At 41.6% G+C, this 144,179-nt stretch overlaps 1 protein-coding gene and 1 long non-coding RNA gene across 2 annotated transcripts; both read left to right on the top strand.

The window, feature by feature from the left end:
• The first annotated feature begins 71,016 nt into the window (after positions 1 to 71,016).
• LOC116958873 lies at positions 71,017 to 122,931 on the top strand. Its single transcript, XR_004405513.2, has 3 exons — positions 71,017 to 71,062; positions 80,653 to 80,738; positions 122,413 to 122,931. It is a non-coding gene; the product is annotated as an uncharacterized LOC116958873 (long non-coding RNA).
• An 18,861-nt stretch (positions 122,932 to 141,792) lies between these two features.
• On the top strand, positions 141,793 to 143,753 carry DIO3 (iodothyronine deiodinase 3). The gene has a single exon (XM_032981690.2). The coding sequence runs from the start codon at positions 142,302 to 142,304 to the stop codon at positions 143,124 to 143,126; it is 825 nt and encodes a 274-aa protein (XP_032837581.1). The 5' UTR covers positions 141,793 to 142,301; the 3' UTR covers positions 143,127 to 143,753.
• The last annotated feature ends 426 nt before the right edge of the window (positions 143,754 to 144,179 follow it).

The raw sequence follows: 144,179 nt of genomic DNA, 5'->3' as shown, positions 1-144,179 counted from the left end.
TTGTGCTGCCTTTGAAGCGACCTCAAACGAGAAAATGACAGCAACCACATGAAGTTTGACTGAAGGGAATGCAAAGTCCTGCACCTGGGGAGGCATAAGCACATGCATCAGTACAGATTGGGGGCTAACTGGCTGGAAGGCAACTTTGCAGAGAAGGGTCTGAGAGTCTTGGGAAAAAAAGGAGTGATGAGCCAGCAATGGGCCCTTGTGGCAAAAGCCAACAACCTACTGGGCTACATTAGGAAGAGTGTTACCAGCAGGTCAAGGTAGGTGATATTTCCCCTCTACTCAGCACTGGTGAGACACATCTGGAGTTCTGGGGTCCCCAGAACAAGGATACAGACACACTGGAGCAAGTCCAGTGCCAAGAAAAGTGCCACAAATATGATTAAGGGATGAGCTGGGACTGTTTAGTCCACATAGCAGAAGGCCTGAGGAATCTTACACATGTGAATAAATACCTGCTGGGAGGTTGTAAAGAAGAGACAGTCTCTTCTTGCTGTTCATTGTAAGTGCAAGCAGCAACAGGCATAAACTGAAATACATGACAATCCATTTAAATATAAGAAAAAAGCTTCTTACTGTGATAGGGGTAGACCACTGGAACAGGTTGTCTAGAGAGGACTAGGAGTATCCACCTTTGCAGACATTCAAAACGCAACTGGACACTGCTCCAAACAACCTGCTATAATTTACCCTGCTTTGAGCAAGGAATTCAGGCTACATGATGTCCAGAGGTCCCTTTTAACCTCAACCATTCTGTGATTCTGTGCTCCAGGTAAAGCTCTCATTAAATTTAAAATATTTTACATCTTTCAAAAATATTTTGCTTTCCTCAAAGTCCAGTTAAAAGGAAGATGAAGATAAAGGAAGCCAAACTCTTGTTACTAAATCCACCACAATTAGTAAATAACCCAGCATCAGAACAGGACAAAGTTTGTCATGTAGTTGTAGTGCCATATCACCAGATGATGTTCCACATGTTGGAGGTAAAATCTATGAAGTTTAAATTAAGACACAGAGTAGATTTACTAGAAAGCTTTTGTTTTCTTGATCCAAGCATTTATCATCATTTTAGACTAACAGCTGAAGTTCATCTTTTGTAATGATAAATTATGGCTGGATGAAACTTGTCTGGGCCTGCCCTTTATTTCATTCTTAGTTGTATTCCCTTGGTCTTTGAGGAACAAGTAGTCAAATTAGGAAGTCCTCTTACAAAATGGTTTGCAAGAAAACAGGGCTATTTCTGTAAACAATGGGAAAGTCCAGTTGCTGAATACCTATTCATACAAGAGGAAAAGAAAATGGGGCTATTTGACCAAAACATACCCAAAATCATACCAAAGACTCTTCACAGTGATGAAGATGCCACAAATGACAGTTGTGATCTACCCTGGCATGAAATAAAAAATTGAAGTCCCAGGGAGCAAAAGATTCACAGTTACTCACTTGGGATGCTACTAGAAACAAAGTCTTGGAAGAAAGTAAAGATCAAGTACTAAACTGCAGACAAAGGTCATGGAGAGAGACAGTGTTTCTAATAGAGAAAGTCTGAGATAATATCTGTAAGCAGTGCTAGTGACAAGTAAGAAAGGGAGGAGACTTGTGCCTGTACATGTTTATTATTGCCAAATAGGCTGAAAAAAACCCCAACATCACTGGTATGGTATTTTATTCACTAGATCTAAAGGACAGCAACAGTGGAATCTGCTGTTTGTGTTAAAGTGTCAGGAGGGGAAAGAACAAAGACATGGAAACATCTGTTTTTAGAAGCCACTTGAAAAATAATTATGCAATAGCCTGTGAAAAACATCTGTTAAAAATGCTGCTGTCCACCCATCACATAGAAATAAGACACTTAAGGAAAATATAAGTAAGACCCAGAGAAGATCGTGGCTCAGTTTTCTCTTGGAATACCCATTACCCCAAATCTAAACTGAAACTCAAGGGCAAGCTTAGCAAGAGAAATACATGACAGAAGCAAGCAGGATGATATATCACTGACAAACAGATGGTACAACCTGCTGTTACATAATCAATACAAATTGAACCAGAAACCATGCTTAGCAATTGTACTCTTTCTGAATACAAACAAAGTGCTTCCTGTGAATTTTCAGTCCTCCCATTCACAGAATCTAAGGCCTTGCAATTAGTCATGGAGATCTCTGTTCTACACCAGTGAGGTTATTCCAGCACAGAGCCTACCTGCCCATCCACAGAGGCACTCAAGTTTTCTGTAAATCTTGTCACAACACATTTCATCTCATTATACATGATTGGTTTAAAATCCAAACCTTTCAGGTGGACTAGTGATTCCAATGCAGTGTTATGTCAAGGTAATGCTCCCTGAATCCTAAAGAATGCTTTCTCCTTATCACTTTGATGTGTTATACACACTTAAGAGCTCATTCAGTACTGGTTTACATTTCCTGATGTAGGTGATCTAATCTAAAACATTTTAACCAGCAATTGAGATAGACAATGTGTATGTGCTGTTCCCATGGTTCTGCTGAGGAGCAGAAACTGGCTGAACAACAATGTTTAACCCTGTTCTACCCTGTGCCTACACCTTTAGCTAAAGTAAAGGAAGAGCTCATGTTTTAGTTCTTAAGAAGGCTTACATGAGGAAAAACACAACACCTGACACTTTCCAATTTCTTCATCGAATACTCAGCATAGCTAACTTCATCTGCAGATCAAATGGCATATTATTGATGAGACTCTACATTGCATGTGACAGAAAGAGGCTGGATATGAGACCCCTTCCTCTCCTGTATCCTCAAGTTCATGATCAAATTCAGTTGCATAAGAAATTCTGCACTTCCTACCAAAAGAAATTCCCCTTGGGACTCAGAGCAGACCCCTAAAATTCATCGCCAGGTGTTGCTACATTTTCCCCAGAAGTGGATATTTCTCCAAAGGAAGCAAAGAATTTGCTATATCTACAATATGGTTTGTAAAATGCTTTGAGATCCTCAGTGGTAAGGGACAAGGTAATGTAAGAGGATATTATTTTTATATCAATAAAATAATGACTCCAAAATATAGTCACCTTGCTGCTTAAGCTGTCAGAAGAAAGTAGAATTAAGGGGGACACACACACATGCACTTAAACATGACCATAATAACTGTAAACCATATTTTAAATTCATTTTAATTCCCAGGAATTGTATTCTCAAAGCAATGGCTTGTAAGAAGCATCATCGCAGTGATTCCATTGCTTATTTCTGTAAATAAAAAAAAAATTATGAAACATTTTACCCTCTAATAGTCTCAGTTCTTTCCTGAGATATCAACAGTAATTAATGCAGATGGTTTAATTAATATTTTCTTTTCTCTGTGTATTTTTTTAAAGGAACTCAAAAACTCGACCCCAATGTTCAGGGTTTGGTAAAAGCCATCCATGTTTTGCTGCCTAAAAGCATTTACAGATGAGGTGTAAAACTTACTGAGTATGACAGATTTAGGTATTTGTCAAGGAGTGGGAGGACAGGTGGGAGAAATCTATGAGTATGTGCTGCTGTCCTCAAGTGTTTCCTTGAAATCCACAGACTCCCAGTAGTGTTCCAGAACAAGACCTGTAAGCCAGATTTTAAGCATTCTCTTTCATATAGAGGATCTATCATCTAATTCCCACGGAAGAATACATGTCTTGGAGATCTGGGAAGAGAATTTATGACAGTACAGCTACACAGCAAGAGCTTGGTTATGTTCCTCGCATTAAAGTGACATAGAGGAAAAGTTCTGCCTATCACTACACTTTGAATTCACTGGCAAGGAAAGAAGATATTGAACTATATTGTACTCTGAATATTTTGTTCAATTAAAGACTGCAAAATTTGGCTCAAGTAAATCATCTTCAAATTCCTGTCTCCTGCAGCTGGAATGCAGTGAAGCCACCAGAATGAAGACCAAGCTAAATATTTTAACTGAGCAAGATACATTCTGGTTTTGTGCTCCAAACTACATGCAAATCTGTATTATGAAATGGGATCACAGGATTAGAGCAGGTTTGCCTTTGGCATCTGGAAAGTGTGGCAATTGGCTTCAGTATAGAACTTCCCCTGCTAACATAGGTCACGTGGGCCAGACCAATTTCCATGTCAGGGCAGGTCCAGCATACGCATGTAAATGCCACATGCTTGCTGCCTGACTGTAAATGATCTAGTAATAGTTCATTACAATGCTGCCACTAACTTCTAGTGCCAGTTAATTTAACATTCAGTGTAATTTAATCAAAACCTTGGGTACCATGTAATCTGTATTAAAAACAGAAATTGCCCCTCTAGGCAAGGGGGCAAGGGAATAACTATACTTATTAATGCCTTTTTTTTTTTTAAAAAAAAAAAAAAAAAGACAAACTAGAAAAGGAAATTCAAGGGTCTTGAAAGATATGAAGGCTCACCTATACAGATAAGCTAATTTGGATTAAGGTAAGGTATGAATTTAAATGTAAATCTTCCTGATTAACCCCTGATGAGATAGCAGCTTCTGGTATCATTTGTCTTGTACATTCTTACCTAAAAATCTGTGCAGTAAATTAATCTGGGACAATCTATCAGGAGAAGCCACTCTGAAATAATTGTCTATGAGAAAATCCCTCAGACTGATTGTTCAAATGCTACTAGACTGGAGACACAAGTCCTCTTTTATACTTGACTGGGCTGTCACCTACATCAGTTGCTCAGTTCTACTGGACTCTGCTCCCCAAGATCTACTAGTGAAGGAGCAAAAGGGTGATGGAGGTTACCCTGAGCAGCAGTTCACACTAACATTTTCATCCAGCAGTGCTGTCTTTACAGTTCATAGCTGAACTTCATGCACATGGGTTAACACGATCCCTAGAAGATACTCAAGTAAAAGAATTAACCATTTTTTCACATGTCAACAAGATGCAACCAACACATCAGTGAGAGAAATTGTGTAATACATAACATACTGAGCCAGGATTGCTCCTGTCCAGCAAATGGACTTTGGCTCATGCTATACATCAGTGCAAGTAGTGAAAACCCTGGAAAATCCTGGTGTCTCTGGAAGAAAGAGAAGATTTAATCTGGTTTTAAGTCATTTGAGTGAGGAAAAGACGATCCCTTGCTCTTTTGAAATGTATAAATCTGTTCCGAAAGGCAATAAATCACTTGCATTATGTCACATACTGAAAGCGATACCTGACAGTCGGTTAAATGTACACAGAAAAGATTAAATCAGACAGGTCTGATTTCTGTCACCTTCCTTATAAATCCTGTAACTCTGCCACTTGCACATCTTATGGGTCTCAAAAAATTATTTTAAGTTAATGAGCCTTCAATTAGTATTATGCCCATTTTCAAACCTTGTAGGATTTTCCAGCTTCTTCAGGTATGCTCCAAACCATCCACTTTACAGCAGAAGAAAGAAATAGCTTGTCAGCTAAAGAACAGTGACTGTCACCAAATTTTCTCAATACATTTTTTCTACTAGTTACCATATAGATTAATTTAGATTTTTTTAAGTACAAATCCAGCTATATTAAACAAAAATATATAATTCATTGTCTGTGGCACTAAATATGTGAACATAAATGTTTCATAACAGTTAGAATTTTGTGGAATCAATTACAGGGTAGAGTAAATTTGTATGTATATGGAGCCTTGCCAAGGCACTTTTGTTCCCCAAGTGGACAGGTAAAATTTAAAATAACAGCATTCAGAATTCAAAGACAAAACCTAAATCTCAGCACTGTTTTTGAAACACTTTTGCTACTGTTTCTTAGTTTTCCTAGTATCTCTTTTAAGCATCATTCCACTGGTAGTACATAAGAGCAGCGCTTCTCTGGGTATTGCAAGCAACATGATTAGTGAATTTAGTTTATTTGTACATTGTGAACTGAGACTTGCCAATGGGAAGGTAAAAACATTAAGAATTCACTGGTTTCTTCCCTCAGAATTCTCCCTCTATCTTATTTTTTTTGTTTTTCATTAAGGCTGAAATAGAGCTTGCAACAACAAAAGCACCAACCTCCCCAATTTGAAATAAAGCAGTAACTTTATTCAGTTGTACCAGTACCAAATTCTTGTCCTTTGTGGACTATACGTGTTATCTAGCAACACAGGTCTGTAAGAGCAAAATTATGATGAGCTAGTTCTATCAGATCTTTTACAATTCATTAGCTATAGCAGTTCATAAGACCTGTGTTATTGCCACAGCTGGACACTACTATCATCTGTGCTATATATCTCTTTTAGAAAGCAACCAACCCCTGATTTAAAGGTGGAATATGCACCACAAATCTAGGTAAATTGCTCCTTCACTATTATGATTGACATTAGCTCTCTAAGCTGTTTGTCTAGTGAACAGAGGAAATAACACCTTTCATAAACACAGATAAATTCACAAAGCTCATTTGTCAGAGGCCTGTTTTAGATACCAAGATCGCTTTCTGTATGTTAGTTCAACACCTTCCAAATTCACTGTGAAAATAATGATTATAGGGTTGGACACAGTGTTTCATTAGTGATCTCCCTGATGCCACATCCAAAGGTAATGTAATCTTCTTATTCTTTTTATTTTTACATTTATCCAAGCATCATTTTTAGCCCTATCAGTAACACCACTACAGGGGATGCTGATGTTCAATTAGTTATATACTTTTTATTCTGAATACTATTCAAGAAGGTTTAATACAGAGTTCTCCCTTCTAAGCATACAACATTTGTTATATTTAGATATATGACCCTTAGTTTACCTATATTGATCTATATTGTTCAGAGCTGTGAACTTATGAAGCCTTAGGGTTGTGCATATAGGTAAACTATCTCCAATATCACCACAGTTCCTTATACTAATGGCAGCGCAGTGTGACCAGATCCACACTCCACAGACCTGCACAATGGTCCGGCCAGCATTTTAAAGACAGAATCTGGAGGAAAATCGAAGACAACTGAAACTGTAAAACATATTTCTTTCTCTGCCATTTTTTACTCTATCTGCAAATTCTACCAACTGTAACATTATATTTTATTCCCAAGCTTTGATAAAGAAATTGAAAGCCAGGCTGCACTACAAAAGCTCTCATCCTTTTTATGACCTATCAGCTAAACAGTTTTTCATTCATACAATATGGACTACACTGATTTTGCACAGTGAATGATCAGAAATCAGAATGCCATGTGGAACTCAGTCAAGTGCCTCACAGAGGCCTGAGTACATCATGGCAACCGTCAGTTAAATCCACTATGTTATTCATTCACCCCATCAATGGAAATCCATTCTGTGCGGCTGAATACGACAGAAGTTCAAACCGTATTCAACTTTCTGTTTCCAGCAAGCAGCAGCATACAGTGTGAAGAAGAGAGGAGCTCTAGACATTCAATTCCACACCCTGCCCTCCAAGCCGAGGGACCACAGTACATTTCTTTGACATATAGCAGCTTTTCTCACTTCTTCATGGCTACAGACAGTTGTCATAACCAATCTGATTGTCAAATATGCGGCTGGGCTGCAGTGGACTCTGTCAGGGGTTGCAGTGGATTAGGTTCATGCTGCTTGCTGTCACAGCCATTTTTAGATCTCTGTGTCTGATGGACACTGTATACTAGGAACAGCAGCAGCCTGCCTGATGATACTATATTCTCAGAATATGTTGAAGAAAGGTTCCATTATTTTACTACATACAAGAACTGTTGTTACCTTCCTAGTACTATTCATTAAATCTTAGCACTATCAGCACCATCTCAGTGTTATCCTGCCTCCTTCTTGACTGCATTTTTTTAGTTTTGTACTAACTAAAACCTCAGTAAACTCATGGATTGCATAAATAATACTTGCAAAAAAATATTTCCAATGCATATAAAAAATACATATAGGCTTGAAACTCCAGGGTGTTACCTTTTAACCTTTGTGGCATCTGTCCACTTTCCTGTCGACTGTCTGTGAGAGAGTCAGGCATCAGAGTAGATATTTTTATGAAGGATTTATTTCCCAGACTTGTGCCAGCTTCTCTCCTAAACAACTGAAAATAGACTCAGTTTTTGTAAAATACCAGCATTCACAACAGTGGAAATGCAGTAAGATGAAGCTGTCCATAATACTGCAGAGCAGACTCAGTAGGCACTTTGTTACACAAGACTCATTAGTTAAGTTCTAGTTCTAAAAATTAGTTAAAGTCTGATGGCAATCTGTATCTCCCAATTTATTCTAGCAAGATGCGTTATACTACAGAGCTATTTGACCCATCTCTGCAAAACTATGCATGCTGAACACTACAGATTGCATTTAATCCCTCTTCTTTGAAGATCAGGAGATGGGAACACTACATATTCAATGATGTGGACATAGCAATTGTTTCATATCACCACACCTCCAATAATGGATTTTAAAAGACCAGAAGATGTCGTCAAAGGAAAGGGAGTCACTGCCTTTTCTTTTTTTTTTTTTTTTTTTTGAAAACCAGTTGAATACTGAAAGGTAACTATAATCCTTAATGTAAGTGTATTGATAGGAGATCACCAGCCCTTGATCAGGGAAATAATTTGGTCCTTCATCTGGCTGGTGGAGTAAAATATTTCATCAAAACTATATTTCTCTTCAATGATCTCATGTCTACAGCAGAAAGAAGCCATAAAAAGAAGAGGCCTCTTTGCAGAGACTTCAGAGTTAAACCAGAATAACAGAAGATGGAAAGGGAAGTAAGAGGTAATGGTTTTGTAAGGTTTTTGACAAGGTCAAAATCTGCAAACCTGATGGGATCCTCCACTGACATAGACCAGTTCCTGTCTGATATTATTTAAGTTAGCATGAGTAAAGAGAAATTCAACCACTTACAATAAAAACACCTGAATATAATCAACAGGACCAAGAAAAATTCAGGGACAGGCAGCATGCTAAAAAGTCTCTTATAACTGATTTTAATTGGTTAAATTACTCAAATCTGGTATGGACGGACAATGTGGTGGCTAAATTTTGTTACAAAGATACAGTACATATCTCTAATCAATAATAAATGAAGTTGGAAATCCTATTATATTACAGCAACAAACGAGAGGCCTCCATTTTGAATCAAAATTAAGATTGTGTTTTGTATATTCCATACTACCAGTACATAGGTGACAAGTTGATGTGTAACAACTAGATTTAAATTCCAAAAAGGGGTGTAGGCACATTATCTTAGAAAGGGAAAAGATATCTCAGTGTTCAGCTCCACAAAGACAGCAGCACTGCAGAGCATGTGTGTCAGCAGAACAGTGAGTTCTCAGCAACCAAAGCAGCTTCAGCAGTGCAGTCTTTGTGTCTCCGCCCAGGGCATTTGGACCACTCCCCTGGATTTAGGTACCTAGATTCTGCCTAAATTTCTCTTCAGGCATCTAAGTGCTTTTTTGGATCTCACTCTAAATTCTTACTTACTATAGAACCTCTTCCAAAAACTCCATTAATTTCTGCAGCTATTACCAGAAGACCATGAGATTATTTCACTAATCAACAAAATAAAGTAAGTATTAAATTTATTTTCTGGTTTTAAATAAATTACAAAAGAAAACACATCTGAACCTAAAATATTAGGTTGTGTGATTAAACCACTTTATAATAAAATATATATGTAGTGACTTCTGAGACCCTACTGCTGCAGAACATCAAATCTATTGCTGAATTGTTATCAACAGATGTATAACTACACCTCATTAGTCAGTTATGCACATACCCCACTTATCCACACCAGGAAACAGAAACACTACACAAAACTCCAAATCTTTGCAATGTCTTTCACCCTACTGGGAGATTACTCAGCATCTGCTAAAAAACACACTCCCCCTGCAAGAGAACACAGGATTAAATAAATATTGTATGATCTAGAAATGGCACACATCTAATCCAGGCAAGTATACTGACTTTGTTGTGTTTTCTTGGGAAAGACTAATACTCTCTTTCCTCCTTTCAGAACTCCAGGATGGAGATAACCAGTATCATTTCACAGGGCTGGTGTAATGGATATAAAATGAACTAAAAATAGTGAGAACTGCATGCTAATTTTAAATAAACCTGTATGTTGGAATGGGAAGGAATCCATACCCATATGATTTAATCAAGCCATTCTCCCCTTTTCTTTACTATGTAAAATAAGAGAACTCAAAGGAAATTGCAACTCATCACCCTTACAGGAAGTATCTTTTATTCCTCCTGGCAGACTTTTAGTATTCAAGCTGAAAGATGTGGGTTCTACTTTCATCTTCTTTTGATTTATATAATGATCCTGTTTGTTTGTGTTGAGCCCAGATTCTTTATGAGCTCAGTATACTGTCAACAACAACGGGACTCTCAGCTGGGCTTTGTGGATGCCAATGCTGAGTTGCAATTGAATTTATACAGCTCTGAAGTTTGTCTGAACCACAACCTTCGTATTCATGACCAAACTTAGGCTGCAATTAGACCCATGTTCTGTCCCAGAGCCATTCTTCTTCTGCATGATTGTTTAATTCACTTGAAGCTCCAAGGAAAATGTCCCACAGGAGGGATGGAGATTTCATTTCTCTCAACAGCAAAAAAAATGTACTACTGGTAGAGACATGACCCTTGGATTTGAAAAAGGAAAGCTATATAAGCAATATCAGCCCATGTTTCTGAACTTTTCAAGAAAGCAACAGAGGTATCTGAGCGTGTCAAATCTCTAACCACAAAATTAAATTTCAATGTTAGTATTTTGCATCAGCATTCTAACTGAAAGGATGCATAAAAGGTAAACTTGGAACAGAAAATGTTAGTGTCACATACAAGATCTGTAAAAAGTGTCCTCTTAGAGGAAAATATCCATTAACCCTATCTGTCATGGCTCAGACTCACTTTTCAAGATGAAGTCCTGAAAATGTAGAAAATACCTGAAGAAATACCACAAACCAGGGAAGTGTATGAAGCTGCTCTTGAAAACATACAATATTCAGGTACAGATGTCAGGAACTATGGCTATGACTAACTGCTAATGTACCTAAACTATTGTTTGTACTAACTATAACAGATGACTTTCAAATACCCCTTTACTCTCAGAAAACCTATAGTCCCACCAGGAGATTCTACCAGCTTTCTAAATAAAATTACCATTGTAATTTAACCTAGTGATAAATCCAGGGCAAAATTCACTGTGATGATATTAATGGCTGTGGCTACGTTTGTTAAAGGAGGAACCCAAAATACCTTTCAAGAGCAGGTGCAATATCAGCAAATGGAGTTCTATGCTCTTCCACATTGTGGCACTTAAATACAAAAAAGCTTTTGTTTTGTTCTTTTGCTAAAGAACGTTTCAAGTACAGGTTCAACCTATATATATCTTTTTCTAAGTTGGGGGCCACAGAATTCAGTATCACCAAGAGCTGGACCTTCAAAATTAAAAGGAAGGTTTATTTCTTCCATTACAAAATCGTTTAATTATCATAGAATGTTCATGTCCATGTGAAACCAAACGTTTTATCTCCATTCCACATCCAGCTCTGGCATATCTCTAACATGCTGTGTTTACTCTCAGCTTCTAAAATGCATTACTTTTTGAGATGAGGGGTGTGGGGGAAGCAGATAAACAGGGCAGGCCAGGCTACATTAAGACCACATAACCACACCACATTTTCAGCAACTAGCTGATCTCCTATGAAACAGGATTTCAAAGGTTTTTTTTGATTCCTTAATAAACAAATTCCCAGAAGCTTTCTGTGTATGATGATAGCCAACTTTCCTTTTTTTTTGAATGATTCTTCAGAAAGGGCACAAACTGATTCCTTGGAGAGATAGTGCTTTTTATCTACAGGGACTTTGTAAACAAATTGATCCAGATGTTTTGCTTTAGAACTCTCCAGACGTAGTAAATTATTCCTTACTACATCAACACTTCATTTCCTCTATTTGCAACTAACATCTCAAAACAGACCACTTTTCAAAAAACAAATAATTGAAATGTTCTATTAGCATTAACAAGATCACTTGGACATTTTCTTAAATAAAATCTGTCTTCTATATATATGGATGCATTTGATGCCATGTAACAGTTTCCAGAATGGATCAAAATCAAATATATTATGAATGTATTTGGATCCTTTTCCTAAGCCACTGAAAACTTATCAAAGAAATCTTAAGAATTTAATTTTTTCTTTCCTCTGTTACATGATTTGCCACATTTATCTGTAAAACAAAAACCAACCCTAGACATGTGGGATGTTAATGGATTCCAAAGTCTGAGTTCAAAACTCAGACTACAACTAGTCTATTCAATTAGGATGAAACTAAAGTGAGAGAAAGTAAGAAAGAGAGGGAATAGGTCTATGGACTAGGTAAAATGATATTAAACAATATTTGTCAATATAGGCACATATACATTCAAGAATTAACAAAGAAGAAAGAAACTTGCTCCCTGTCTTTCTAGGTGGCATGCCCAATAGGCTATTCTTCACAAATGCATATATAAATGTTTTTAATTTTTTTTTTAAACCAGTAGTAAAATGTGTTAATTTACTTAAAGATATAAGGGACCTTCAGAAATAACAAGACAAATATATTACCTGCAAAAAAGAGCAGTATCAATTATATCCTAACTGAATATATGGTATCAAAAAAAATATATTTTAGCTGATTTCCCTAACTTACTTTAGGTTTTTCTTCAGTTTTACAATTATGTGACCAGTTTCTCCATAGTGTTGAAATAATCTTTCCTAATTACAGGATTTCTGAAGGCCACATGCTGACAAATATAGCAAGCAGTTTTCCATTCTGTGCTTCCTGAATTAGAATATTTGCTTTAAAATGAAATCATTGGTAGCTTTCCAGTTACTATAAGGACAGTGGGATCAACTGAGTGCAGAGCAACAGATTACGAAGAAGGTGGCTTAAATCTAAACAGTTTGTTCACATAGCTTTGTAAAGTGGGGTGCAGATAACTCCTAATGAGTGTTAAGGGCTGTCTGGTCACTTAGTTGTATACAAGGTCCAGGCAGATCAAGGTTTAAGGATCAGAGCTTCTAATTACATTCTCTTAAATACTCATGAGTTGTAAAAGATGTCACCACAAGACCTATCAGAGCTATAGTGTCTAATTATTAAACAGTAGTGCCCTTGTAAGACCCCCAGGACTTGAAAAATTCTGATAAGTTACTGAAAGAGAAAAAGAGACAGCCTAAAAAGAGGTGAATCTGAGGACACAGCTGAAAATTGAGGTCATTGTTCTATATCACATTCCCCATGTAAAAGAGGAATTTGAAACTCATCGTCTATTGAATCAGTTGGTATTTGGCAGCATCAATTCTAATGTTGAGTTAAACCATTTAGGAGGCAGATTTGGAGAGCCTTTCATTGCAAAATGAGCAAATAATGAAATACACTTATTTCATAACCTGTATTTGTTACAAACACAACTCACTGAGCTGTTGCTCATTCCCTAAAAGCTAATAAAAAGGATAAATTAATATGAATAAAGCCAGCATTTTTTTACTTCCTTTAAATAAAACCCTTATATAAAAGCTCTTGTGGTTTGGTGATACTGTGCTGTTGCTGACTGGCAGGGCAGGATATGGAGATGCAACACCCTGAAAACTGTTGTTATGATGTTTTTCTCCCAGTACTCATACTGGGAGAACACACCAAGTCAGACAGCTAAAAGGGGAAAGCACTTTGTAGGCATGAATTCTGCAATGACATGATTTAAACCAGCAACAACCTAAGTGGGTAGTAAAGAGATAACAAGCTCAAGCTTTGGCTAATGAAGAGGGCCACCCACATGCATGCAGCCAAGAATACTGGCACTCAACTGGGTCGTAAGAAAAGGTAATGCTTATGTCTCAGGACAAAGAACGCTCGTATGCAGTGCTAAGGACTGATCTTGCCCAGCTGGGAGTATGATCTCAGAAGCCAGAAATATGGTCCCCAGGGTCAAGAGACAAATTCCTGAGGTTCCCTTTAAAGGCAGCACAGCAGTGCTGGAATAACTCCAAAGTACTCTGACATTTTCCTTCTTTCTCTTTCAGCACCCCAAAACATGGCACTGTTCAGACCTCCTGACCTATGAAACATTCTGGAAAATTAAAGACTCCAGGTTTTATCATGAACTCTCTGATGCTTCTCAGCCTCCTGACAGACCTCGAATTACCTGGACTGCAGCCTCCCTTGCAATATCTTGGCTCCGTTGTTCCCAGTCTGCCTGGAACCAATTAATGCTTTAGCACAAAAAATGAAAAAGGAATTAATCATCCTTTTCTGAACCTCAAAAGATTCAAGTTTTGGACAGGCCTTTATGGGGATGGGGTAAGATCTGAACTGAGTTACCCCCTCCTAGCTGACAGAAAGTCTCGTTATTTATTTCCCTTATTAGCTGGCATCCACAGTAAGTTGTGGGGCTGCATGTATCAGGCTTGCTTCCTTTACCTCTGTCCTCTGTAGCACTCTGGTAGAAATTGAAAAAAGGCACTGCCTTCTACCCACACTCTCCCATTTTCCCTCCCAAAATAAAAACCGTCCAGTACAAGGTTGCAAGAACCCCCACTTTGTCATCCCTCGATGGCCCCAAACCTCAGCATACCAATGCCAACAGGAACCCACAACCTTTTTTACCTCACCCATAAATTGATTACCTTCTTTCTGCCACCCAGGTGAATCTCAGAACCTCATCAACCTCTTCAGTTCCCTATAATCCTGGCTATCTAGAAAAACACCTTTCTGTCCAAATCTCTTCCAGTTCACAGTTAACCCACTCACTCTCTCACCTCTCAGGCATGACGTAGTGCTTCATCCTCCCCAGGACACACAACCACTCCTCCTTCCCAGCCAACCCTCCACCAACCCCTCCCACATGCTCAGGGCATCCCTAAGCACATACTAAGGCTGAAAGAGTCCTTAAATGCAAAATCTGAGGATACCCTCACTCCTAACAAGCCTCTGCCTCCTCCTCCTCCTCCTGTTTCTGGCCTTTGATAAGCAGAAACTGAGGCTGCAGGGAAAGCCTGTAAGAGCAACTCACATCATATGTGCACCAAACATGGTCTTTGCTCTGCAGAATCAATCTGTAGATGCTCCTCAGGGACAGCATCATTTAATACACTTACTCTGTGACCATGGTAAGCAAACGGCAACAGAGGCATGGCAGGATGGGGTTCATTCATACCTGATGACAGGAAGAGGTAGTTGAGTCTCAAGCAGCTCAGACACTCTGCAGACCTCCATGCCCTGCAATTCCAGAACTACCAGATGGCCCTGATTCCAACTACACCTTCTTCCCATTTTTCATCCCTTTCCCAGATTTCTATTTCTGTCCCAAAACACTTCTGTATGTCTTTTTTTACCCTTAAAAACTCAAAGTATGTCTTTTCAAAATGCCAGTTAAGCTAGAACAGAGGGGAAATGACACATCAGGAATAAAATGGAGCACTCCATCATCTGGCTCACTAATTAGGATTTATGTACTGGAAAAAATCCAATTCCTGGCACCGGTGAGTTAATAAAGAAATTTACAAATGTCTGGAAAATTAGAAAAACTGGTATAATTGTCTAAGAAAATGAGCACATCTGGTCATTTCCCCACACATTGTTATTAGCACCACAATTATTTCAGCAGGAGGCAAGCTGGGAAGAAGTAATACAGGACCAATGAAGAAAAGCAGTAGCAGGATAACCTACCATTCAGACACTGACTTCTGAGAGAAAGCAGACCTGTCCCTAAACAGACAAGTCTACTTTAACATGCACTTCTTTAAACTGTGATTTATCGTGTTTAAACTGGAGATAATTATTTCCACTAGGGGTATCACAACTGCAAAATTACCCAGTTCCCTCTGTGCAGTCATTTACATTGGTATATAAACTGCTAATATTCTGATATTTATGTGTTTTTTCTAGTGGTAGAAAGGGAAATATGAGGTGCAAGGCAAGAGAAAACAGATCTCCAGACAGCAATTCATACAACATGCATGTGTATATGAAGAGGATTCACTTGCACGCTCTTGAGACTCAAATGTTTACCATAAAGATTTCCCAGAGCATACCAGTGAATCCGGTAAGCTACTTGTCCTTCTTTCATAATTGTTTTTATGAGGAAGGCAAGAAAAGAAATATCCTGGGAAGAATTCCAGTAACAGTTGCGTTTTGTTGATTCTCCTTGAGTTTTTTGCCTTTTTTTTGCGTGGTGATATTTCATGATATGAACATTTTGACAGCTTAATGGGGTTCTCTTGCTTCTTCTGCAGCATAAGCCTTCAGGAATTTTACACAGAATGAGCCTCTTGCTAATATATCAATTACTAAAGGCTTTTTCTTTTTTAAAATGTGCATAAAAATTATCAGCCATGCTTCACAAATGAATTATGTTAATTTGCATTGTAGCTAAATTGGACAAGGTCCAGTAAGAGATTTAGATACTCCAGTGCTAGGCAGTATAACACCTATCTTTCAGTACCTCAGATCCCACAGCAAAATTCAAAAAGGGAATGGAGTACCAGGCTCTCTATTCAATTCATAGGATAAATCAGTTCCTCAGAATTTAATGCAAGGCAGCCAACACACCATGCAAGCACCTGATTGCAACATATTCAGGAGACAATCACCTAAAACTGGCCATGGGCAAATGTTAAGAAGAGTATGCCTTAAATCCTGCTCATTCAGGGAAGCAGTTTGATTTACATGGTATAAGGAACCCAGAAGCCTTATATTACATATCTCTCTCTACAAAAAAAAAAAAAAATAGCATGGTTCACACTTTTCTATTAAAAATAGGTTGAGAAAGTAGATGGATTCCTGTCTTCTTATAATCACCCAGTGGCTGCCCAAGCAGTAAAGGATCACATTTATTCCCTTAGCTCAAGGGAGCTCAAAGTCATATCTCTAAAGAAAGTTTCCTAATTACAAGTATGCTCAGTGTCTCAAACACAGTCAAGAAGCTCTGGGCAAAAACAAAGATCAAAAACTGAAGCACAGCAAGATCAGTAGGTGCTTACTTGGAAGTAAGGGGGTATCCCTTTCTATTAATATTTCTGTCATCCTCATTCCCTCTCTATCATGACTTTTTTTGTATTGTGTCAAGCATCAACTTCATGCAGAATGCACAATACATCCTGGGAGCAGAGAGAAGAAACACAAGTCTCTGTGTGATCTGAGTGCCCAAGGAGTATTTTTTCCTAATTTGCATGCTCTTCCTCTGACAAAGTGAAGAGTGAACTACTGCCTACACAGTGGCAAAGCTTCAGAGAGTAAGACGAAGAATGCTCTGCCACACAAACCAAGACTAGTTTACAGCCTAGAGGTTAGGTATAACTCGGTCAGTGGAGGATATCTTCCCTACCTCACAGACATATATCCCTATCCCAAAGACGTGTCCAACAAAGCCCAACCATATTCAATCAACCATGCCAAAATTTCAAAGTTAAGCATATCAAAGAGACACAGTAAGAGATGGGAAAGGCAGGAATTTGGACTAATGGACTTGCTGTGCTTGGAATGGACTTGGAATGCAAAAGAGCATCTCAGCAAGTCCACCCAAACATATTTATTTGCTGTTTACAGTTATAAGATATTGTGTTCTCATGCGCATACAGAACTGATCTACTTTTTTTCTTTTCTACACTGGTATGTGAAGACATAAACATAGGAATGCTCTATTCCTAGATCCCTTTCATGTCAGTATGTGATTTAGATATTGAGCTGCTTTGCCTTGTCCTTATTAAGGTGCATGTACAAAAGACAACACTCAGGCTCTTGGGGAATGTGTAAACAAAATAGTGAGTGACTGTTGATGCCTGGATGGTGGTGAGTCAAAGTTGGGTGGCAGAATCCCCCTGTTATTACTGCTCCTTTCTACTTGTCTTAAAATCAATGACTGCCTGCAGTGGCAGAGATGATCAAATTGTCCATGAAGCAGCAGCTCAATTGTAATTATCTACAGTCTAGCATGTTCAGGTACCTGGAAATTTCTGACCACTTGCTTTGCCAGTGACCTCTGGTTCCTCAGCAGAAGCTACCAATACACTTTAGCCATTCCTGCCAGATGGACAGCAACTTCCATGAGAAAAGTAGAGCACAGGGGTCAGCTGGAGGTGTCTCTCATGTCAACATCTCAGTTTAATCCATCTGTGTTCATAAACCAATGCCCATGAAATGTAGGAACCTCCAGTTTCACCTGGGGGCAGAGGGGAAGAAAGAGTTCAAGATCTCTTTTGACTTGGGTAATTCTTACCTAAATTCTACTATAGGAACCTCGGCCCTTTCCTTATAGTATATAGCTCATCTTAACTACAAGGGTATTGATATTTTTAATCTTAATAAAGATCATGAAACCATATAGCAGCATTTACATTAATGTCTCTAGTGCTTATAATTAACTTTTGTTCTCAAACATACTACAGTGAGTTTTGGAATCCTGAGGCATTAATGACATGGTAGTTACACTGCAATCAATTTGAAATTAGTCTCTTTGAGACACATGTACTAAAGACCCATGCTATTAGAGAGTATCCATACAGTTGAATCACCACATTTTATGAGGGATCATTTTGTTATTTGGCTTCCAGTGGTGACTGCTGCCCCATTCGGCATTCACAGATTCTCATCAGCTCATACTGAAAAAACAGCCTTGTCAATAGTCAAAAATGTACTTATCCCTTCATTAGCCCTCCTACCATGCCCACTCTCATCCACAACTGATTATCAGCCAGGATTTCCAAAACTGATTATGGAGATGCGGACAGGCTGGAGAGGGTTCAGAGGAGGGCCACAAAGGTGATCAAAAAACTTGGAAGCCTGCCATATGACGAAAGTCTGAGAGAATTAGGTTTGTTCAGCCTTGAGAAGAGAAGCCTTAGTAGAGACCTTATCACCCTGTTCCAGTGTGTAAAGGGTGGCTACAATGAAGACAGAGACTCCCTTTTTACAAGGAGTCACATGGGAAAGAGAAGGGTAATGGGTACAAGTTATTCCTGGGGACATTCTGATTGGACCCAAGAGGAAATTTTTTCACAATGAGAACAAACAGTCACTGGAATAATCTCCCCAGGGAAGTGGTAGATTCCCCAACACTGGACACTTCTAAGATTCAGCTGGACAGGGTGCTGGGCCATGTTGTCTAGACCACTCTTTTGCCACAATGGTTGGACCAGATGATCCTTGAGGTCCCTTCTCACTTGATATTCTATGATTCTATGATATCCTCTTCCAGAGAGGTGCAACTGAAAATACCTTTTTTTATTTCCCACCTCTTTGGTAGCCTGTAAAAAGAAGATGTTTTACGGGGACAAGATACTTGTATCTAGATTTTTTAATTTTGTATTACTAAATTCAAACCAGATTACCTAATGGACACTATTTTAAATTATCCGATTTGCCTTTTCCCTGATAATATCATTTGTTTACTCTGTGTACTTCATGTGCCAATAAAGGCTAATAGGGCTGTGTCACCCTCACACACAAACAGAATCAAATACCACTTCTCCGACACACGGGAAGAATAATATGTGAAGAATTTTACATCCCTGTATCTCAGTACACTTTGAAAAAAAATAGTGTAAATGTTCTCATCCATACTTTACCTAACGAGGAACTGAAGTGCAAAAGGGTCACAGGGCACGTTACATGCAGAGCTGGAAGCACAAAGAACAGCTCCTCTCTAAATATTAGCCCTCCTCATATGTTTTTCTTTCCCCTTACCATTCTCCCTTTGTACTAGAAAGTCTGTTGTCAATGACTCTCATGATTTACCACATTATATTACAAAAAAGAGAGTGAAAACTAAATAACTGGGGGAAAGAAACTGCAAAGTGAGACTATTCTAAAGTCTTTGTTTCTTTTTTGTTTTAAATTACTCTGTATTTTCAGCAACTAACACAGGCTTTGATTAAGATTTTTCTTTGTTAAAGAATCAGCATTTTCACTCTTGCTGTTCTATAGAGAAAGAAATCAATACCTATCCTCTGAGATATCCAGGAAATCACTGGGAAAGCCATAACAGAGCAGACTTGGCTTTTCTTAAGTTTCTAAGGAAAAATTAAACATTAAAAAAATCATTCGACATTCTTTATAGAACATAAAGCAGCAAAAAATACTCATGCCAAAAGATAAAAAAAAAAATTTCAAATCTTCCTAAAAAAAAAAAAACTGAGGGGGGAGCATCATTAATCTGGAATCCATGGAAAGAGAGTTGTTGTGCTTTGGGGTTTTCTGGTTTGGACTATTTTTTTTAAGAGCTAAAAGAAATTTCAAGGCTTACACTTGCCTTGGAGTCTCATTGCCAATTTTTGTGGTTTTACAGCCACAGACTCTTGCTGAATTTTTTTTTATTATTTTTTTCAGAGGGACGAGTTGTTTGTTTGTTTTTCTAAAGTATTTCTCTCTTTCCCATTATCATGTATGATACCCACACACTAAACAAGGGAAACTAACACAAAAGGGCATGCAGAGGAACTGCCTGTTCAAACCAAATGACATTTTCCCTCCTTCATCAACAAAGTCTATAGGCTCTACCCAGCTGGACTGCTAAAGTGAGAGAGAGATTCCACCTCTCTTCCCAACCTGATACTCAAGTCTTGCAGCTCCTTAACTCCTCCACCAGTTTCTTTTCTAGCCCATAGGCTAAGACAGTGGCTGTGCCCAGTATGAAGGATTTAAAGCTCAGTAGCAAAGGATTGAGCGTTCATATGTTTCCAGTGCAGTTATGCCTGGGACAAGCAGGCCTCAAGAGTTTAGCCCTGCCTTTCTCATGGACCCCACAAATTGCAGACAAGACAAACACAAGGGCCTTCCTAGGAGAACCCCAACACCTTGTGGTGATACGGAGTGTGAAGTAAGGGAGACATCTATGACCCTGAGGATATTTGGTGGGCTGCCACATTGAAGCCAGAGGCACTGTAAGGCTGGCTTCTTGGACATGCCAAGTGATAGACTCTTCTTGGGCGTCCATGCCAACACTCAATCCAAACTTAAGTATTGGCTGTGGTCTTGCCTGCAGAGGTTCTTCTATAATATGTAGATGGAGTGACCACACACCTGTCCAGCCATGTTTTCTGATATATCCAGTCTTGTTTTCCAAGTATTACTGCTGCTGCATCATCACCAAGAAGGAATTCTACCCAAAATGCATATAAATGCATAAGACAAACAGACTGAGTGCAAAAATCAGAGTATTGGTTCCTTCCTCCTTTCACTTCACTTGCAGTCAGGCTAGTACTACAGGTACATGATGTCTATTATGAAAGAGAATGTGTAAACTATCATTGTCATATTAGAAGCATTTTGTCTAATATTGGCTGATACTGAGTGAAACCAGACATTTCTTCATACACAAGTTTCTTCTGGATCCAACTAGAAAAGCTTTACTATGAGGGCAGTCAAAGAAACGCCAGGTTCTGACAGTGACAATGTGAGTGCCTTCATCTACTGTCCTGGGTGGCTTCAATATTTATGTTTTATTCTTAAAAACCTCTGTGAAGAAAGAGCAAAGGTTTGGATTTTTCTGCTTGCTGCAGGCCCCTGCTAATTTGTCATATGGTGGTTTATGTTATGGGGGGAGGGAAAGAGCACATCATTTGCTGATTTTTATGCTTATGATTCTGTAACCTTACTTGAAATTTTAAATAAATAACAGCTTCTTAACAGTAGCTTGAAATAAACAATGAGTTTCTCCCTGGCCTGTGTACAGTATTTCTTGGGTTTGGTGGTGGGTTTTGGCAAGGAGAGGGAGTTGAGAGCAGGATGTTTCCCTCTGACATTTTTCTTCTTGCACACTGCTCGAAAATCCAGTCTTACAAGTCCAACATCCCCAAGGTTTCAAGGACTACTCCCTTCTATTTCCTGATCGTCTGAGTGGACCCAAAGCAGGTAAGAGGGGAGACATACCTGGAAAATAAAGCTTTAGTGACATGACTACTTCCATCATGAGACCTACCTGGACTCATTGCCTGCAATCTCTTTGGACTAAGTACCTCCAAGAATTCCATCCTTCCCAAAGGCCAGCACAGGGACAGTGTGATTCCACACCACATTGTGTGGATTGCCTGTGATTCAAACTTACGTGACACAGTCTGCACTGTTCTTGCAAGCAACATACCACAAGGGAAAATCTGAGTTGTTGCTGGTTTCTAGTGACTAATTTTTTACAACACTAATAAAGCATTTTACAGTTTTTTGGGGGTTTCTTTCCTAAGTATTTGACTCTTTACAGTTTAAAGTAAATTCTAACACTTTCCACCACAGAAGGCATTGAGGCTAGTTCAACTGATGTTCACTACATCACAAGCTGATTAGTTTCTCTCTGTGTTGTAAGGACTGCTCATGACTTTCATAGCTAACTCAAGGTGGGAATATCAGAAGAACATTTTACAAAGAATCAGTTGTTTTAAGGCTTATTATTTACTTCTTAAACCCATGAAAAAATCTATTGCTCTAATAGAAATTAAATGAAAATAAATAAAAGGAGGTTTAAATTAAAGGAGCTTAAGTTTTACACGCCTGTTTTAAACCAGAAAAGATTCAAAGGCTTTGCAAGTTATAGAATCACCAAATCATAAAATCATGGAAACATAGAATGGTTTGGGCTGGAAGGAACCTTAAAGAACATCTAGATTCAACCCCTGTGCCACGGGCAGGGACACCTTCCACTAGATCACATTGCTCAAAGCCCCGTCCAACATGGTCTTGAACCCTTTCAGGGAGGGGGCAACCACAGCTTCTCACAGTACAGAATTTCTTCCTTACATCTGATATAAATCTTTCCTCTTTCAGTTAAAAACTATTACTCCTCATCCTATCCCTACACTCCCTGATAAAGAGTCCCTCTCCATTTTTCCTGTAGCCCCCTTTAATTACTGAAGGCCGCTATAAGGTCTCCCCAGAGCCTTCTCTTCTCCGGGATGAACAACCCCAACTCTCTTAGCCTGTCTTCACAGGAGAGGTGCTCCAGTCCTAAGAAAAGGGTGGTTTTCTTTTGTATTTCACAGTATTTTAAAAGTTTCTTGAATACAAGCAATCTGTTTACTCTCCAATATTATACTCTTTATTCCACAATTTGGAAAAACAAATTCCCCTTTTAGCCATTGCTTTTCCTGACCACAGGAAAACACAGACAGTGAATTTAAGATTCATGTTCCTGAAGAGCTATACATGTTGTTATGATCTCAAGTATGCTACCGCTTGAAAACTTGATTATGCATTTTATGACTCTGTGTGGAAACAGTGACATTCTGATGAATTTTCCCCTAAGTATGATGATTTACTAAAACTGAAAGGGGTTGACTTGCAGCATTTTACCCAAAACTTCATTATCACAGCATTGAAAGGCTATAAATAGACATTTCAGAAGAGAAAACTAAGAACCATACTCTCCCCATTTCTCTCTCTCCTTGTCACCCATTCTGTAACATCTAGCCATCTGTATTCAAGTTCCTGGTTTGCTCCCTCTCTTCAGAAATCCAACCTCTCAATTTATCAGCCTTTCTAGCTTATGACTTCTGTCTTTTGTTTCTTCATCTCACCATTCTTTGACCATCCCTTCTGTCCTCAGTATCTCACCTCCACATTTCTTGTGAAACTGCCTTTCCATTTCAGGCTCCTGTGTCAGTTTTATTTTAACACCAGAGAGGTTTTATGGCTAGGTGAGCACTTGTCTGGATGCTGCAAAACCACTAAACCTGGGCATGGAAGCATCCATTATTTGTAAAAAAAGAAAGTTCACCTGCAGGTAACATTCCTATTATAAAGTCCTAGAGTTTTGTTCTGCGGCAAGGAATGAGAAAACATGAAGTGAAATTGTAATCTCATATCTTTAAGACTGGGACATTCTTCTAGGTTCACTGAAGTGCAGCTTGATCTTGCATCTTACCTTTTTTCTCTTTATGGCATATATTGTTCATCAGCTGAATACTAGTGCTACCCGATCATGCAAAGGATTATCTAATCCTAACTGTAATCTCGTTTTCTTATATTTTGAATATTTAGCTACAGTTTTTGCAAGACTTCTCCAGCAGCTCCTGCTGCAGCTGTGACTAGTCCCACTACATCTCCCTCCTAGGCATTCTATAATTTCAGGTAGATGTGTCTCACAGAACCCACAACTCAATTGTCAGAGATTTTGTCAATGTGCTTTCACAGTCCTTTTATATTTTTTTAATGTATGACCTAAAACCTTAGTGATGAAGATAGCCCACATAATGCAAGTGTTCAGTGACATACTTAACTATCATCCCTCCAACTGAAGCTGAGGCAGCAGATTACCGGAGTTTCCTCTATACTGATGGCTCCAGGATAGATGCTCAGAATGAGTGAGGATTGGCACTCTGACACTTCCTAACACGCTGTGGCATATCTAACCTTGCGTCATGCTTAGGAACACTATTTAGGGATGAAGATACCTTTGTGCTGGACACTATGGCAACATAAGAAAAACATATCACTCTGCCCCAAAGAAATTACATTGTGGGCATAGAAAGGGTGAGAAACAAATACCAAAGGCAACAACACAACACCAGGCAGTCCCACCTGTAGTGATATACCACTAGTGATCTAGTTTTTGCCAAGGTTTCTTTTAGCTATCACAAAGAAAAAAGAGAATTTTTAGGGTCTAGAGTAAGACTACAGATTTGTTTAGTGGCTGGTTACAGGAAATTCTTTTCAAGCATTAGGAGCACCTTGAAATCAAAACCAAGAAATTAAGGTTGGCATTAGTAGCCAACTGAAAGGCCAGGTCAGAGAAAGCATTTGAACAGTGAGACAGAGGCTGAAGATATGAAGAGTCATAAAACTAAAGAAAAGTAGTTCACATTTGATAGGATAGATTTAGACAAATGTAGATAAATAAGAATGGCTTATCTTAGAGAAATTCTATTTAAAAAGGCATTAAGATCTGAAAGTAACTACTTAGAAGAAAGTTTCTGTTGAATATGACTTTCCAGGTCAAAGGCCTGAACAGTAGGCAAGGTGGTGATCAAGCAAGGAAGATACTGGGAAAGATTTGGGTGAGAAGTTAAAAAGCTCAAGTTTGGCCATAGTGGACTTGTACTGGTTTCTAAAACCACTCCAGAATTGTCAGATGCAGACTAACATGTTTGTTATCAGCTCTGGTAGTGGAAAATAGATACGTTAATCATTGGGAAAAAAATCAAAAGTTAAATTCAACAGTGCATAAGGAATAGGCCCTTCTAATTTCAGTCTGTTAGTTGTAAGACTCTTGCCTTCCTTATAAAGTATATAACTTCTATTATTCTCACCACTGCTACTTTCATTTCATGGCAATATCAAGAGGAAATCAAAAAGATGAAGTCTGCCAAAAAGAATAGTCAGTGGACTCAGTAAGGGGGATTTTGCAAATGAGAAGTGTGGCATAAATTGGCAGAACTCCACTAATTCTGAGGGAAACCTGCCAAACTGTGTCCGAGCATCAACTTCTCTCTATGTTTCCAAATAAATGAAGTGTTTCTGACCCATAGGTTAACTCTGATCTTTGCAGTATTCATAAAAATGATTGATACCCTGGCTTTCTCTATGTCTAGATATGTATGATGGGTCACAGAAATGTATTACAGATGATAAGCAGACAGCCCAATAGTATCTGGAGAAACCTGACAGTTCCAGGAGCGTTCAATGGCTTCTGTTCTTTTTCTCTCTTCAAAATACCTGCCAGGATGTATGGTAGAGAACAGAAGTTACTTACATTAATGGGCAAAGATGGTGAATCATCTGGGAAAAATCTGGACTTTTTTCCTTCTTTAAAATGCATAGTTTCAGAGATCAAAAAGTGCTACATATAAACAGAAGATAATCAATTACAGTGTACTTGGTTCTGGTGTTGGTATCTCTCCAAAAAGCTGTAAAGCTAGGTTTTTTTGCAGTGTTGGCATTTTGAAGCTATTACCTTGTGAATGATCAATACAACAATGGGGAACAAAATATGAGAGATTCTTCTTTACTAGTTGTATATTGAACAGAGAATATGTTTCCATTCAATTTGCTTAAATAATAGGGTTCTCCTACTCGGATAATCCAGACGAACAATGAGTTAACTGAAGAGTAAATTTCATCCACCGCTCAGAATTAATGGCCTAGTCCAGAGCATATCATGCAGTGGTTTGAGAGATTTACAAGAGACACAACTGAACTATACATTACTAGCCAAACACAGAAAGTTATCAAAAGCATCTACCAACAATCAGTATTATGACAAGGTGCTTTGCAAAAATTTATGAACGATATTAACCTGATACTCCACAGTCCTGCATGTTCTACAGTTGTCTACATCTGTGCAAAGAGACTGCAAAATTTACAGATAACATCACTTTGCACTGTTGCCAATTACTATACAGAATATAAAGCAGCAAAAAATCAAGCCTTCTGTCCCCCACTCACCCAGTGTGGATGACCAGTGGTGTTTACTCATAGACTGCTCTCCCTAAAACTTTAATATATTTGTAAGAGAACTATATGAAAAACACATTCCCTGATGGCATTATACTTTAAAAGGCTCAAAACCAAATAAATTAATTTAGTATGTTATGAAAGAATTAAACAATACCAACACATTTTTACTGTTCCCATGAGAACTACTTTTTTCTTATGGGTCTGTTCTTTGCCTCTTGCCAAAATTCAAGACAGCCCCAGAGACTGGCATGATAAACCTGCTAGTCATTTACGTGAATGACAATTGCCATTTCTGAGCTTACATCTGGTCAAGGACACCTTCCTAAAAAGGAGAATAGAGAATGACATTTCTTCTGACACCAAGTCCTCTGGGAATTAACTACAAACACATTTCCACCTTGTTTTAATACAGTTTTAACAATCAGAAACAAAGCTTTAATCTTTTTAAAAATATATTTCCTTAATAAAATTCAAATTCTTTTGTGATTGTTCTGGCATTTAAAATAATACCAGCAACTAAAAACCAAGTATTTAGATCATCCTACAAGATTTTAAAGGGTTTTGTTCCACAGAATCATGCAAGATAATAAAATGTGACTGTATTGCTTCTAAACCAATGTGGTGACATGACACTTAGTCAAAAGAATTGGCATATTTAGGGATAAACTCTTAAATTCTTAATCAGAAATTATAAGATACACCAGATAACATGATGCATCTTCTTATTTCTATTCTCAGAAATGCCTGTCCATTTCTATGATCCAGAAAGGGCATTTTCAATGACCTGCTCGTGGCCCCTGTGTGAACCCCCTCATCCCAAAGTCCAGAGAGGAACAGTACTACTGAAGAAGAGACCTGTTGGCACATAATGCTCTGGGAAAGCAGATCTTAGGGCATAATGAAACAATTCTTACAAATTCTGAAGCCATTGGAGTCACCAGCAAAATCATCATTGACTTTAACATGGCCAGGTTTTGTCTCTTTAAAGTCTCTTCACTGCATAACAACTTCACTAGCTCACCAGAGGCAACTTCTATGAGATGCCCAACTTGACTACCATGATCATAATGGCCAACACACTAGGCAGTTCACTCACAGATAAGTGTTGTTCTAATATTTTTAATTGTATGCACTATCTGAAACAGGGGTAATTAGACTTAAAACCAGCAGAAATTAGTTGGGTTTGGACAGAACACTCAGTAACATGCTGAAGGGCCCATGAGTCAGCAAGGGAAGTATGTTACAACATGATTCCCCCTTCCTTATCTGCTCAGCATGTATATATCAACCAAGTGTCACAGTGGTATTCCATAAGTACATAGTGAAATGTGAATTATCTTATGGAAATGCTGGTTGAAAACACATTTGTACTTTGTTCTCTAATTCACTTAAGTTTGCCTGTTGTGTTGTTGAGAAGATAGCCTTGACATGATAGTTAAACTTTTACTCATTGTGATTCGGGTAAATAGAGGGACTGATACAATTTTTTTTTTTTTTTTTTGAACACCTGGAGGCAACACCAGAGCTACATTTGTAATATACTTTGTTACAAACTAATCACAGAACCATAGGAAAAATACTGTTCATTTTACATGGCATACTGAAACTATGAATACTACATTTTCTTACTTTGATTAGAGACAACAGTTGCCTTTGTAGCCAAACACAAATCACAATGGTACGATGGAGGTAGGAAAGGGAAGCGTACTGAAAAGTATATTAGTATGATTTGATACATATGTCCTGTAGCTGTTATGAACAGCACTGGTAACAAGTTTTAATGTGATTAATGTGTTTTGAAAGGGCTTTTGGCCTTGAATTACACTGAATATACAACGATCAGAACTAGGGGCATGAATAGGAAGAATATTATCACACACAGACTTGGATTTCTACAATTTAAATTTGAAACATCACTACAAGATAATGTCAGTAAGAGCAGTAAGATGTATATGATGCAGTTAGAAGCAAATATTTGTATTTGTGATTATATAAAAGACCTAAACAAGAATATTCACATTTAGAACAAAAATTAGATACTTTGACCTACACAGTCACTGAAGGACTTCTCTTTGCAAAAGTAACTCCTACCATCTTAAAAATCATGTTAAAACCAACTTATTTCTGTACATTAGCAGCTGATCTCACCTGAGCTTATAGGTTTTACTTTTTTGATTCTATGTTTTGACACTGCATAGATGTAAAGCCTCAGGTATTATTTACAACACTGAAGAACTCATGAAAAAATCAGTAATCCATGTATATATATTTCCAAATATGAAAGAACATAGAAATGCAGAATATTTACACCAGATAGACACAGGGGAAGAAACTGAATGTATTAAGTACATCAGAGTGCCAACCTCTCTCCCAAACATTCATCCACTACAGCAACAGCAACAGAAGAATACAGAAAGTGCTCTGCAGCTGGAAAAAAGACAGAAAATTGGTTATGTTTCAAAAATATGAACATTTTTTCAGTGGACACAAGTTCTTGAGCACATCCTCTCAGGCACTGCAGATTATTTCCTGCCCAAAGAAAAGAGGAATCTTAATCAATGCAACAGTATGGTAACCCACAAATTAGTAAGATCTGAGCACAAACACCTCAATAAACACAGAACCAAGGTGTGTTACAGATCTAGAAGAACCTCTGCATTTGAAAAAGAAACATGCAAGACATGGACACTGTCCTTTAAAAAAAATGTGGAAAATTTTTTTACACTGTGTAATATACCAAAGCTCCAACAATTTCTTAGAAACGGATCTTCTGAGTGTTTTGTACCCAGAAATGCTAGCAGCTATAAATCTGGCTAGATACATATATGCCTACCTTATGGCTAGGTTCTGTACTGTTCCAAAAGATGGTATAAAGCATAGCACAAATGTCTGTGAAGTAAATTTTAATGAATTTTAATAATAAAAGTAAGGGTTTATATCTGAAAGTTTTGGAAATCAGGATAGGTTTGGCATTTCTGAACCAGGAAATAAGCTACCATCAGAACAGCTAATGCAGTTCTACTGATTCATATCTTACTAGTTTTTACAGGTTTTTAAATACTTTAGTTGTTAAAAAAAATGCTCACTACATTAAACAGAAACACTATTAACTCAATAAATGAATGCTAGCTGACACCAGCATTTATGTAACTTCCCAAAGAGCTTTGCACCAGTCTAATCAGTCAGCCTTTAAGTAGTCAAAATCTAGATGATAAAATCATAAATGAAAAAAAATAGGGAATAAGGTGTTGAATCTAGTCACCTGAGCAGGTGAATCCCCAATAAGAAAAAGTTTGTCACTAGGTTTGACAAGATGGTAGTTACTAAGCACAGAATTAAATATTCAGGACTTCACTGAAAGACTGTCCTTTTCAACAGTGGCTACATTTTTGTTATTAATTCAACAATTCAACCACAGAAAAAGTAAACAATTTAAAGTATTCTTTTGGAAAAAAAAAAAAAAAAAAGACATCAGAGAAAAGAGATGTACTAATTATTTCAGATTTCTGCCTCATCCATAGATGTGGCTGCATGATTGAATCCAGCCCAGCATAAGAAAAAATAGAGCACAAACAAAAGACATGCAGGAGAGCTGGGCTTGGCATCATGCCCACCATCATCACAGTCAAACTCCCTTTCCAAGATCCACCACAACACTTTCCTCTTAAGCTTCCTCTGGGTCACTATGACCTTTGCTAAATGCTACAACAAGTGATAAAAATGAAGACTGGAAGTACATTTGTTGCACAGTTTAAATTGAAAGGAACCAGGGGATCTGAACCAGATTGCAGTTAAATGTAATATATTGCTCAGCTACATTCCTCTTTGTTCCAGATGCATGATTTGTTACTAATTATAACAGAATGCAAGCTGTATTTTGTAGAGACTAAAACCAACACATTACAGAATGCAGAAGCACCATCTATCAGTTTTCTAAAAGGAAATTGCACCTGCCTGCAAACGTGTCCTTATTTGACCGAGCCCTCTGTGTAGCATAATGGTTTACTGCAATAGCCCTTCACATTTGAAGGGTGTGGTTCAGCTCTGGCTTCACAGAAATTAATTTAACAGTCTAAATTTAGCAGGTAGTGAAAGTTTATCTATAGAAAGACAGACTGAAAGACAGACAGACACTCTTCTCATATCTGTGTACATCAGTGTAATTCACAGATTATGCTCTGCCACTTCTTTTTCAGTCAAAGTGGGCAGCACACCCACTGTTTTGCACCAATGCCACCCTTCCCACACTTCCAGAATCACTGACCCCTAAGTTGTTAAAAAGGAGCATGGGAGTTTAGCCATGGAGCTATAGCCCTGAGTACTGGCCTTGACCACCGCAAAAGTAAACAGTCATTTAAAGTTGGTCTGTTAAAATGTGCTAGTTTATCTTCAAGCAAAATTGTAAAGCAAAGCTTTGTTTTTATTTGCTCTTTCCAAAAGGCAAAGATAAAGGATGCAGTAAAAATAATGGGACTGCAAAAGGAAACAAGGTCTGCCATTCATAACATCATATCAGGAAGAGGAACATAGGCAACAGTGCAAAAACTGATTTCAGTTGTGATTACTGTGGACACTGTTACAATTTTCATTCTTATATAGTCTCAGATCCTGACATTTTTTTGATGATTTAATACAGTCCTCACCCAAGCAAAATTTCTGTGGGGTTCAGTGACATTTTTGTGATAACAAAAATAAGTAAAACAAGGAAGAGCTGCATAGGTAGATGACTATACTCTGGCAACCGGGTTACACTCCGAGCCATCTGCTGAAATGAATGGGGCTATTTATACAGCAAGGAACTGTTCAGAAACCTGTGTTGGCATATTACTCTGCATTCCCAAGTAAACTTCAAACATACACATTCTGTCTCCAAAACACAGCAGGAACTACCCGCAACACCATCACAGCTCAGTTCCTATCCGTCCAAATTGCCCTCCCATTCTGTGCAGTGCTCACACCAGGACAGGACCTTCTATTTTGTGTCCCAGCATGTTGCCACTTTGCAGGGAGAAGTGTCGCACGCAAAAGACTTGCAGGAACTCGGCAGGAGTCACTGCCTCATGCAGAGTCAAGAGACAGGCTAACAGTGGGGCTCACTAAGCAGGGGCTTCCGGAGTGCTCTTGCAGCAGCCTACCTGTCCCTTTCTACAGATGCTGAGGAGCAGACTGGTTCATAAGGAAATTTGGAGCCAGATTTTGAATTCCCGTTTTTCTTCAGGCTGTGTCATTTTCCAGATGCTTTGCTGTGGAAAGAAACACACAGCTGATCACATATTAGGTCAAGCAGTGTGCAGGAAGACTATTGTAGAGCTACTTACTGGGGAGCCCTGCTGACAGTCCCCAAAGAGGGCTGTCAGAATAAATGACATGGGATTGCTTACACCCTACATGGGGCAGATGCTTGAACAGGAACTAGGGAAAGAGGCAGTAACTCTGAGAGAATATGGAAGTCTGTCTTAATCACCAGAGATCAGCTGACTGGTGGCAATCTCTATTGGTATGAGGCAACATCACCCAACTCTCACCAAACAAAAATCTCAGCGGGAACACACAGGCAGAAATCCCTACACTGAAAAACAAGACACCATGTTCCATTAAGATCTCACAGGGGCAGAAGTTGCTGCATTATATAATGGTGAGTTTGGCTTCTACCTCTCTGCATGGTAGGGATTCTCAGCTCCCAAGGAGTTCACAACTTGGAGGAGCTGTGAGATGTTGCCTCTGGCCATGGGTGTGGCTTTAGTACTGCCATAATTTCCTGGCTCTTCTGTTTCTGTTGTCCTTGTCAAGTGTTTTGAAGTGGCACTGTTACTTATTTCTAAGTGCAGTTGCCACTGATGCTGAACAGTGATCCATTGTTCCTATTGTTGCTTCTGCACTCAGTGGTTCATAAAAACAATGCTTAAAATGCAACTTCAGCACAGGGAGTCCCAAAACTGCTGACTGTCAGAAGCTGGGAAAGTATACAAGCAGGAAGAATCATTCTGAACTTGCCCTGCTTCTTACACTTCTCCATAAGCTGCTTCTGCTGGCTGCTATCAGCAACAAGGTGCTGGGACCTTCGGTAGAAGCAAGTATTGCTCCCCTTATGTTCTTCATTTGACATTTCCCTGATCAACACTAATAGTTAAGGTTCAGTTATTTTGACTGACAATGCCAGTGTCTTTTCTATTGTTGTTTAAAAACTGCTCTCAAAGTGTAACACTGTGATTGTCCATGTCAATGTACTTTCCAGATTTCACTGCATTGACTGAAGTAACCATGCCACGGGAATGAAGCAATCTTTGCTTAACAACAAAGAAAAGCCTGAAATAAATATTGGAACATATTGATATACTCTGGGCTTTGGATATAAGTACCAAAAAAAAAAAAAAAATGTCAGAAAAAGAAAATCTGCATTATGTCACTTGGTCCTCCTGAGGATTTACAATTTCAACAATAACAAAGGGAATGTTTGAAGAAGGGGAGAATTAGGGAAGATGAGGAGATTTAAATTTCATCAGTATTTTCCAGCTTGTGATAAAATGTTAAATGGATGTTTATTTAAGCAAATTTTTTTTCCATTTTGAAATCCTAATTTCACCAGCTGTTTTATTTTTTCCCACAGGAAAATTAGATAAATGTTCCAAAAACCATAAGTGGCACTATTTTCAACCAACAGAATTCCCTGCTTCATTAAGAAATTTTGAATCAAATAAGTTTTTTAAAAAAAAAAAAAATCAGAAATTGTAGATTTAAAAAACAAGTAAAGAAGCATTTTTTCAACAGCCTTTACTCATAAAAATTGAGAGTATGATGTATTGTATGTGGAATAGAATAATGATCAGAACTGCACAGCAACTCCAAATTTTAAACATAAGGCAGAAGGTTAAGTAGATTCCAAAGTACAATAAAGCTTAATAAAATGGCCTGTTAATTTTGAAGGGACAGACTTAAGATGAGAGAAATCAATACCCACAGGACACAAACGTGCACACCAGACAACGGGAAGACTATGGCAAAAAGCCTGCCTGGCTTCCAAAGGGAACTGATCTTGAAGCTATTTAATAAAACAATTGTTCAACAGATGCTTACGTTTCTCTTGAGTAAAGTTACTCTCAAAGGAAACCTAGTTCAATAGGATTCAAAATATTCATGTATTTGTATGTTTTGGACATACAGAGGTATGAGTTTCCCAAAGAATGGGTAACTTATCTACAAGGAACAACTCGTGGAATCTGCTATATCATTTGTTATCATAATAAATGACAATATTTGAATATATAGTATATTCAAATGCTTTATCATGATAATTTCAATAATGTAACTGCAAACTGCAAATGCCACATCCAATTGACTGAAAAAGAAAGCTGCCTATATTATTCATAACCTAGAAAATGATGTTCATTAAAAATATGTGAAATTAATTACAAACTAAACCCTAAAATTTTCATTAAAAAGGTATTCATAAATATCCCACATCCATTTTTTTAAAAAGAATAAACTTTGTAAAGAAGATACTTGCACACAGATATTACATTCAAGATTATATTACTGAAGTTGTCTCTACATCTTTAAACACTTGGAGAAGTTCATTTCTAGCCAACTATTCAAATCATACGTCATAGCACAGTTTGGGATAAACAATGATCAAAACAGACTAGAACAGCAATCATGAAAGGGCTAAACAACAGAGAGAAATGATAATTATGAAATGTTGATTTACCCCTGTGTGGAAGATTAAGGAACCTGTACAGAACGGATGTCACATTTTTTTAGCAATGCATGTACCCAAATTTGCTTTTGGCAAACATTGCTTAACTGCTGCTGTTTTTCATGAAGTCAATGAAGACTGAGTTAGATAATGAGCTGGCATGCACTTTTGAAATGTTTACTGTGTTCCTTAAAGTAAGGGGAACATGCTGGTTCTTGAACTAATTTGGGTTTTGTTGTTGGCTTCCCCCATCTCTCCACTACTACTCTGTTCTCCGTGTCTTTGGAATAAACAGAAAATGACTAAATTTTTTGATACCTCTTCTTTTTTTTTTTTAATTATACAACTGAAGAATAAGTAGTTTCCAAATGGCAAACAACTGAGCCATGTCAAGAGCCACGTTAACCTCATGTGTTCACTCTGTTGTTAACAATGAAGGAAGGGGGTTGGGGAGCACAAAATAAAATCTGTCTATTCTGGCCTAAATGCAGGACATGAACAAGAAGATATTCCACAAACAATGTAGTCATTTTCTTCTGGTGGGGGGAGGTGAAGGGGAAGATGATGGTAGCAGCATTTTTGTGGAAGGAGAAGCTGCACACATCTTGACAGTCAATACAGCATTCAGAAAGCTTACATGGTGGGAAGAATTTCCCACCCATTGTTAACTAGGAACTTGATTTGAAAATGCAGTTTTTAATTAAAATTGGCACTTCCAAGCTTCATGCTGGCATCCACCATTTTGCTAAACACTGAGCTCATTTGTGGTTCCAGCAGTTTGCAAACACACTCTCAGAGGTGACAAACCATTTCCCATCCTGCCACCCTTACTCAGTCCTTAGTCCCCATCCTAATATGAGTAAATGGGAAATTTACTCCAGTAATACAAAGCAAGGACTGTAGGATGTGGCCTCATTTGGCTACAATCCACAGTTCCCAGTCTTTATTACTTTTAAGTCATTATTAACGGACCAGAATTCTTCAAAAATGTTCAGAGGAAAACAGGGTCAGTTATTTCAGAGCCTTCTACATGCTTCACTTCACTCAGATATCCACAACCATCATTATGGCTAGAGATCCCACTGCTTAGCTTAAATTTCATTCTCTTCCAATCTATGCTCCCAGGAAATAGTATTCAAAAATAAAAATTCTAAAATATTACCAACAACAACAACAATTTCTGGATAGATAAGATACAGAATCTGTCTGTTTCACGTGAAAGGACAAAATGTCTTGTTTGTTTTGTTGATTTAATTAATATATTAGCATTTGCAACACATTCTGACTTAAGGGATCTCAAATGAAAAGCCTAGTTATGGCTCTGCTGAAGAAACCAGAAAAATATCTTAATTGAATAAGAGATCATATCTAATTATTTAGGACTTTTTCTGAATACTTCTTTGGAAAAAAAAAAATCTATTTTTTCTAGCTTTGCATATTCTGAGATCTTGAAGGACAAGCTGGGAGGGTGATTTTTTTTTCTAGTTTTCTTTTTAATTTTATTTGGATTGATGTCTTTACAATGCCTAACATTGTTAGATTCATTACAAAGGATTTCACTTCATCTTACAGCAGAAGCAAAATATTATGCAAATTGAATAAGGGACTTCATAAGACTATCCAGTTCATGTGAATACTAGCTAGCAAAGCAAGCTGTTGTCGGCTTTTGAAAAATCTGTCAACAATTAAGCTCATCAAAAGGAAATTCATAAGCCGATTTAGGAGAAATGTCTCACAGAGCCTGAACACTTTAAGGTACATTCACATATCCAGCTCAAAGTTCTCTTCATGAATTAAAGTAATTACCAAATATTCGTATATTTGTACTAAAAGCTTGCTGAATGTACAAATCTAAATATAGAAAGAACCTCAAGATTTCTAAATTACTGCAATTTGGCGTCATTTGCAGAATGATCATCCAACGGGAATAAATCAGTTTTCCAAGCCTTCTCACATTATTCTGAGAAATACCATCTTTCAAAAACTAATACGAAAAAATCAAAGATATCTAACACCTACACTCAGTGTCCATTTACCAACTTACATCTTATGTATTTCTGAAAAAAAAAAAAAAAAAATCTTTGTTACTGCATTTAGAACATTCTATAGTCTTTATTTAAGCCAGAGGACAAGGTTTTAAGAGGGTTCTACAGAGCATGAGTTCCTCAATCTTGACACCAAAGCAGGTAAGTAATAGCAACAAAAGAAGATGTCTGCACTACAGACTGTCTGTCCATCTCCCAAAATACTGTTACAGACTAACAGTGACACACAGAGCCCTGCAAAAAAAAGTGATTCTTTTGTGTTGTGATTTTTCCAAACCATGCTTAGCAATCTAGAGAAGTGTCTCCAGAACATTACAGGCTTCATTATGGAAAATCCCCCTTATTAATTTGATTTGTTAATTTGATTAGCAGACTCTAGTTTATTCAGAATTTTGCACGTATACATCACTTGACCAGATTTGACTCATCACACATGCCCTGTGTTGAAGATTTTATTCTGGCTTCTTCCAGTAATGAATTTGTGTTGATTTTGTAAGATCTTGTTCATGACCTTAAAGCTAGTTCATAGGGTCAGACCCTTCATTTTTCTTTGTTCAGCTGTTACTTTCTGTCACTGCTCTTTCATTATTCAACCTCCAGTCTTACAGGAATAGGACTTGGCTGATACTTATTTGCGAAATTCTTTGCCTTCTGATCTCAGGAATTTTGAAACTCTGTGCTTCAGAGTGTCTGATTAAATCTGGATTAGGATTCTGTCCTTAATCTAGCATTCATCAAATGTTTCAGTTTTGGTCTGAGACACCTTATAAGAACAGCACCAAAGAAATTTACATTGTATTGGAAGAAATCTATTGGGGAACAACTGCTACACACTCTTTTCATGTTTCTAGATGACACTCAGTGGCTACTGTTTGTTTCCTTTTACCTATGATCCCAATACAGATATTGACATAAAAATTCAATGTTGAAATAAATTTAAGGTTGCGAGACTATACTAGAAGTTTTAAAACACAGTAGTGATCATACCGTTACTCCCCAGATAAACAGTCCTATTCTTAACTCTAGAGTATTTTGGGCTGAGTTCAAAAAGAAATCCAAATATTAAGGTAGAAGTTGTGTAGGTGTGAAACAAGCAATTTCCACCCAATCCTGTAGAAATACTACACAGTAGCTGTACAGCTATGATTAATCATAATACTGTTCATCATTCCAAATCAGACTCAGTGATTTTTATAGACATCTGTTTTCTTTCACATTTACCACATACATAGATGTAGTGTCACTATTACAGAGATTTGACTCATCCAAAAACATCACAAGTCAACCACTAAATCAGTAAGGAATATGCAGCCCATTAGAAGCCATGGATAATGTAAGATCCATAAGGCCTTGGGGAAAATTACTGAATTTGCCAGGCCATCAAGTTCCTTGCATACTGCCTTGGTGGAGATGAGGTGGTTTGCTTGGCAAGCAAGTCTTCTGATCAGCAGGCAGCCACAAAGCGCATGGAAGCTAGTGGACATAACTATCTTCTACTCAGCCTAAGTGATGGATCCAGAAAATACTCCTTTTGTTTAGCAATAAATATAACAATAGAAGCTACAGGCTAAATTACAAATCAGCATGAGAAGGTTGGAGGAGGATCTGGGCCTGAGGGATCTTCCCCAGAGCCAAATGCATAAGTGGGAGCTGGACTTTGCTTGTTATATCTACTTGTCAGAAGCAAAAAACATGCAGGAGCACAAGAAGACAGTCCAGAGATGGGTTCACAGAGGCTAGTGAAGACAGAAATATGGCCCTCAAAGAAAAGCAGACAGCTTTTTGGGCAAAGTGCTGGCTGCTGGAGGACTTGGAACTGAATGAAGAAACACTTCAGGGTGTCCAGAGAAATTAAGACTAATGGAATATTATTTTAAGTAAATAGGACTGTATCGAGGACTTATCTGATGGTTATCACTATCTCCTCCCTGCAACCTGTGAGGCCTCTGTGCTGGTTAGCTACTAGGGCTAAGGGGGAATAATCATAAGTGTAAGACCCCAGAGGTCTTTCCTGAAAAGTTGTCACTGTCAGCAGGGCAGAGATGCATCCCTGACACAGTTTCCACTAAATGATCTCTTAGCGTGTTAAATAAGTTGCTCTCCAAGGAGTAGAGTTACGTGAGTATGTGCTGCGGCTGAAAACACAGAATAGAGAGGATATTTCAAACCCATGCAGGATAGGGGAGAGCACACTCACCGCCAGCCAGGCACGGAAGAAAACCTCAGCCATTTTAATGGTGGGTAGACGACAGAGATGTACAAGCATCCAGAAACGTGAGATTTAGACACCAACCTGCACTCAGGATTTGCGTGCAAGAGAACAAACCCACGCTGAGGCTGAGTGAGCAGGGGCTACTCCGATCTCCTCTGGCAATCAGACTACCGCTGATCCCTGCCACCAACAGGGACACTATGGCTACCTTGCCAGCCACGACAGGGCCATACTGTACTATGTCAGAGCCAGCAGTATAGACAGTGGAGCCGCTGCGTCCACACTGCCAGCAGTTGTCTCCTGCCATGAGGGAGGGCCTGGGCTGTAAGAACAGGCCACCAAAGACGTAGGAAATTCATACCTGACTGCTCCTGCCACCCTTCTCCTCCCATGATACCATACCAAACTGCTTGATCCAAAACGTTCTCACAACCAGGAGGAGGACTTGGCACCAAGCGTATGCTCTGATTGGGACTGCTCACCTAAGGCTCAAACCTGAATTTGACGAAGTGGGAACTCCACCCTTGAAGTAGAGTGTTCTCTCTCCTCTCCAGAGAGAGAACATGGCTATTACTGGCTCTGAGGCAATCTGCTGGCACATGGCAGCATGGGGTACCTGTGAACAGCCCACTTTGGGGCATCATATACCCCATGTCTCTTCATGAGTCTAGCTGTTATTTTGCAGTTTGTGCTTAAAGCAATTGAAAGACTCACTGACATCACTAGGTGTAGATCAGATATCTAATGGAAATTCATGATGGAGAATGTTTGACTAAAGGCTGCAGGATTTATCAAGTAATTTTATGAGGGAATGCACAACTGCTGCCTGCTGCCTACTAAAATGCACACCTGAGATGCTTAAAAGTAACAAACCAGCTTCTAGCTCCAAACTGATATTTTATCTCTGAATTTAGGTATCTTAACCCAAGTGACAGAAAGCAAGCTTAAATTTATTTTCTTTAGGTTTTCCTATTGACTCTTCTCTGAATTTCTCTACTATGCATCACATGGTATTTCTCTCTGCCCACAGTCAGAGTGGAGAGCTGGATACCTAATTTTAAGTTGTTATCTTCGTGACACTTTGGTGCTGTAAGTTTCTTTCCAAATGAGTTAGGTTAATGTATTTATATTAGTACAACAGTATTCAATTTTTAAAAAACACCTATTTCATGTTTAAGCTGTGTGCAATTGTTGGCAGCCTACTGACATAGCAGAGAGACCAGACTTGCAGAAAATGTCTCCTGCAAATTTTATAAGAAATATCTCATATTGAGCATATTAAATAAAGGTCTGAACATCTTCTAAAAGCTTAGCGCTTATGAACGAAAGGCAAAACAGATTGGAGTAACTAAAGAACACAGAGAAGTCAAGTAATTTGTGCTAAGGCAGTCAGGAAATCACAAGCCTAGAAAGAGCATGCAGAAAACCGGCTGTGCTCTGCCAGTGCTACTGAACAATACTCCACTGCACAGCTTTTTAAATAGTTTTTTAACATTTAGCCCTTTTTAAACATGTAATTGTGCTGTGGATACTAATTTCCTCAGATCCAAGTATAATTATTCTTCTAAATATTTGGTCCATCTCTATTGTAAGCTCTACTTAAGACAGCTACAAAATATTGCTAATATTTTTGAGTTAATAGTGTGTTTAGAAGGTCATGTCAGGTTATTGCTGGGAGGATTAAAAGATTTTCTTTCCTCCAGAGCCCTTTGTTATAAGAAACCAAGGAAATTTAAAACAGGATTTATTCCTTCGAACCGGGACAAACCAACAGAGTACCGTGGCAAGAGCGTGAAGCAAGAGCACTCTGGGCCAGGAAATTTACAAAAGCTTTCCTCAAACTCAAAAGTTAAGCTGAAATTTTAAAACTCTTAATGATTCTATATTAAGGGCAGCAAAAGACAGCCGGTTTTGCAGTCATTCACTTATAAGTCCTCTTTCAAAAGATCATGGTACAATATCTGGTAAGATACTGGCTGTCACTAACACAGGTAGACATTTCTGGCACATATAAGCTTCATTTGGTACTTGTCAAGCCAAAGGCTGCTGCCTGCTCCCGTTGTCACTGGCAGGAAGGAAGGATGGTGATGAGCATCAGCAATGACTGCAAGGTAGCTCAGTGGAGAAACAGGAAAGATAGGCAGGAAGGAAAAAGAGAAAAAGGAAAACCCGGGAAAGTTTGGTCTCAGATGTCAAAACAAATCTACTGCCAGATATAATGAATTTTCCCAACAGATGTTACTTAGAAACAAGCGAGACTCTCAAGCCTTCGGATCATGCCTGTAGGAGGTTTAAAATCAGGTCTGTATTTTATATAAGTGCTGTCATTATATTAGTCAACTGTTAATGTAGAGTAACGATGAGCTCCGGGTGAATGGTAGGTCAACTGAAGTGAACTTAGTCTAAAATTGGAATGCATCAGCCTTATGAAGTGATTGTGAATGTCCCAAAATTCATTGCTCAGAATGTAATTTATTTGGAATACATCAAAACCCAGTAAATCCTACCCCTACCAAGGCATTAGGTATCGTGGTGTTTTCTGTTCTTAATCTTTCAGACTGATCTCTCAAATACACACAGCTTAGACCTTGCTTTCTACATGCACCTTATCCTGAAAAAAATTCTACTTAGATTTTTTTTTTTATCTCTGTCATTAAAGTGACCTTAGCATGGCATTCACTTGCGACCAAACACATCAGAGTGGATTTTTGAGCAACTGAAAGCAAGAGCACTGATCACATGCTCACACTCTGCTGGAACTGGGCCTATAAATATTCTGACCATTTCCAAATGAATGTGTCATGCCATAATGGATATCCTGAAAAAGAACTGATGCAACAGCACCAACAGAAATATTTATATATATTTTTAAAAGACTTCATCAACAGGTGGCTTTCATCTGCTACACAATATTGCTAGCTTAGCTACTGCAACATTGTGAACAGATGTTTTTAAGCATCATCAATAGGATTATTCTAGAATTTACTCATCATAAATCAGCATACTGCAATGTCCTTTCTAGTGGGCAGTTAATATATCCTGCTTCCACCACTTCATATATATAATAGTTCACGTGAGGATGAATGAGCTCGCTTCTATTTGAGATGACAGCTTGATGCAGCATTTCAAGGCTTAGCCTAACTTGCCCTTACTTGAGGTCAGGCAGTAAGCAGTCCCAGAAAACATGTTTGTTAGATGTGACTGAAAACAGTTTAGCACTTGCAATAAAGTAATAATTAAACATGAACAGTATGCCTTGATGTTGTTTAAATGAATGACAGATTCCATGCCCAGAGGAGTTTTCAGCCCAGTTCTGTGACAGACAAAACATAATAATTGATCCAAGAAGAAATTAATGAAAAGAGTGCCAAGAGGTTAAGTAGGCTATCATTCTGACTGAACCATATTTTATGGTGTTACGCATATAATATACCTCGACAAAGAAGGTGGAGCTCAGTCCAATCCAGCACGCCTCCACTAAAACAGCTGGCACAAAATATCAGATGGGCGTGTTAGCAGCTTCCTCTTGAGAGCTGTTATATAAGCATGGGGACTGTAAACAAGAAAAAGAGAAAGAAATGGAAAATAACTAGATAAAAATTTCAAGGAAAAATATTATTTATATGCATCTACCTTTCTAATTCTAACCTGGACAGAAAAAGGAAACTTGAGTTTCTCCTCAGCTATGTAAACTCACTAATTTAAAATAGCTTTTCACATCAGATTTTTTTTCACAGTTTATATCAGCTAGACATTTCCCAGAAACATAGAGCAATTGATATCGCTGACATCTCTACCTAGAAGTTTCTCTTCTCTCTCTAAATCACAATGCTGAGCTGAGAACCCTAAGCCAAGTGACTCTAGACACACACCACAAAAAAAACCACTGGGGAGTAGACGAGCACTTAGAGAAATCTAACTTGTATTTGGGTGCATAAGAGAAACTGTCTCCTCTTCTACATGAGCTGGAGGCAGCTGCAAAGATGGGGCAGGAAAAGACACACTGGGATGCCCAACTAGGAGACCGAAGTGCACCTCACATTGTACGGTACTTAAAATGTGGAGGGTAAGTGAGGATCTGGAGGGGCAGAGCCCACATCCTTGTTCAGTGGCCATGTCCTAATGCCTCATTGTATGGGTCCAAGCAAAGCAAGGTGGCAGAGGCTCAGCAGATGCAAACAAACACTTGGGACAGATCCTACAACCCTCTCCTGCTGCAGAGCAGGGAGCCTGCCCTCCTCCACCTCCACTGAGACACACCAGAAAGACAAACCCATGTTGCTGCAAGTAATCCCAGCACTCAGAAGCATTATGCCTTTCTCAGAGGTGCAAGCTGTGAAGGCCTGAATACACAAAGGAACTGTGCCTGGATAGAAGGGCCTAAACCCAGATTTTGACCTATTGAATCTCCAGGTAAGGGTCTGCCCAGCTCAATTCCAGTTCCTACAGGAGAAGAAATTCATCTCATCTCACTTGGGGGGGGGTGGGGCTGGTATTTAATGTCTGTAGCTAAGGTAGCCCCCTTCACTTTTGTCAGGCAATGGAGACAAATGGACCATTTCAGGGCACACCTCACATGGCCTATTTGAGACATCTGTTTCCAGAAATGCTCTATACCATTGAAGAGTGTCCTTTTCTCCAGTTAAACAAAGTCTAAAAAACTGGTTCAGAAGCACAGCCGTATTTAACTAACTGAACCCCAGCCTCTGATGGCTTCATTTCCAAGTGACATTCCTGAGGTGCCCACCTCCAGGTATACTCAGAATGGGCTTCCCCACTCTGAACAGTGCTTCCCAATTTAGCATCTGACAAATGAGGCTCCTCATTATGTGCAGAGATTATGCATTTAACTCAGAAGACTGTGCTAGAAGGGCTACATTCAGCACTACAAAATATAATTCTTGTGCATCTGAGCTAGATTCAAAAGGGCACCTGGCCACAGAAGCTCTGCCTCATACCTGGCCTGTGCCATGTAAGGGGAGACTAGTTCAAATGGACAAGGAGAGATGGCTCAGTCTCAGACAGCTGATGAGGTTCCTGTACTCCAGTGTCCCCCTCACCCTCCCTGCACTGATATTTGAGCTGTTCATAAACCAGCTGCTGAACCACTGGAGTTATTTAGCACTTTAAGGGTGGGGTAAACAGCTAGAGGTGATAACCACATTGGCTGTCTCAAGCTGGCAGCAACACATAAATCAATCAGAGGCCTCAGGCACGCTGAAATGGGATATGCACACAGCAGCAAACTAAGCAGGAAGCTGCTTAAGCTAGCCAGTAGGAAACACAAAGACAAGTGCAGTATAAGATCACACACACGCATGCACACACGAACACACACACACTTACAAACTGCCTTGGAGACCGTACTGTGTAACTCAAGTGTCAGGACATTCATTAGTCTCAGCCTCGATTTCCTGTTCTTCCTCTGCTGAGATTTTAACCTACATCTTCCAGCAGAATGTCAGTCACCAAGCTCCCACAGCCAGTTCCCACTGTCCTTCACGCCCCCATACACACACCTTTATATTTTCCTCCTTTTTTAAAAAAATATTTAATTTTCTAGATGCCTATTGGTCTCAACAGAAGAGACCTACCTCTCCTTCCTCTGTAGTATGTGTCTTAAAATAGATTTTCTAGAAATCACTTTTTTTCTTACCCTCTGTGAATACTGCATAGGGAAAATACAGCAGGAACATCAGTAGGAGGGTGCCAAGTACAAAAACCTCAACCCTGGTTAGTGTTACAGCAGATTCCTGGGTAAAAGATTTTTTCATCCACCAAAACAGGCAAAAGATCTGAATCAAAATCTCTTGTCTGAAAGGTAAGGACATTAATGAATGGTTGATTCAACATCACAAAACAGGCCTTTTTCTCATTAAATTGTACATATTCTCTACACATACTTTCTGCTGCAACCACAAGTGAGACAGAAAAGAAAGGGGATGAGAACACCTTTCAGTTCTAAACTGTGGGCTACAGACCCAATGGTTGATGTGGTCAGGACTCAGGCAGGTGACACAAACTCAGAAACAGACTGATGGGTCCTGTGGAAATTTCACTAACAGAAATTAGCACAGAAAGAATTGGCATGGGGGAGAGAAGGTAGGTAAGAAGGCAAAGGAATGCCAGTGACACCTAGAGACATCCTTAAGTGCTAAAGAGGCATTTCAACATAATTCCTCACATTAATCTAGTCCACTAGCTCTGGTAGTTCAACTGCTTGAACAAAGAATTCATAGAATCAGGTTGGAAGGGACCTTGATGATCACCTAGTTCCAACCCCTCTACCGTGGGCAGGGACACCTTCCACTAGACCAGGTTGCTCAGTTGAGCTATGCTGCCAGAAAGCTGCATGTCTATGGGAACAGGTAGAGAATTTCAGCCATCACCTTCTCTGCACTGCGCACTTATTTTCTTGGGATGAAATCATCAGCTGCAATGGGCAGGAAAATAAAAATATCATGCCTGTTCGTACATTCTTTTCGTACAGCTTGGAGAGCACTTCCCGTCTTCATTATGCTCAGCGCTGGCAGATAATGCGACTTCCCTCTAGAACCACATGCACTGTGTATACGGGTTGAGTCCAACATTAACCTACAGAGCTATTCTAAGTAAAAACATATTAAAGAGAAGTGTACTTAAAAATAGAGTTGTAATCATGTACTGTACTCAGTGTGCTTAAATAGCGCACGTAATATAGTTCAGTGTAATAACCACTCGCTACTCAGGTTTCTAACACGAAGGAAGATATAGAATGGAATTACATTTCGGCCTGGAACTAATTCTGGAGTACAGCCAGTCCCATACAATCCATAAAAATTCCTGTGTCAAAATGATGTGTCCCGTTGTCTTGATGCCTTGATCAAGGTTTCTCAGTTTCTCATTTCTCTGACATCCTCCACATTAACAAACTTACACTGAACATATGTTAATCAAACTGCACTGCCACTGGAGTTCTGCTCAGGAACCTACTTCTTTGCAGTTTTTTCATTACCATATTCAGTAGCGAATGCTGTCCCTGTATGAAGAGTCACTTGAAAAGGTAGTGAAAATGCAAACACTATTGCAATTATTTCCCTTTCACCTGCAACCACCTTACCAAATTACATTTTTTATTTATAAGCCACTGATGAACTGAATACAATAAAGTAACAGTAATACTTAACCCTCTTGTAAATAATGCTAAATTACAGAATTATCAATAATCATATAGGTCTTCAGAATTAAATTAGCATCCCCTTGTTACACACTTAAGCTTCTGGGTTTCCCAGCTGAACTGAAATGAGATAATCAATTTCTGCTGTTATTCAAAGATTTTTTTTTTTTTCTATTTCCTTCGGTTATTTGCATGGGATAATCAGAATGACAGTATGCCAGAGCATACAGAATAAAGGTAGAATGTGCAAGTGTCCTGCACTTTCGTAAATTCTCTCCTAATCTTCTGAAAAGCCACTGAAAGAATGAGAAAAACTAATCCACATTATAACATAATAAACCTCCTTAAGATTATTAAGTAACCTCTGTACTCCTGGTGGGATAGGAGTTCCTCCATCCTTCAGCTGTAAGCTCCAGCCAGCAGATGGTAGCTGCTCTCAATCAGAAAAGCAGCGAAGTGCACCTGACAAGGGAGGAGTCTTACCAGAGGATGTGCACAACAACATCCCTGCTTCCCCTGGCGGGTGCACCAGCCAATGGAGGATTTGATCCAGCAAGATAGGAATGCATGGTTTGAGACCTCCGGTTGTTAGAGACTGAATACATAAGAGGGCTAAGATTTTTGAAGCCAAATTCCTATTAAAAACAATAGAAATTTGGGTGTACAAATCCCTTAGTCTCTGTCCAGCCAAAGCAATTCCTCTCCCCCCGGCCTCTAGCTGCTGCCCATTGGTTAGCACTGCTGGTACAATTTTTTAGAAGGATTTGTTGCACAAAGAGAGAGACTTATTAAAAACAGAAAAGAATGTGTTGTGCCTCTGTAGCCAGAATCATAGTTTAAAAATCTGTGGGCCGGATTTTCCTGAATGCTCAAAAGATACAAAACAGTTATGAACCCATATGAACCACCTAAGCTCAAGTATACGGCTGTTTTTTATCTCCAGAGATTCAAAGGAGGTATGTTTACTACTGCAGTTGGCACATCACACTTCCAGAAGACACCAAAAAAATCACGCTTTCATTACTGTTTTTTCCTTTTTAAACACTTTTCTCCATTATTTATTGGTTCAGAGACTATGATTCACTTTAGGATAACTTAATATTAAAGCAAAGTATTTTCATCTTATTTTACGATTATTCTCTTTTGCTATAAATAGCCACCAAGCTATCAGGCCAACAATCTTGAAATTCCTTTTCTGCCTTCCCATTTCACTCTATAGCTGGATTGACTAAAATACAAGGAGTATAGTTACCTTTTTTTAAGCTAACAAGGTGCAATTCTTGTCTCTGTCCAAGGTGAATTTCACTCCAAAAGGACCAGCAGCTCAGGGCATATTTGTGACCAGATCTTGGACTACTTGTACAACCAGCTCTTCTATTAGTTTCTACTTAAGTAATGTGACTTCAGTTAGATGTTTGTGCATTTGCCAGGAATGAAGGGGGGAGGGGGGGGAGGAAAGGGGGGGGGGGGGGGCAGGCGGAAATAAAGCAGCCCTTTAAAAACTTTCTCAAAGTCATTGGAGAAGTCAGCTGATGAGTATGTTTATTGCTCTTAAATAATTTGGGAAGCAAAGAGGGACTATTTCAGTGTGGGGAAAACTGTTACTAAGTGGACCAGACTCTAGGTAAGTTGTCGTGTTTTGTTTTGGGTTTTTTTTTGTCTGCTTCATTTATGACTATCACAGCAAGATTATTTTGTTTCTGTTACAATTCTTTCTGAAATGAACAGAGACATCCATTGTCAACCCAGCATCCCAGGGTGTAAGCTGCCCGCCTGCCAGAAGCCCAAATCCATGATATTACAGACATACTGCCAAGCTTTAGTTAGTGATCCAGCCATTGCCCAATGCTGTTCATAAGCACTAAATAAAACTGTCAGGTGTGACTCAGACCAGACAGACCAGAAGTGACTACTGGCTCTAGGGAAGGGCTGGGGGAACCAGGGACACAGGTAGTATTCTGGCCAACCTTCCTAATGGAGGTGAAAAACAAATCATATCAGACCATTTGATTTTGTTCCATGCTTACGGCCCACAGGTTAAGGGAGAAACAGAAGATAGGATCTCCAGTTTAGTAAGATTGTGACAGATGCTGCACAACATGCCCCCAGCACTTTCATGAGTAAACCAGTAGAAGAAAGTTCTGCAAAACATATTACTATATGATTCTTCAATGAAAACCGTACTGTTATTGTTTTGTTTTGAAAAGATTGACTGAAGCCCAGTTAGAAGTAGAATGATGGAATGTTAAGGTACACTTCATATTTGCAGGGCATCCAGTTGTGATGAGTAGGAAAACCTTCACAGGACAGGTTTAGAGTTGTCAATTAATCATTGACTGTCAAATTAGTGGGATAAAATGAAAGGACAAGTTCTTCACCTCAGCAGGAAAATCAAATGCACATCTACAAAGTAGAGAAAAGCAACCTGGCTACAGAACTGCAGAAAAATCTAAGATACAACCACGTACAAACTGAGTTAGTCGTATGATTCTCTCACAAATATGTCATTATATGTGAGGTAATTAGTCCATACCTCTTGGCACTAGTGATGCCTCTAATCAAAAATACAGTCTAGTTTTGAATTACATGTTTCAAGATATATGCAGGCAATCTGAAGAGTCCAGAGAAGAGCAATAAAAAAAAAAAAAAAAAAAAAAAAAAGCACACCAGGTTGGAATATACAATCTAGGAGGAAAAGCTGAAAGATTTGGGTTTGTTTAGTCTAGAAAACAGACTGAGGGAAGACATAAGTCTTCAAATATGCAAGATGCTGTTATAAATATGACAGTGATCAACTGTTCTTCATGTCCAGCAAGGTTAGAAGAATAGTTCCACTTACCATGTGGCAAAAGAAGATTTGTTGGCTACTAGGACAAACTAACAAAAACAGCCATACACTGGAACAGCTCACCGAGGCTGGTCATGGAATCCTCATCTCTGGACTCCATTATGGAAAGGTTAGACAAATCACTGTCAAAAATAGTCCTTGGCTCATCTGCAAAACAGGGAGATGGACGGGTTGCCTAAGCTCCCTCCCAATCCTACACGTCTATGATTTACTGGGGAATAGGCAGTTTCTTGCACAAGCCACTCTTTTTAGGGGTTTGACAAGTCACACTGACTAATATTGCATGCAAAAACCTCTAGCCTGATGCCAAGTATTTCAAACTCTATTTAAAACTTTACCACTGTAAGAACTCTTATGTTCTAGCAGGAAAATCCAGGAAATAGTACTCTGCAATATTATCGTACCAAGGGAGAAGCAAACTCCTTTTAAAAGACCTCTCAAAATCTCATCTGTGACCACAGGACAAGGTCAGAAGAGGCCAATGACATTTCTCTATCAGAATGGAAGAAAACCCCACCACATTTGGGGCTGTTATAGTCTAACAAAAGCCAGCACACAGCAGTGGCTGAAGGCTACACGGCTATTGATTCAATGCACTTTTAGATCAGGAACTCTCTGGTGTCCAGCATGTCTTGAGTATAAAAACTAACATCTAACAAGCTGATACATTTCAGAAGCTTTCATCCTGAAGCTACCTGGGGATGCTTATAACTGATTAACCTGGTAAATTTATTGAGCACATTAGACACTTAATAATTAAGAAATCCCCAAATACTTAGAGCATCGCATTAGAAAAGTGAATACTTATTGTGTGGATCAAACTATAATCAGTTCTTTGCACAAGAGCATAGAAACCACTTGTGGATTGTAAGCTGCACCAAAGAGCCCATTATAGACCCATTGACAAAAGCATAGATTCATATCATATGTGACACATGTAGTGCAAAGAACACAACTCCTCTCTCAGACCTTACATGCCATTGAGCAAAACCAAGAAAAAATAAAGGAACGCTACTCCAAAAGAATCTACAAGAAGATAGGTTAGAGGCAACAGTGCTACTGGCTGTGGCTGGAAATACCCTCAGGATTGTAGTGACTCCGCTCCATTCAACTGATAAAAGCCTCAAGTCTAGCAAAGGCCTGCATAGACATCATAGCATACTGTTAAATTCTAGGACAAAAATCAAGTAAATCTGAAATCTTTAACACTTGAGAGACATTATCATCCCCGCAAGAGATCCAATGGAATAGCTATGCTGATCTGTCAAGGCATAATTCAGAAAAGTACTTAAGCTTCTGAAGTCTTGCAAACTTCAATGGTATCCAGGCAATCAGTGAATGCTGTCTTGGTCAGAGAGATTCTCCCGAGTTATTTCCCCTCAGAAGGATTTCACAAAAGACAGCCTGGAAGAACGTGAGCTACCTGCAAGGATAATTCATAAAAACAATAGCCAAGGGACTAAGAGAAGCTCTGTTTTCTTGCTAAAATGTTTAATGCAAGTTTCTGCAAAACATCTTTCTGTTTTAGAACATTTCTACATACAGATTCTGGTTTTCAGCGATCCCATTCCTGCATTCCTTGCAAACCCAAAACACCCGCTGACATCATTAGGCAATGCATTGGCATCAGAAATACAGGACTAAGCCAACAGAGGTTGTGGGTAGCCAAAACTCTGCTGGAGACAGTTCGTCCCGGTTCGGTCAAACTAACTTTTGAAATCACAGCTGGTTCACAAATTGTGAACCTCCTAGGGTCCTAGCAGACCCCATTCCCCGTTACTGCTGGCAGCTCTTGGAGAAGCTAATCTACCCATGCTCAGCGCAGATGGCCACACTTCTTCCCTCAACCCTCCCAAGCTAGGACCCAGAAATCCCTTCTACACTTAGGGAAGCAGCTATTCCCGCTTCCTGGCCCAGCCCCACTCCCATACTCCCTGGCCCCACTCCCGGAACCAATTCATGTGCAACGGGCTACACATCCTGCTGGTGGAGAAGGGCTAGGAGGGACTGTCTTGAAAAGATTTAAAATCTTATTAATGAATACAATACGAACTTCAAAGTCCTACTAGGGAGCAGTATTTGTGTAATGGCAAGAAAGAAAAACAAATGTATCTTGAATCCTGACACTACTAAAGGCAGCAGAGAGAAACACCCAGGGAGCCAGGATTTCAATCAACAATTGATTTGAGTACCCATTCTTGTAGTGGATGGAAGGAATCTGCTTGAGTGAAACATAGGAAAGAAAACTACAGACGGAAGGAAAACAGAGATCACAAAGGCAAAGGGCAAGAGTTCAAAAAAAGCCAGAGTGAAATATAACGAAAGTAACTAAATCAAACTTGAACCCATGCTAGTCAAATTGGAAAAAAATCTTTGTTAGTACTAGCTAAATAGGCCTCCTGTAAAGAGTCAAAGAGCCCTTAATTTTTTGTTATTTGTACTTCGCTTAAAGAACCTTTTTCATCCTTTTATAACCCACACATATGACCGCCATATAACCAATGTATATAAAGTGCAGAGAAGCTGAAGGTTCCTGGCTAACTCTGCTCTCAATCTGGCACAAGAATTTTGACCATTAGGTTGCAGGGAAGGGAGCAAATCCATCCCTTGAAGCAAGAGTCTCTTCTTCACATATTCAAGGACAGTTGCCCCCATTCAGCTGACAAAATCTTGGGAAGGTTAGCCACCCATCTGGTCCTGAACATGTTATAATCTTCTACATTTCTGACAAGACCCAATTTTTGGATTTAACAGGTCTCATCCAGCTATTTACTACTGAACGTTGTGGATGTACGACCTCTTAGATGAACCCTGAGGATAACACTGAATCTCAAACACAAAACTCTGTTCAAAAAATCACTGTTATATGGAGGGACCACTGTAAAGGAAAAATCCTTTTCCTTTTCTATATTAAAGCTGTCAGTTCAAGATTGGATTGAAGAGTTGGTTTCTCTGGACACAGTACTGCACCAGTCTTTCAACTATAGCACACTCCTATCCAGTCAAGCAAGCAGATAGAACCATGATTATTATTTTCTTTATTTTTCAGGTAATGATATTACACAAGGAGAAAAAAGAAGAAGATTGGACAATGTCAGTATGACTAATATCTTTAAATTAGTCAGTTACAAGTCTGAGTTTTCTTTCTGCAAAACTGCCACTGAAATCCAAGGACCAATTCTTGGTAATACTTTTTGTTTTCCCAGACAGAATATGACTGGCACAAACCCTTCATCAGTCTTCCTCTCAGTCTCCTCAGATATTGGATGATGTTCAGAGATTGAACCCTCTGGAATATGGACATTATCCACTGGGAGAAATCCGATTTTGTAGTTTTCCTCCTATCTGACTACTCTGCAATTCACCATCTTTTGCTACTTGTTCTCTCCTCTACCTTCTTAAGAATATTAGTTTTTCTGCTTTAGCAGAGCCAGTATACTTATATTCCAAGGAAAGAAGACAAAAGCTCTAAACACTCTCCAAATTACTCCATTGTACTGTTTGGCACACAAGAAAAACAATTTTTGACACTATAAGTGTTTTTCATTATGATGATGGGGAGAAAAGATCAGAAACTACATTTCCCATTAGATATCACAACTTGATTTTGATGCTTCTGAAGATAGTATCATTAGCCAGCCACTACATTACTCTAATCGTGTCATAATAATCATTATTACAAGTGGATCAAAAATAAATTAATTACCTGAAAACTAACTAAATATAAAATCACTCACACACAAAAAAAAAGCAACAAAACCAAACCAAAATGAGTAGAAGTATTATCATACTTCAGCTGCCTTGTCTGCTATTAATACATTTTATATTTGATTTCCCATTTCCAGAATATTTTTTTTTTCTTCATTGCTCTATTCACTTGCAACTGAGGAATGTGAAATAGTTCTTCAAGCCTCCTTGAAGTCTACAATGAATTGTGCAGCCAGACCAGATTGTTTCAAGCTTAGCTTTTAACATTACATTTGGCTTTTGGAGAAAAAAAAAAAAAAAAAAAGAATACCAAACAGTGTTTTCTATAATCTTTTTATTAATCTCACAGAATTTCCAGGAACATGTAAGCCACATATCAAAACTTTGTAATTTAAAATCCCATTCAGGGATCTGGAAGAGTCTACAGTTAACATCCATTGCAATTACAATACTTTATCATGCAGTGAAATCTGTGTTCAATGGCATCAGAATGTTTAAGAGCACTTTTACATAGATTAAGGCAAAATGTTCATGAGGTATTTGATAATCAGGGGAAAATGTTTTTGAATGAAGCAATAAATATAAAATTTCACAACCTCCTTTGACAGCAGATCAAATTCACCTTTTGCATCCTTGACCAAATCTGAAGTAATTCCATTGATGCCAATGGAATGAAACTGCTGCAGAAACACTTGGGGCAGTCCTACACCTTTTGAAATCAGTGGCAAAACTCACACTGACTGGAGATCCCATACGTGCATCTCACAGGCACAGCACTGCTCTTGGTTGGCCTACTAACCTTTGTGACTTAACACATGCTGCACTTCCCCTTTGCAGTCTCTGAGGTAAGCTCTCTGTGCTGTTGAAGGTTTCTGGCTTAAGGTATTACTTTCTTTGTTTACTGTCTGGCTGCATAGATGTCTGGCACAGATTTCAAAGTACAGTAGCTCAAAAATATGCTCAGTGCATATGTGCATAAACCCTGTAGTGGATTGCATCACACATCCTGCATCTGAAACTAAAATCACATACCTAGTACTCTCTGGTTTGCATGAAGCATGTAATAAAATACAGCCTTATCAATAGCGTGGCTTAGTAGTTCAACATCATTGACTAAAGTGGATTTATTCCAGAATGACAACAAGTAAACAAGTGCAGGATATTTTTCTTTATGTGTGCAAGAAAGAAATACATGAGATACTCAAGAGATCGGTACAGTTCACCTAATTAAGTTTCCTTCTGTGCCAATATTCACAGCACATACAAGAAATTCTATACTGTACAGTTACTGAATTACATTTCCTCCAGTTTTTCAGGGCTTGGCACAGTCAAATGCTCCAAACAAATTCAAAAGCACATTAAAAAGTACCAATTTAGTCTCAAAAAAAAAAAAAAACCAAATATCTCAGAGCAATAAGAAAACTGTTCTATAAGTTTGCAGGGAAGTCGCTTACTGTATTGGCTGGCCTGTATTGTACTGAACTTGCTGAAGTCAAGTCTTTAAGCAATATTTAGTTTATGTAACCTAGTGATACAGAATCACAGCTAAACTGCCCCAGTGAACCAAGGCAGCGATAGCAAACCACAGTGAGTTAGATTCCAGCCTGCCTGTTGTACATCCTTCCCTCTCCAGCTTCAGTGGAACATTATAATTACTCCTGCCACCACATACAGAGTTTGCCCCTTTCTCGGGTTTTATTGCTGATTTCATAGTCCAGGCTACCATTACTTTACTACCAGCCCTTCTAAAAGGGCTGATGCAGCCATGGCACAGTGGCAGTACTGGAGTCACAGTGAATCCCAAGTTGTGATAGACCCTTGGGACTGGTCTCCCTTCTCAGGCCTCGAATATCCCACAGGTCATGGATGTCGGCAATTCAGACACAGTGAGAGGCAAGTTCTAGCTTGTTTGTTCCAGGCTAAAGAGGACAAACAGAGAAACATCAAAGTCTTGGGAGGAATAACCAATTCCTCCTTTGCTCTGGACAGGAAGTGCTGCTCTAGCAGGAAAAATCTGACTAACAAGGCTGAATTCTGGCTTTTATTCACTCCTAGTGGAATCAAAACCATTATACAGTCTAAATAGCTGAATAAATTTCTTCCAAGTCAATTAATATCAGCCTCCTTGATCTTAAAGTATTACCTCATCATAGGTTATTATTACTGACATTCAAGGACAGGCAAAAATCTGGTATAACTTTCCATAATCTCTACTACACATCTGAAGTTTGACAGAAACCCATATGTGTTTATGAGTGGACAAGCATGGATTTCTTCAGGTAGGAGGGTTAATCATGTTCGGCTTCCCATATTTTTTGATCAGCTGATCCTAGGGAGCATTTCTAAAGCTTGCAGTCCAATTCTGGCTCCAAAACATAACCAGCTTGCCTATGCTGTTTGGCAAGAAACAGCAAAATTGTGTTAACAGTTTCTTTCAAGAATACATGTTATTAACTGCCAAATGACGGTTGTAATGACCCTGATGTATTTCTCCCCTTAGGTCTTTTTTGTTTAGAATTCAGTTGCCGCCCAAGTAGAAAAAAATCATTCTTTGCCATAAACTCTCCCATCACCCCGAGCTTTCTCCACTGCCGCCAGCACTATACCTTGTGAGCGTAAAGTCAGAAGCTACCTCCTACCTAATGAAGAGCTATTCCCACCTGGGATTACAGACACCACACCATGCATTAAGGGCTCGAAGCAGAGCCTGCTGAAATCCAAGGAGTCTTTCCACCAACTTAAACAGGCTTTTGGTCATGTCCTGAGAGTCTATTTTTAATGCATTCACACATTTTTTCCCTTGTTTATTTAAAGAACCATTTCTATGAAATCCATGAAAAAGACTCTAATATTTTTGGTATTCAATCAGGGCAATGGTTTAATCATAAGAAGTGCCACTGTCTGCAGCCAAAAGAAAGAGCCTAACTGACATACCACCTGTGCATTGCTTCTCTGGCTCAGCATTGACCTTGGTTGACAGGAACATGTGTCTGAAAATTGCACCCAAGAGGAAACTCATCTCAATGTGAACAATCACAGTAGAATGATAAACACCCACACTGCACAAGAAAGCTGCCAAACCCTCACAGCAGCCAGGAGTATGACTGCATCTGGAAGGAAATATGCATGTACTAAAAGAATGTGTGTTTATACACGAGTATGTACATATGTATTTACACACACACTGTTGTTTCACTCGGTGCCTAGAGTGCTATGTTTCATTTTGTAATAAAATGTATGCATAAATATATCTTTCTGCTCCCTTATGATAAAGACAACTAAGATTATCAGGTTCCCTATATGCAATCACAACAGAAGGTTATGACATCTTGCAGTGATTTAATCCTACTGAAGCATCCACATACATTTTTCCCCTTAACAAGATAACTGATGCATTTAGCTTTGAGTAGCTTGGATTTTCCTTTAATAATTTCTGATTACATACTCCCACAAGATCATCAAAGCTGTTGTGGGAAGGCCATAAAAGCACATTCAATAAGAAACTAGCCAAACTGTGTTTCTTCTTAACCAATGGAAGAAACAATGGGTTTTAAATGTTACATGGATGATTTTCTTGTATATGTGGTCTTCTGCACAATTCCTGCTGTGGAAGTCTAAGGTTGGCAAATATCTTCAAAGACAAACTGAAGAGCCAAAACAGTCTTTATCTGCTCAAGTCTGTTCACAAACACAGGTACTTGCACAAGGAAAACACAATGAATTCATGCAGAAATCACTAAAACCATGAAAGAACAGATCCATTCAGTGTTAACTCTCCCAGAATAAGCCCTTCTGCAGAAGTGTTCAAAATGGAGAAACAGCCTGGTATGCCAAAGAAGACTGAAAACAATTCTTGCGTTCTTTTATCATCTTTCACCTAAAATATTTGTTATCTCCTGCCATCTCTAGACATCCATAGGCCAAGAGCTGAGAGGTGCAAGTCATGGGGGCAATAAAAAGAGTTGAAGGTGCTCGGTTCCTCAGCATGAAAAGTATACTTGTAGTAACACAAGCAAGATTACAAAAAATCCATTTTTTCTGTGCCTGCATGTAAATCACAGGAGATCTGCATCACTCGTGTATGAAGGAGACAAGGAAAGGAGTTGCATCTCTGGTGAAACGTATGGATACTCAGGGTTTAAGGATAGGTGCATTTGCAATCTGCTTGTAAAAGTGTCTGATAAAATTCCTTCAATTTTGAAGGCCAAATCTGACACCTCTTAGGTAGCTTTCACACTGCAAGTGCCAACTCTGCTTAAGATGTGTGAAACCCTTGGTGTGGCTAGAAAAAGCTGTGGATCAGCTCAAGCAGCAGATCCTGCAGGGTGCTGAGCCACTACAGTTCCTTTACACTCACTGGTGGGGTACATTCTTCCTGTTCTTACCCACATGTGTGCATTGCAGCATTTAGTCATGTTAATAAAGGAAGAAACAGTGGTGAGGATGCATGGTTTTGTTTTTGTTTCAAAGACTGTCTGTCCCTGCAGACTTGCCAAAGCCAGATGCTGTAACTCTGCATAGTGTTACTCTGCAAGATGGGCCAGAATCTTCCAGACACTGGGTGTGGTGGGTGCGAGGCCGCTCCATTAGCTGTTTGAAGCTGCGTGGGTAGTTTCCATTGTGGTCTAGCAGCCGTGCAGGACGCACCCAAAGAAGCTGGGTAAACTGCATACAGGAATTAGCCCACACTAAATTCCACTCTTCCACAGCTGGATTGCTACCCATACCCCAGCGAGCTAGCTGAAAGCGAGGTAGGTATGTCTCCAGCGAGAGGAGGCAGATGAAGTATTCAGATGGGAGGCCCTTCTTCCTGCATCCTACAACACAGAACCCCACCCAGATGATGGACAACAAGGTATGAAACAGATCCCTTGAAATAAAGGTTAGTTTAGGGAGGAATCAGGAGGCAGATCTGCTCAACAGAATGTGCCAGAACGGGAAAACACCAAGCTTCCATGGTTTCAACCACTAAGCTAGAAGTCCTGGAAACTGTGACCTTAAAAGGAGTGACTTCCCACTAAGGGTACAGAAAACATGGTGTCATGGTTTGAGCCTGGTCGGCAACCAACCACTGCAGCTGGTCACCCTCCCTTCCCCCTCCCCACCTGGGAATGGGGGAGGAAATTAGAATGATGAAGGGAGACTCGCAGGCTGAGATAGGAACAGTTTAATAATGGCAATAAAACAAGAACAATGACGTTGATAGAAAAAATATATATATATATATATATATATATAAACAGGCAATGCACAATGTAATTGCTCCCCACCCGCTGACCAATCCCCAGCCCGTTGCCGGCCAGTGACCCCGAGATACCAAGATCCCGCAATCACAATCCCAGAAGTGAGAGAGAGAGCTCCTTCCCAACCACCCCTCCTCTATATAGTGAGCATGACGTTCCATGATATGGAATATTTCACTGGCCAGTTAGGGTCTGGTGCTCTGTCCGTGCTCCCTCCCTGCTCCCTGTGCCCTTGCGCACGGGCAGGACATGGGGAGTCGGAGAGTCCTTGAAGTCTCGGTAGCAGCTGAAAACATCAGTGTGCTATCAGCATTCTTCTCATACTGAAACCAAAGCTAAATCCAAAACACAGCACTCTTCTAGTCCCCAAAAAGGAATATTAACTCTATTTCAGACCAAACCAGGACACATGGAAATCCCAGTAATTTCCAGACTTTCCCATCGCCTACCAGTAAATGACAACTGAAAGTCTGGAAGCCCTGAAACGCACTTCGAGACAGCTCACAGAGCAGGGCTGCCAAAGCACCACTGCTTCCATATAGCCCCACAACTGCTCTACAGAGCTGAGAGTCAATTACCTGTCAAACACCATTTTCACTGAGAAGCTGCAGAAACCAGGGAGCACATTTATTATTGCAGTAATAAAATGTTTGTTGATTCCAGAATGAAATTATCTCAAAATTTCTGGTTGGCAGAAAAATTTCTTTTTATATCCCGGAACAATTTGAACCAAAACCCCACACAAAAAAATTCAAGAAAACAAGATTTCCCATGAAACAGGAATTCTGTTCTTCAGCCAGTTTAAATTGGTAAAAAGTGGAAGGGAGAAAAGGAGGGAGGAATACTGCTAACCAATATAAATCTTCTTGAGACCTTCATGTTGCTAGACTTGTTTTCATGTAATCAGAGATGTTGATATCAAAAGGAACAACCACAATTTCTTATCTAAACCTTTATATGAGCTCAGATCAAATTACCAAGGCTTAACAAGTTACCACATGCCAGCTGAACCAAGCAGTCTTTGTACATCCTCAGCCCTTAACTAGCACAAGACAATGTGGTTTAACATAATCATTTTTGTTACAGGCTAAACCAAGTTTCCTTGCCTTAAATGTGCCACAGCCTAAATGTATCACACTTATCACATTTCACCCATAAAATCGTAGAATCTGAAGTTGGAAGGGACCAGACACATAATACCTCATTAGTCTACATAATTTGAATATATACGTAAGAAAAGAGGCAATAATTGACTTGCAGCACCATCAGTTTGCTGCATTGCTGTGGTGCCGTCAGGAGCACCGCATGAGACCAAGGGTCACAACCCTCTTACACAACACGCGGGAGCAACAGCTGTTACTCTATCAGTTACTAATTAACTGAACTAATTAACTAATAATTAATTAACTACTAGTACTATTTACCCAACTGTTTCAGACCAAGCTCATGCCTGAGTCTTATAAGAAATCTCTCCCAACCACAATATGTGCTTCAGACCACTATCTGAGCTTATCACTCCTTTTAATGTAAGGACGTGGTGCTATGCCCAGTTTACAGATTCAGAAGGGAATCATATTAACTAGTCTAAAAGTCATGCAGGACATCTGTGGTGTAACGAAGTCTCAAATACAAGAGACCCCTACATCCCTTTTATACACCTGTACCTCCCCAATGATCTGTCCTTTGAGACTACAGTCTGTCCCGGTTTCCCAAGTTAATGCTCAGGAGTATTAGCTTCTGATCATCGACAGTAGTGAGATTGATCCTATTGCTATCAACTGGAGTTTTGCAACTAATTTTAACAGGAACAGGCTCATTAGCTTCAGAAATTTACAGATAGCACAATGCTTCCCTCATGTTGCAAATAGAGCAGTAGGTTAGTGAGTAATTAGTAGTTAAAGGGACTATGTATGTATGTAATAATAGAATAAAATGTACGAATAATAGAAGCATATATATTTACAATATGTATCTTGTTGAAACAACAACAGACAGGTTTTGCTTCTGTAGTCATAGAACAACCTACAAACCCATGAAACATCCTGCATCTAACTTCTGCCTTGTTTACTTTCTCAAGGTCTCTGTTAACTTATCTCTTGGTCCATAACATTGCAGATCTGACACAGATTTCAAACTGCTACCATCTGAAAGGAACAAATAGCCTACATCTATGGAAATTATTATATTATTTTACCCTAAAATAGAGACTGGGTGGGGAAAGGTACATGTTTCGGCACTGAGGTCAATATACAAGAGCACTAGCTGACCTTCATACAGGACCGTCAAACTTAAAGATCAGATATCCCATGATTTGCCATAATTAAGGACATGCTCACTTCCCAGCATTTGCTGCAGTTCTGGCAAGTCGTGAGACAGCAAACTTTAAATCTGTAACATGACTGATAGAAGTGTTGTTTTTAAAGGTTGAAAATGTTTTAGCACTAAATATTAAGTCACTCAGAGATTGGAATATGTATGGGATCAATTTTTCACTACATTTCATCAGTCTTTTATACTGTGAAAACCAGTGGGGTTACTCTGGCATAAAACCAGTGCAATGGAATGGAGATTCATGCCTGTCACTAACATGACCTAGTTGTATATACAAAAGGATACGGGAAAAAAATACTAAGAAAGGGTGCCAAATCCCAAACCTCTTCTAAAATGGCTTTCCAGTGTGACACTAAGTAAATTCAAAATTGTTTTCTGATAAACACTTTGGTAGCATTTGTTGGAGACGGCCTGTGAGTCTCACTTTTCACTCATCATTGGGACTACACAATTTATGTCCAAATTAATAACAGAAAGTTGCACCACCATGTCACCAAACTGTGGCTGTGCCCACAGTAGGCCAAACTGTTTGTGCCGCACGAAGAGGTCACGTGCCATCCAAAGTTACAGATGGAAGCAGATTCCAGCAGAAAGTCTGACATCATTCTAGCTGTTAGGCTGTGCTGTCTCCACTTCAATTCTCTCTCAGACAGTTTCTTACTGAATCCAAGACTATCTTTTGAGTTTTCCCCTTGGTTTATGTTCTCCTAATAATTACACACAGTAAATGTCAGAGAAGATTCACAAAGGCCATGAGAAGACAGGCCAAGCAGTACAGAAGATATTTCTGTGCTAGACAAAGCTATGAGACCAAACTCATGAAGGACTGTAGTCTGGAGAAAAATGGCTTAGCGAGTAAAAATGAAGGCCAGAACGTCATGGCCTTCACTGAGAAAATTAATTTAAATCAACCAAACATGAGAAGGTCCATACTGCTGTTTCCTCCTTTGGGTTTGTTTTTCTCGGTTTAGAATCAGATCTGTCTTTGAGCTCTTTCTGCCAAACTCTTGACAAGTTTCATTTTGAAAACTGACAACAACGAGGAAGCTTTTAACTTTTTATATTAATCTACTTCAAACTCATTTTTATCTAGCTAGAGGCAGGGTTTAATCAATTACAGGTTCTTTCTCTAAAGCAGGCCTCAGCTCAACTTAACCACAGTTTACACTGTGGCCTACATTACTAAATTCCAATGGCATTTAACTTTTCAAGGTCTTTCTTTAGAGTGGTAACACTGAGCTTTACATGATACACAGACAAGGGTTTAGGAAATACCAGCTGGTTACTCCTGAAAGGATTCACTGATGGACTCCATCACCACTAATTGAAAACTGAAGAATGCACTTAGCCAGAACTATGTCAGATGTTAGGATTCCTCACTACCCATCACACACAAAAAAAAAAAGGCAAAAACAAAAACAAGAAAAAAAACACCACTCTTTCATGCTTACTGGGAAGCTCCTGGAAGAGCCCTATTTTGCATTCCCTGCAAACCCCCAAATTCCCTTGGATTTCACTGACAATTTTGAGTTGCACAAGCATAATTACCTCTCCAACTAGTAACTTCTGCCAGAGCCACAAAAGGCATGACTGTCCTACAACTACTAGCCAGGAGATTTAGCCTTTTTGAGCTCAAATTGTCAAGCTATCCTCCAGCTCTGGTAGTTCCAGGTTCAATTCCTGGTAATGATTAGGACAACAGTTACTTCATGACAAACACAGAATCCATCTCCAAGTACTTCAGAAATTCTTAATATAGAAGAACACCTTCAGTTTTATTTTAGTAGACATAAATACATACCCACATACTATCTCAAGATATGATCAGGGAGAAAAAAGCATTGAAAACTGATTTTTAATAGGAGATGCAGATTACTAATAAATGGTTACATAACACAAAATGGCACGTAATATTAGGAATCATTGACTACAACAAAAATCAGATGTCACTGTGTCTATAACAAGCCTGTAAAATTCTACTTGTCTGTTACCTCTGGGATTTTTGTTTTACATATACACTTAAGTGTTAAAACTTGCCATTTCCATGGCAAAGACCAGTCAAAGAGCTGTTATGTCTGAGCTTATGAGGTTTGATAATAATTTTCTAAAGTTGCCTAGGATAGAACACCAAAACTGCAAGCAGCTGACTCGAAGAATCACATAATATTATCTGTGTATGTATTTACAGCTTGTGTTTAGGAGGAAAAACACATTCAGTGAGAGAATGACATCTTTTCAAGGATTGAAACAAAAACACAAAAAAATCAGAGCAGAATAAAGGCTCAAAAGCAGAAAGATATACAGCAATAATTGCATAACAACCTCCCTGCAAGGTTTTCTCTCTGCCACCCTTAAAAGGCCTGATGGAAAAAACGCAAGTTGCTCCTAAACATAATTTCATTAGTAGGAAGCAAATGCTGGTAGAAAAAAATCCAGAGGCTATTTCCCTGTACTGCAATAGGATTATTACCTTTTCTCTAAATTTAGAGTTTTCCTTTTCAGAAATCTTGACTATATTTCAAATTATAATATTAACCAAGTATATCTGATTTTCTGCATTGATTTGAGGAAGCTCACAGTATGAGCACATATTCTTTTCTACACTATGGCCCAACACAGAAGTTGCTTAAAATCCCAACTCTGAAAAAACTTCTGGAAGACCTTAAACTGAAATTCTCCTGCAGTCAGTGGGACATGCTTATCCATATTTGTATGTTTGGCAGCCCAGGACCCAAAAGAGCTACAGCAGGTTCTTCTCTTCCCGTGTACACTGAGGTTTTTTCAAATGCCACCAACCATTTAGGGAACTCCAGCTCTCGGCTAAATAAAATGCTTAAAATAATCTGAAGTGCACAGTTTAGACAACCCCCATCCTGTGAACATACTTGCTACCAAAGTCTTCGAAATATTGTAAAGAAGTAGAGAATTTCCTTCCCTTTGGAAACAATGAAGGCCAATCCATGTGCTAATTTGGACTCACACTATCAATTTTTTCCTACCTCCACAAAATGCATTTGAAATTATAGTAGGGCCCTAATATCATGTTGTAGGTCCATGCAAACCCCTCCATTCCTGTAGTGAATCTACAGACAGATAAATTAACAAATCTCAGCATGTAAGCTGGTTACAATCCTTGTTGTCGGGAGCAATAAAAGTCTACATATTTACTTTTTTAATCAAGCTGAAAATGATAATCTAAAGCAATAGGATGACTTGACTTCTGTCTGCATAGAGAAGAAAGTGCAAGCTGTTCCAGAAAAAATAACATTTACTGATGATACACAAATTTTAAGAGAGACAAGTGTGAAAAAACAAAAGCTGTTTCATCAAATTCTGTAATAGACATATGCAAAGGAAATGCCAATATGCATTAAATTAATAAGATGCAGTTCCTGGCAGGTAGTTAACCCTTTCAAAATCAGTGATTCTGAAAAACATGAGACTGGATTTCTTCATTTTCCTCCACAGTACATTCTGTTTGATCTATCATGGGAAAATCCCCTTTGGTTTAGCCAACCTCAAAGTTTATTTTGATCCAAAATTCCCCTCAGATACAGCGATGTGACCACCTGACCTAAGCCATAGTGTGGTAACACACAGACATACTACTCTTCCTCCTACATCACCTTTTGCAATGTATGCAGTTCACGTGCCAAAAGCTCTTTCACCGATAGAACGTTTACTGGGAAATTAGGTAAACTGCCCAACTATGTGTATCAATTAAAGGTAAACCACTGATAAAAGCTGGCTAGAAGAACAGACAAGCAGGGGTTTATAACAAGACAGAGCAAGCATGATGGAGGGAAGAGCAAGAAAAAAGATAAAAATGGTCTCCCTAGATTAGACCAATTCAATTTAATTCGTGTATGTATACATTGTGTATTTACATGCCACCATAATAATCCTAGGATCCATCAAGAAACAGCATCCCTGTGTGAGCAGAGGCCCAAACAGTCTAACACTCCTGCAGAGGGCTCTGCTGGGAAGACTGGCCAGTAAAGAAAGGTCAGAACCTGCAGGCAGTTTGTAACACGCTCCCTGCAGAGCCGAGACACTGACAGAGTGAGATGACAGCTGGGCATGGGTTTGCAGAGCCCAGCAAGGCCCACAGGGCAGCTGTGCACCTACATCCCTTTGCAAACCTGTCTGCTAGAACTTTAGTTGACACGGGCCATCTGTGTAACCACCACCCAAGTGCCAATGCCAGTGCACCACCACCCTCCGCACCAGTGACTGATCAATGACGCCGTCTCACTCTTGGATCACCTTTTGCCCCACCTCTCCCCACTATAAGCAACTGATTTGGAAACAAAAATCCCTGCTGGGACATTTCTGATGGAAAGAGAATTAAACATCCTGGGCACCAAGCTGTAATGGGGTTGAGGTCTGACAGGCAGATGCCCTAGCAGGAGTAAACCTGGTACTGGTTAGGGAGCCACTGCCTCGGTACATCGGTACATTTTGAAAAGCTTCCATATTGCATGGTTCCTTAGCTACTCCACACTGTGCTTCTGTACACTGCACTATATAATCTCCCAGTGCAGTAGGTGGGCTGGCTATTTTTAAAGTGCTTTGGATGAGTTTAGGCTGATTATCATGCCTCTTTGATTTTCCTCCTTTTCGCAAAAGAGACTGAGTTTTGACTCAGAAATAAATACGTCTGGCAAAAGAAAACAAAGTCAGGCTTTATATAAAATTTACACTGAACATAAAATTAAGTCTAAGTACAAGACAAATCATTTTGATAAGTGGGTAATAAGTTAATAAAGATACTATTCATCAACCCACTGAAGTTGAACATTATAGTGATTTATAATTCTCTGGAATGTTTTTTACTGGTGTATTTATAACTGCTTATACCACATGGTCCTCACATGGCTAACAAGCTCTGCAGGAGCTGTTTGTTATTTAGGAAAAGCATATTACTGAAATCTTAACATAGAGTGACCACACAATATATTGTAAGGTATTATGTTTTATAATCCATACATAAACTAAACTATTTACCAGACCATTATTTAAATAACTGTTAACATATTAAGCCAGCAGCAGTGATTCACGCATATTAAATAAACAAGAAAGTAAAGGTTTGCAGTGGAAAACTCTTCTATTGCTGTCAAAAGTGGAACCTAGTGAGCTGCAAAGCACTAATAAATACATGCTGCTGAAAATCCATCCTCAGGTTAAAGAGTTTGAAGATCAGCCTCAGAAAGTGTTTGGATAATGAAGTGTCTCATTAATTCTTCCCAGCAGAGGTAAGGGGAGGATGTTGTATGCACTATCTGTGTCCTTTGTCATGTAGCTGGCAGCAATGCTGCTCTCTCCTAAGGCTCTGCCCGAGTAGCTAAGGAAGACCTCACCACTCCTCCCTAAGGCAGGCACTCAGTATTCAGATGGCACCAACAGCTGCTGCAAGAGAAGGGTTATGAACTCTTGCACTTCCACAACTCAATTTCAAACAGACTTTCAGTGCCAAGAGCCTTGCACAAAAGCTTGTTTACAGATTAGGAAAATGAATAGGAAAATAATGCAGTTGCTCCTGTGTCAAAATTTAACTAAACTCTACATATATCCCCAAGGTCCTACAATTCACATCCAAATATAGACTTCGACACATAGAAATAAGGCAATTTTAATACAAAGAGAATTTCTAGAAGAGCATTGTTTGAGTTTTATTGACTAGTTAGAAAGACAAACTAAATGGCCAGCTTATCCTGGAAAGCATCAGACCCTCTTTCACAACTGCCTGTGATCTGGTTAGTAGGACACAGGGCTGGGCTCAGCACATCTATACCGCATGCGCCTTCTGGGTCTGAACTCAGGACTTGACCCAACACACTCACCACTCCTGTGTACAGGTTCGGATGTTTACCTTCCTCCTTGTCTCTCCCTCTCTTCTTTTGAGACCAAACACTAACTGCATTAACACTTTTCCCTAGTTTCATCTAGATTGCTTGACTTGGAACTGGAACAGAGCAGAGGAGGCTTGCTTGCACAGCAACCCACCAACCTTTACCCATACAGCAACAATTAACAGTAATTTCTGTCACCATCTCTTTGCACTGAATAGAGATCCCTGAACAAACACGCTCTTGTACACTGGCTCTCCCCAGGCCCCAGGGACCCTGGGAGGCTGCAGAATCACCAGCAAGAAAACCCACAGCCCAGAGTTTGACATGAACTGTGCGGACTGGCAGTAAATTACAGCACAAGCCTAACTGAAGTTTGAACAAAGTGCAGCTATAGACAACCCCTCCATTCTATTTCCCAATCATATAATAAGTTGTTTGTGATTTTGGACACTCTTGTTTGTTTTGCATTTCTTTCTGAGACCCTCTTTGTCTGACCTGCATGTGCTCCCAAAAGTTATATCTAGACCAGAACTATTTCTCACTGGGTGTGCTACATCAGCAATGCAGTGCATTGGAGAGCTTCTTTTTAACGTCAAATTTGCCCTTGTACTTGGAGTCCTACAGCATGTACTTGAGAGCATCACTGGTACTTGGAAAGCAGTTTTCCTCCTGGTGGACCCAAGAGTGATGTTGCAGATGACCATCTAAAGCATCCCACTAGCAATGTGAACAGCCCAGAACTACTTCTCCTCTACACACCCACGGTGCATCCCTAAGACCTGCAGCTGCTGGAAACCTTGCTGCTGGTAAAGGTGTAATGCCGACCCACAGTCCTAGAACCATAAGGGATCATTCCCAGTCAAACCCTGGTCTTTCTCTCTTTGCATCAGAAATACACTCTATGTGTTTATACAGTGCTTGCAGCATTTTTATATAATTCTGCATCATTTTGCAAAGCTGTAAAGTCCTCCAGCACTGCAGAAAATCTCTGGAGAAATGGAAAAAGAGCAGGAATGGGAGGTAGAAAAATAGAAAAATTACTAGTGGTAGCCTGTGGACTTCATGAACCTATTACAGAAATCCCAAATGCAAAATGCAATATAGAGCTGAATTCCAGAACCCATTACTCACGCTGCTTTTGCAACATGAGTAAGTCATGCACGGAATAAGATACTGTCTTGCATGAGACATCCAGTATGACCTGGACCACACTGCATGTGGGACTTTCTGTCCCAAAAGCAAAGAAGGAAAGGCTGAAAAAGAAAGTAGAAAAGATGACAGTGTGAAAGTTCTAGGTCAACATATTATCAGAAAGACAGAGTTGCTGTTACATATATATATACAACCTGAACTCTGATTTCAGAGTACATACACATGCCATATTCTTGTCAGGCATTTGCCTAGGGGGTAGATGATTTTGCTGGACATTAAGTACCTTATGTGGGGGAGAAGGGGGGTCAGACATTTTTCATCATCTTTAAACTTACTGGAATTTTTTTCCAACTTTGTTCTAGCTCCAGCTTAGTCTTGTCTAAGATTGTCTCTAAATGTACCCTACCCAATGTGTGGGCTACACAGACTTCACAAATAGGAAAGAAACAAATGAGAAAATTGCTTTTTCATTCTCTCCTTACTTCTTCAGTCCTTCACTGTTGCACATAGATTGCAAGCTGCATTCCCACTGTGAAATGCAGGGCACATTAAGTAAGGGGTTGTTCAACCAAACCACTATCTCTGAACACTGCTTTCTGCACGGTCAGTGGTCCAGCCTCTTCCTGTCCCATCCCCTCACCAGTCACCTCATTGCAAGACTCACATTTCCCATCTTCCTTCTCCGCTCTCCAAACACCCTCTGCCTTTCCCTTTCCCTCTTTCACTTGCTTCTTTTGCTCCTACATAGACAAGGACACACTTCTGCACTATCATACTTAATCTCTCAATAATAAAGCTGACAAAATTAAAAAGCTAAGTAACCATGACTAATGAAAATGAAGGAGGTAGGACTTCAAGAACAATGCACCGAGGAAGCAAAAATGTCCATAATGGACTAATGTCATCTCTCTGCAGTAGCCAGAAGTAAACACTTATGAAAAGAAAGCGAAAACACATTGTTTGGAGCAATCCCTGACCTGCTAAGGTCTTAAAATTTCCATCAATTAGTGGCTTGGAGATTTCCTGTATGGCAGCCAGCATCCACAATTCCATACTCTGTATCCATACATTAATTTCCTTAATGAATTTTTCAGTGCCCTCTCATTTTTGTATTTGTGAGAAACAGTGATTAATTGTTGTTTGAATCTTTCTACAGAACTAATATATGGTGCTTCTGCTAGCATACTGTATGACTGCTGAGATGCTACATCCAGTCCCTACAGCCATAAAGTTTTGTTTCACATCCAATCAGTAATCAAAAGCTGCTATTATCTTCCACAATAAAAACAAAACAACTATCATTATATCACATCTGTTTTCTAGCATCAAGCAAGTGTTTAAGGGCAGCTCTGGAACCATCTACATTTCTCAAAATACCTTTTCCAATTTGTCACTCAGCTGTGCCAGTGCTCATATAGTGCAAATTAACTTGTATGTTTTTGGATGTAAGCCTGACAGCAAATGCCAAACACTGATTTTCCACAGCCCAGAGTACACACATTCACAAATGGTTGCTTTGTTGCTCCTATGATAATGCTTTGTTAAATGGCGAGTCTAAAAAGAGTGTTAGTGTTGCCTTAAGATCAGATGAACAAGGTTGTCACTGTAGTAGTTTTAGCCCACTTTTCAAGAGTTACCGGACAACATGTGATATATTTATAAGCAGAACACAGCCCACATATAACTCAGGAAACATGATTTTCAAGAAATTTCAACAAATTTGAATAAAACCCCTTAGGGTCCTTTCAGGTTTTGTTGACAATTTTTCAAGAATTTGTGTAGTTTCTGCAGCTGCATATCATAGGATTTCCAGAATGGGTTGACTCAGACACACCCAAGTACTCTTGTAGGGTTCTGTTATTTACAAGGCGCTCTGTTAAAATGGACAGTTACAATTTGGCTATATTCATTACTTTGTTTTAATTGTCTTCACATACTTTCATATATCTTGGTCTTGATACTGCTAGGCTTCCTAGCAACATGAAGAAACTTAAGACTTGATCATTCGAAGAATTCATGACCCCAACCCAGAGTCCCATTGATCTCAGTGAATTTTGCATTAGGTCAAACATACAGAACACCATCAAGAGCAACAACAAAATCTAAACCTGAACTAGAGGGATAATATGGTCTGTCTCTATCCTTGTAATTTTCTGCAACAAGTGAGTGAAATTCTGACCTCACTAACATCACTGACTAACATTCTACAGAAGATTTCACCAATAAGGTTTCACTAATGCATACACCTTACAAGTTAATTCACCTATGCTGTTATTTCCAATTTAAGAGCGAGCTGCCTAGAAAATTGTCAGAATGTTAATTCCTTAAAAATAATTATCAAAAGAAAGATGCGAGGGCTGCAGAATACTGAATATGTAAACTTAAAAGCTTGAGAGGTCAATTCTGATTTTACATATATCTGATGCAATTTTCTTAATGGTTGCAGCATAATTCTAAATTACTAACAGGGCAATTGTCTTTTTCATTTATTTTCTTTCCTTATTTTTCCTTTAAGTTTGCAGCTGCAAATCAATGCGAACTCATTCAACAATTACCCAGGAGAAAACTTCTATTTTGTAAAGTGAACATTGTGCTTTCAGGACCTCTGTGAAAACTTTTAACAATGTTCCACCCTTGGGCCTTTCCATCCTCCAATCCCGAGCTTGAAAGCTTGCATTCTCACTAGCCATCCCTTTTTAAATATGCTTTTGTAAAACTGCATTGAAGTGAAAAATGTTCATGAAGAACACTGTTTTATTGAATAGCAAAGGTATCTCTCCTGCCTTGATCCTGGCATCTTATAGATTTTTTTTTTTTTCATTTTGGCCAAAAGTAGCAATAAAATAGACCATTGCCCAGTTTTCTATGTTACAGCCAACAAACTGATTATGTTACTACTAGATAACATCATCTCTTTGTAATTAGGCTGCTAGCTGAGGTCTTATTATAGTAGTGAATTCACACCACCACGGTTAGCAATGTCAGCATTTCTATTATAACAGTCTCTTCCTCCTACTACTCTCTTTTCTCAGCGGACTGAAATTTGGACTTAAAAATTAACTTAAGGTTGAAGCAGTGACAACGCAATCCCTGTCCCTAAGTCCACAGTTTATCATTTTAGCAAGTTTCTGACAAGCAGCTTTGGAGTATTTTTAAGTACAGGCCCAGTCATGCCTTCTTCCTACATGCAAAACGTGAGCGTGTATCCAGAGAACGCAGCACTCATTCCCATTATCTTTGTGGCTTGAGTTTCTTAATAAATGAGCTTTTAATCATCTCTTCATTTTAGGGAGCCACTGCTTTTAAAACCGTGCATCCAGCCAATAGGGTGGACTGGAAGATGTACATTGCCGCAGCTTCGTTTCAAAAATCCATTTCAGAACAAGGATTTCATGCACAAAGCCTGTTTCTCAAAAGCACTGCTGGTGCTGAACTGTGCCGAGTGAAGGACCTGAGAAGGCTCCACCTGGGACCTCAGAGCAGAAGCAGGCGACCCCCATTGCTCCCTCGACATGAAGACATTTGCCATCCCTTCCAGCTGGGACGTGCCCCGAGGACCCCACGCAAACCACATGCAGCTGAAGCCCTGCAGCTTGCTAGCTGAGCTGGGCGGACCACCAGTGGTGCGTCCCACCGGGGCTCCCTGACACCCTTTCCAGGTCTCGGGCCCCCCTCCTTGCCCTCCCCCAGCCGCCGCTCCGCTGGCTCCGGGCTGTGCTTGCCTTCGCCCGCAGACATGCAGGGACGATCCGCCGGGCCGAGCTGGGGGCCGTCGGACGGACGGGGGGGGGGGTGGACCCCGGCCCCCCCCCCCCGCCCAAAGCGGCCCGCGGGTTTCGCCCTTGGCGCCTGAGCGCAGCCCCTCCGGCCACACGCCCCAGGGCAGGGACACGAGGGGCGGCCCCCCACTCCCGGACCCCACGGTCACTTACGTTGGGGGCGGGTGCCGCCGGGAACGCTGCCGGCCGCGGGGCCGGACCCCGGCCCGCCTCCGACGGGGGTGCCGGCCCGGCAAAATGTGTTGGGGGGGGTGGGGGCGACCTCCCTTTCGGTGCCGGAAGGGTGAATATTTGCCCGGAAACCGGGCGTGTATTCCACTTTGGAGAAGCAGAGGGTGCCGGGGTTTGGGGGGCCGGGGGGGGGGAAGGGTTGGGGAAGGGGGACGAGGAGCAGCCGCGATGTGCCTGCTCCCCGTTTGACTGGCGGATCCGCTACCCGGCGGCTGCCGTGAGTCACCCCCGGCCGCGGCAGCGTCAGCCCCGCCGCGGCGCTGGCAGCCAGACGAGCCGCGGCGCGGAGCCGTCGCTGTCCTCGGATGAACCCGGCGGGGCTGCCAGCGCCAGCCGAGTGCGCGCAAGGCGAGAGCCGGGGCTCTGCCGGCGCGGCGGCGTGCGACACCCCTTCGGCGGGGATGGCGCAGGGGGGGCGGGGGGCGGGAGCGGGGGGGGGGTGGGGGGGGTGCGGGGAGGCGAGACCCTCGGCGGCCAGGCCAGGAAGGTAAGCGTGGGACAGGGAAGGTGCGGCGGTGGCACGGTCACAAAAAGGGCATGGGGCGGGGGACCGGGGCGGGGGGGAAAAGGGGGGGGGGGGGGGAAGGGGAGGCGGTGCCCCCCGGGACTCCGGGGCGCGGGGAGGGGTCGGCGCGGCCTGGCCCGGCGGCCCGAGGAGGCGGGAGCGGGGGGCGAGAGCCCTTCCGCGCCCTGGCAAGGGTGGGGAGAGCGCTCCCGACAGGATGCGAGGATGCTCCTCGGTGCGAATGGCAAACGTTCCCCGGCCCTGCCCTGTTATAACAATAAAACGACAGCATCCTCTGCCCCGCGGTGCAAAGATCCGGCTCCTCTGGGGCGAAAGGTGCCTCGTCGCCCAGCAGCCTTATCTCCCCGCTCCTGGCCGCGGGGGGCGGCAGGAAGCCGGGGCAGCTGCTGGCAGCCTCCGGCGTTGTCTCGAAAGCCGCGGACAAGGTCACGGCCACCTCCGCTCCCCGCGGCGCCCAGCGCCGCTGCCGCGCTCCCAACGGCGTGTCCCCTATGCGGCGTCACCGCCGGGGGGGGGGGGGGGGGGGGGGCGCTCATCGGCAGTGTCTTCCTTTGCTCCCACCTGTCACCTTTAGGTTTTCTTTATTTCTTTGCTGCCCGCCCTTCCCATCCCCGACAGCTGGGAGCGGGCGAGTCCCCGAGGACGGGGCAGGCCGCCCACGCGGGAGGATGGCAATTTGGAACCCCGGGAAGATGCCTCCTGCCCTCTGCCCCTCTCCTGGGTGGCCCCGGCCCCCCGCTTCTTCCGGGGCTTTCGGCGAGCTCTGGCTACCGGGGCTGCCGTACGCTGGGGGCTGCGCTGCGCTCCCACTCCGCGCCCTGCGGAGCGGGAGCGGCGGGGAGAGGGCGCCGCGTCCCCCCACCCTCCGAGGAGCCGCGCTGGGAGGCGGGATGCCGCCAGGAAAGCGCTCGGCATCAGGGAGAGGCGACCCGGGAAAGGGCTTTTAAGGAAATTCTCCCTGGGGGAGGCGAGGGAAGCGGGAAGGACGGAGCCCTTCTTTGCCCCGGGTGGGAGAGCCCCCACCCGCACACGCAGAGCAGGTCGTCGCGGCGCAGCAGGTGCCTCCGGGCCCCTTCGCTTCTTCCCCTCTCTGGCCCCGAGAACAGCGCCCGGGAGAGCCCAGGGACATCACCTTAATCGCCGTAATAATTAAAAACAACAACAACAAAAAACCCCTTCTGCCTGGCCTTAATGATCCTTTACACACATTCGCCGCCCGCTCCCTCCCCCGTCCCCCAGTGAAGGGCACTGATTATTCGCACTCCTCTGCTTGCCGAGAGCGCAGCCTGATGAAAGGACTTTATCCTCGAGTGACTCCATCTCTTGCTCCTCCTCCTCTCCCCAGCCCGCCGGCCGCCTCGCTTCGCTCTCAGCCCTAATTGGGCTCTTGCTAATATGATTAAAGCCCAGTTAAATGTTTCTTGATAAATCTTGTCAAGAGAGGATCCCCCCCCCCCCCGTCCCCGTCCCCTCCCCTCTCTCTGTTGGTTGTCAGAAGCCCGGTTACAGACAAGACATTCCCGGCTCCTGCTGTTCGTACTCTGGTGGGAAGTTGGCATTTCACAATTGTTCCTTTAACAGGGTTGTTTTGGAGCCGCTCCTGGGGATTGTTCCTCTTCAGGCCGGGCTTGCTGATAAGAACCGCCCGTGGCTTTTATGTAACACGTTAGGATTTGGTCCTGGTCCCAAAATCGCGCTGTTTCTTTAGCCTTTTATTTCATTCCCCCCGCACCCCACCCCCCCCCCCCCCCCTCCCGCTCCTGAGCTCTTAGTAGCCTGTTCCCGGAACGGCTCTTGCTCGGTGCGAGCCGGCCAGACGCGATCGCCCGTGTAAAAGCCGCGCAGGTCCCGGCGGAGCTGCGCGGGGGGTGGGGGGGGGTGGAAGGTGCGCAGAGCCGGCGGCGGGCAGCGCTGCGGAGCGGTGTCCCGGCCACTGCCGCCCCCCTCCCTGGGAAAAGCCCCGCTCCCTCGGCTCCTCTCTCCGCTCCCGGAGCCCCCGGGAGAGGCTCTCCCGTTGCTGCCCGCCGTTGTGCGAGGCGCCCCGGCCTCCCGCGAGTTTGGGGGCAGCGCTCATTGCAGCGAGCGCCTTCTCCCCCCGTAACCTGCATCTGTTTTCCCGTGGTTTCACTGCAGTTGGGCTCGGGGGTTAAACCCTATCCCGCCCCCCGTTATCACTTGGGGAATCTGGTTGAATTCGTAGAAATTAGTAAGCGGCAGACCGTGGTGGAGGGCGAGGGTGGTTCCCCGGGAGCCGGGCCCCCCACAGCCGGCCGCGGGCGGGGGGGCGCGGCTCAGCTCGCCCCGCCGTGTCGGGGGTGCTCGTTGGTGGGGCTGTCTAGTCGCTCGCTTTTTGGTTTTCAGTTTTCTTTGGGGGTGCCGAGCTTCGGCCGGGGCTTTTCGAGGGCGTTTGGTGGTTGTTGCTTCAGCCTTACCGGGCTTGGGGGCTAGGGCAGAGGGTAGTTGTTCGGAGGGAGGGGGGTGCTGTCTGCTCCGCCGTCGAGCCGAGTGTAGCCACGGACTGGGAGCTCTTCGGTCCGGGGCCGGAGGTGGCATTTCCCGATGGCCCACCGGGCCCCAGGATCCAGCCCGTGCCCCGCGCGGGGGCAGAGAGCTACTGCCGCACCGCGTTTCCACGGGGGACACGCACTGCCTCCACCCGTGGCAAGAGGGGCCACAGGCGGCCGAAGGACACGGACCGACTGCCTCTGTCCGCCACCCCGGGAAAGGTCGAGTGCCCCTCAATCCTTCCGGCCCTCCACCGTTTCAACCCCTTAGGCTGAGCCTCTTCGCGCCCGGGGGTCTCCCGTGGGCAGCACGCTGCCCGCCCGCCCTGGGGGCCGCCGGTGCGGGGACGGGACGGCCTGCGGGCCACGGCGGAGGAAGGAGGTCATAAACCAAACAAACGAAAAATCACCCCCAGCCCTGAGGAGCGCAGCTCCAGCAAAGGCGCCTGTTCCCTGGGCAGGTGGAAACCCGAGCCAAGGGGCAAAACGGCGACCTGGCCCCCCCCCCCGCCGAGCCCCGCTGCAGTCCGGCCGCCCCGCGCTGCCTCCCGCACCGGGAGCCCCGGGGGGCGCGGGGCTGAGCCCCCCCCGGGCCGGGCAGGGAGGGTGCGGAGCCCACCGGGGCGGGGGGGGGGGGGGGGGGCGCGGATTTTAGCCCCCTCCCCGGGGCGGGCAGGGACCTGGGTCCCCAGGGGGGAGTTTCTCCGCGCTGGTTCGCCCCAGTGGAGCGTCGGCCTCCCCTCGGGCGAGGTCCCAACCGTGGTGTTTGAGGATGGTTTCCCCCCCCTTTCCTCCCTCCCTCCCCTGTGTGTTCCCCTCCGGGGGGGGTCTGGGTTTCTGCGAGACCACAAGAGCTGCGGCTCCTTCGCCCCGGGGCTGTTGATTTACCTGAGAGGAGTCCTAAATAAGAAGCTGTTTGTGCTCTAGCTGGAACGCTGAAGGCTTTCTAAGAATGGCGCTTTTCTTACTCGTTGTTTGTTTGGGGTTTGTTTTTTTTTTTTATTTTATTTTATTTTTATTGGTTCATCGAACCAGCCTACAGCATTGCTGGCATCTTTCCACCAGGTGTCTGGGGCTCAGAGGAAAATTCAAATGAATCTTAAAATTATGAGTTTCCCTCCCCTCCTCCCAAATAAAATAAGAGAAAGAATTGGTACAAACTGGCCAGGAAGGGATTCAAGCTGGAAACAGAAAAGCACCTTCACCCCACCAGAGTGGTGAGGACCTAGAAAGGCCTTCCGCAGGCAGGAGGGAATCAAAGCAGCTGGAAGATGGAATTTGACTGGTTTGTGAACCAGTTTCTGAGATGTGGTTACCACCCATAGCAAGGGACTTGACCCCGTGATCCAAAGCATCCCTTCTAATCCTCTTCCTATAAAATAATAATTTGCCTTTCTATACACCAAAAGAATCTCCAAGTATGTTGCACACGTTAAACTATTCTGCTCCAAGGCACTCTTGTAGGTGTGAGTCCATATTCCCGTTCTCCAGCAGAGTTAACTGGTTTGCTCCAGGGGTCACACCTGGAGCTGGGGACACTCGCTCGGTCCTGACACCCAGAGCTCAGCTCACCACCCAGCACCACCCTGCTCACTGAGGTCCCGAATGAGGCTGGTGCTGTTAGAAACTGTGAGAAGGCTACCTGCAAATACAAGGGGCTGATCTGCCAGATCCAGGAAATACCAATTCTGCATGTTGCTTAAAAGTTAAGTATACAGCATGAGGAAACATACCTGGAACTGGAGGTTTTAGGGTTTCAATCTCAGTGTTTGGGTATTATAATTATTTAACTAATCTCCATTTAGTCTTAATAGCCCCTGTTACTTTTAGAGGAATCTTGATGAACTTACTGCAAGATTTCCTGCTCACCTGACTTACAAAAGCAATTGTTTTCTTTCTGAATAAATGGAGAGGACTGGCTGATCTTCATGCTTTCGATCTAGACAGGAAAACCTAGGCTCAAATCTACTTGCTTTTCTTATGCAAATCTTCTCACAGGATTAGAAGGGAAAGTAAACAGCAGTCCAACCTTAAGATCTTTTTTTCTTTTTAGAGGCAGCCTGTTGTATAAATCTGAAACAGAAACTGTTTTCATTTGAAGATCAAATAGAAGTTATCTAGTGAAGCTGACAAACAGGGGCAGAATAATCTGTTTGCATTTTTGGGAAATGGATAGCTCTGGTTTTGTTTCAAGGCAAGTAACTTTTAAATAATATTTAACGAAATAATTGACCTTGATGTTTAAACTACAACTTCCTTCACGTCATTAAGCCCACTGTTTTTTTAAAAAAATGTTTAGTATCTGAACTCTGGTGTTCATTCTGCTAATCTCATAATAACATTTGTTTCTTGTGGAATTTTGTTTGATGAACTCGTCACTGAAAGAGGAGAGAAGGAGTTCAGAACAACATGAGCTTTACAGCTCATTTATAATTTTTTCTCCCTGAAAAACAGCAAAAAAAAAAAAAAAAAACAAACATATGCAGAATGTCTTTTCAGGAATAATTTTTCAGATGGAAGGAACAAGAAGAAGCTTTGTATAGCTGAGCCATAAGCCTTGGGACAAACTGTGTTCTTTTGACATATATTCTGATTTTTAAAACACACTGCAATCCTTGACTACAGAAAATGATTTTGTGCAACTTGTCTTCATGATAATTAGGGTCTGAGACTGCTTTTGAAATGTGAGAGAAATGTAACTAACTCCATAAAGTGTGTCTATCACATAAAGCTTTTAGGACAGCCTGATTCACACTATATCCTGCTCTTTGTTCAACTGACAGATTTCCAACTGCAGAAAGAGACACATATCTGGGGGCTGCTATTATCTAAGCTAAATATGTACATTTTGGATCAGTTCTATTTTATTTGAATACTCACAACTTCTGCTTGGGTATCTTAAGCATGAAAGGATTGCAGAGCTGTGCATTTTATTAGCTATCCATCAGTCTTTGTACAGGCACAAAGGTGCATAAACATACACATTTACTAGTCTCTGCTCTGCAAGAGTTCAGAAAATTACATGCAAAATTATTTAAAATAAAAACAAACAAGCAACCAAACAGCATACACATTACCATACAAGAAAGCAGGGAAACAAACAAGGTGGGGGGAAATAAAAGCAATAAACGAACATGCAGAGTTTAGCTTAATTTTTATTTGGATGTAAATGAAAAATATCGTGGCAGAAGTGGATTATTATTTTCTTTAAATTGTGTGATCCTTGAACTACAAAACACTGGTATCTTCCTAAACACTGTTGTGTACCCTGCACATCGTGTACTCATACACAGATGAAAGCTATTCCTTTATCCTTGTTGGCACATATTTTTCCTCTCCAATGAGTTCCTACTTTCAATATGTGGATGTATGAGGAATCAGTTTGCTTTACTCTCAACAAAGGACACGTAGCTAACATTTCCACTGATTAAAAATATTTGAATTCCCCCTCCCCAGCAAACAAACAGTCAGCTCAATAATAACTGCAGACCAGGGATCTAGAGAGCATGGTGGTGTTACACAACTGGAGATGTGACGTTATCTGGCAATCTGAGCAGGGGCACACTGATCATGGGACTATACAAATTCCCTGTCAGGCATCATGTTGATACAGGTTGTCTCAACTTCACACAGATGTCAAGCAGCATAGGCAACCATAGTGGTAGAGCCATCTTCTATCTCAGCATTATCCTCTGTTTCAGCCTCCCCTATGGCAGAATTGGCACCTCAGAGCATCCCCGAGCAGTCCCTCAAGCTCCCGGCCGACTCCTCAGCCCCACATACGAGGCACCAGCCTCCTGACTGGCTAACCAGCTCTGCCTGGCACAGGGGCAGCACCCGCATCAGGAGAGATGATGTGTGTTTGCAGGAGGTATAGCTACTGGGCAGTTTCTGTTACCCGCTCACTACAATCCCATGCTGTGGCTCAACACTAGCAAGTGAAGTGAGAAGGCACCCCCATCCCTGTGGGGCTATTGTGCGGTTCCACTGTGCACATAGGCTGCCTCTGTGCCTGACAAGCTGTGTTTTTACCACTTCATATATGTGTTTATGCAACTACTGCTCTTTAGTTTTACACAGAACCAGAACGTGGCACCTGGGGATGGCAGTTCTTAGCCTGAGATGCTACAGATGCTACAACAGAGTAGCAGTTGTCGTTCTCCTGCAGTTGCAGAAGCTGCTGGCCCTATTTTTTTTTTTTTTTTTTTTTATTGTGAGCTAGAGGGAAAACACAGTACAGTAACACTTGCTGATGAATTGACTGCTGTCCCTGCTATAAGTCACATCAGACCTATGACCCGTGTGTTTTGTGGTATGCAGCTGACACCCAGCTGATATCTCTTTTCCCGACTACCAAACACAGCCCGCAACATACTGGAGATGGTATTTCAGTCATACTGGGCAGACATGCTCATACCATCTTCTGTTATTCTGCTAGTGATTTGTGAGGAACCCACCTGGCGTATTTCCTCAGCCCAAGGTCTAAACTGCATCTCCTTGGCACGGATTTTAAGCATGAAGCTGTGCAAAACCAGGCTCCTCTGTGAGACTGAATATACTGCTCTTCCCCGTTCTCCTGAGGATGATTTATCTTGAGATTGTGCTGGACCTATGGAAATTTTCTCACCCCAATACTCATATCAACTCAGTTTAGGGAGCCAGCTACAGTGACTGTGTCCTAAATTTCATCAGTCTCCAGTTGTCTTGCTTTAGAATCTTCTGTCCTAAAAATCGGTTCTTACTGGGTATAGATATTCTTTGTATCCTCTGATGAACTGGTATGGAGCATTTCTGCATGCTGCAAAACATCCACTGAATATTCCCCCCTGTACATCTGTGCCAAATTCAATGGTTCTTGTGGAGATCATGTCAGTCAACTTGCAAAGCTCTTTGGGGTCGGTAGGTAACATGGTATGCAAATGCCTCTGTCTACTGCTGCTTCCCCGAGCTTAAACAATATTTGTCTGGATACACTTCCTTACCCTTTCCTCCAAACATACCTCTGGCTCTGTCAGAGAGCCCTGGGGAAGCTGATACCATGATGAAGGCACTCGCGGTGTGAATACGTATAGGATTAAGACTGCTAGCCACTGCGGCATGTCACTTCTGCCTGTGACTTACTAAGGCAGAAAAGTCTTGTGGCTGACATGTCCTCCACTCCACTGGGTTACATGACACAGGACAGAAAATGTGTCAACCCACTCCCCATCTCCTTGGCATTATTAGTCCAGGGAATGAAATGCAGCCAAAGAACACACACACAACTTTGACAGGTTCTGCCTAATCCACCCACATAATGACATTTCTTATGCTAAGTGCCAGAGCAGTGTAGGGAGGCCACTGCCTATACCAGCTGCTGGCAAGTCAAAGTTAGTTTCATGGTTATGTTTAAGAGATAGCCTGACGTTACATTAAGAAGTCTTTGTTTCCTGTGGTGCAGTGCTCAGAGAATGACATCAAAAGCCTTCTTAATTCACCTCTTGGGTCATTTGATTACAGGCATGGCACAGAGCCACACTGCCCCAAGAGACCCTGAGTCACGACAACATCCATGGCTATCCTCTTATTCCACAGAAGGAAGTAATGTGCTTTGAGCATAAACCAACCAGGAGTAGATTACATCCTTCCTCGTGTCAGCCCTGCTGGCTGTTGGGACAGGCGCTGGAGAGGCAAGAGCAGCCTCTCATTTCCCAGCCTTGCTCCTCCCCACCCCCACCTCAGGGAAGCTGTTCCTCCCCGTGCTGGGACGTGCCGTGGGGGCAAACCACAGCAGAGGGTTTTGCTCAGCCAGGCGAGGAAGAGGATGCTCTGGCTCTCTTCTCCAATGTGGTACAGAGTTACATTACATGGTGAAACATCCGTCTCTCCTCCAACAGGCCAGGCATATCTGATCATGAGGATGCTGTGTGTTCTCCATCCCTTGGCATTTGTCCTTGTAATTAGTCTATCTGTTTCTGATTTATTTATTTTCAGGCAGTCTTCTGCACCCTTGCTCCCTTGCTTGGGCGCATGGGGCAAACCACAGACTTGCCCTTAAACTACACAGAGAAATAAAATCAGAAACAGACTAACCACAAGTCTCAATAGGAAGGGGCCAAAAGCACATGATTGGATGCTGCAGTTCCCTTTGGAGATCCATCTGCCTCAAAATGTGATGTAACTAGGCTTGCGTACCACATCTGCAAAGGGGGTAACAGATCCCTCTTCATAACCTGACTCACAGGGTAAAACTCTGCTAGCTCAGAGAAGCCAAAGCATGTTTAAAAATCATTTATAAGGAAGAAAAAATAAGTCTGGTTTGTTTTTACAGAGTTCAAGCAATAGCTTTCAAGACTGACATGACTTCTGTTAGTGTTATTGTTGCTTCCTAGAATTTAGGCTTGAATTTGGCAGAAGCAGAGAAGCAAAGGCATACACAGAACCACTTGTGAGAATCAGTGTATCTGTGTGCATGGGCCAATTCTTTGCTGAATAAACACCAGTCACTGGGCTGCTGGGTAAAGTGGTGATATAAGATGGCAATCAGACATGTGTAGGCTTGTACCCATGAGGCAAGGCTATTTAAGGATGCAATTTACCTTTTTTCCTACAAATAAACGCAAGCAGATAATGAACCACACCTCCTAGTGCCATTAAAATACATGTATTATATTCCATAACTGCTCCTCATTTGTCTCTCAAAAGTAGCATCATTGCCTGGGAGGGAGTATCAAGACATTAATCAAAAATAGATGAGCAGTACAAGAAGAGAAGGCCAAGCAGATGATTATAAATAGCTTCCTGCATATCCAGAATACAGGAGCTGTCTGAAAACATTGTGATTAGCATTGATACACTCAGTCCAGCCACACAGACAGTGAGCACAGCTGTCATTCCTGTACTGAACATCTTATTTGATGCCCTGTGATTCTGCAGCCCTTCATCAGGTGAACAATGTGAAGTCGTTGTTCAGGTGATAGATCAGACAGTGGAGAAAGCCTTCAGACAGAAACCTCTACTTGTTTCTGGCTAGGAAAAATAAATCTTTCTTTCTTTTGGAATCCACAGAAAGACAGATGCAGAAGCAGGATGTGAATAAATGAGAGAAGATAAGGTATTGCTCTGGCAAGCAGAACATCCTGTCTTCGAGATGGGTGAGTACTTCCAAACTTTCCAAATGTTTCATTACCCTCCAGATAGATCATAGATCGGCCCCCTCTCCTTCCCGGGTACTTACCAGCGTTTTAAGCCATGATAGAAGCAAGCAGAAAGCAGTAGTCTTGAAAAAAGAGATGAGACAAATAAAGGAAAAAAATAGTCCTGAAGATGCCCTAAATTCCATAGTCAACCTCCCGGACACTGCCACAGAATTTTGCATATCTCCATGAAGACTTGGCTGATTCTGGTTGATCATTAGCAGAACTTGGTGCAGCTGTATAAACAGCAGATTTCTACACCTACAGGCTTTCATTCATTTCCTCCAGTGAGGTTTTTAATTTGACTGGCAGCTAGCCTATCTGGGCAACTGATAAGAGAAGAAAAAAATCACCCTCCAGTCTTTACATCTCCACTGCCTTTCCTCTGGTTCTCATCACAGAAGTGTACAAAGAATTAAAGAGCTCTCAATATATTTGTAGCCAAATATTTACCCTAAGTGAGGTAGATTATATTTGCTTACTGTATCCATTGCCATGCTGGCGTGTGTTCAAGACTGTCTAACTCCTTGGAGTACTATTGAATACTTTAAAAAAACCCTTTGTTTATAATAAACTGTTTGCCAATGAGTGCACATTCGGTGTTGTCCAGGGTATAATAGCTCTTGAGCTCACATGCCTGGTGTTTGGGATAGTGCTTTGTCTAGCTTCACAAACACAGCATCGGGCCGGTCCTGGGATGTGGCCAACTTACCTTAGTCTTTTGCAGGATTTTGAAATTCTCTCAGGCATTTCACTGGGAGAAAATGTAATTAAACAATGTTCAGAGGAAACATATTATTTCAGGAAATATAACTATGCCTTAGTCAGCTTGCTTTTTTTTAAAGCATACTTATTTTTAATGGAGAAATTAAAATAATATTTACATTCAGTAATATCTACAGTATTGTTTTCCATAATGTGAAAACATTTAAGTGGTTCCTTATTTCATTTAATTTTGGTTTGAGCTTTATAGCATTCATATATTTAACATTTTTCCTACTAAATTGAATATTTTAATGTCATCATAAATTTTGGGCTTTCTGGTGTGAATGATTTGACACTTATGGAACACTTCCATCATGCCAAATATATTTTCTCTGAATTTTCAGTCCATGAAAACTTCATCACCTTCACTTTTTTCCCAAGTTTTGGAATTTCCCATAGAATGGAAATTCTGTTTCCTGACCAGCTCTGCTAAACTTTCTTGTTCTATCAAAAAGAAAGGGGGGGAGGGTGTCACAAATACACAACTGTAAACTTGTGAGGATACATTTCTCATTGTTGGCTCATATGTTGCCCTCTTTTGGTAGCTTTTGTACTGTACTACACATAAAAATTTTAACAACTGCTGTAGCAACTCAGCATCCAAAGGCGACTGAGTGCTGAATGTTAGCAATTGTATGACAAGAGCAATAGGTTGCAAGTTAGGCACTTGAAATATCTTATAGAGACATCCTATGGGGAGAGGAAAAGCACTAGGGAATGAGTGAAGCAGTGCAATATAAAACTGGACTATAAAGGGCAATGAAAAAGAAGAAAAGGAGAAGGATCTGTAGATACTCATGTGAATAATTTAACCCCATACCCTGACTTCCATCCTGAGATGACAAACATGACTTTCAAGTATTTGTTCAATCAAGATTTGAAAAGGAAAGCTCTACCCTAATCATCATTCCCTTGGTCTTTCCCTGTTGCTTTTTTTCATAATTTATGCAGGGGTTTTATTAAATTCTTATGAGTATTGACTAGTCAAGCCCAGAAGACTGCCTGCTAACTTTCCAAGATTAAATCCTTGCCAAAGTCAACACTTTTATTTTCACTATTAAATTTCTGAAAGATAAAATTAAATATTACATGATGTTTTACATAGTGATTTGCTAATACTAATAATAAAATCATGTGATACTGCATTATAAGTCTAGAATCATTATTTATGTGAAACACTGAAGTGGTAATCTTTTTCCAGAAGATAGTTGTTTTCTATTATTTCTGAGCAAAATTAAAAAAAAAAAAAAAAGCCTCAGTGATTAAACAATAAATTAAAAAGATACATGATTAAAAGTTAAATGATTAAAAGAGTCTAAGGAGCTGGGTATTCACCTTCTCTTGACTTTCAAAAAGAATTGAGTACTAACTCCCCCGAAATGCCATTCTTAGAAAACAAACTGCTCTTTACTTCAGATAATTCTCAGTTGTAAGCACAATAAATGGTTACACAGAAGAGATATTCCCATCATATCTGTGATCCCAGTTCAGCATTTCACAGCCCTATTCTTTAAAGATTAATTTTCCTTGGTTTGAAAATCAGCATCAGGAATTCAGCCTCACAGGAATTCTTTTATGAACAGTCACAGAGACGATTGCAGAGCTCAGAAGGGATCCGTTCCTCCCACCTTGAATTGTGGAGCTTTTGTGGTGACTCCATATGATTAGGAATTCTTGGGATAGGGAAGAACTCCCAGTCTTCCAATGTAAAGACATAAAGCTGTGCTTTATAGGCATTCTCCGGTGCTTGATTCAAACTTATCCTAAACCCCCCAGCAACACTGAACTCCCCTTGAAAAACCATCTGACAGCCTTCCAATTTTCATCTTAAAGAAAATACACCCAAAAGCCCTGATTTTGCTGCTTTCTTCCCTTCCAGTTAAACAATGCTGGCTGGTTTAAGCCTTTGCAGACCTTTGTTCCATATGTAAGAATGTGGCAGCCCAGCCGTATGGAAATATAAGACTGCCTGCTGATTTCGATGCAGCCAACATGCATCTTTCAGTGGCCAAGGGCTCATAGACTTTTGTCACGTGTCCTCACAGGTCTAACTAAGCCCCTTCTGCTCTAGTCTAACAAAGTGCTTAAACATGTGCACCGTTTAAGCTGATACATAGTTCCTTTGTTAAAGCCACCTAGCAGGGCTATAAAGGGAGTTGTAAACCAGCAGTACAGCTCATGAACTTTAAGTTTATGCTTAATGAAATGCTGGGTTTGAGCCTCAGTCTTTCCCCTAAAGTGATTTTTCCAGCCTTTGAATCATTGTGGGATTTCTTCCAACTCCTTCCAGTCAGTCAGTGGCTAGCAATATTGAATACAGAGTTAAATGTATTAGCACAGAGCTTTACACATGAACTGTTAACTCCCTGATTCATGACACATGCCTGTATGTGCATAGCCTTTATCACTATACAAATTCATATCTCATTCCCATTTGATCTGCTGTGCACTATACCTTGAAACTCTACCAGCAATATTGATGGTCAGGACATGTACATTCAAATATATCTTCTTTTCTTTTCTTTCCCTACCCCCCCCCTTTTTTTTTTTTTTTTTATGAGTTGCTTGGGGGATATTGTACCTAGCTTTCTAATGTCTGCCGGCCCTTTGATATAATTTATCTGCTGTCTCCTGTTTGCATTCCATCCTGGTTTAGTATCATCAGCATATTTCACTATTGTGCTGTTTACCTCTGCTTTGAGATTACCATAGAGATATTAAATAGAACGATGTCTGTCAAAAGTCCCTGCCATGACCCACAAGACATTTCTACAAGCTACGATAACACAGCAATTGATCGTTGCCCTTTGTTTACATTCTTTCTCCCATTTCAGTCTACACAGCAGTGTTCTCCGCCAAAACAATTAAAGTTCTTTCTCTCAACATAAATACTTGAAACAGTAGCAAATTACATCTTCAGCGCTCCCTATACCCGCTCTCCTACATTCCCACCCAGTCTATCTCTCAGTTCACTTGCCGTGCACACTACCTTGCTTGCTGACTTGCACTACCTTGCATGCCAACTCGAAGCGTGCTGACTGTAGCATACAGCCCCAAATCTATAATATACAGAATGTGCAATGTATTAACATGAAAGGTATATTAAATAAGCTTTAGCTTTTCCAAACCCATACGACTCGCTGCTCCTGATACTATTTGTCTCAGTGCTTCTTTGGTACTAGTGGATGACTTAGCTGTATGAAATAAGAAAAACTTGACCTAAAATGTTGACAACATTTTCCTTGATTTATGAATTTTGTGGCCAGAATGGACCATTAACTCATCCTCTCTAACCTCTTCTGTGTCTCAGACTATAGCACTGACCCATTCCCCATATACTGAGACCAATAATTTCTGTTTAGCTGACACATATTCTCCAGAAAGAGATCCAGTTTTGTTATGTACACTATCACTTTCTTGGGCAGTTTGTTTCAGCAGTTCATCACACTTACTGCTACAGATCCAAGCCTCATTGCTTGCTTAAATTTGCTTGGCTTACATTTCCACCCACCGATTCTTGTAATATATTCATCTGATGCAAGACACTTTTTTTTTTCTTTTTGTGAAGGTAATTATACACTGTAATCTGGTCATCTCATTTTGATAAGGGAAACAAAGCATACTCTCCAACCTAAAAGCAGTTCTTGCGCCCTTTTTTTAGATTTCTAGCACCCACAGCACTGCAACACACCATTGCCATATAGTCAGCGTTGCACTCAACTCGTATGTCCCTGCTAATTTCATTCAAAGACGACGTTAATCCCCTTTTGCACCATCAGACTGAGTCCCGTGTCCGGTTGCTCCCCCACAATGATACCAAAGACTTTTCAAGCACCACGCTTGGGATACAATTTCTAGTGCATCAATACGGCCACTGTTAGTGCATGACTTAAAATATATCTCATCTGGAGAGCTCTTGCTCACTGAATTTCAGCTGCTCCCTCTTCCTAATTTATTTATCATTCCACCAACTTTAATTTCCTCCCTAATTTACTAAGCATTGTTTTACTAGGGATGTACTTGTCTCTCAGTCATTAAGGACAGTTCTGTAACCTGCCAGGAGTAACACCCATTTCTGCAGACTGATTCCAGAGCTTTCATTCAGAGCTGACAGCTACTTTTTGACATCTATCAGTTAGTCAGTTCTTAATCCACTCAGCAGTCACTTAATAGCTATTGTACAGCAGTCATTTTTTTCTAAGTGCTTAAACAGAGAAGGCAAACAAGTGCTGAAAAAAACAGACTTAGAGCCTGAATCCTGCAAAGTGTTAAAGAGCCTAATCCCCACTGGTGCCCAAACACTTATAAGCATGCAGATTTATGTTTTAGGTCCACAGTTATGAAAACTCATGCTTTGTATATTTTTCTGTTGATATTAATTTCCCTTATCTATGAAAGACAAAACTTAAATATCACAGCAGTTGGATGGACCACACATTTTCTCTTCTAGTCACACACACACAAAGGATTCCTTTTGTTTCTTTGCACCTCCACAGGTAACTATTATTTTTCAAAAATAATTGGCAATGTCAGTGCAAATCTCTTAGATAATATGTGTAATATCATTGGGTGCGGATTGTGTGGATTATGCAGCTTTAGTGACTTTCATCCTTATATTCAAATATCATTACTATTCCCTCATCTGTTTCTATCAATAGGATTTATTTATTTGTGTCACAGTGTTTCTTTCTTGTTAATTGCTCCAAGTTATTTTATGTAATTAAAGACAGATGGTAAAGCAAAGTTCAGTATCTCATCCATTTGTTAATCAGTGGCTTATGCAGCTCTATAAATGTAGCAGGGATGTTATGATTTTGGTTTTTTTGTGTGCTGTGCTTTAAATTAAATACTGGGACCAATTCCTAGTTATGCTGAAGCCAATGACAAAAACTGCCATTGACCAGGATCTCACAGTGGGAGACCATGGATGAGGAAAGCTGTGAGCCAGCTCAGTGTGGTGTTTATGCTTTACAGAGGCACACAGCTCGCCCGCACTCAGACCCAGGTCTTACCATGGACCTTTGCATCAAGAGCTTCCATGGCGTGTTGGTGGGAAATGAGTGGCCATGTCAGGGCGTTAACGAGGAGGTTTGTTCTCCTGACTTTGTGGAAACCCATCCCTGGTCTCAACATTCTTTGGGTTTATTCTATTTTGGGGGAATTATTTTTTTTTCCATATGCAAGGGAGAAAAACATCTGTTTTCATTAAGGACATCTTGTTCTTCAGATTAGAGAAAATCACCAAGAAAGGGAGAACAAATAAAAGTCTCCGGCGGAGAAAGAGGCCCACCACGTGCTCCCCGTGGGTAGCCCTCTCGAGCTGATTCAGAGCGTTGCCTGCAGCCAGCAGCCTGCGAGCAGCCCTGGCCATCCCGGCCCCCTCCCTCCTGCACAGTCCCTGCACCACTCGCTTCTTCCAACCTATTCACGGACTTGTTTTACCCCGGCTACTTTCGTCCTCCAGATCTATCCGTAGAGTGCTCTCCTCGCTCTGAAAACCACTGGCAGGCTGTAGCATACTGTATTATTTTGACGCCCTTATCTTTCCTCTCTCATAAAGGAAAGATTAGTCACATTCTTGCCGGCTAGCCTGCCTGCCCCCTTTGCTCGCACACGGAGCGCGTGTACGGCTCACACAGCCTCACGGCCATCAGCGGCAGCAATGGGTTTCTGACCAGCTCGCTTCTCGTGTGCTTGCTCCCATCTTTCAGTCCAACAAACACTTTGGCTTTATCTGTTTTGACTCAGTACTAGCCTGCTCCTATTGTTTCTCACATTCTTGCATTTCCACCAAAGTATGTGACTGACAGAAATGCAATTCCTCAGTTAGACTACAAGGGGTGTGCTGGGAATCGCAAGTCAGCCTAAGGATTTATGTGCTACACCAAATTATCGTAACTGACACAATACTTCCAGCAAGCAAGTTTGGAAATATCAGAATCTCCCCCATCCCCTCTCCACCCCCACTTTCTTGGGAAGATCAAATTAGAGAGATTACAGATTTCTCATTGCTACCATGAGTCATGCTCACTCACACTGAGCACGTGGCTGGTGAGGTTAGTGACAAGGGTTACTGGGCTTGGACTACAGAAAACATGGATTCTGCTAAATGGCAGCACAGTTAGAGCAACATGAAAGAAGAGGAATGCAGAATCCACCAAGGCCTCTAAACCACAGACAGAAGGGAAGCGAAACAGACTCATGCTTCTTGGAAGAATGAGCAGAGACAGGTGGCATGGGACACTTTGATCTTTTATTCACCTAACCTGTTGACCCTTAACATAAGATCTTATTCCTCCTCCCCCCGCCCCCCGAATGTTCACTAAAGCAACAAATTCACCTATTTTACTCAGCCTAGGATGGGATTTTTAAAAGCGTTAGCACCACTTCTTGTTCTCAGGAACACACAGTGAGGCATATTTGAAAATAAATGGGTAAATTCTGCCAAGTAGGTGTCATACATAATTCCTATTTAAAATTTAGATATTCAACTTTAAGAACATACTTAAGTCCCAGTCAAGACAATGCAATTTAAGTGAAGTGTAATTCAGCATGTTCTTTGTAGAGTGCTTGAATCAGGTCACAACTGAAGAAGGATTACCCACACCAGCAGTTCAGCAGTGGATTGTAAAATGGTACTTAGATCTCTGAGTCTACTACAGCAGGTCCTTTTTTCCTTTTTGTTTTTTGGTTTGTTTTTTTTTGGTGTTCCTGTAAAACAAATTTCATCCTTCAGGAAAACAGTTGTATCTGGCACCTATCGTAAGAAATGACAGTTGAAAATTTTGAACTACTTTAACTACAGAGAAAAAAAAGTCTTCTAATACTGATGTTGAAACACAACGTTCAGTTTTAAAGGTTGATTGTTCTTTTTTTTTGTTGTTGTTAATTGTTAAATGCTAAAGCAGCGAGCAGACACACTTTAAGTCTATTGCATCGGGCTCTTTTTCAGTAGGTTGGCTCCTGCCAACAGCAGGTTCAGAACTGCCAGTTCTAATTAAAAACTTTATTTTAAAGATACATTTCACAGTTTATTCATGGCACCCTGAGCAATTTAAATTGCTGGATTGAGCAAATGGATACAGTTTATTTTCTATTGATTCCTAAGTAATGACTTTAACTAATTGTTTCAGCAATTCATGATTGATCTACTATGCCTGTTGAAATCAATGTCTTCTTTTAGACCACTCACCAGAGCAGACTCCCCAAGTTGTGTCTATTTATTTGCTCAAGATTTAACTGCATTTTATTTTCCTTTGTAATTCTGTATTGCATCAGTTTAAAAATGGCCAAAGATTATTCTTGCCTCAAGAATTTCAGTGACAAATCCTTTTAGTAGTCCCAGTTGTAACGGACAGACAATTGCCATCATAAACTCTGTATAAGTAGCATTGTGAAATCGGTGACTTATAAGTGTATTCCATAGCAAAAAATATTTTGATAACCCATGCTTCTTCCTGCTGTGGCCAGCTCTCTGCCTCAGAAAGAAAACACGAGTGAAACAGCTTCCTTCCTTCTAGATTTAGTGGGAAAATAGCGCCTTCAACAGCAAAGTCTTTTCTGAACACCAGTTCTAGAAATACCACATATATGGGTGGCTAAATTTTACTTTGGGTTATTTCTCTGCCACCTAAGACACACACTGAATGGAGTTGCAAAGGATCAAAATGTAGCCTAGCCTTTTGATTCATCATATGTTTACAATTATTAATCAAATGCAGAGTATCTATTATACTATTATAACTAGCACTTGTTATCCTGTGTCCTTTCTAAGGTTTTCAGATTAAAAAAAACCCAATAGATTAGGTGTTCTATTAAGTGATGAAATAATAGATCATACCTTTATTATTTTATTTGGTTATTTGGTGTTAAAGAAATAGAATGATTTACTTGTCCTTCTCAGTATAGCTGATCATTAGCTATTGTAGGGCGTGTTACCAGCAGCAAGTCCTCTGAATAACTTGTATACTGACAGTATCACAAAAAATCATTACCATTTATTAGAGCCCTATCTGCCTTCTCACAATGATATAAGTATACCTCAGTCACTTAGTGAAGTCAGATGTTTGCATTTACCAACAGGTTTTAAAGCATGACATAAGCTAGAGATTCCTAAAGAGTTTCAGCCTACTGACAGAATCTTCATTAATTTTGTCACTGAAACTCATCCCTGCTTTCTGATCACACAGGCCACCTCCTGGTTTTGGTGGTTGAATAACAACTCTAAGGCAAGTACAACTGTTAACATTTAAAAGTACTAGCTGGGAAATATTTAATGCATTTTTAGCTACTTGTCACACCATTACACTGTTGAAGAGAAAAAAAAAGTCAATCCTATCTGACCAGCCAACTCCTCTACAGACCTCCAGCAAACATTCCACAGGTCTTTGGTGGTCTACAGACCACAGTTTGAAATCCACTGCAATGACCTCATGCTTAAAGCAGCTGACAGTGCTTCACACCTGTATTTTTTTTACAGTAAGAGTTGGTTCTGGCTTCAATTGCATGATAAAGAAAGACATATAATTTTGACTAAGAGACATTTAGCTAAACCACCAATATATTCTCTTAATTCAAAGCAGGAATAAGGGGAACATCTCCAAATCCAAAGAATGTATTATATCATCAACTCCTTGTTTTTAAGTGGTTCCAAATCATCACAAAGATTGTGTAAGAGCAGCTGATTCTCAATATAGATATCCTTTTCTTGGGCACTAAATCATGCCAAAAGCTTGGCTGAAATTTTACAAGGAGCGTCTCATATTGTACTTTAAATAATAGTTATTAGTCATAAGGATTGGCTACCTTTCTTTTCTTTGAAAAGAAGCTATAAATGTACCATCATTTATTCATTTCAGAAATCATCACATTGTCCTCCAAAAGAGTTGGGTTAAATTTACATAATTTAGGAGCATATGTTGTGGGGCATGTGTTTAGGATGCCCCTACTCCTAAACTGAAGTTTAAAGTGTATGTGTCCCATCAGCTGTAAATTCTCTAAAAAGTGTGTTTAGCCAGAAGTAAGCACTTGAGTCTTTTCTGCAAATTCCTGAAGATGGGATTTCCTCCTCATTCATTTAAAACAACTTCTATCTTGAATAAAAATAATCTGATAATTACTTTTAATCTTGCACTGGTGTACCAGTTCCAAGGTCCAGTCATTAACCAGGACTCCAAGTTAATAAGCGCTGTATGGACAGAGAGGAAGAAAATTTTCCCTACCCCAAAGAGTTTGTAATGTAAACTCCTAATTTAAAATTCATTAATTTTACACATCACCTTACATAACAATCACAATGCCATAAAAGAGTGAACACATGCTTGTAATTAAAGCCACAGCAGTCTCATCCCATTGTATGAAAAATAGCTCTATCATAATGGTCCTGAGTTCATGCCAGAATAGCAGCTAATCATGGGAGAAAGATGATCTAACACTTACAGAACATGAAAATAGAAATGAAATGTTCTGGTTCCAGCCTATTTTCTCTAGACTTGCTGGGTGATCTTGTGCGTGCTACTTAAGCTTTCAGTCCCTCAATTTACCCATCTGCAGAACAGCAATAACAATATTTATCTGACTCAGAAAAGTTTTGTAAGAATAAATCCATAAATCATTAAGTCTCTTACGTACTCTCAACAAGCTTTCTATGCAGCACCCATCATAGATACTCTTGAGAAGCACACATGGACTACTGATTTTAGTCCCATAATACCTCTAAAAAGTAGAGTTGAGGGAATATATGGCAGAAGCAAAAAGATCCATCATGGTCAAAAAATTTCTATTCCTGTGTTATTTGTATTTCACCTCTAATATGCAATAAAGATAAAGTTAATCAAGTGCATTTTGTAATTTCTTGCTTTATAACAGTTTAGCAAATATATATTCAGAGAGTCAGACCAAGGTTTTCTACATAAAAGTTGTGGAGAAACTCCTTTGATTCTTAATCTGTATGTTATTGTCATGAGAGATACCAAATTCTTTGTAAACGAACAGGGCCACAATAATATCTTACAAGGAGAGAAATTCTGGTAAATGCTACTGTGGATGACTTCTCATCTGAAAAGAATGCAGGAATAATGCTCAGTAGTCACAGCATCACTGCGTGCTTGTACCTAGCAGGAAATGCTGATACCAGATCAAGGTCAGTAGTCCCATTCATTGATAAAACCATTCATGATATGAGAATGAATGAAGTGTCTTGAAAGTTAGCAGTCTCTGATTCTCTGAGCAAGTTTCACAGTTCAGGACAGAGCCAGTCTATCGGTGGCATACTTTCAGCATGTAATCGTCTGTAAAGTCACGTCCCAACAGAGATAATGAGGTCCCATTCATTATTTGCCAAAGTGCAGCAGTTTAAGCCTGACTCCCTTCTGCTGGAAAACTACGTGTTTGAAATTTGGACCCAATCCTACCTTCACTGAAGTCAATGAAAAGACACCACCTGATTTCAAGGGAGCAGCAGCAGACTTTTTGTAATGCAGAGATCACATTAAATTCACTTATCCCTCTCTCACAGAGTGGAAAGCAGGTCATGGGTCTGATGTTTGCAGCAATAATGAGGAGGCTTTAGAAACTAAATGGGATGTAGCTGATTATTTTAGCACAAATTGAACTCAAGTACTAATGACTTACCAAGCATTATTCTTATCTGTTGCACAACCAACACGTGATGATGTCCAGAAATAGTGTAACATCATACTTTGGTAAAAGGCTTAAGGGCTGATACACTGTTCACTCTCACCGACATAAATCAGGAGGCAACTACAGCAAAGTAATTGAATTACATAAGACTAAAATTAGTGAGGGGAGAATTAGGGCTAAAAGGAACCTCTCCAAGCAGTGAAAGGGAAGAAGGTGTCACCTCCCTCTGTCCCTGTCCATCTGAGGTGAGGGCAGCCCTGACCAGGGACCACAGCAGCCCTCCTGCCACGTACCCTGCGGCAGCTTTGCTTGAGGTGAAAAAAGCTGGGAGGCTTGGAATCAGAGACAAACCAACCAGAGGAGGCCACCCCAAAGGAATCCACAGGCAAGATCAGGTCCTTGAATTTTACTGTGATGCCAACTCACCTTGGTCAGTCCCAGGCCAAGGTACAGGGCTGCTCTGAGACAGTTTGCCTGGCCAGGGAGCTGACACACGGGTTGCAGTGAATATCCTGGAGATACAGTCTCTTTTTGACACTTGTCCTATCTCCCTGAAAAACACAGCTGCTCTCAGCAGAGTGGCATTGGCTGCTCCTGGCATCAGCTCCTAATTCCCTGTGTTCAGTTCAGGGAAGTCAGATGAGTTTTTCTTCAGTGTGTTACCACAGGTTACTCATGTGCATTATTTAGTCTGCAGTGAAAATGCAAATTTGTCGGCCTAGTATCAGCTGCACTCCTTAGGCACGTCTCATTCCCCACTATGACCTGATGAAATGCTCAGCATGTGCACTGCCGTGCCATAACCCTCTTATTGCACACCAGGATCCTGTCCCCAGTTGCAGGGCACTGCCACAAGTCACCAGCTGTCCAAGGGGGACTGCACAGCCCCTACGAAAGGCTTCCTGTTGTGAGCAGAGGCAGGACACACAGCAAGGCTCCAGGTGAGCGTGCAAGGTCCCCTCCAGGACGTCATCTGACAGTAAGTCGGGGAGCATCGATCTAACACCAGGAACTGAAAACTGATCTTTGAACCAGACTCTGAGGCCAACAGAGACATGTCCTACCCTATTTAATGAGTGTTTCTATCTTCTGAGCTCAGAGAGACTAAAAGTACCATCATACAGCCCTTTTATATCTTTTTAAAGAAACCCAGTATCTTGTTCTATTGAGACAGCCACAGTATTTCAAAACCAGTAACATGTTCAGTAGAAGACCCTTAACTCATTCTTCCCTTTATACATAGCAAACACTGGTACTTGTATAGCTGTGGGCATCCTCTTTAATGTACAAAAAGCTAAAAGTAAGATGAACAGCTCCTGTGTAAAAATTTAGTGTTTATTATAGTGAACAACTCTGGCTTGTAAAGTTAATGGGTCTTTTACATCATGAATAAACTGCTCACTGGTATTATATCTTTAAGCAGTATTTTAGCTATTTTATAACTATCTGCAAATCAGCATCTTACATGGCTCAGAACAATTAACTAAATTGAAGATTTAAACTAAATCAGCACTCAACAGAACTGCAGCCTTATTTTTGAATGCTGAACCACACTACATAAAGATTTGTTAGAAAGCAAAGAGAATGCTATTTTTCAGCTACATCATGTGTGTGCATATAAAGGAAAAACATTATTCACATCTGAAGTTGCAGATGATGTACACAATTATAAACACTGAAAATCTCATATAGTACTTTAGATTAGGAGCAATACACTTTGCATTTTTCTATAATACTTTACACCTGAGAAGGTTTAAACACATTGCAATAATTAAGGCTAATACCATTACTGTGATATATGTCTCCATTTACAGATGGGTAAACTGAGACTGAAAGTGGTTCTTTGTGCCAATTCGTGCCTTACCCAATCCATCAAAGAACAAAACAGCACAGAACTTATGATGTCCTGGCTTCCACTTCACTGGTCAAATTTTTACCAGATCACGTCTCATGTCAAGAGGACCTCATGCTAACATCCTCATTGTATTTGAGAGTGGGACCCAGAGCTTTCAACTCCATTTTTGCAGTAACACTTCATTGCCTGTACTCCTGCCTATTAGTTTAACATATACAATTATTTTTACAGCCCAATAAAATAAGTTTGGGAATTCACATATTTTTATTTTAATTATTAATCATATTATTTTCCAAGTACCTCAATTAAAATACCATTGAAAGTCTTTCTCTTGTTTGTCAAAAGTCCCAGTAAATTTATTCCCCTTTTATGTGGTACTGGATTATTTACTCTTCATTTTCTGCATTGAGCAAGCCCTGACTAGTACCTAAATGGCAGACATGACATGTCCAAATCCCAGAAACCTGCTCATTTGACTTCATTGATCTGTTGAGGGTTTGGCTTTTTTCCTGATCTTGCACATGTTAGCTCGATCATTCTGCGAATGCATCAGCCAGCCTGCCTGAGCTAGTCACAGGCAGTCTCAGTAAAATGAGCATCTGCAGATGTTAGGCTACCAAAAATGAATACCAATGCTGTGAAAGTATTTCAGGGGCTTTTATTCTGTGAGGGACTGTGGGATTTGCCAAGGTGGAGGGCCTTCAGCCCCTGCTCCAACGCAGAAACTGCCTTTTAAGACCCTTTTCTTTCCTCAGAGCAGCTGGGGCAGGTTCTAAGCCAGGACCAGGGTTGAAGCTCAGCTGGGAGGTGGCAGGGTATCAGCAGAGCCCAGGTGTTGGGATACTCCTGCATGATAACTTATCTGCATGAAAAGAAATTGCAGAGTTTATAGGAGTTAGCAGCATGGCTAATGAGAACAGAGCAGCCTGATCCGTGGAAGTGTTGAGCAACCACAACTCCCATTTACTTCAGCACTTTTGCAGATCAGACCCTCAGGGTTATTTGCTTTTTGGAATAAGACAGCTGTGGTCTACATCAGCCCATCCTCTTGGCAGTAATGGCCCAAACCATTCCTCTCTGGCTTTGACCAGCACGGGTCCTGATCACAGACCATGTCACACAATTATTTTTAGCATATCAAATACACAGAGAGACTAAGGACCTGTTTTTTGCAAAGTGATTGAAATGACTGTTTCCTCTCACTCAAAGCAATTCTCTCTCCAGGCTCAGGAGACTTGTTTTGACGAACTATGACTCCCCATCTTACCACTGGTCAGGCTGTGCTTGGGAGAAAAGAATCAGTTAGATTGTAAAAGCTTTATAGGATTTATTTATTTTATCACTCCGTTTATCTTTTCAGTGTTACTGTCGTGTCAAGTAATCAAGAGCTGAATGGCTATATCACAATTACACTTCGCTTTGACTCAGACAAACTAGGAAGGATAGGTCAGTGGTGGCTGTCATGTGCTGCACCCATTCCCACTGCTGTCCCTTGGAAGGAGCCTTTGTTCATTTTTCATCATTTCTGGCTATTCACCAGGAAGGGCCAATGAAGTGGGAATCTTATCATCTTCGAGGTCATCTTCTGCATTTTTTTCTCTTTTGCATCAGTAGGAAAGAAAAGTAACTAAGCAACACGATATAGGTTTCTTTCCCTCTGACTTACAAAATGCTAAGGCTTCTTTTTCACAGACTTTCTTACTGCCCTGCATCACTGCCACTGATTTATCTGTTTCACTATGTGAAAAGTCCATCCTCTACTATCCTAATTCACTGAGATATTGTGTACCACACCATTCTTACCCTCTCCCAAAAATCTTACTTGCAGGTGAGAAAATAACCTGACTAAGACAGTTGTAACTGGATTGATTTTCCAAAACAAAGGAATTTTCTAAAAAATTTTCTTTTGGGGGACTCATTTAGATGAGTTTGAACTTTTCCACAAAAAATGAGACACATAAGGATCTACCCAACCAAATCCAATTGCACTGCAACTTGGCTACCCACCTGGGTACAAATCCCTCCTTTGTCTGGTTTAGAATACAGATGTAGGCATGGGGCTGCCACATGACAATTTTAGCTGCCATCTGTTTTGAAGAGCTTCTCTGCCTCTCTCCAGCCCTCTTTCCCCATTTTCTGCTAATCTGTGCTCTCTCCCCACTGTCATCTCCTCCCCTAATCTAACTCTAAAAATGTAGCTCTTAAAATATCCTGACCAGCTCCATGGAACTGTACGGCAACAAGGAAGACCTGGCTATCAGGACTGTTTGTCACACACATTGAACTCAGCTCAGAGCCTCGTTAGTTCCTCTCAGGGAGCTTCAAGGATATTTGTTTGGGATGGGCTGCAAACCTATCTCAACCAAAGGTAACTCCCATTTACAGGGAGATGGAGGAGGTGGTGCCAGTAACATTACTGGGTTCAGAAATACAACACAGCTTGTCATAACAAGTTGCTCTGGCAACATCTGTTAACAGCCCACAGAACTATGTAGCACTTAAGCCAGATATAGCCATAATGTAGTTTTTTTTCACTGAGCTGTAGTTATTTGTACCTTTCCCAGACAGCAACATACATTATTTGCTCCTGGCCTCAGAAAATCCCACCATTTCTTTCAGGGAACATTTGCATCTCTCTGGCATTAGGCTACAATATCATACCAGGCACATCTCAGGAACAGCCTTTTTTTGGAGACATCAAGCTCAGAATTACATCAAATTCCTTCAGACACTCCTATCAATGCTCAGCCAGCAGCAGAGTCTGGACCAGATATTATCACTTCTCAATCAATGGAGCTAATTTGCTGCAGGAACTCCTTCCATTTTCACCATCACTCCAAATCCTTAACAAGATAGCATCCAGTTTCATATACTCTATCCATCATTGGAGAAGCTGGTCTGGCACCACCAGGCAAGACTATAGAAAAGCAATTTTGGCTTCTGAGCTCATCAGTATAACCACTTTGGTGTCTTGTAGTCTCTGATGGATTTGCACAGACCAAGCTAGTCTCGTATAAGCAGTGAGGTCATATCAACATGGCTATTCTACCACAACGCTAGTCTATAAAGATTGGTAGATAATAGGGAAGGAGAAAAGGACTTCTGTTTTCTTGTGCACCACTGGCATCCTGACACAAGTCACAATTCTTTTATGCTGTTATCATTTTGCACAAGCAATGAATGAAAGAAGTGAGTGCAAAGACAATTTCCAGAGTGAAAATTACTTGAGAATATTTCTTTTGGGATAAGGGATCTCTTCTGGATGTCTACGGAGACAAAAGTCAGAAGAGGTTAATGCATGCCACAGCTGTGCCATACCCTTCCCCTGGCTCTAGTAAACCTGGTGGGTTTTTCCACTGAAACAGCAAGGGATTTTCCTGTCAGAAGGCAGTTGGTATCTGAAGATCTCCCAGCTTATCTAGATGTTGCATCTCTTCCAATTTAAATGCTCCATCAGTGGTTATTAAGCCTACATTGCAAAGAAATAAAACTAAGGAAAACATTCTGGAGCGTGTTCTGGATTCTATTAAAGGATTGAATTTCTCACTATATTATACTTTTTCCATATGGCTGAAACCTGGAGCTGTATAATACTCTGAATACGCTTCTATACTGCTAGTGGTACAATCCCAGATGGCGACAAATGACCCCATTCCAACAGTAATGTATAGATCTTTACAACACCAACGCTCAGCCATGCTCTTGGGATATTCCCTCCAAACAATTAATGACTGGCAGATAACATAATGTTTAACTTCTGCCTTCACTTTTGTACACGCTTTATGGCTAACACTGCAGAGCTACTCCTTTGTTAAGTGCTCAGCCTTGTAACAGTGTACAGATGACATGAGATATTCCCTTAGCCGCCACTGAAGGATCTCCTTTGGTCCACGAAGGTCAGCTGTGGTGCACACAGAGTGTCACTATCTGTATGTAAGGATATGCTCTGGCACGCTAGAAGTGAGCTGATAACGTCTTACCCCTTCTTGGGCCCTTCAGCTGCCTCTTGGGGAAGTGTGAAAGGCTGCCAAGCTCAAGATGTGCTGCATCCTGCAATTTGGCTTTCCAGAGAAGAACAACCCCTCCCCCCAAACTCACCCACGCAGTTCTTTACCCCAAGAAGAGGTCATCACACAAAAAGTAGATAGGAGGGAAAGAGACTGCACACTTGACTATAACTGCAAAAGAGACAAGTCCAGAGTCCTCTTGAGATGTTGTGTAAAGAGAAAGAAATCTGGGCTGTCTCCATTTTTACAGAAAGGCCTCTGTGCTTTTGTGGACTTCATGGCCTGCCAGATGGAGACGGCTCCAAGTAACACTGAGCTCTTATTGCTGCAGAAAAACCAAGGAGAACTATAACCCCAAGTACTGCAGGTGTAGGAGGGAATACTTGCTCAGATGATGATTCATGTCAGCATCTGAGTAAATAAGGTCAGACAGCCAGAGATTGTTCCCGTGAAAGGGGAGTTGATTTGTTTGGGGGGCAGAAAGGAGGGGCTGTTTGTTTGTTTCGTATCATTATACAGAAACCCTGCCCTGCTCTGAGTTTTTTTTTCCAATAATTAGTTCTCATTTATTTTAATTAAGACCTCGGTTCAGCAAAACATATAACTGGGTGTAGCCTACCTGAACTGGACTAGCTGTATCAAAGGCAGAAATCCTAAGATTAGCATAGGCTGTGTAGTCAGTATTCTGTAGCCTTTATAAACATATCTGCAACAGTTCTAATGAAGACATCTCCACTACGGACCATTAAAAATAAAAAACTACTTGCCTCAGAGGGGTGAGAAAGGATTAATTAGTTAGTGCTCATGCAGCACTGTGAAGATACAAATCGTGGGACTGTGTTATTAGTAAGCAGAAGATGCCAACAGGAAGCAGCATTGTTAAAGGCACGAGGACGAACAGTGGTTTTGTTCTCACATTTGTAAATGATTCTTCTGCTATTGAAAGGTGTTGGCCTTTCAGACTAGGAGACTGAAATCCTCTTTCTTCATCCAAAGGAGCCTTCATGGGCCGTGCATACTTTCTCACACTCCCTCACCAGTGTTCCTCACTATTACCTTATAGGTGCTAGACAGTAGTCCATTCTCCATAGCCCTTTTATTGCTTGGCCTCTGCTTCAGCTGCCAAGAAGGATGCCATTTAGAGTCAATTGTTACAGTAGCTTTTATGATCTAGACATGGTGTCTAGGATCGGAGACTTCGTAGAAATTTTGCATATGCTGCTGCACTGCCATCAGAAGAGAAGGGCTCACAGTTGCCAACAGTGTGGGCAGAATTCCAAGCAGTGACCTACAGATGAAAGGCTCCCCATCCCAAAACAGGCCAGCTAAGCCACCCAGTCCCCAAATGCCAGCTCTTCACTGAATGAAACTGTACTGTGATGTGCTGCTCAGAAGGGGGGTGGGGGGGTGGGGTGGGGGGGGTGGGGGAGCAGTTTTAAAATATCTGTGGACAATGTCTGTCTAGAACTGGGACTGCAGATGTTCAGACCTTGCTTACATAATATTTCTATCATTCACCATCCTCCCATCCAACTCTCCACCCCATGCCAAGGTGCTGGAGGGAGGTCTTGTTCTTATTTATGCAGCATGAATACAAAATCAGAGAGGGTGGCAGAAACTTTCCATGGAAAGGTATGGTGCCTTTGGCATGCTGGGGAAAATAGCAGAGCAAGAACAGCTTGTAATGTAGGGGGAAGAGAAGGATTAAAGAAATTGGAATAACCATATCCAAGCATTTCCTCAAAAAGCAGTATGACTGCAGCCCTTTAAACCCAAGACTCATAGAACAAAATATGCCACAGCAGAGTAAAGCATCTTTTATCCCTATGTTTGCTATATTGCTCACTTTGACAAGCAAAATCCTTTTTTACTCCACTTTCCTCAGCTCATGCGGCACATATGAACCCTGTCCTCCCTCCTCACTAAACGTAGGCCAGCTGAGGTAGGTGATTTTGTCACCTGGAGTTAATTTATGCTGGTCTCTGCTGTGCTGTGCTGCTGTGCTGGGGTGGGACCTTTTCAGATGTCGGGATGATAGGAGAAAGAACAATGAAGCAGCAGAGTATGTGTGGCGGGTGGCCGAGTCATCCTATCACCATGTATTTGTGTAGTTTCTTTTAGTGCCATCCAATCTTTCCTTCTGTCCCTAAATGGCCTGTGTTGAAAATGTCCCTGCTTACAGTTGCTCAACTGGAATGAGGACAAATTGTTTGCAGTGGCCCCCTTCCAAATGCTTGTGCTGTAACTTTTGTCTTGACTAGTCTCTGGAGATATCTCTAGAGTGAATTTCCTATGACTCGTTTGCACTACCCCAAAGTCATGCCGGATTTTCATCCTCTACTCTTTCAACTTTGTAGCAGGAATCTTGTTTAAAACACCCCAATCACAGGAAAAGCCAGGGCAGGCAGAGCCTTAATGCTGTTATGTCACAAGTTCCCCAGTGAATTAAAAGCAAGGAGGTTGGGTCTCGAGGGTGCCTGGGGTTACAAAATGGTGCTAGGAGGCGAGAAGACCCACAAGCAGAAAAAGCATGGCCTTGACAAGCAGATTTTAGTTATTAAGTACAGGTGTTGTTAGGACTGTGTTGCCTTCCACACTAATACATCAGCCACTTTTGTAGGCAGAAATGCCTGGCCTCTTGGCCCTCCAGAGTGCTTCAATTCAGCACTGAAGGGGTGGTGAAGGTACTTTTCCCCCTCACAGTCACATGTGAATTAGTCCAGGATGAGACAGCAGCAAAAAAAAAAAAAAAAAAAAAAAAAAAAAAAAAAAAAAAAGGAGTTAACAGGGCCTGAAGAACTAAGCCAAGAAGGGTTTATAGTTCCAAAAACCATTGGATGAAGTTCTGCACGTAGACTCATTAATAGACATTACAGAAGAAAAGGTTCATTCCCCCCGCCCCCCCGCTTAGATGCATGACCTATCAGACATATACGTATCAAAAATATTTGCCAAGTCTAACTAAATTCAAAGACCATTCTTTGCTTGGTTTTAATTGATCTTAAATATTACATATTCATAAAATATACGATCTGCTTTTATAAAAGAAATACAAAGTTACTGCTATGAAATGGTGTCTTTTGACTCCACAAGAGCAGAAAAACAGGCCTGTGTAAAACACCTCCCCTTTCTCTTTCCACACTTTGCAGAAGACGATCTGAGCATCCTCAAAGTGAGGAAGAGTGAAGCCTGGAGATGAGATGGCCGTGGTTTCTCATGGAGCCCATGGGCATGCGAGGGCCATGATGGGGAGCAAGGTGGATGCCCATTGGCCCTTCCTGCCCCTGGCTGGAAGCAACCAGCCAGCGCACAGACCTGCTGCAGGTTCCCCAGGGGGACTTTTCCAGGCTCAGCCTTCCCTGGGCTCAGAAGTCACAGGGGAGCCCTCCAATGCAACCCCCCTCAAAGCATCCAGCACCTTTTGCTTTATGTCAAGAGAAACAGAAGTAGGGAGAAAAAAAAGAGCAATGGAGCTTAGTGAAGGCACCTCATGGTTATGGTCATGGAGTTGTTTAGTTTGCGTGTGGGGTCGCGGATGACATTACAATGGCATCTCCTGCTCTGTGACTGTTTTCTAGGCTTTTGATGCGGCAAAGAGAGGTAATCTCCACTGCAGACATATCCCTGTATCTCTGAGATAATGTTACTAGCTAGAAGTGGACAGAGCATGGCCGGACAGGGCATTCCAGACACTAGGGGTTGCTCAGTGTTTTCAGGCTTAGCAAATATAAGGATTTTGTATGACTTTGTCATTATTCTGGGGATTTAAAATCTTTGCCACTAGCACTCTTTTTTTTTCTTTTTTCTTTTTTTTTGCCTTTTAACTCAAGCAGTGTCATACTGTGCCTCTGCCTTCCAGTTAGTCAGCCGAATGATTGCTTGCATTGCATTTGGGATCTCACAAAACACTAAGACTACTTTGTTTTTCATTAGCACTAGAGGGGAAAAATAAACAGGCTGGGCTCATGGTTTATAATTGCATATGTAATTACCACTTTAAGACCACTATTAGCAATACAAATTAGCTCACTGCCCTTTATATCATCTCTGCAGTGCCTCTTAGAGTGCCGTCTCATTTTTGTCCATCAGGCAGCCAGATTCTAGTCTTGGATATGCCAAAACCAGCGTGATGTACCTCTAAAAAGGATCTGTTCCACTTGCAAACAGTGACCAATATTTGGAGCCATCCCTTGACATTCACAATGAAGTTGGAAGCAGAACCTGTCCAGGTCAATCTTTGAGCCAAATCCAGCTGGTAACCATTGTGTACAAGAGCAACTTTTTGTGGAGTTACTCCTGGTTTGCTCTGTTTTCAGCATATCAGAGAATCGATGGGAAGAGGTCTGCTGACACCAAGAAGGCAGAGTTTGCACTCAGCATGATCAGTTTCTTCCATATAGATAGTAGGGAAGATGGGGAGCATATTGTCAATAAAACATAGAGATTATTTACGATTCAACTTCTAAACGCGTCCATAAAGTATGCAGTACTTTAGAATGAATAGCAATGAGTAAGTCCAAAGCCATTCTACTCTGTTTTGGTTACTACTTTATTCTCCCAGAGCTCACATTTTCAAAGGGACAAAGCAGAAACACCCAGAGGAGAGGAAGTCTGATTCTAAGAAGCTGTAAAACGAAATACATGGCCACAGATCAGGGGATAATTTTATGTCCCACATGTTTTCTGACCTCGCAAGAGCAGCTTTAAAATGTTATTCTCCTTGATTTTAGCACAGGCTGAAACAGACTCCCCAGTTTACAAAATAGGGAGTGGGCGTGAATCCTGAAAAAGTAGATCCTAACAAAATCTTTGTCACTGAGGCCAGAAGGACCCCTTGCCCACCCTTCTGCCTGTGGCAGGATTGATTTAATTATTCTATAACTGTTCCTGTAGATGGGTGTCTGGCCTTGAATAACTCCAATGACAGTGATTGTCCAATGGCTCTTGGCAGCTTGTCCAACTGCCAAACAGTTCTTCTACAGTTTTGCCTAATATTTAACCTAAAACTTCCCTTCTGCTTCAGCCAATTATTATTTGTCCCATCCTTATTGACTAATGAGAATAATTGATCCTTGTCCTCTTTATAACATTCCTTTATGTCTGCCGTTATTATGTTCCCCACACACTTATTTTGCCTTTAGGCTAAAGGTGCCAAGTTATCTTAACTTTTCCTCTTAGATATGAATGCCAGACTTCTTACCATCTTTCTTCCACTCCTCGAAATTCTTCAATTTCTCCACGTTTTTTCATACAGAATTGAATGCAATTACTCCAGTTAGGCTTTAACCAGTGCCAAGCAGAGCGCAATAATTACTTCAGTAACCTTACTGACCCCATCTAATAACAAAGGCAAAATGCAGCATGTAATTAAAATCTAAAAAAATAACTATTTTTAAAAGCTAATTGCCTTAACAATCAGAACATTCTACAGCTCAGAGAACACACACTAAAGAATTTAAAGGTTATTGTTCATTCAAAACATATTTTTCAATTATATTCTGTATATTGTATTCTGGACTATGTGCAGTTTTACTCCCATTAGGAACGGTCTGTACTGCATCTCTCACAATCCCTCCCCCTCTTTTTATTTCCTGCAGATTTAACTCCTAACAGCTCCATGGGGCCCTGTCTACACTAGAGATTTTCACTAAGGATTTCCCACTGCTGCGAGCACTTCTCCAGCTCCACCAGTATGGCACAGCAGAGAACTCCCACTCATGCTTTTAATCCTTTAGGCTATTTCTATGTCTTCCAGTCTCACTAATGTCAGTGGAGCAGAGCCAATGGCAAAGCATTTTTAGAAAGTTTCCTTTACAGGGACAAAATTTTCATCTCCTTTGCCAAGTCTGTGATGTCCTACCTTGAACAATCCCCTTCTCTCTGTTGGCTGGCTGGTCTCTTAAAAGCTCCTCTGTCCTCTTCATGTTCATCAACACTGTACGTGACCACCACGGTTTGTAACTGCATGTACTCCTGACTTTCTATTGCTATCTCTTCAGGAATGGAAATCCTTGTCGTAACCCAACACAAATGATTTAACATTACTATCATTACGCTGGCAACAGCCATTCTTGGAAAATGGTTACATGAATTTCTGTAATCCCCCAAAATAAACAAATTTGGCTCCATTAACAGGAATGGCAAACTCAGACTGCAAACCCACTTGACTAAGCAGAGGCATTTAATTAAATTGGTTTTCTACTATGTAGATAAGCAGAGATATGACTATTGTTAATAGATGTAATAGCTTCTATTCTTGTTGTCCCATAACACCTTAATTAAATCACAATTGTTCTGTTGGAAAACATGTCTGTGAACACCTCCAGGTAGAAAACACAGAAGAATATTCCTAGCAAAATAAAAATCAGATTAGTGATGCAATGTTGCATGGTAGATAGGACAAAAAGGAATTGGATTAAGATTGCAACAGGGAAGATTTCGGTTTGACATAAGGAAAACCTAACTGTGAAGTATTGAAATATATCATCTGGGGAAGGAGTGGAGTTTTCCATGCTAGCTTATCTTCTAGTACAATTTAAGTGTATAGTTGACAGGAATGACAGAGACGTGATTGGTCCTACCTTGATCCACACTGATGATTGAGGATCTGCTGAGGACTCCTTCACCCCTGTTTTTCTATGATTATACTTTGCTTTAAATTTCTAAAGAATGAAGTACATTCATCCGAGCTTCTTCTATTCTATAAATGTTGCATATTTACAAATGAGATCAGAATTTGGCTTCTATAATAACACCTTGAAATATGCCAGCAACTGCTCCATAACAACGAAATAGCAAAGTACCTTGTTATATAGGTCTTGTCCCTTAACCAATACATACAAGGCAAAATAATCACTGCTTTTTATAGCGAGACTTCATCCAAGTGTGTGTGTAAGACCTTCACATATAGCTAAGTAAAGTAACACCTCCACGCATGCTCCACCTAGAGAAGAGTTAGATCTGGGGAACTAAATGAAATCAAACAGAAATACCACCTGCAAATTTATAGTGTGCAACCAGGCATTGGTCAGAGTCCAGGCAAACACGAACTTACAAGATATAGTATGTTTGCATAATTCTTTGGTAGCTAGGTACTTTTTTCCTGCTTTATTTACTACAATGGTCTGGATAGAATTTAATAGCTCAGTATTTGGGTTTTTTCCACTTACCTTGAAATAAAATTTGCACACATTTTTTGTAACTAGATTAAAAAGCTGCCAAGTTGCTTTTTAAACAATTCTCCATGCTTGCAGAAGAGTTGTTCATGGCCTTTTACATATGAGTACTTCCCTGGAGCCATGTCAGGAACGGATCCCCTGTCCCACATAAATACATCTTTACCCTCTTTGTCCAGAAGCAGAAAGGCACTTCTGCTTAAAACATGCCAAAATCCCTGTTGTATTCCACTAGCAAATTCTGCAATAAGATTCAATTTAAAGCTATTTAGGTCAGTTAAAGGCTTGCCATCAACTCAGTGAGTTTTGGGACAGGCCTTTAAAATATAGGTCTTAAGGACAGCAAAGCCTCCATATGCACGATAGTTCTTAGGGAAATCACTGAGGTCAGCAGAGGTTGATTGACTTCAGCAGATCACTCAGGTCAGCAGATGCTTGGTGGGACAAAAATTTTGTGCTGATCCAAAGCTATCAGAGAAGTAAGTAAGGAGGTGGGAAGACTGAAGAGAGCATGTCATCCCCACATGTCATTCACCTGCAGGCTGTCAGTGCTGCAGTGACTGAAAAAGCCAACCAGACATCCCTCCTCAGCCATGCTGTGCTCTGTAAGTGACTAAAGAGGTCAGCACTCCCACATCATGTAGAAATGGTTGCATGATGTGGTTTCTATTTTAAAAATAAATTCAAGATTCCATCCCCTAATTTACACAAAAGCTAACAAAATATGGTGTTTTTTTAATGATGTACAAATCAATATTATAAAAAAAAAAAAAAGTAAACATTCCCATTTCTCTTGACAAGAAACTATAAAATATCTCATTCTCGTAACATGCAAGTTTTATATTTACACAGCGTAAAGTGTCCCACATTACCATAATGTGTTAGTAGCATGAAACATTTTTAGCTGCGATGACTTAAACAAAGCTTGAGTTACTGTCTGAAGTGCCCTTAAGCTATATGTCATAGTCTTCACAAGACTGAAACAAAACACATAGAGCATCAAGCAGTAACCACATTAAGGTTTAACACTTATGAACACAGAAGGTTTAACACTTGGCAAGCCAAAATTCCCCTGTGACCTGAAGACATGCAGATCATGTCCTGAGAATTAAGCCCTGTGCTAAGCAGACAAGCTGCCTCTCTAAAGAAAAGAAAAAAATAGCAAAAGACTAGCTGAGCCATTGGGTCAGCATATGTCAGGTGTGTCCAGGCCCAATTCAGGGTTGATCTGTAGCCATGCAGGGCCAAGCCTGATCTAGCCCAGCCTTTCCAGGCAAGGCTTCCTAAGAAGAAGGATTTTCAGAGGGGCTCAACACCCCTTGTCCTCACTGACACGCAGGGAACAGGAACATTTAAGCTATCATGCAACCAAAACACACCACAAGAGAAAATTTCATTTTGTCTCCATCCAGAAACAGAAAGATTCTGGTATTACATGGAGGGAGAGAAGCAAAATTAAATTACTTTCCCCTGTGTATTCCCAGCCAGGAAGATGACCTCTTGCCCTCCCTGTGTCCCCCCAAAGGCTCCTCCCAAAATCAGGTGCCGTAGTCCTGAAAAGCCTGGTGATAGAGGGGAGAGAGTGAGGAGGGGAAATTGAAATGAGAAACAAAGGTTTTGAACTAAATGTTTAGAGACAGATAGGTAGGTCTTTGTTTAAAGAAAGGTCTGCAAGGCAGAGAAGTTGGTTTGGGAAAGACAAAGGTCAGCAGAGCAACAGCTCCAAACATCAGAGATGAAGAGGAGGCATGCAGGGAGAAGAAGGGAGTGTGAAACAGCTGCCTGGGGGAGCTTAAAAGGGATGCTCAGCATGCTCAAAACACTCTAATTTTGCCATAGTAGATCTGCTTGTGCCAAATTCCCACACAGAAAAATCTCAAGGACATGAGACTGACCTGGGTATTCCGGTTTTATTTCTCTTGCTTTCTTCACTGCAAGCTGTATTTATCTTGTAAATGCACAAGTTTTCTATTCTCAAATATTTATTGTATTCCTTACAAGATACTTTAAAAAGTTGATCAATATGAAGTTTATCCATAAAGTTTCTATACAATTCCTGATGGATTAAAATTGGACATTTCTCTGTTTATTGGTAAATTGCCAAGTGCTGTTACAAGGAACACTCAACTGTAATGAACTTGTATTCAGGATCCCAAGGTGCTCGTTACAGAGAGATGTATATATACATACATATATATATACACGTTCAATTAGACAATGAAAGAATCCCATGCTGCATAAGACCTGCTCAAAAAGCAGAATTTCCAATCTGGAGGGAATTCTGGTTTTTAAACTTTCATTTCCGTCCTAAAACAGGCCAAGAAATCAAAATATCAATGAAATAAATTGGTGGAACTCAAAGATCAGAATAAATTAGGTTTGAAAATGCCTATAGACAAAATGCTGATGCTTCCAGTTGAAAATATAATGGTCCCAGGCTGAAAAGTCCTGGAATATGATCGTATTCTCACATGGATAGAAATCAAGAATAATTCTGCTAGAAGTCCATGAAGTTACACTGGTAGAAGCCTTCACACGGGTAATAAAAATACCCAGAATTACAAGCATTTTATAAAGCCAAGTGCTTTGGAAAGCTTTACGCTTTCAAGCTTCAGGGCATAAAGCAATGTAGGAATTAGGAGGAAAACTTCACGGCTTGTCCCCAGTGCTGGGATGGTGGAGGCCAGGCAGTCACGCAGCCTCACCGAGGCTGTGGGGAGCGTGGCTGTTGGCTGCTCAAGCTAAATGCAGGAGCACCTATACTCTCTTCTGTTTAGCAAAACCTGGGATAATGGCTCACATTGCACATGTCTTGGGAATGGCAGGGTCCAAGCTGTCTGCTGGGCTTTCCAGGTGGCTGATAGACCCAGGGAGGAGGCAGCAGCCTGCTCTGCAGTGGGAAATGCTGGCTGTCAGAAGCAGCCAGGCAAGCTCTGGCAGTGCACTCCCGAGGAAAGCGGAGACAAACTGTCTGCCCAGCATGCTGAACACAGGAGTCTTGGACCCATGAGCAAAGAAACTCTCTTCGGACACTTGACTCCTCTCCAGGGTTCAAGAAACAAGAATTTAGATATATTCATTGCAAGGGACACGAGGTGTCACCGAAGAAACATGCCATTCTGCTATCAACTGTTTCTTTTACTGAAGAGAACTCAAAACAACTCCTCTGGTTTGTTTTGTTTTGGTTTTTTTTTACTGTTTGTTTTTTTTAGAGAAGATTCTTTCAGAAGGCCATAGCCTTCAGGCCACAAGCTAATCTTTAACCACCTGCTTAATTTTTCTGAGCAAGCTGGCACTGGGCATTGTTGGAAGTGGTCACTTTCTGGAAAAAAAAAAAAAAAAACATGGACATTCCCCTGCAAAGCTGGTTCTGCAGAGGAGACAGGGATGGCTGGAGCTCTGGGCAAGACAGATGGCTCTGTGCATCACAAGTGAACCAATGCCAGCAAAACTGCCATCTGACTTCTGCTGGTAAAAAAAAAAAAAAAAAAAAAATGAACAGAAATCGAGGATGAGTGCTGCTGCCATCACTTCCAAGGGTGGGGGCAGGTGTGTAAGGACATTTCTGCCTGGTTTCCACCATCTGCTCTCAAGACAATCCCCGTGTCTGGAGCAGCAGAATTACAACGATGGGAAGCTGTGGTCTGGTCACCATCGGGCTTCAAATCTAGCGTGCAACAATCACTTTGAACCGTATAAAGTTCAGAGCTGGGCTTCCCAATTCAATATGTTAATTTGTCCTAAATCTAGTCAGCTTAACTTCTGAACATGACTACAGCTGGTGTTTGTAGAAGCTGCAGAGAGACAAGAGCCTTTGGAGTGCCTCATCTGCAGGCACTTATTTAAGGTCCTGCACTGGAACTAACTCATAGATCTTATTTTTTAAAAAGCTGAGATCACCATCTGACTGTGTATAATATGCTAATGCTTTAAGGATTAGACCACAAAGTAAGAGAAAAGACTTAAGGAAATTAGTGCCCCAACTTTAAATTTAAGATTTTTTTTTTAGAGGGATTTAAAAAATAAAAACTCAATAGCAAAAGAACAAAAATAGGTTTTTTTCCAGAAAAACTAAGATTCTGGTCCAAAAAAGAATGCAGAATACACTGAACCAAGAGTTTTCTAGATTACTTCAGAACCAAGATGAGAAAAGCAGGTTGATTTGCCTCCAGCTGTAGATGGAGGCAAATCACTTCAAAGCCATATTCAGTTACCATCTGGGTGAGAGAATGCAAAGGAAGGGTCAGTCAAAAAGTTTCCCATGGAGTGACCTGCATTCTTCATTCCTGACTCATTCCCTGACACCACCTCAGCAGTCAATCTCCCGAACTACCTCCATCCTACAGTCTTCTCTAGCCTCCACAGTTATTTCTGTAAAGCCAAGCACAATGGAGTTGCAATAAAACCAAACTTCAAGTCATTGAACTCTCCCACAAAATATGGCCAGCTTTTTCCACACAATTCTACCAAAATTTTACCCAAGTCTCAGACTAAAGCCTCAGCTATCAGGTCATTTTTCCTGCCCAGAGTAGGAAATAGCATCCATTTAAGAAATTAGTGAGAAAACTGGAAAACCTAGAATGAATGAAATAACCTGCAATCAGGACAATAAGAAAAAAAAAAAAAAGTCCAACTTCAGAAATCAACTGTATGGAGCCAAAATTCAAGGCAATAATATTTACTGAAAAAAGGGAAAGCCTGACCTATTCTCTCACCCAAAACCCAACCACAGTGTCTGGACTCAACAGGGTCAGGTCATTTTCCCTTAATATCAGCACTACAACTAGAAATGGGAAGAGCTACTACTGTCAAAAATAGCCACTAATTGTCATTAAGTTTCCAATACAGCTTTCTGATCAAAGTGACAGTTAAACTTCAGTGAAGTCTTCTGATCTTGTTGATGCTCAGCTGAATGGAATCATCACATCTTCAGAGCCGTGCACACTGAGAACATAAATTCTGACTGCTCATTGCTGGAGAGATCGCTTGTTATTTTTATTCCGGTTATTTTCTACTTTAAGTAAAAAGGTGAATTCTCTCTGTCAGAACCAACAGAAGTGTTGTTTAAAGGCATGGCAAGATACACATATAAAATATTCATTTAATGGAACATATACAATAGTCTTTACAATAACCTGATGAGTTCCAGAAGTGGACTTGATACTATACAGCAAAGTCAATCACGCTGGCAGATATGTTATGCCAAAAGTGAATAACTATTTCAGAGGTAGATTTCAAGAAATAAAAACATCTGACCAAATATATAAGGGGAGAGAAAATATGAGGTGTGCATGGAGCAAATGGAGATAGTGTTAGAGAATGAATGCAACACCAACCAACTAATGGTTTAATAAAACACACAATTAGTCTTGCAGGTTTGCATTCTGAAGTCTCTAAGCCAGCACTTCCTGAGCTGTGATGTACAAACCACCACTGGCCAGCAAACCTTTGGTGGCTGCCCGCTGTCAGCTGGCTGAACATTGCCTTTCTTGTCCCAGATGTTACATCACACTGAAGATGTAGTTGATGGATGTCAGACTAAACCAAGTCACTGCTATCATTGCTACAGATGCATTTACAGAACTGCACATGGGAAATGATTCAGATCAAAGGGCTGAGAGTAAAAATTTATTTTACCCCTCTACCTATATGGAGATACAGAGTAGTCCATGTTAAAAAGGAAGAAAGTTTCTTTTGTCTGTTCAAAAATGTGTACCAGCAAGCTTGAGGGGTCAGTTGGAGACCAAACCATGGCTGATGTATCAGTCAATGCGACATTTAGAAAGAGTTCACAAATAAAGAAGTCATTTTGACTCCTGTCTTAGAGAACTTCCTGGCAAAGGAAAACTATTCTTGACCCCAAAATAACCAAACACTCATCCACTGCCTGTGGAAATTATTCTGCCACCATTTTACTGCTCCAGCAGAGGTGGTGCGTGGCCCTTTCGAAGCCTTGGCTCTTTTCTAAGGCTATTATTTTAAACATTTTAGTACTGGGAACTGCATGGAGCTGGCAATTACAGAATTAGAGTGCAGTGTGAGGAATGTCCCTTTGAAATCATTTAGCTCAGTTCATTTCCTTTTCAAGCGCAATAGAAAGCAGATGGAGCAGGGAGGGCCAACATGCCACAGAAGAACTCCCCAGGCCTTGGCCAGTACTCTCCTCCCCAAGACTTACAGAGGGGTCACCAAATCCTCATAGAGTTATTATCCTTTAGCAGAACCACATGCTAGAATTCAGCCAGGGTCCTGGTCTTTGGAGCAAGTCACCTCACTCCTAGGTTTGTTTTACACATTGAATGTTAGACCTGAATTGCCAACAAGGTCAACAGGGACGCAAAGCTCACACCAGAAGAGCAGTGCAGGGAAGCCAGAGAGAGGCCACTGGAACACATCAGGAAGATTAAGTGCTTTGGGAAAGAGAAGGCTTGATAAAGAAAGAGGCCTCCAAAGAATTGTCCAACATGAAGGAAAGGCTGTTACCAAAAGAAAGATTTGCCATATGCAGCAAGAGTTGGACAAGAAAGTGCAAGTTTGAATTGCAGCAAAGATACGTTAAGGTCGAGAGGAAAAAAAAATATTAAGTGCAAGGGGAGTAAAGCATTGCAGCCTCTGTTTGTAGCTGATGCCACATCACTGGAGGTGTCGAGGAAGAGTTACAGGAATTTCTCACAGGGACCATCTAGCTAAGTCTGATCTTGCCTCAGAGTGAAGGGATGACTTCCAGGGATGCTCTCCAGCACATCTCTTGGATAATTTAATAGAGCTTGTTTCAGTTTGTGCTTCATGTTTCTTATACAGAGAAATAAGGATTCCCCAAAGGAAAGTAATGGATAATATGAGAAATAGATCCAAGTGCTGGAGTTGCAGTAGGGTCTAACAGACACACCGGGAATTGTGAAGTCCAAAACCATTCCCTGTTAACACAGCAGAAGAATTATTCTTTTCTCAGTATCTCCCTCTGCATTGCCATAATTATCCAGGACAAGTAATGCAGAGATTCCACACCTCACTGGCCAAGGTTACTTGCACCAAACAGCCCCATACCTATCCATACACATCTCCAGTTTGATCCACACATCATGTTCAAACTTTGTTTGCCCCACAGCACTAGCAAACACATTAGAAGTGGGCCATGCTCTAAGCTTTCTGGTAACCATTGTCCAACATGCAGGCAGAAGCATGATCACCACCATTCCCACTTGTTTCAGCACTACTGAACAAGTCCCTTGTGCTCATCCCTACAGACTTTGCTGCTATTTCATACCTATCAATAAATCTGCCACCTTCTTAAAAAAAAAAAAGTGCATTTCCTTGAGGCATTGTGTCAGATAGTCAGACTTGTTCCTCAAGGACAAGACTGATGCCAAAATAAGGGCAGCTATCCTAGGTTGATGTCACTGACATGGGATACAACAGCATCTGCTCTCGTGTCAGTCTTTTCATGTTCAGAGTTGGTTCTAGAAACCATTTCTCTCTGGAAGACTAGCTTGTTCTGTGCACCTAGAATTACCCTTAATGGGGACAACACTTCCAGATACGTCAAACTAGCTTCAAGTCTTGCTGCATCAGCAGCTCTTTTTCCAGAAACCCATAGTGAGAAGTCTTTTGCCATCACCTCAAGGAGTCCTACTACTCACACCTCTCACCAGTTTCTGGCAACAAGTTCAAGGCTGGATATTACCCCCATGGGCATGATTGCAATAGAGGTTTGTGAAGTTAGCCAGCTTGTCTGCTCATGAAAGATCTGCACTGAAGATACCAAGAGGCTAGTACAGGTGCTTGCCCAATGTGCATTCTCCAGATATCCAGGCAAATTAATGAAACTCCTTAATATCATCCACAAATATTTCAATCAAAGAGACTGCCACTATTCCCTTCCACTCTGAGCAGAAGGCTCAGAGAGAACCATCAGCTCTACCAGACACTCGCAAAAGAACAGCTATGTGAAACTCTGCTTTGTGCCATGAGAGCTAGAGTTCTCTTCCTACCTCAGATATTGGCAACCAAACACTTTTCAGCACCTGGGCAAACTCTGCTTACCACTTCCTACAGCAATCCAGGCACCATGTCAGGACAAGCATGGGTCTGACTGCCCACATGCTCTTGGCAGAGCATATGTTCAGTTAGTTGACCTCAGAATGACAAACCCGGGGAGACAGGCTGGACGGGTCATTGCTGCCTTTTACATAACCTTCAGCAAGTCACCAATAAACCACCCTTAAGCCAGGTCACCAATAAACCCATGCTGGCTGTGCCTGTCTTCCCTACCTCTTCCCACATAGCCCTCTCAGGCAATGTCCCTTTACAGCACCACTGCCAGTCACACAGGATGTACAGAGGATTCTTTCCACTTTTTTTTCCAGCCATCAGGAGCTTCTGCCCCTCTCCAGACCAGGGAGGTATCCCCAGGGCTACCAAGTATACTCATATGTCCCCAGATCTCCACGTCAACACCATAGTTATTGCTCACCCACTTTCTTCTTTCCTACCTACTTATCTGCTTCTTTGAAGTGTGTCCCCACATCTTCCTCTTCTTTTTTTAACCATCACTATAAAGAGACCTGCCCACCCACCAGTCTTCAGAGAGGTCTGACTCACATAAAACAGGCTCTGGATGTCCCAAGAGCACAGTGCTGTTGCTAAAGGACCTGTACTATCAAAATACAGTATTTGACATACAAAAGCCTATGCAACAGTAAGCATGAAGAAAAATAAAAGCAGACTTGATCCCCAGCTCCTCCACAGCTGTGTCCTGATGAGGTCTGCACAGCTGGTCCCTCGACTACCACTCCCAGCCAAGGCAAGAGCTGGGGAAGGGCGTCACTGCCTGGAGCACCCGGGGCACAGGTGACAACATGGCCAGGGGGCAAGGTGTCACTGTGATGTCAATGAGAGCTGTCAGTCCTTCTCCTAGGCACTTGCTTTCTGCTTTCAGAGCAACATCTTCTTTCTCACCTGGGAGTAAAAGGTCTCAGTTGCCTCCTCAGGCATCCTCTTCATGCCATCAGACCAGCATCTTCACTGGCCTCAGGTGTCTTTCCTACAACAGGCAAACACCCTGGTGAGAAGGTTTCCTGCTTTTCGGTATACACCTCTGTATTTCAGGTCTGTCATGGGGCCTGAGCATGGCCAAGGCAGAAACCTTCCTGCTGTGGGAACTCAGCAGTGCTGCCTGCAGCCCCAACATCCCAGATCTGCCCCGTGCAAATGCAAACTCGGCTCTGCAGAAGCCCTGGCCATGGAGTGAGGAGTCTGCCAGGGTGTGCCTTGATGGGGACAGCTGTGAGGAGGAGGGAGGGCAAGGCATCCCCCAGTGAACTGGGGCTGTGAGGGTGCGAGCCGAGAGACCAGGCTGCTGGACAGGGAGAGGGCTTATGAGTAGACACGTTGGGATAGCATCATCTCAGCCAAAAATATTCCACCTCTGCCTGTCGTGCTAGCTGATTCCAACCCCTCCTGCTGCTCCAAGGGTTGGAGCTCATGCAAGGACATGTACTCTCTCAAACATCACTTTGAGTTGGCCACTGAGGATACTCTGTGTTGGATGCAAGGAGTCAAACTTGGCATTTCCTTCCTCTTTCTGCTGCTGGAGAGGCTCCAGGAGCAAGCCCTCCTCTTGGATTTTGTTTTTAAGAGAATCAGTTGATTCAAAAGGGAGTCTAAAAACAATCTGGTAAAATTAAATAGGGTGTAAGCAGGCAGTATAGATTGACCCTTCATCTACTGCCTCATCTACAAAATTAACATGACCTTCTTGAAGGAGTGTCTGGAAGGGTTAAAAAGAGGCAGGAAGGTATCTGAAATCCAAGAGAAATATTTAAAATCTTTTTTGAAACTTATGAATATGTATTAAGAGGCATAGACAATAATTATATGGTTATTACACTGAGTTATTTAAACATGAACAAAGTGCTTGGCAAATTAACATATAGAACAATACTGCTCTGGTAGCTCAAATGATAATGGGACCTAATAGTATTTCCCTATCCCTAATTCCACTGAATCCAAATAAGGCTGATTTAAAAGTTGTAAATGTGCAGGCAATGGCTTCCAAGACAATAAAAAGCATTTCTGTGCTCTGAAAAACAAGCCGTGAGGATGTGACAACACATGAAAAATTCCTTTAGCTGTGCCTCTTCTCAGCACGGTTTGGATGAGCTGACGCTGCCCCAGCGGCAGCTGTTTCTTGTGTACCCACCTAAACCAGGAATATATATTTGTCATATCTTGATTCCTTTCCACATGCATCCTGCTCCTGTGGCTTTCTGAGCAGCTCTTTCTCATCTGGTCCTGCACCCCAGTGCATCCGTGCACACAGAGCCAGTTCCCGGACTGATGAACTTGCAGAGAACAGGCAGCGCTGTCAGGATGCACTAGGAGAAGCATGCCTGCCCCAGGCAGCTAATGGGCTTGATCTCAGCAGGCTGCAACAGTGTTTGAGGCAGGCATGCAAGGAGGACAGAGAAATGGGCAAGTGAAAAGTAAGTAAGAAGTAAGTGGAAAGGCTCAGCCAGCAGAGACACAGCTGAGCTGTGTCTCCTGAAAATTCCTCAGAAAATTAGAAAAAAAGCCAAGATTCACAATGCTGAAGGAGGCCATGTGTTCACAGGGAAACACTTGTGTATGTGAAGGGCATGCACGTGTACCTGTGGGGAGGGCTTGGACACGAGTACACCTGCGTGAATAGCAATAACCTCCTGGCTCCATTTAAATGCCATATCAAAAGTAAAGCAGTTGATGAAATATATGAGTCTGTGTGTGGGAACTGGCATAACAGAATGAATCTGCACAGGCTCAGTGCAATTCTTCACATTTAAAGAAGGTATTAGATTAGATAGACCTAGATGCAAGTTTAGAAATACAACAAACAGAAGCACTAAACAGTTTTCAGCAAAATCAACATTTATGCAAAATGCCACCGTCCTGGACTAAACACCTTGTTACCAGTGATTGAATCTCTAACAGCTGTGGCAAAATGCTTTCACTTGCAAGTGTTACTGGTGGATAAGCAAAATTATCTTGCTATTGTTGCTATTTATGGCAGCACCCACAACATACTAGCTGCTTTCCAAACAGATCATTCGCCAAAGAGCCTGCTACAACTGTTATGTGAATGTAGATGTAAAATTACTTTTTTCTATAGTACAAGTTACTCACTGTAGGCTTTAAAGTTTAAAAAGAGCCTAGTGAGAGAAACTGGAGTTAAACAACCCAAGGACTATAACTGCAAAAGGGACACAAGAGCAGTCCCCTTACTGTGAGCACCATTTATCCTCTGCATGATAAGATTGTTAATGTTGAAAAGCATGTTTGTCTTTAAATTCGTACTTGAATTCATAAGAAAACACTGAGGTACTCTATGTTTGCACTATTTTATTTTCTTTTATTGCTGTTACATTTTTTTGTGGACAATAAAATCATCAAATCCTTCTGAGAATCAAAAGTAATAAGTGAAAGCTTAGAGATTTAGAGAATAATATTTCAGGAATTTTGCCTCAAATAACCAGGTCTTTCATTTTTGTTGATGCACCTAGAAAAAACAGTGGTGTTCTGTCAAATAAGAAGAAACAATTTTCTCATTAGGACTGTGTTTATCACACTTTCAAACGTCCTACAAAACAATGCCCCTATTTGTCATTGTAATTCAATATAATAAAAGCTGTAAAACTGCTCACTTTGCTTGCTAAAGACAAATTTGCTGAAGTTTTGCAGCCCAAGCCAAATAACACAGCACCAGATCCTCCAGCTTTTATTTCACTCTGCTCTAGGCAGTATTCCTACTGGTTTCTGTGCAATTTTTGCCCGAGTAAGGGCTGAAAGTTTCAGTTTTGGATATGAGACTTTTTTAGAAATAAACAGTCACAGAAATCCCATCTACAAAGCATGTTGGGTGACTGGAATGGCACCTCTTGTGAATTTTATCTCTGAAATGCCAAGCTTACTTCCTACAGATTATTGCAAAATACAGACTAACTACATCCTTTGTGAAATTCCCTCAAGGTCCATGAGGTCACCCCCAGAATTAAACACTGCCTGACCTTTTTTGTACAGATCTCAGAAGCACTGTTTTTTGACACCTACTATGCCTTTGGAGATATTAGCCTGTTCCACTAAAAACAAAGATTATAGATCTCGTCCCTCATGGGAAGAGCTTTGATGAAGCAACTCTCTGTTATTACCTTGCCCAGAGACTCTCCAGGACCACACTGTGTCCCTCTGGCAATAGACAAAATAGATAAAGCTATCACTCAAGGGCAACCTTGAGTAATGGCTACATTTTCCGTCATTTAAAAAGGATGTTTTGATGCATTAAATAGAGAAAACATGTTGGGAGCTTTGTGTTAGGAATAAGTAGAGTGGCAGGTCATGCGAAAAGCAGCTGGGACAGTGGTTAGGGCAAAGCATTAGGATCAGCTGCTCTTTTTAACCTTCTCCACACTACTGACTTGTCCTGAGATTTGGAGAAGACTGTTATGGTAAAGTCTATAAGCCAGAGCCCCTCACTTAACTCTTTTGAAACTGCCTTTCTGCGTCTGTGAACACTGTAGCAGTTTGTCATGTCAAAACACTTTTACAGGCTCAGATAAAAGCTGCTAAGTATTAGCAGCTGTAGTGGCCAGTCAGTGTATTTTTACCCCTTTTTGAACATGTGCCCAAGGATTGTTTGATGAGGATATTTTCTACATCTGTAAATAAATGCATGCCTGTGTGGACACTGGGACCTGGTAAGACCAGAGAATATGAAAAGCAAGATGAAGTCTACTGACTGTAGATCCTCTGACTGGATCCTTTATGGCAGCTGCATGAACAGACTTCTCCCTGAGTTTTTACTCTAGCAATTACTCCTAACTTGGCATCCAGAAGTCAGCCCTGGCTTCCAACCTGAAAAAAAAAAAAAAAAAAAAAAAAAAAAGAAGCAGAGAGTTAGGCTTAAACACACTAGCCTCTGTCAAGCATTCAAGGTATTGTGCGTGTGATAAAGGGTTGGATAAAACAGTAGCAAAAGTCTGCTATCTTCCAAGGCTCGGGAAAATAAACCACAAAAGTAATTCAACAAAGTCCTCTTTGTTCCTGAATAGAACCAACGAAATGAAAGGAATCTGGTAGAAGAGAGAAGGCAAGAAAGAAGTCTGCTGCAGGGAGCAAGTACAGACAGAATCGCTCTTTGCCGGCTTCTCTGACAGAGCAAGTGCATGATTATCACATGAGCCTCACAAAGACTGGAATTAAAGGGGCTGACTCGGCTGTCACATCGCTTAAGCTGAGCTGAGGTCAAAGGAGTTCGGACTAACGGAGGTCAGCCACACACAGCCCAGGAAGCAGGGGTCTCTTTTTCTAAGCAACAATTGCTCAGGTTGATAAAAATAGATACCTGGAGCCCATGATGGCTTATAAAGCTGTCCCTTTATGCCTGATTGCCATGAAGTGCAGTATATAATCAATAGCGCTCTGAAAAGAACAGAATCACAATGAAAGCAGTCAGATGCTCACTAGAAACAAGTGTAAAGGGCAAATCACACAAGAGAAGACACCATCTGTGCTAGCCCCTAAAAGACCAAGGGAAAAAATAATGTCTGAAATATTAGAACACAAGTCGGATAAAATCCAAATGCAAACAGATGTCAATGACATGACTGTAGGGGAGCCTGCTATTTGCAGGTCTCCACATCTCTTCTGTATATTATTTCATGAATCGTGTCCCCGACAGAGACCTCTCCTTGCAGATTTTCAGTGCTGCCAGGGCTCCCGAAGAATGTCCCTGTGCTAAAAATAGTACCTATTCGCTCCCATGCCCTCTGTCCCCTTTCAGCTTCCACTTGACATGATTCAGCTCCAAGAGAGGAGCACTGACCTCGTCTCACCAGGAATACCAAACATCTCCACAGCTTTGATGAACCTTTTGGTGAGAGTGGGAAAAGGAGAAATGTACACATCAGGTGTGTAGTCATGTGCTGGATATGTCTGGATACATCCTGCTACTCATGTTTGAAACCAAAACCAATATTCATCACCTTCAGAATGCAAACACAGAAAAGCACCTTTTGGTTTGTTTGGTTAGTTTGTTTTTTGGTTTGTTTGCATTGTTGTTTTTTTTTTTTTTTTCCCTGGGTACTCCAATAGCATCTGCACTGGGTCCATCGCAAAATCCATTATTTTTGTCATAGATATAGAATTATATCATCTTTACTATCATCACTTCTGCATATAACCAAGCTCAGGACGCTAGTGGGTTTGTTATTCCACAGCACAGATTAAGTAATTGTCTCTACCCAACAAACTCATACTTGCCTTTGTATCCCAATTTGTGAATCGAGATTTTCCAACCTGACACTATTTGTGGCAACAAATTTTTAAAATACCTTTTTAAATACCAAGTTTTTAAAATACCTTTTACAAATAAAGTCTGTGTCCCCTTCATTCCTCAGGTCACAGCACTGGGGATTCGTGGTAAACAAACTAGATTTACTGTGACACAGACAGAGCGAACAGAACCAGGTTTTCAATAATCACTCTGTCACAACTACCTTCCAACAGGGAACTCACTAAAACAAATCCTGAGAGCAAGTCAAAGAGGGAAAACTAGATGACCCCCCCAGGGGATATTCACAGATGTATTCAAACTGATAGTGCAGGATGAATCTGAGACAAGTCCTTGAGTAAGCTCAGTTCTCCTTTACAACCTGTTAATGACTATGTGTTTACCTGTCCTTGAGGAAAGAGCCTCTACCATGGCTTATCAGACCCAGAGGGATTCCACTGTCCTGAGGAAGGTCTGGGTCAGAAGTTAAACTGAAAACTCCAAATGCATTATCTGTGCTTCATCATTTGACAGACTTTAGACTGGAATTGATGTTCAGTGTCCAGTGCTGTAATAGCAGCCAACTGCCTTTTTTATTAATTTCTGTCCTTTTAAACCAATTCTACTACATTTTTTTCTGCTCTGTTGCAAAGCTTGAGACAGGGCTGGTGCTGTGTCCCTTAGGTCAGAATCACCTCGCAGAAGGACATGCCAATGCCCGTTGTGTGTGTGTACATGCTTTGGACAGGTGAAGGACAATTGTGTCCACTGGTGCTACCTGGAACCACTAACCACTGTTGCTAACCACTGGAAGCAACACAGAGTGAACGGCAAAAGCCAGCCCCTTCAGTGCTAGTGAAGGGAATGGGTAAATCCTCAGACCATGGAATTTTGCACTTTTGGACACAACTGGCATCCTGGTGGAGAGGAAGATGAGGAGCAAGCACTCCAATCATGTACAGCCTGGGCAAGGTGAGAGACTTGTGCTTAGGGACCTGAAAGTGTTCCCTCCTGAGTCACTGAGAAGGCTGTGATCCACCAAACAGTAGGACTCTCTGTTGCATGTTCCCCACTGAAAATGTTCTGGTTTTGTCTATAAGGAAGTTCATTATTTTATCTCCAAAGTGACGGGGAGTAATGCAGATTCTCTTTCTGTGTGTTGTCATCAGCTCAGCATGTCTTGCTGGTAACTTACCCACTCATTGCAATAAAGTAGCCTTGGTCTTTCACACCATGTTAAAGATAATAATCAACAGACTACTTAAACCAGGCTTGGCTTGACTGCAGATACCAACTGAATTCCGTAGTCAAAAGGAAACACTAGTAGTTTTACATCCCTCCAGTTAGCATTGCTCAATGCCTAGTGTTAAGATAAATTAGGTTCTTCAGCATGTAGGATGAAATAAGAGCTGCTATCATAGCAGGATGAGTTTGTCAAACACTGCTTACATTAGGCAGCAAACTTCTGTTCCCATAGAAGGAAGGATTTTGAAAGTAGATAACCAAGCTGATCTTGGGGCCATGATTCATGATCTATGTAGCCTCACTTAGTGCAAAGTATATCGCTTTCTCTAACAGCCCTTAGCAGGGACTATGACAGAACTATTTTTTTCTTCTGAATGATATATTATCAAATTCAGATCTACAACTTCATTTTCAGACATCTCTGTTCATTGTTCTTTTATTCCAAGTATTCCTTGGCATGGTTTAAGAACTACTGAAGTATTTAATAGCTGTTTAAAAGTAGCAGCTATAACTACTTAGACTAGACATAAATAGAAGATGACTAAACGGGTCATTACCTTTACAAAAAAAGTGTTTATGGAGAAAGATTTAAGAGAAACAAGATTATAGATCCAACTGCTCCACTATTCTCTGTGTTTTAAAGGAGAAAGCAGAGTGGGTTTGCAAAGTTAAGTACAGGATAAGACTATTCTGAGTCTAAAAAAAAGATGAAGGCACTGTTCGAGAGAATTTGCAAGTTGCTCAGCCCTTGGAAAAGTCAAGCCATTTCTGGAGCTGCTTAGGTAGGGATTCTTGGCTCTAACATCCCAGTTATGATCAACGTTTTGACTGTGATGCTTGGTCACTAAATTATGCTAGTTGTGAACAAGAAAGATGTTATTTTTCCATTCAGATGGAGAAAGGAGGTGGAAAGGTATAAAATTGAGTGTCTCTATTCCCTTGAGATCGACCCAAGCTCTCAAGAAATCAATGCAAATCTTTCCATTGAGTTCACTGTGCTCTGGATCACATCCTTAGAGAGGTTGTTTTGTTGTCAAGTCCATTCCTTCTTTCCCCTTCGATTGCTCAATTTGCTTTTTGCTGTTAGGATCTTTTTCCCAAATATTAATAAATCTGTATGATCTTTGGCCTCTAGCTGAGTCTTTCTTCTATGGCACACTGTTCCACTATATGCGTGACTGCATGGTTGAGGGTTTGCTCTGGAAATTACTCATAAAAATGAATTGCCTAGTAATACCACAATTGTCAATATGTGTAAGTTGCAGCATCCCCCCTGTGGGCCATTGTAGCAGATCATAAAACCTCATTTCCAGGAAAGTTTCAAAACTTTTATTTTCTAAAGAACATTATTTATCAGCATCCAGATGACCTGTCCCATTTCTCTATCCACTTCCTCTCTCTTTTTTCCTCACCAGACATGGTAGTTTGAAGACTACTGGCAACAGATCTTATGTCAGGCTCCTGGTTTTATGCCCTGGTTTCATATCAGTGTCAGCTGAAGTGTATAAAAACAGCAAGACTCATAAGACAAATGCCCACACCAGTGTTTGTATGTGACCATTTCCCCATTGTTAAGCTTTTGTAATAACAGCTGATTTACAAGTCTGACACTTACGCAGACATATGCTTTGGCATTCTACAGGCTTCCCGAGACTCATGCCCTCCGGCACTGCTTGTTGACCTCTCCTTCAAACACGGGACTTTGAGGGATCATCACAATGGCCAAACCACTCTGAACCTACATGGTTGTGAAAACTCTAGTCATGCCCCCATCAGAGTTTACAGTGATGCATTTTTTCATGGACAAATTATATTCTGTTGAGACCAGAACTTTTTGCAAGTACTTACCAGTTCTTATGAAGCTCTTACCTGGGAAAGGTTCTCATGCCTAGGATGAGACTTGAAATGCATCAAAGAGCAAGAAAACTGTCATCCCTCCCAGACACTCATCCTATGACCAAGGCACTGACTGGTGGCACAGGAGTCCAGATTTCAAGTTTCTGTTCTGCAAGATGTCTGAATGTCAGAATCCTGCATCCCAGGCAAGTTTTATGGCCACCAAACTATCAGTTATTCCGAAGAACAGCTTCCTCTGTCTCTCCTGTTGGACCTGTTTCACTTTGTATAAATAATTAAACATTAATTGGAACAAGGACTTGAACTTAGACTGCCCATTGGACTATTGCATTGGTCTTTCTCCAGGCCGGTGAATAGGTAACTATTTGTACAAACTTGGTAAGTTGCAGAGCAACATAGGTAGCTGAGGGTGTCCCAAAAACTCAAGAAAAAAAACCAAAAACAAAACTAAACAAAAAAATACTTGTAGTAAAGTCATTTAGTAGACTACAAAACACCTGTTTTTCAGTCATTGACCTGAATGAGGCAGAACAAGGACTACTAGCTGTTCTAGACGAGGCTTTGTCAAATCATCTCCAAAGGTCATGCTTCAATCAAATTTTGAAAAGAGATAATATTTAAAAATCATACCATTTTATTCTGAAGTGACAAGAAAAAAATCCTGTAGTTACACAATCCTTTAACAAGTCCTTTGCATTAGGATAAAGGTGTTAAGTATCTTTAGCATCGTGATAGCTTGACTCTTAAAGTTTCTGAAACCTCTGCCCCAGACATGAGGAAGGACATCGCTGTTCCAGTTCCGAGTGATTTGCTCCTCTGACACTCTTCCCAGCTTTGCTGGCATTTTTCAAATGAAGGCTTAAGTCTATTACTTACATACTATCTTCATATGACCAATATGACATTTAGTCATATAGAAAGATAAATGAAGGTAACTAGAAAAGTTCAGTAAGTAGTGTAAGATTACCATAAAAGACCATAGGAAAGGTAAGACAAGGACTGGAAAGGTTGAGTCCTAATCCTCTTGCCTACCCACTAGATAATGTTCCATAATAACTTTAATGTTTACATTTGGTGGTCAAAACCACTTCTTTTCAAACAGCTCTTTGATAAGGAACTTTCATTAAATTCTTTGAGTAGAACTAAAGTCCATGTTTTAGACACTTTCACCTCTCTATAAACATTTGATATCAACAAGTTAGTGTTCTTGTAGACCATGCAAGGTTCTGCTTTTTCTTTAATGTCATGTAATACTTCATTTTCATAAGCACTCGCATAAATTCAGTTAAGAGTTAACCAACTAAAATATACAAATATACGGGAGGTTTTATGAAGAACTACAACTTCAAAAGGAGTTGGTTTAGGAGTCATGACCTTATTTTTTGCAATAACTTATGCATCATGAACTTACGTAATTGGCAGCAGATAACATATCACACTCTCAGTTTTATGTCCTTGGTTTGACAACAGTGTCAATTGAAGTATTTGCTAACAGCAGAACTAATGGAGCCTCATAGCTGAAAATGTTTTCATTCCAAAACTGATGTTTGTACCAAAACATTTCCCCTTTATTGTTCTTTTTTAACATTACTAAATTCAGTATCAGAAATGGATAGGGGTACACAGATAACTTTGGACATCAAGAAATTCTTTCTGAATACTATTTATCCTAGCAAAATATAAATACCTGAGGGAGAAAAATAGATGTTTTTCTAATTAAAATGTCATCAGAAAGCACAAAAGCACACACATGAAATGGCCTTGGAGCTCTAAATCTTTGTTATCTTTAGAGCAGGAGTCAATGTTAAGATAAATTATTGGGAAATGAGTGACCTGGATTTTAAAACTCTTTAGTAGAATAGGTTTCAGTCTATTTCTTTTTTTTCCCAGAGATTGCATTAAGCAGCAGACAAGAGGTAAGGCTGACTGGTCCTCTATGTTGAAACTGGACACCTGTACCATCCACTGAAAAGGTCAATCCTCTTGGGACACTGGGATTTTCATAAGCTACAGCAGAAAATGCATAAAGTAACAAATTATTAAACAAAAGGAAAAAGTTTTAAGAGGAACATTGGCAACTTAGGGTCTTAACACTCATTTAAATTTTGTGGCAAAGAAGCCCAAATTTATTGAGGCTCTTGTTGGATGATCTGAGGCTTAGAAATCGGACTTGTTTGGGTTTTGGCTCTGACATGTATTTTGTGGAGAGCAGTTCTGTTTCAAGAGACTTAATAATTTACAATAACATACAACGCAGAGGAAGAGAATGGCTGCATTTTTAACTATTTTGAAGCTTTCTGCTTTACCAAATTACAAATAAACGGCAGGAAACAATCATATGCCATCAGTTTAGTAGAGCATTTGCTGTTATGTCTCATCTGAACCTGAATTTAAATTGATCTGAAGAAAACCAGTTATCTGTTTTGAAATCTGGCTAACAGTAGATTATTGCTGGCAATGTAGATTACTTGGTAGAAACCATTTTTGATTCGATTTTATTGAAAACTTTCAGTATCTGGGAGAGTAAATTGCCATAGTGAAACAACATGTAGCTAAACTAGAAGTTATAAACAGCAGCCAAGGAAGAGGAAAAAAAAATATATATCAAATAGCAGGAGGAAGGACAGAAAAATAAAACTGGAAAAATTGAAACTGGTATGCATAAGAAAAAGGAACGCACATTAATCAGGTGGAAGAAATGCAAGGAGGTGCAGTACTAAACGAAACCACAAGTATTGCATGAGGGACTGCACTGTCACGCAGCAAGAAAACAAAGCCCTTTGGAGCTGTCTATGCAGAGGCCGTTACTCCAGAACAGATATGGTGGTGCACTTTGGAACCATGTGGGAAATTTGGCTGAAAGGGTGTCATAAACTGATCAAATCCATTCCTGTTTCTCTATGCAGGAACAATTATATCTATCTTATTCCCGAATGCTGCTTTGTTCAACCTTTTCTTAAAAACCTGTCATCATGGACTTTATTAAACTTCCACGGTGCTTGGCTGCCCTTATCATTATATTTTCCTGAGGTCTGACTCAAATCTCTCTTGGTGCTATATAACATTGCATTCAGCTCTGGACAACACACTCCCCAAAAGATCTGGATTGTATCTGCATTAGCATTTTAGTTCATTCCTACACATTATGCTCTGGTTCACTCAACAAAGCAGTCTCAGACTCACAGACTTTCAGAAAAAACTTAATCAGAAAGTGTGTTCCAGGAGAGCATCTCATGTTTTCCAACCAGTACATACATTCAGACTGAAGGACCAGCCCAGAACTATTCCAAAACTGTAAAGCATGCATGACTGTGGATGTTAAGCCCTCAGCACCACACATTTTATTCTACAGGTCCTGTTTTGCATTCACCCCACATTCTTACTAGGCCACACTACCTGCTGAAGTAGATACAGCTGCTAGCAAACTTTCATTGAAGAACAGCAAAAGCTGTGATGCGATGGAGGAACTGATTTATTAGGAAAGAGCAGGCCAGAAACATGAAGAAGGCAAATGGAGTTTTATAGCCATCATTTGCCCTGTTCCCTGTGACATAGAACAATTATGGTCATGCAGCTGTGCAGCCCTTTCCCTGCGGGTGACCAACGCCCCAGGTCGGTCAGCTCAAGGACACAAAGGTGGATTGTAGCAGCCTACACAGCCTAACAACTATATAGCCATTAAGAATGTCAGATTTTAATTTGGTATCTCAGAACATAACCAAGGATAAGATGTAATTAAGATAAGAAAAAAAATAAATACTTAATTTCAGAAGACAATGTACTGGCATGACGTCTTTTAAACAATGGAACAGTCTCCCAGACTCTTCCCAGTAATGGATCCTATTTGCTTGGTGCTTTTGTAGCCAGATTGGCAAATGCTAGAAAACAGACTGCAGGATATAATCTTGCTTTGGCAAGGGATTGGGCTGGATGATGAATTCCATCTAAGCTTCCTCTCAATTCAGGCTAAAGTTTTGGAAGCCAGATCTTTTTCTTACTTAGTATTTGCCATATGAAACCATATATCAGCTGGACCTCCCAGGTATAACAGCCACAACAAATACCAGTTAGAGCTCTCGGGGTCTGATGCAAACCTCCTCAGGGATGACCAGCGTGTCTCCGCTGATTTGAGAACCCTCAGAACAAGCTCTTGATAATCAGAAAATGCATCGTGTCTGCAAATGTGTGGGAAGTCAAAGCCACTCTTCCCTTTCAGCTACCCAAGTTGGCAAGAAGAAGCAACCCAGCATTAGCACAACCATGGTGCAGCACTGCGAACAGGTTACTTTGCCTGAGCTAATATTTCCTGCTAAATAGCAGCATTCTGGATTCAAGCTGACTTGTACCTTGTCAGTCTGCTATGTGCTCAGAAGAAGTTTTCACCTGCTCTCATTGAAATATCTTTAATTAAACTCTATGTTAATAAGCAAAAAAAATTCCCAAAATAGCATAACAACTTTTCCCTTTTGACTCATTCCATGTGCCTCATCTCTTTAATGCCTGTCATCAGACTGTCAGTACACTGAATCACCTTTATTTAACATCTAATATAGAATCAAGCACCTTGACCCAATGAATGCAACAGAGGCCAAGAGAACTGTACTGCACTCACAGACAGCAGCTGAGAGTTTTACTGCTTCTTGGGGCCAGCTTGGCCCACTAAAATGTCTGTAATGTTGAACCTTCTTCTCTAAAAACTTCTTTCTTAAAAATGTCCCGGTTTAGCTACTCATTAATGGAGTCATCTAAGCCTTACAAGTAATTTTGAAAAATCACAGCCACATTCTTGAATTGAATGGCCACATTTTTATTTCAGTCATATAGATGAAAACTAGAACCCCTCCTTCTCTCCTTCTCAAAATCAAAGAACAATGCTCTTCACAGGGCTATATATTGTACCCCTTCAACACGCATAAATGCACACTAAGACCAAGGCCACCAATAGCCAGTGCAGAATTATTTATTGCCATGTGAAAGACAAGTACACACAACAGAGCAAATAGGAAAAATAAAAAAAAAAAAAAAAAAAGAAAAACTAGTTTTAAAATTAAGATTACAGAGCAGAAATAACAGGAGAAGCACTTAAACATATTGCTGCCCCAAGCGGGTGTGAATTTCAATGGAAAATAACTACCAAATGTTTCCAAAGCCAACCACAGAAATCAAATAAGATTCAACTTAAACTCAATTTATTCTGAAGATTTTGTTATTATAAAGGCACACATGCATGTAGTATTTATGGCTATTTCTCAAAAATTAAACTCTTCTGGGCTCAAATTTGTGTAACACCAAAAAAGGGTTTTAAAAAGAGAAATCCCTCTATTCTGTGAAACAGTTTCTGGGAACTTTCCTGGAAATCCCAGCAAGACAAGCCAAAGAAAATTATCTATGGGGAATTGCGATTGTTGCAGCAAATATGTGCTTATATTCTGATTCATTTAATTAAGCCCTTTGAGTGAATAATGGGATACAAAACAAGGGACATACTGAAGAAGAATAATCAATCTGTAACAAGATCACTCGGGCTATTAACTGTACATTATACAAATGTAAATCCAGATCAACAAAAAAGCCCTACTGTACTTGCATATTATGATTTTTCAATAGAAGCTTTAAAGCAGCATTTGTCAATTACATTAATTTTAAATTAAATGACTAGTGACAACACTGTATACTACCCAAGATTTTGGCATGCTGGGAAAATCTCATTTCTCTTTTGAAGTTCAAAAAAAAAAAAAAATCATTTCTGAAGGATATTAATGGGGACAGAGTGAGGGAGAAAACACACACAGTGAAGAAGTTTTAAAAAATAGATGTATAACAGACATATCAAAAATCCAGATTACAAAGCCTGGGTGGCGGTTTGTTTCTATTTCACTTTAAATGAATAGTAATGTGTGAAAATTCTACTAGGAAAATAGAAACTGTTCCCTCATAAGAAATACTGCTGGTTTTAAACAACTGTACTGTTAACACATTCATTTGTATTGTACTGTATTAGTAGTAGTCAAAATTTGTTCTGAACTTGTGGTAACTGAGTGAAGTCCATTGATAGTCTCAGTGAATTCCTTTTGGACAAGCACATAAGACACTCAGCAACTATGGATCTGTGGCTATTAATGGAATTGTCTTCAAGTAGTTCTGCAGTTACATTTGGGTGAAGACTGGTCTCCAGTGGTCCACGAGCAGATGTACATCTACCCATGCTTATTATGGTACAGTTTGGAGGAACGCCACTTTGGAGAAATTATATTAAATCGTGGGAAGAATGTGTAACAGGAAGAAGTGCAGGACTCAAAGATGGAGACTGACATGCTGCTCAAGTTAGAAATTATGTTGGTAACCTTTTAATGAATCACAGCAACACAATTTAAAAGAGAAGCACATGCTTTACATTAGTTTCTGCAGTTTCTGATGCACCATTCATAACACCACCATGATTAAAGTATGCCAGCTTGGACCAGGACTTTCAACAGTCTTTTAAAAAGTATGTTACCTCTCAGTACGGCCTTGAAAATTTGCCTTAGTCAGACCTTGAGTGCCTCAGATTGCTCACAGCTTCCCATGACATTTTGATGTTCAAGTTATGTATGCTACCAGGTTGTATGAAATCAAATAGGCCAGCTGAACAAATTGAATGCACTTCATTTTCTACCCCCAACCCAAAAAAAAAAAAAAAACAAAACTACATATTTTAAAGAAAAAAATTGCATTTTAGGCATCTGCACACACATTTATAGCACCATCCAGTTACAAATATGGCAAATTCTAGAGCAGTTCTACACAGCTCAATTAAAGCAGAAGAAGTAAAAATTTGCACCCCACACTTCAAAGGCACACAGGGGAAGAAATGCTGCATTCAGACAACTTCTCTGTCTTATATGGAAGTGACTTCACCTCCAACACACAACATATGTGAACTGGCGGAAATCTGCTAGTAACCTCTTTAGTACTGTCATCCACACGTACTTGAGGACACAAATGCCCAGGCTGAACTCCAACATTACATTGTTCGGCCCTCGAATGGCAAAAATCCACCTAGAATTAAAAAATGGAATATCAAAATAACATACAGTAAGTAATGAATTTTGCAGTCCTTACTTAGCAAAACAATTTCCTCACATCACCTTTACCAGAAAGTGAAGGCTGCAATATAATATATGGTGCTAAAATAAACCTTAGACAAACATTACTGACATGTACAGATGTACACTGCTTCAAGATGTACACTGCTTCAAGTGCTTACTCATAGCATGGGATTCAAGCAAATGGCAAGTTATTGGGGGCCAAGGGCAAGTATTACAAGAGGAATTTTCAGCTATTCAGAGCTGTGAATCAAAGGTGATGTATTGTTAAATTACATGTCTATTCAAGAGGGCTGTGGTTATGGAATTTGATGGCAATGAGCACTGCACTGACTATGAATGTCACCTTATTTATCATCCCTTATTATTTTTAGAATGTTCATTGCAAGGAAAAATACTTAAGCAACTTTAATTCTATACTAGAAAGCTCTCTATAAGAGAAAAAATTGATTCTAGAACTTTTCAGAAAGAATATATTCATTCTCTACAGTTCCCAGAGCTGGGAAAAGAAGCACCTATTCATCTACAGTATTTATCATATCGGGTCATTCTGGGATACTTCCATGCAGGTGTTTAACAGATTATGGCTTGCTTTCTTAATGGAAAAAAATAATGCATCAAACACCAAATAAAGTAAATCATTTTTATGCACAGAATGGAGGATAAATATTTTATAAAATCCTTCTCTGACTGATTATATCTTAGAAATGAGACAGATTTCCAAACATCTTCAAAAGTGAATCATTTAATGCTGGTGGCTGCATCACTGCTTCTTATTGCCACGTGCTCAGATTTGATCATCTCCTATCAAAGACCAACTGGCCAAAGTGATGGTGGCAGCTGGCAGTTACGCAATATCTGTCCCAATTCCCCAGATGAGATACTGCTCACCAAAAATACGACTGCTCAATACAGGACCTGTTCCTGCTTTCTCAGTACACATGCTCTTCCAGCGTAGTTCCCCCCTAAAATGGGGTCATACCCATGAAGCCTGCTAGGCCTAAGCTTGGATGTTTCTTGACAAGAGGTGACTATTAGCACCAAAATATTCCCATTAAACCGCACAGATCTAGGATCCTCCCCTTCTTGCTTCTTAATTGTCTCCATGACAATGTCAACACTTAAATCACCAGTACTGAACATATGCAAGATGTGGCCCAGTTTGTATCTCTAGGAGTTGTTACCTAGACTGCCTTCAGATGCACTATTGAATTTGGCTTATATTTCTTCGGTTTTCTTCACAGCCATAAAGCTGGAGAGAGGGGATGGGAACAAGATAGGCCTTGTCGCATAGAGAAGATAGCAACATAATGCCCAGTTCCTTGGGCAATAGAACAAAACTGCTTTAAAGGCGAGTTCCGAGGCCAGTTTGAAATGGACTGATGTCATGCCAAGAAGCAAGTGCTTGTTGCAATATCTGTCTGGCATTTCACTTGTGAAAGAGAAGCATGATTTTTCACAATAGCTGGGGTTATCTGTGTATAGGAAACACAATTACAGCAGAGTTAAACAAGGGGGAATATTCCTAATAATGGAAATCTAAACCTTTAATATTGTAATACCTTTAATATCATGATACACTCTTAGTGCTCATTTGGTCTAAGAGTAGCTATTTCATAAGCAGGGTCGTATTTTTAACCAAAGCCTTTTGAATTCTTTTAAAAGATGTTTACAGTATCACATTTTAAAGGTATATTTCTGATGACGTTCTGGCAGAACTTTAGCTGGAAACACTACCAGCACTATTTTGATAGCAAAAGCTGTGACAGTTTACATCAGCTAAGGTTATCTGCTGTCTGCTGATTATCATGATCAAGCATCATTACAAGAATATGGTCAGCAGAGATGACATAGAAAGCTGGGGTGCAAAAATTAGAAATAAGCTTATGAAATCTGTGATTGTACAGAACAGGACTGGGCTATTTCACTGGAAGAACTGAATGACTTCAAGGAGTGAAGCAGTACAAACAGGATGAAATCCAGTATTGCCCAGTTCAATTTCATGAAGCTGGAAGCAAAAAATATCACTATAAACTGGGCATTTGCCAACTGCGTGTCGAGGAGAAAACTCTAGATGTTTTAGTCAAATTCAGGGTTAGCATGAGCCCCTAAAGAGAGGCAGCTATGGTAAACAAGTACAATTCAAAAACACATGGGGTATTTCCAGCAGCGAGGGATGTGCCGGTCATACGTCACTGGAATACTGTGTAAAATTTAGGTCATCCCTTTCAAGGACAGACACAGCTGTGCTCCATATGGGGGAGATCCACAGCCACAGCCCTGTCGCACGGCCCCCGAGCATGTGCCTGGGCTCCCATGTTTGTGTCTGGGAAATCCCATGCCATGCACCGCCTGGGCAGGAAACCCAGCCTGTGGGAAACGTGAACGCAGATGGCCAGCGAGCGCACAATCTGTCCGATGCTCTCTGGTTGCGCGGGGCTCACCAAGATGGGTTGACTCCACGGTGCATTGGCTGATACCACATACAGGCTCCAGAACTGCTGTACATAAACTTTTCATTTGTCCTTCGTGTTTCTGGTAGGTCCAAGCTGTATTGCGCGGCACTGATCAAATGACACAGAGCACATAGGGTACACCCAGCATGTCCCTGACATGCCACGCTCATTGCCCAGGTGTTCAGCTGTCAAGCTGCATCTGTGTTTGTCTGAGACTTCCAGACATTAACCAGACCGATGAGAATGATTGTGCTGAACCAGTGACCGTATGCAGTGCTAATGCAAGTAGAAAGAGGAGAGGGTAGAGCCATCTACTGTTCTCCGATCAACCTCTTCCTATACAATGCAGGAAAGTGGACTTGACATGAAACAGGTGCAGAAGATTGATTCTAGGAGGATCAGAGCAATGGAAAATCCATCTCACGAGAAGAGACTCTGAGCACATCTGAATAAACAGGTGCAGACCGATGTGAGGCTCAGTTGGCTTTGTACTGGCCCAGGATCCACATAGACTGAATTAGCACGGTGCTAATGAAGTCTCCAGCAGAACTCACCAGCTCAGGCTTAGCATTGCACTGCCATAGCCCTATAGGCACCAGGAGAGGGCCAATTTGCATCCCAGCTCACTCAGATCATTAGCAGAGAGAGCCTGAATCTGCCTGTCCCCACCAGTGATGATATACCCCACAAGTTTGGCTTGTTGGCCCCAGTGCAGCAGCGCCCAAGGGGATCGGGCTGCCCTCGATGATCTTAAAGGTCTTTTCCAGCTTAATTGATTCTATGATTCTACAATTCTTTAACACACAGAGAAAGGGGAGGCAGGAAAACTGCCTCAGCAAAGAGAGAATGTTGGCCCACAAACAAACAGTGTAAATCTGCCATAGATACCTTTAAGCTAGAAATACCGATAATTCTACCCATTATGGCAGCAAGATCCTGGAAGAGCTCTCACAAGTAACAGGGGCAAAAAAAATAACTAATTTTAAGGTGATACTTGATGTTTCTGAACAGAACCCTGTAACACAGAGGTGTCTGAAATACTCCTAGATGCCCTATAAGACCCCACCCCAAAAATCTCCGTTAGCTGTGAGCTGCAAACTGAAAACCAATTGAAATAAAGAATTTAATTAAAAGCAGCACTTCTGAGTCGGCTGCTGGCAAGCATTACGCTGGTAAAAATGTGACAGCTGCTTCATTGGCAGCGCAATGTCAATGACTGTAAAAGAGGCCAAGGAATAGGCACGGGCCACCACTGCCCGAGGACCACCCCACTTTGAAGACGGTATTTGTAAGAAAGGCTTCAGAGCCTTTTATCTATGCTTTCATCCGCTAAGATACTTTACTCCTACTTTAATTTATATTTTGCTGCTGTCTTCCATTTTTGTTGGCTCAGTGGGAGCATAATGCCAATTAAAATTAGTTAAGAAAGAAAATGTCAGTTTTTCCAAATGCAACATAATTGTTCTTAAAAAAATGTTCCCTCAGTACCTAGTAAATCAAGGGTTTGTTTGCAATAAATATGCATTTCAGAACTCTTTCCCCGTTCTACTGGTGGGCTTAGATCACTTTGATCCATTTTATTTGCATATGTATTCACCACTTTATATATGATTCCCACTTTAAAAATGGTTTATTAATACCTTTTCTTAAAAAAGCACCGTTTTCTTGTTTTAAGAAATTCAAATTTGGTTTCAGGTAAGAACTGGTAGAAAGAGATTGCTACTCTCACAAAATCTATTTTATTAAAATGTCAGAAATAAATGTACAGTTGGATTCTGGGAAGAAGGTTTGCACATATGTTAATATTCAGAGGCAATTTGTGGCCCTTAAATTAAGTTTCACAGAGGATAGTGGACTGCTCCAGGTATCCACACTAATTCACACACTGAGAAGACTGAATTGGAAGCCAATATTTAATATCTAAGTTTAAAGTAACCGTTTAATCTTTGGTTGTTTTTTTTCTGCCAGAGCTTCAGGTGGAAATGATGGGCCCTATGAAATGATGAGCTGTATCACATAGTGATGCTTGTCACAGTTTTTCCCTGTGAAGAAACTGTATTGCTTAGTCTAAGAATAACTTTAAAATTCACAGAAAGTAAGAACTGTTGAGCAGCTAAAAATAAAAAGTCATAGGAGGACGCGCTGGTAGGCATAAACATTGAGACCCTTCGAATCAGCTTGAGCTGCTGAGCTAACCTAAACATTTTGGGTGAGATCCTGATCCCAGTGAATTCAAAATGATTTGTGGTGAGAACTAATGTTTCTCCTTTTATTTCTGTTTTTCTGCTAATGAGTATCAGATATAACATTGCAAGACTATTCTGTAAACAAAGTGCAAAATTAATCATTTTCAGAGGAACATTTTATTCACAGTAGGCTGTGTAGAGAAGGAATTAAGCCCAAGTAAATAAACAATTAAGGTAAATAAGAACACACAGAGAAAGTGAAAAGATCATCAGAAGATGCCGATTTAAAAAATAGTGGATATACAATGAAAGCAAAATATACCACTTATGAGGAAAATTCAATGATTGAGGAAAATGCTGAGTAATTTCATCTGAGCATTAAATTATTTGCAGTTTACTGCATAAAAGGAAAAAATAGAACAGAAATTCAGTCCCTTGTTATGCCAAAGATCTTTTCTTCATCCAAGAGCTGAGAAGCTAGCAGGTTTACACAATTTTATGTCAATTAAAATATTCCATATAAACAATGCATATTTGTCCAAACTAACTGACTTCCACTTCCAATTCTTTCTGGGCAAAGTTTGAGAATGAAATACTGTATTGTAATATAAAATAAGCAAATTGCATCTATTTTGGAACAAGTGAAGAATTACATGCAGCTCAGATACATCAAAATCTTTCTATCTGGCTGCAGAGGCCTATTATTAGGACAAGTCAAACCTGTCCAGAAACTTCTTTCTACTATTGATAAACAAGCCACACATTAATTTAGGAGATTAAGATGTGTATTCCTTCCAGTTCTTATGTATGTTTGTCATTAATCCAAAACAATATTGCCAAACCCTGACCACAGAAATAGTAAAAATAAATACCAAAGGTCTGGGAAGATAAATCCTGAGGTCACAAAGAGAAGGTAACTTCAAGCGAATATCCTGGAAATTAAAACTTATAAATCATCCTGGGCTGAAAGAAACAAATTTCAGCAATTGCATAATGCCATTTTACATGGCTAAAAATAATAAGAGTCGTGGGGGAAATGCCAGGAAAAAAAAAAAAAAAAAAAAAAAAAAACACTGGAAAACTTCACAAACATTTATATTCAAAGAAAAGGCTTGAAGCAAGTGAGTTATTTGATGAGAGCTTAAGTGCACAGTGATGGTGCCTTCTGGCCTCCTGTTTGGCATGCCATTTGCTCCAAACTGGTCTGTCATGTTTAAAGTGATGATTTACACAGAACCAGACCATGTTATGTATGTAATACACATTTTAGTGATATTGGGGATAAAAGGTCAGTAGATTAATCACCTCCATTCTATACTCAGAAGTGGGCTGATGCTCCTGCCTTTCTGGGTAAACTCCTCCATTCTTGCTCAAGTATTTGTTTCTTGAATAAGCTCTACAGCTTATTCAAAACCGTTAAACCACTGCTGGGTAAAACCATTATATTGTAGAAAATTACGGTCACCCTGAAAAAGATTATCCTAGACATGATCCGTAAAGACTTTTCTTGAACAAATGCGTTTTTTAAATTCTATTTTTTCTGCCTTCCCCTCTGAGTCTGTTACAGATTGAAAATTCAAATGTGTATATCAGTTCAGGCAGGGCACATGCCATCACCTGAAAACCTGAGAATTATTAAATGATATTATTTAAAAATTCTTTATCTTCTACTGCACTTGCTGAGGAAAGTGAGATGACGGAAATCACACCCCAGGTCTTCAGCCCTCCTTTTGTCTGTTATCATGCTACACGTCTTGGGCAAAACCCTGATCGCAAGGAAGGCACCAGGAATTTTGCCACTGATGGCTCACAGACTGCCAGGCAGCAGTGAGACTTCCCCATGGCAAGGGAGCTAAAAGGGGTGGTGTCTCTTTTATCTCAACAAAGCCTGGACCCTGTCTGTCAACTCAAAAGTATCTCTTTAACATTGTGAGAAAATACCCTTGCCATATTGCCATTCAGAAGATGAAAAACTAACCTTAGTTACCAGCCTGCTGTCCTCACCTTTCTAAACGGTGTTAGTGTATTGAAATTTGATGTCATATGCTGAAACATACCCTGTTGTAAAACACGGCATGTGGTGAACACTGTTACAATCTTCTTGGAGGAGATTAAGATTCAAACAAATTGCATATCCTCATCCTCCTCTGCATCACACCTGAAACCGGTATGAACAAAGACAACGGAAGAAGTATTTTCTCTTTCTGCCAAGGACTTCATCTGTATTCAATGTGTGTAAAGTTGCTGCTTAAGTATAACTCTATGGGGTTCCACTTCTGGACTAGACTGTTGTCTTTGCTGCTGAACAAACCATTCAGATGACTATAATTATACCGTACTACCGGGGGGTCCAGCCCGAGCTCTTGAGCCACAGCAGCTTTTGAGCAGTTTGCTTGATGGGTAGCAGGGATGCACTTGGCACAGGAGTTTCGGGGTAATCTGATTTCCTACTGCTGGAGGAAGTGTGTTAGCAGCTGCTGCTGAAGCTGACATTGCTAGCTCACCCCAGAATCCGGCTGTGCACCCCATTCATCTACATTGCCCAGCAGGACCTCGTGACAGCCACTGTCATCTCCTGTACATCTCCTACGTTCTTCCACTACGCAAAAGGGTAAGACTACATACATTTTCCTTGCAGTGAAGCTCATTCAAGAAACTTCTGCTCTTAACACTTTCTCGCTACGCAGTTCCACCCAGGGGCAGTTTGATAATATTGCTGAGGCAGTCTGATGGGATGCCCCTCTTACCCCTGCCCTGGCCACATGCTGAGGCCAATTCTCTTGTGCCCTTTCTGTATCGCACATGTGATCATTTCCTTTTGTCATGAGCCAGTTTAGGGAACTAACCTGTCAGGAAATAACTCGCTTTTCTAAAGCCAAGCTTTTCTGCCCCCTTAGTCCCTGAGCGAGGCCATCGCAGGTCACTGCAAGATCACAATCACACAGACACAGTGCAGTGCAAGCAGAAGTGAGGAAGGATTAATGGGGTGGAAAATTGGTACCTTTTGGCATTCATCAAGTTGCACCATAAGTTGTGCTATTACACACTATTTTTAGGGTCTTAAAGTAAACCAAATCACCAAAATCATCTCTGTTTAAAAATAGAATTCTTTAATTCAGAACCTTTTGGTTATCTAGTTCCTACCATGGCCTGGCAGGCTGCTGGCACAACAGGGGCACTAGTGAGTAGCAGTGCGGAGGCAGGCGCAGAAACCCATTAACACATCAGGGGAACTGTACTTGGTCACCCTGCAAAGCTTTGGTAGGTGGCTCTCAGACTCAAGAAAATGCTGGTTTCTGCTTACTCAGGGTGAGACCTGAGTGTTGCACTAATGGACCTGTAGCTGTGGAATCAGTTCTCCCTCCAAATTAAACAATTCCTTCCCAGCTCAACCCAGAGTCAGCAAGAAGTGGGGAAATATTTTTTTTTTTTTAAAGAAGTACAGGAAACCTTTTGTCATATATGACATACTTGTCAAGTATTCAAAAGTGAGAATGCCAAGGTGGGATAGGAGGAGAGTCAAAATCTATGTCTCTGCTAGTGATTTTACAGACCAATCTGCGGCATAGCACATTTTTTCTTTCAATTCTCAAAGCTACTCAAAGCATTGGCTAGGTGCTTGACTTTGCATGTTTTTTTCTGAATCATATATATACATATATTTAAAAACAAACAGGAGGGAGGAAGAGAAAAACAGGTGTCATCTAAAAGTGGTGAAAGAGTAAGAGGGACGTAGGTCCAGAGACAGCCAGACTCATGTGCAAATTCCAGCCTACGGTAACTTTTTTCCAGAGGTGTCACTAAGAGCAAACAATTGCAAATGGAGTTTATCCACCTCCTATTTCAGCAATATACATTTGCCCACTTTTTACAGATACCAGACAGGTGAGTAATTTACCACTGCACTACTGCACCTCTCAGTAGTCACTGGGTAGCTGCTTACACAAGAAGAAATTGTTCAGCTCTTATTTCAGGGATGGATCCAAACTTTAGCAAAGTCTTTTTCGTTTCCTTCATATAAAGTCCTGTTCTAACACATTAACGACATGTAGCTTAGATGGCATGAGAGGTGGAACTCTTCCAAAATAGTTTCCTGTCAGAAAGTATTGCGTGCCTTTGTGCAGGAAATTATAAAATAGAAAATAAACATGCAAATATACCATTTCAACACATCCTCTACATCAAAGCAGACCTAATGGTTTTAATTTCAGTTTTTTGAGGTTTTGTTTTTATAAGTTGCTGAATCTATTTTGTAGCTCCTGTTTATGAATAGAACTTTAAAAGAGTTATAAATTACATTTATCAAATGAAGAAAAACTATGACTATAAAGTTCTCAAAAAGGAAATAATGTGAGCCCTGCATGTACACTCATGCGGACGCACACACACAAACTTGTATATATTTAAGTTAGTGACTGCTGAACCACAGACCACATGCAGAAGAGTAGAAGCCACCCATAACCAGATGTTCCACTGTAAATCCCATATTTTAGGATATATTTTATGAAATCCTCAGTGTGCAGGAAGACGTAAGTTCCCACACTATTAGGAGGAGCAATATGGATTCCTAGAAAGACTGACTACCTTCACATACCTAAAAATAAACCAAGATCCAACTGGGAGGTACAGCCTTTGTGAAGTAGAGAGAGGGTTTACCGGAGAGAAAACACATGATTTTGAAAACGTTCCAGCATAACACAGAAGTGAGAACAGCAGCGACACGTCACGTCAAACCTCCCGAGAACCAAAGGGCTGCAGAAAGAATTCCATCCTTTCCCACGGAGTTTTGCCTATATACATGAGTGCTGTGCTTCGACTGAACACATCAGTGTGTGGCTTGTAGAGCCATACAGAGCCACCGTTGCACTATGAAACAGCAGCCTCGGGTTATACTTGAATTTTCCCATGGCAGGAAAGTGTAGCAGTGGGCCACTGAAGCAAAATCCTTCCATTCTCTGTTCTATCCTCAGCTGAATAGGAAACCCAAATGCAAAAGTTTCCTTCAAACTATAAAAATAAAGCAAAGTTGTTTCCAGGGAATGGAGAAAAAGTCATTTCTAAAGTCCCTATCCAGCTACAAATACACTATATAAGACCAAATGCTTTTTTTTTTTTACCTCGGAGTATCTCTCACTGATCTAGTAGAGCAAAGTTTGTTGATATTCAGGGTTGCAAACCCATCTGTTTACTCAGGCTTTTGTCTGTCAGCATAGTTTGAAGAGGTCGCTTTGAGAGATCAATTTGTTTTCCTGGGGGTTTCTTCAGAGCTACCACAATTTGTTATTGCGTCTGTTTAGAGGCTTTAATTTGTGGTTTTCAAGATTGCATAACTGCACAGAGAGGTGGTGAGAGGCCCACATGAAGAGTTCAAAATAAGTTTGACAATATAGTAAATATCTGCTTGGTAATTTTCCCTGGACTGAGCACCACGGAATGCCAAAAAAGTTATTAAGCAGGTTAGTATGTGAACGTGGCTTTATGAGGACTAGAGCGTGCATTTCCATTCAGTTGCTAAAATGCTGAATTCCCTTCACTTGCTGTTGACACCAACTAAAGGAGATGCACCAGGGGGCTGTGAACCATGCACCTGATTAGATTGCTCTAAAACAGCTTGTTCGGAACCAGATAAAGAAAAAAAATAAAGAGATTTTAATTTTGCCTTTTATTCAGAGTTCTCGTAATAAGTTACATAAAAATGAAGTAAGCCACCTAGACTCCCATGAGGAGGCTCAGCATTAATTTTTCCATTTTGCAGATGTTAGACAGAAGGCACGGAGACATGCACAGTCACATTTGGAGAAGTGCGGGCTGTACCCAGGGGGAGCTGCAGGTCCTCAGGGTCTCTGGGAATCTGCAGCCAGAGACCTGGTGTCAGCCACAGGCAGAACTGGGGTGCTCAGGACCCCACTGCACATTGAACGCTTGGGACGTGCGTCCCCCAAGTCGGCAGTGGCAGGCACCTGGGTGAGTGACAGCTGTAGCAGCAGCTCAGGGATGCACGAGTCGCGTTTGCATAGCAGAGGGCAGTGTTCAGCATTTTGGACTACTCATATCCCTTTCTGAAGAAGCTGGTGAGGAAAGGACGTGCAAGCCGGGGGAAGCCTGCGTCAGTGGGGTAGCAAGGCTGCGAGCAGAGCTGGCGTATTTTGTCTCGGGCTGTGTCTGTACGCCAGATTAGATCAAAGCTTCGTACCTCTGGGACAGGTCTCCATCTAGTCCGGCGAGAAGGAATTTAGAGGCCGCAGACTCCTCCTAACTGGGTGAAGAGCGAAGGTGGGCGGCCCTGTGCTCAGCTCCACGTACTGCGAGCCCTTGGCTCCTGACACACAACCCACCCATCCACCCTAAAAACAGCCCTTGCATTTCCGCGTGTAGGTCTACCTGACCACGTCCATGAGGTGACACCTCAGCCGCCCGCCTGAGGACTCCGCTGGACCTACCCGCGTGAGAAGCTGCTGTTTACACTTCATGCGACAGCAGGACCATCGCTGGCCCCTCCTGGGCGGCCGTAAGGGAACGCCTGCCCCAGCTCACAGCTCACCTGGATGCTGCAGGACGCCCAGCGAACGGGGGAACTGCCCACCCGTCGTGGCACCCCGGCAGCGCCCCGCCGCCGCCGAGCGCGGTCACGGCGGGGCTGGCCGCGCAACCCACGCCCCGCAGCCCCCGGGGGCGCGTCGCCGGGACGAGGCGAGATGATCCCCCACCACCACCGCCCTCCCCCGAGGGCGCCGGGGCCGTCGTGACCAGGCTGGCGTCGAGCGCGGTCGCACGAAGGCCGCCTTCACAGCCCGCCCCCCCCACCCGCAGCCCAGGGGGCTCCCCCCCGCCGTGACCCGAGGGCGCTCGGGGGGGGGGGGGGGGGCAGGCCGGTGACCGTCACCCCGCGGGGACAGCCGCCGCCGGGGTGTGGGTCTGGGGACACACTGACACACAGACAGACACACGCCCCCCCCCCCCTTCCCCACGCGGGGGCCGGGGCGAGGCGGCAGGGCTGGAGGGGGGGGGGGGGGGCGCGGACACCTCCGGGCCGGGGGGGGCGGCAGAGCCCCGCGCCTCCCCGCCGCCGCGGCGGCTCCTCGGGCAACAGCTACCCCTAGCGGCCGCGCGCCGCCCCGCGCCCCGCCTCCGCCGCGGGGCAGCGCCCGCCGGCCCGCGCCCACCTGGCGCCCCCCCCCCCCCCCGCCCCTCCCTCCCCGCGGGGGTCCCGGGGCGGTGCCCGCGGGCTGGGGGCGGGGGGGGGCAGCGGCCGCCTCCCCGTCCCGCCGCCGCGGCGGGAGGATGCGGGAGCGGCGCGTCCGCCGGTTCGAGCCCCGCCGGGTGCCCCCCGCGGCGCCGGAGCGTGCGGCGGGGCGGAGGCCGTGCCCGGGGGCGAGCGGGCTGTTGGGGCGGGGAGGGGTGGAGGGTGGGAGGGTGGGAGGGAGGCGGCGCGGGCGGCCCGGCCCCGTCACCTGCAGGCGCGGCCGGGACGGCCCCGGCCCCCGCTGGCGCTGGCGCTCCGGCCCTCCGCGCTCGCACAGCCGGTGCGGAGCCGGGCCGGGCCCGGGCCGGGCTGCGCCTGTTGCATTGTCCTTGGCGGGGCTGTTTGGGAGCGCCGGCCGCTATCTGCGGCCGGGGACCCCGGCGGTGCCCTATCTCGGACTCTCTGCCGGTGCCTGATAGCGGCTGCTCCCTGCTCCGTTGCACGTCCCTCGCAGCTCCCGCCGGGGCTCTCTCCCCTTTTGTCTGTGTATTTTTAGGTCATTAGAGTGGAGGGGTAGGTAATCCCCAGGCTCAAGTTCCAGAGGGGCGGGTTCTGGCCGGAGGTGGAGTCACTTTTCATTTAAATCCCTGACTATAAAATGGGCTTAAAGAGAAGCGGGATCTCAGCTGTGCTGCACAGACCCCGGCAAGCAGGGTGTGTGGGGGCCCCCAGGCAGCCAGCGCCCTGCAGCACAAGCCGCTGCGATGCTCCACTCCCTTGGCGTTCACACCTTGCAGCTGCTCACCCAGGCGGCCGCCTGCATCCTCCTCTTCCCCCGCTTCCTGCTCACCGCCGTGATGCTCTGGCTCCTGGATTTTCTGTGCATTAGGAAGAAGATGCTGATGATGCCCACGGCGGAGGAGGCGGCCAGCGCCAGCGAGGGGCCGCCCCCCGACGACCCCCCAGTCTGCGTGTCCGACTCCAACCGCATGTTCACGCTGGAGTCGCTGAAAGCCGTGTGGCACGGGCAGAAGCTGGACTTCTTCAAGTCGGCGCACGTGGGCTCCTTGGCCCCCAACCCCGAGGTGATCCAGCTGGACGGGCAGAAGAGGCTCCGCATCCTGGACTTCGCCCGCGGCAAGAGACCCCTCATCCTCAACTTCGGCAGCTGCACCTGACCCCCGTTCATGGCCCGCCTGAGGTCCTTCCAGCGCCTGGCCGCGCACTTCGTGGACATTGCTGACTTCCTGCTGGTGTACATCGAAGAAGCACACCCCTCCGACGGCTGGGTCAGCTCGGACGCTGCCTACAACATCCCCAAGCACCAGTGCCTCCAGGACAGGCTGCGGGCAGCTCAGCTGATGCGGGAAGGGGCGCCCGATTGCCCCCTGGCCGTGGACACCATGGACAATGCTTCCAGCGCCGCCTACGGCGCCTACTTCGAGAGGCTCTACATCATCCAGGAGGAGAAGGTGATGTACCAGGGAGGCAGAGGACCAGAGGGCTACAAGATCTCGGAGCTGAGGAGCTGGCTAGACCAGTACAAAACCCGGCTCCAGAGCCCCAGCACGGTGGTCATCCAAGTGTAAAAAGGACCTGGCAAGAAGTGGAGGGGTGGAGAGGAGAGGGCAGGGCGGGAGGAGAGGTGGGGAGGGAGAAGGCGCTGCGACGCGGATGTCAGGAGCTGTCTTCCCCCGGGGACACTCGAAGGAGGCTGCTGTGCGAGCTTTCGAGCAAGATGTGCCACAGTCCTTTCTCTATTCAAATCATGTTGATTTGCCAGCCACGCTCTGTTAATACTGTATTTCCATGTGCGTTTTGTAAATAACTCTCTTTTTTTTTCCCTTTTTTTTTTTTTTTTTTTTTTTTGAGAAGCGTTTACTATTTTTTAAGGAGGCTCTCTTCCTACGGGATCTGTTCCCAGCGGCGTGTGTGCGCGGGTGTGTGTCTGAAAAGTTGTGTACAAGTGCTCCGTGCTGCCTAGCAAGTGCTAACTGGGATTTCTAGTATTTCTTTGTGATGACCGATTTTGAAATGGGTTTCTCTAATGCCAGGAAATCGCGTCTGATGTTGTCAAGTACTAGAACTGCCAATAGCCAGAGCTGAACGGAATGTCCTATTTATGTGGGGGGGTTTTGTAAGACGTTCGTTCACCTTTTTTTTTTTTTTTTAATGAATTTTTTTAAATAATAAAGGTTGAGTAAATACACGTCTAACCTTGACTGCCTCTATCTTCAGACCGCTACATTCACTTTCCCTTTTGCCTACCTCGCCGTGCCCTCCCCGCGGCTGAGGAGGGGAAGGCGAAGCGGCGGGCGGCGGAGGATGCGCTGCCGGGGGCTCGGGGGCGGCGAGAGCTGCTGCCGCGCCCCCCCCCCCCCCCCCCCGGGCTCTCGCTCGGCTGCGGCGGGAGCGCGCACCGCCCGCGACCCGGAGGAGAAAGGGGGGCGGGGAGGGTGTCCCCAGGGGGAAACCCAAAGCTCTGGGGGTCCCGGGGGAGGGAGCACCTAAGCGGTCCTAGAGACCGTCTCCCCCCTTTGACCCCGGCGAGCCGCCGCCGGGGGCTGAGCCCTGAGAGGGCGAAGGTGCGGGGCCGGCGCGGCGCCGTGAGGGCAAGTGAATCCTGGCCACTAAAACAGCCG

The sequence above is a fragment of the Tyto alba genome, unplaced genomic scaffold (genome assembly GCF_018691265.1).
Source record: "Tyto alba isolate M040663 unplaced genomic scaffold, T.alba_DEE_v4.0 Super-Scaffold_29, whole genome shotgun sequence".
Taxonomy (NCBI): domain Eukaryota; kingdom Metazoa; phylum Chordata; class Aves; order Strigiformes; family Tytonidae; genus Tyto; species Tyto alba.
The sequence above is the reverse complement of the archived record's forward strand: the minus strand, read 5'-3'. Positions and strand labels throughout refer to the sequence as shown.